General features: G+C 38.9%; 6 protein-coding genes, 2 long non-coding RNA genes and 1 other non-coding gene across 10 annotated transcripts; 6 read left to right on the top strand and 3 right to left on the bottom strand.

Moving 5' to 3' along the window:
- The first annotated feature begins 15,114 nt into the window (after positions 1 to 15,114).
- Positions 15,115 to 15,221, top strand: LOC141589433 (small nucleolar RNA R71). The gene has a single exon (XR_012520372.1). It is a non-coding gene; the product is annotated as a small nucleolar RNA R71 (small nucleolar RNA).
- A 20,971-nt stretch (positions 15,222 to 36,192) lies between these two features.
- On the bottom strand, positions 36,193 to 39,865 carry LOC141658913 (uncharacterized). The gene is made up of 3 exons (XM_074465651.1): positions 39,572 to 39,865; positions 36,576 to 37,499; positions 36,193 to 36,474 (listed from the first exon to the last, which is right to left on the bottom strand). Exons 2-3 carry the CDS (start codon positions 37,483 to 37,485, stop codon positions 36,440 to 36,442), a joined length of 945 nt encoding a protein of 314 aa, XP_074321752.1. The 5' UTR covers positions 37,486 to 37,499; positions 39,572 to 39,865; the 3' UTR covers positions 36,193 to 36,439.
- An 11,372-nt stretch (positions 39,866 to 51,237) lies between these two features.
- LOC141587121 (uncharacterized) lies at positions 51,238 to 57,783 on the top strand. The gene is made up of 5 exons (XM_074408551.1): positions 51,238 to 52,075; positions 53,813 to 53,849; positions 54,342 to 54,578; positions 55,102 to 55,149; positions 56,884 to 57,783. The coding sequence occupies exons 1-5, from the start codon at positions 51,750 to 51,752 to the stop codon at positions 57,568 to 57,570; spliced, it is 1,335 nt and encodes a 444-aa protein (XP_074264652.1). The 5' UTR covers positions 51,238 to 51,749; the 3' UTR covers positions 57,571 to 57,783.
- A 2,337-nt stretch (positions 57,784 to 60,120) lies between these two features.
- Positions 60,121 to 60,603, top strand: LOC141588506 (uncharacterized). The gene has a single exon (XM_074409946.1). It carries the CDS (start codon positions 60,121 to 60,123, stop codon positions 60,601 to 60,603), a length of 483 nt encoding a protein of 160 aa, XP_074266047.1.
- An 8,231-nt stretch (positions 60,604 to 68,834) lies between these two features.
- LOC141658912 (uncharacterized) lies at positions 68,835 to 69,357 on the top strand. The gene is made up of 3 exons (XR_012549519.1): positions 68,835 to 68,874; positions 68,981 to 69,078; positions 69,249 to 69,357. It is a non-coding gene; the product is annotated as an uncharacterized LOC141658912 (long non-coding RNA).
- An 83-nt stretch (positions 69,358 to 69,440) lies between these two features.
- On the top strand, positions 69,441 to 70,398 carry LOC141658911 (uncharacterized). The gene is made up of 3 exons (XR_012549518.1): positions 69,441 to 69,524; positions 70,036 to 70,094; positions 70,316 to 70,398. It is a non-coding gene; the product is annotated as an uncharacterized LOC141658911 (long non-coding RNA).
- Positions 70,399 to 89,715: 19,317 nt separating this feature from the next.
- LOC141587120 (cellulose synthase-like protein D3) lies at positions 89,716 to 95,922 on the top strand. 2 transcript variants are annotated; one of them, XM_074408550.1, is made up of 4 exons: positions 89,716 to 90,246; positions 90,711 to 91,560; positions 92,399 to 93,206; positions 93,810 to 95,922. In XM_074408550.1, the coding sequence occupies exons 2-4, from the start codon at positions 90,719 to 90,721 to the stop codon at positions 95,571 to 95,573; spliced, it is 3,414 nt and encodes a 1,137-aa protein (XP_074264651.1). In that variant the 5' UTR covers positions 89,716 to 90,246; positions 90,711 to 90,718; the 3' UTR covers positions 95,574 to 95,922. The 2 variants fall into 2 exon arrangements, with proteins under 2 accessions (XP_074264651.1, XP_074264650.1); XM_074408549.1 differs by lacking the exon at positions 89,716 to 90,246 and having other exon boundaries at positions 90,564 to 91,560.
- Positions 95,923 to 105,320: 9,398 nt separating this feature from the next.
- On the bottom strand, positions 105,321 to 105,731 carry LOC141588505 (uncharacterized). Its single transcript, XM_074409945.1, has one exon. The coding sequence runs from the start codon at positions 105,729 to 105,731 to the stop codon at positions 105,321 to 105,323; it is 411 nt and encodes a 136-aa protein (XP_074266046.1).
- A 7,081-nt stretch (positions 105,732 to 112,812) lies between these two features.
- LOC141658910 (putative xyloglucan endotransglucosylase/hydrolase protein 30) lies at positions 112,813 to 126,408 on the bottom strand. The gene is made up of 4 exons (XM_074465650.1): positions 126,111 to 126,408; positions 125,851 to 125,951; positions 125,454 to 125,662; positions 112,813 to 113,531 (listed from the first exon to the last, which is right to left on the bottom strand). The coding sequence occupies exons 1-4, from the start codon at positions 126,298 to 126,300 to the stop codon at positions 112,991 to 112,993; spliced, it is 1,041 nt and encodes a 346-aa protein (XP_074321751.1). The 5' UTR covers positions 126,301 to 126,408; the 3' UTR covers positions 112,813 to 112,990.
- Between the last annotated feature and the right edge of the window lie 17,771 nt (positions 126,409 to 144,179).

The raw sequence follows: 144,179 nt of genomic DNA, 5'->3' as shown, positions 1-144,179 counted from the left end.
TCTCATACATGATTGCAAATCATTTGAACAAGTATATCATGCAAGAAACTTAACAATAATCATACACATGTAATTACATAACATTCCACATAGCGTTCACCCATACTTGTAGCTACCCACGTAGTGACCAACCGAGACAATAGGCACTGGTTTTTATATAAGGGCGCCTGCTCATCCAAAATCGATCTCTTATTATACTCATGTCGGTTTCATTTTATTAGACACACCTAGGTTTATTTTGGTTTATTGGTTTAGGTTCCAAAATCGACGCTCTGATACCACTTTATAACACCCCATTCTTACCCGACCAAGGTAATGGGAGGATGTTACCATCTCGGTTTCCCGAGGCAGTGTTTCAAAACTCCAATTTAAGAACAACTTAAATAAAAAACAAGTTTAGTGATTGACAAATGATTGAATAAATGAATAATAGATGTGAACTAGACATTATACAACTAGTCTACTATCTAAGTTATCTATCTATGCTCCTCGACTCCAAGTCCGATGCTCGTCCCGTCTCCCGCGTGACATCAAACCAACCTATACTTAACCTGCTTCCCATATGATTGGAAATATCATATGGATCGACACAGGCCACCACGTAAATAGTTGACAATTTACACACAACCCAAACACGTCAGTTTCAATAAATAAACATAAGACACGACACAATATATATAAGTATGCAACATGCCAATGATGTGAATAAGGCACTATTATACCATCACCATGCCGGTACTGGAACACGCCCAGACGTACCCACAACCACCGGTGTCAGGGATACGCCCAAGACACCACACCTGACAAATAGGTACTCGGGATACGCCCGTAGTACCGGGTCCAGAAGCCAACCAGATCCCCTGCCAGACGTCGTGCCTTAACCACACGAGTCCCTCCGTACTCAAGTTATTAATGTGCACATCCCTCTTAGAGTTGGAAGCTCCAAGAGGCGACTAATGCGTAAGACGGTTTCTCAACCGTCTTATGTCTCCTCAATAACCACCACATCTACAATATATATGACAATAACCAAGATACAATATGCAACACAACATATAAAGTAAGACTAATTGTGAAATACACTTTCCAAACATGCCATGAACACTCATTCCTCAAATATCCCAACTCCTTGAGTCGTCATCAACCAATATCATGTTATAATGCATTTTCGACGACATAAGAGACTCGCCAAGGTCGTCAAATACTACCATGTGTTGTAATACAACTCATAATATACGAATGATGTAAAATACACACAAATATGTACACATATCATTGAAACCGAGTAGGATAGACCTGCCTTTTAGCAAATCTTCACAAGCTACTCGAATTCGACTCGATTCCGTCTTATGAAACCGTGTCATCCTATACAAATCACATAATACTATCACAATACATTCTGCACTATTATACACTATAATACCCCTTATTATAACCCATTAATTACCCATATTACATACACTAACTACTAATTAATTAAGCCAAAGAAAAACCCCTAAAATTTAGGGTTCATATTAATTAGAGAAGGGTAGATCTCAACTTACAAGGTGAAAGGACTGAAGAACAAGATGAGGAATCCCTTAATCCAAGCTTGAATCCTATAAGAATGTGTTTAGGAAGGTTTTTGAAAGAAGGGAGAAGATTTAGAGTAAGAAGGAAGAAAAATAAAATGATTTGGATAAGATAGGATAAGATTCCGAATTTGGTGTTTATCGGGTACTATTCAGTGGCACTCGCTCGAGTGCCACTCCTTCTGTTGAGTGTTCGCCCACTCGACCGAGAGCCAGCCACTCGATCAAGTAAACACTCTACTCGGTCCACTGCATCCCTACTAGGTCTAGTCTAGGTTACACTTGGTCTAGTATACGGTCATCCCTTGCTTCTGATTAGTTCTCCACCAATCATGAGGTCTCCTCATGCATCCCAAAGTATCCGAGAATTAAAATCGCCCTATGACACGCTGCACTAGGTCAAGTGCTGAGTCCACTCGGCCGAGGGCCCCTCACTCGGTCGACTACTGATACGTGCATTTTGCATAGTCTTTTTAGCCTATTTTTCCACGTATTTCCATGTACTTTTGTACTGTTTATATTGCTTTATGCCCCGAAATGGCTACTTTGGTTCGTCTTGTCTATTTTGCAGGAATGAACGTGAAAGTAGCAGAATCGTACCATTTTCGTCCTGTTTTGCATGCATTTTGAGGTGACGAGATTTTCAGAGCGAGATACTGCATTGGGATGCGTGAAGGAGTGGTCTACGAAGCAGTTGGCTACGAGTTGGAGCTGTTTCAGAGGAAGAACACTCGATCGAGGACATTTATTAGTCGATCGAGTGGTTTTATTGGTTAAGGCGGCGATCGAGTTGTTTATCCTACTCGATCGACAATGCTGGAAATCAGAGTTACTCGATCGAGTAACAATTTTGGTCAGCCGAGTAGTTTACCTGCAGAAGTCCTCGATCGAGCTGTTTCAAACTGCTCGATCGAGTGGTTTGATGTTTCACGGGCCTTAATTTGTCCGTGTTACTTATTTTTAGCTTATGGACTTAGTTTTCTATTTAATCTTTCGATAACTAGGTTTTAATGACGTTTGACACATCTCTGAATTACGTTTAACTTCTACACTCTCTTTTCTTAATCTCTCCCTTAACAACTTTGATAGGTAGAAAATTGTCGTGGTTTCCCTCTATCAAAACTATTTGTAAAACCCGAAAAAGCGTAGTATTAAGTCGGGGTCGAACACAAGGACGGCGGGGGTTGCTACTAGGTTCAACTTAGAGTCAAGTTCAATCAATACTAAAAGTAGGGGTTTTGGTTTTAATCACTAAAGCAATTGAACAAACAAGTTGATGAAAATGATTAAGATTAATTAAAAACTAGGGCTTTCGGGGTCATCTAAATGGTTTAAGGGCAAACATGATGAATCAAGGGGTCAATGATAAGAGAGTATCCTAAGGGTGACAACTAACTCTCATCAAGCATCACACTTCTCTTAAACATACAACAAGACCTCCACAAACTTTCATTCAATGGGGGAATTAAGCAATAATGAAAAAAGGCACAAACTTTCACTTGTGCAATTAATCAAACACCTTGTGTGCATGAACAAGAAAGATAAACAATCCACCAAAGACCCAAATAATCATACAATCATGCCCATAAAAACCATATAGACTCCCCCTAAACCCTAGAAGGAAGTCTACTCACTCATACTAAAAATAATCATGCTAATAAGAGAAGAAGAACAAATTAAATAACATAAAGAGAAAACATGATGATTATTATAGCAATTATGAAAGGCAAAACAATTGTAAACAAATGATTAATTAGTAAATGAGAGAGGAGATTATACCAACAAAAGTAAAGGAGATTGCTTGATTGAATAATATGAAGAAAAACCTTCAAAATCCCCCAATACAATCTTCAAAGAACAAGAGTAAACTGTTGATTCTAACTAACAATTACTAGTTTTACTAAATATTAAGGAAAGATTAAGGAAAGATTAGTGCTTGATTAAGGAAGGATTACAATTAATAAGGAAAGTTTTCAGATCTAGGGTTGTGTGTACAAAGGGTTTAAGGAGGGGGTATTTATAGGCTATCATTGGATTAAGGGAGGAAAGAAGGAGAAAGCCCATTAATCGTGCTGCGTGTTCTGTGTTTGCGCCGGCGCTCTTGCCGAAGCCCTCTGTGCCGGCAGCGCGTTCTTCAAAAACTGAGAGAAATAAAGGTGTGTAATCCCCTGTCGGTGGGCCGGCTGCCGGCCTGCCGGCAGAGAATTCTTCATCTTGGAATTTTCTTCAATTTCTTCATAAGAGTTGCCCTATCGGCTGCATTTTTTTGTCTTGCAGCAGCATCTTCACATCTTTTGCCCAAAAAAACTTCTTCAAAAATTGCCTAAGTATGGACTTGTGTTCCCTGCCCGGTGGGCGAGGTGCTCATCCCGGCAGAGAACATCTTCTCATTTGGTTTCCTCCTTTTTCTCCTCATAGCCACATCTTCGCGGTGGGCGATCTTGGCGCCCGCCTTAGGAGGATTGTCCTCATAATCCTTCATCTCCCTTTTCTTCATGTAAAGGCATTAGAATGCCTTTCTTGCCCCAATTCCTCCATACTCGACTCGGTTCCTACAAAAGGATACACAAAATAACAAGTACGGGGATCGGGCACAAATACAAGGAAAGGCACACGAAACCGACTCGTTATGAGCCGGAATGCGTAAAAGAAAGAGGGAAATAAGGTGTAATTAAGTCATATATCAACCTCCCCACACTTAAACCTTACTCGTCCTCGAGTAAGTCCAAAATCAATGCACAAGTCCCTACTATAATAGATATGGAGAGTGAGTGCACAATATAAGCATCACTCGACTAAACTCCTACTTAAGCCGATCGAGTATTAGCGCACTCAACGCCCCTTCAACTCACAATTTGACACTCATGAGGGGAGAGTGCCCTATTGCAAGGCAAGTTGGGTCTTGCTACAAAATTTTTGATGCGATCACTCAATTATGCACAAGTCGACATATATGATGCATCACAAAAATCAAACCGCTTTCCTCATCTAAGCGGCCGTTTTACTTTGAACGATTAAAGGTTTTGGTCGGGAGATACCGTCTCATAGTCTCAGCGGGGTGTCAATGCCCTAATGGTGGCTCAAGCAACCGAAATTTGACAACCAAATGCCTAGGAAACAAATTCAAAGGCGGGAAAGGGAGAAACAAAGCCTAACCTTCGAGAATCACATGACACACTCAAGATTTAACCTAATTGACCCATGACTAAGGGGACCAAGACTACCGACTTCCTCACGGTTTTCACTAATCTCTCATTTTGTTTTTGGAACGGGTGATATTTGTGCAAAAAGTAACCAAAATCACTCATCTACTCGACTCGTGATACATGCCCGCAATCTAACATGGAATCTTCTCCTACAAGACCATTAATGAGATGCAAAAAAAGGAAAATATGCATAAAAGAAACAAGGGTTGTAACGGGGATAGGTGATGGGTCGAAACGGGATTGGTGCAAGCACCGTTATGGATCATTTGGAGTTTAAAATCAAGTTGTTGTCAAAATTCCGCTTCTTCCACTTTTATTACAACAAAAGAGTAACGTCTACACCCTAACAAAAATCGGTTTCCCGAATTAATGCAAACATTGTGCAAACCCGACTCTCTTTGGAAAAATACAAAAATCGTCACCTTATTGCAACCAATGAGCAACGTCTACACCCTAACAAGAAATTGGCTTGCCAAAATCGAGCAAAAAATGTGTAAACCCGACTCACTTAGGAAAAACATCAAGTCCCCTTTTATTCTTGCAACGCCTTTTTCTACTCCAATGATGAAGGAGTGTTGCTTGGCTTTTTCTCATCAAACAAAGTAATTGTGAAAAAAAAAATTCTTTTTCGTTACATTTTTCTCCTTTTCTATTTTCTTTTTATTTTCTTTTTCAAAACCTCTTTATTCAAAGCAAACCAAACTAAACCATCATTCCGACTCAAGTGGATTGTGCACATCCACTAAACCAAGATTCAAATCCCCTAGCTCTATACTACCAAAACTCATAGACAACTTTCTTGATCAAGGTCGGTTGTTTTTGGGCTGTAGTTAGTATCGTAGGTATCAAATGAAAGGTCAAGGCTCAAAAGGGGTAAACAAAATCGGTCGTAGTCTAAAGGGTCGAAGAATTAGGCTTATTTGGCAATGTGAGGCTCAAAAAGAAATGAAATGCAACTTGTTGTTTCAAAATATGCATATAAATGAACATCTCATGGTCTAAAAGGAAAGGACGCCATGCTTGTGCGTCGTGATGTGACATGCCACGCGAGGAGCCTACTCACACCTAAGGGGGGACCGGGTATGGATGTACCGGTCCCAAGGAGGCTCTAAATCTCACATGTAAGTAGCTATGTCGAAATCTAGGCCTAGTCTACGGTCTTGGTCTCACATGGTGGTCAAAACTTTCCGGTCTAGCCTCATTTCCCGGGTATTTGCAAGCAAACACCCTAACAAGGAGGTCACTAGGTGCAAGCCACTAAGAGGGGAAAGACACAGCTTAGACAATATCATCATAGAGGGTATCATACTCCCTTCCTAGACCAAATTTTGTTCAAAAATTTATATACAAACTCGATGCAAAATGTAAATAAAGCAACAAACACATATTCACAAGATACGAAATGCATTTCTAAGTACTAGCAACATAAATAAACATGCAACAATTATCTAAACCTAGCAGCACGTAAGCAACACACACCAAGTTCCAAAATGGAACATCCTCATCAACATAGCCCATCCTCCTCCATATATCCAACAATATAAAGGAAAAGAATAGTAAAGGAGAAAGAGATAGGAAAGATTAAACCGAGCGGTCTTCTAGTCTCCTAATGCCTCAAATGTCCCGTATGTGCCTGCGCCACTTGTTCGACAAACATATATATACAATGCAATATTTTTGGAATTTTTGAAATTTTTCAATTTTTAGGCATTTTTTTTTGAATTTTTATCAAATTTAAAGGTGCAAACAAATATTCACAAACTGGATATTTCCCTCCCCACACTTGAAATTTACATTGTCCTCAATGGAACAAAGTATAGGGAGATAATAGGACAAATAAACAACATATTTTTGGTGGTTTTTGAATTTTTGGAAATAAAAATAACATATTTTTGGTATTTTTGATTTTTGGAAATTAAAATGCATGTTTTTGGTTTTTTTTTTTTTTTTTTTTTTTTTTTTGGGCCCTCCCCACACTTATTTATGGACATGGGAGGGCAATTTAGTGAAAGAAAATAACATGTTTTTGGTGGGTTTAATCATTTTTTCAATTTTTAGTTGGTTTTTATTTTGAAAATGCAATGCATGCTCTATTCTATATGCAAAATTTAAATGATAATGCAAGTTATGCTAAGTGAATGCAATTACTAAATGTGACAATATATTACAAATAGAAATCTAATGCAATCCTATATGAATGCAATTATATGAATTTCTAACTAAATGCATACAAAATTTAAATATGAATGAGAAGTTTGGATTGTTGGGGGACATACTTGACATTTGGATTGGGAAGGGAGCAAAGATAGGCCGACTTGAGGCCTTTTAGGACTCATTGTCCCCGTCATCATCATCATCATTGTCATCTCCGTCCACCGCTCCAAACGCGGACTCTCTAAGGAAGTCGTCGGTGTTCATGGGAACGGTGGAGTCGCCGAAATCCCCGCCGGACGCAATGAAGCCGCCGGAGGCCGCCCCGGAGGCACTCCCAACCTCGGGGTTGGAGAAAATGGAGGGTGTATCCCCGAACCATTGAGCATCATGCCCCTCCTCTTGAGAAGCGGGAGGGGAAAAACCGGGGCGGCAAAGTAATCCGGCCGGATATTGATGTCGGCGTAGACAAACCGCGCATCCTTGTGGTATCCACCATTCGGCTCAAGGTAGTAAGAGGGGTGGAGATGGGAGGGGTGCTCGTAGTTCCTCCTCATATAATCGTCATAAATCGTAAATTGACCCACGGAGGTGTCATAGTATATCCGATCCAACCTTTGTTCAATGCCCCGCCTCTCACTAGCGGCGGTTTGCAAACCCAACCGCATGTCACTCATGAAGGTGACCAAATCGGCATGCAAAGGAGGCGGGGGAGGAGGGATGTTGCTTGAGGAGCCTTCACCAAAATTACCCCCCCAAGGTTGAGGTTGGAAGGTGGAAGGTGGTCGGAAGGAGGGCATGGAGTAGTGGAGAGTGGATGGAGTTTCCCTCCGGTTGTCACGACCATAGGTGACGAGGTTGGTCGGGGGAGGTCGGGTCTCATCGGGCTCCTCCTCAATCTCAAGGAGGTAGGATTCCTCACCGGGCTTGATTTTGAATTTTGAGGCATTGGGAATTGGGACGGAATTCTTCTTTTGCACTTGCCAATACTCGATTCCATCAAAAGGATTGACCTTGATCCACTCTAGGTTTTTCGTTAACCATTGTTTGGTGATGGGTCTCCCCCCGGATCCACCTCAAGTTGTTCAAGTTCACCGGGCGGTCAAGGCACTTGTCAATTCGAGTTATTATCCCACCCACATGAAGGGGGACGTTTTGCCCTGGTGATTTAGAAAGTGATTGCAAGTGGAGGGCCAAATGATGACCCACATTGATTTCATAGGGGGCCGGGGTGGTGAGTAAGTAAGACCCCAAAATCTCCAATTCGGTAACCCGAAAAACCCATGGCTCATGGGTTGCAAAAATAGAACCTCCGACAAAACGATGCCAAATGCGAATGGGGGCATTATGGCACGCAATCTCCGGCCTTTTCACGCCGGTTTGGTCATCCAATCCCGAAATTGCTTACCACACCCTAGAAAAGTGAGCGGTCTCGGGTGCCTTAAATTTTGGGGGATTGTTAAGGCCGAAAATTCGGCAAAGTCTTCCTAGGGACAAGGAATGGTCACGGTTCATCAGCCGGAAGTGTATTTGCTCGACCATACGGTTTTGTCGGTGCTTATCAAGACGGAAACTACTAAGGAATTCCCATGTGAGGTGGGGATAAGTTTCCTCATGCAAATCATACAAGCCTTTCATACCAACACCCTTAAACAATTCAAAGGTTTCGCTGTCTAATTCCATATTTCTCATAGCCGGTCTACAAATGAACTTAGTCGGGGTTAAGGGGCGATTTTTGAACAAGATAAATTTACCTTTTTGCTCTTGTGTGACGAACTCAACATCCGGGAAGTCGGGATCCGGGTTAGTGTCACTCGCCGCCGCCTCGACCAAAAGTCGTTGTGCTTTCGCCATTTCTGATCTTGTCCGCTTGTTTGCCATTTTTGAAGAAGGAATGGAGGATTAGAAGGGAAAAAGGAGGAGAGGAATGAAGGAGGTCGAGGTAAGGAGGTGGATTGATGGTGATTTGGGTGAGTTTGATGGTAATGGAGGTGAGAAAGGAGGGAGATGAGTGAAGAAGGATAAAGAAAGTGAGTTGAGAAATGGGGTTTCACGGGCATGATTTGTGCGTTATAAAGAGTCCACTGGTGTGCCGGCGGCGGCACCTGAGGGGATTTGGCTCAATTTTTCTCAAAAACCAATTTCTTTGCCAAAATAAATTCAACGCGGCTGCCGGTGGAGGGCACTGCCATTTGGTCTGCCGACAGAGAGTTCCCTATACCCTTTTCGCTTTTTTCAAAGACTCCCCTACCGGTGGGCCGGCTGCCGGCCTGCCAGCAGGGGATCTTCTCTCCTGCAATTCCTCCCTTGTCTTCTGAATACGCGATCCTCTACCGGTGGGCCGGCTGCCGGCCTGCCGGTAGAGACCCCTATTCTCAAAGCTCCCTTCATTTCTTTTTGCTAAGCATGCGCTCCTCTGCCGGCTGCCGGCCTGCCGGTAGAGGATTCTCCTCTTTCAAATTTCGTTGATTTTCACAAGGCATGGATCTCCCTGCCGGTGGACCGGTTGCCGGCCTGCCGGTAGGGAATTCTCCTCAGCTTAATTCCTTCAAATTTTTCACAAAAATTTTCAACGCGCTACCGGTGGAGGGCACCGGCTGCCGGTCCACCGGCATAGAGTTACACCACGTCAATTTCAAGTCGTTTTTCCTCCAATACTCAACAATAAACTTCCAAGTCCTAATCTTGCCCATTTTTTGAGTTTTCAACTTTCAAACCGACGGCTCGTGTCGGGATCTTGGGCGAGGCTAGGGGTCCCACCTCCAAATTCAACTTCGTCAAGAATGTTCAATCCAAATTATCTCAAATTCTATCTACATGCATGCTATTTACAAATGGTGGTTCTTGTGGAACACCACCAAACCAATTCATTTTCAAGAGTTTCAACTTGCCCTCTCCTCGGGAGGAGGGTTCCGAGATAGAGCACTTCAATGGGACCTTTGTTATCACCGTCATAGTAGCGCTTGATTCTTTGACCATTGACCTTAAACGTTCCTCCTTCTTCACTCCAAAGCTCGAAAGCACCATAAGGAAATATTTTCATCACTTTAAAGGGTCCCGACCATCTTGATTTTAGCTTGCCCGGAAACACCTTAATCTTGGAGTTAAAAAGGAGAAAAAGGTCCCCAACACTTATCTCTTTCTTCATGATTTTCCCATCATGCCATTTTTTCGTTTGGTCCTTGTAAATTTTGGAGCTCTCATAAGCCTCCAATCTCAATTCCTCGAGCTCATTCATTTGGAGAAAACGCACTTCTCCGGCGGCATCAAAGTCAAAATTCATCTCTTTAAGAGCCCACCAAGCTTTGTGTTCCAACTCCACCGGCAAATGGCAAGATTTCCCGTACACAAGCTTATACGGGGTGGTGCCAAGGGGTGTCTTGAAGGTGGTTCTCAATGCCCACAAGACATCCGGGAGCTTTTGGGACCAATCTTTCCGGCTCTTGTTGGTGACTTTCTCCAAAATGGCTTTAATTTGGCGGTTAGAAACCTCCACTTGCCCACTAGTTTGAGGGTGGTAGGCAAGTGCGGTTTTGTGCCGCACTCCATGTGATTCAATTAAAGCTTTGAAGGTACTCTTGCAGAAATGAGATCCGCCATCACTTATGACTACTCTTGGTGTTCCGAACCTTGGGAAAATCGTGCCTTTGAAAAGCTTCATCACAACCTTGCCATCATTGGTGGGGGCGGCAACCGCTTCAATCCATTTGGATACATAGTCCACCGCAACCAAGATGTATTCATTTCCACAAGAGTTAGGAAAGGGTCCCATGAAGTCTATGCCCAACAATCAAAAAGCTCAATCTCCAATATATTAGTCAAGGGCATTTCACTTCTCTTCCCAATGTTCCCAACTCTTTGGCACGCATCACAAGATTTAACCAAGTAGTGGATGTCTTTGAACATGGAGGTCCAATAAAAACCACCTTGGAGGATCTTGGCAATTGTTCTAGAGGTGGCCAAGTGTCCCCCATAGGCGGAATTGTGAACCCGGTCAACAATCTCCAAGCCCTCCTCTCTTGAAACACATCTTCGGAACATTCCATCCCCACACTTGCGAAACAAATGTGGGTCATTCCAAAAGTATCTCCTAGCATCATTTCTCAACTTCCGCCTTTCTCTTGGTTCCATTTCATCCGGTAAGAAACCACTCACGATGTAGTTTGCAAGATCCTCAAACCAAGGGGTTTTGGCGGTAACTTCCATGAGTCCATCATCCCGCAACCACTCATTGATGGGTCCACTCTTGTCTTGTATCCCATGGTATTCAACGGTCAATCTAGATAAGTGGTCGGCTACAACATTTTCCGAACCGGCCTTATCCTTAATCTCTAAATCAAATTCTTGAAGAAGAAGGACCCATCTCAAGAGTCGGGGCTTTGCATCTTTCTTCACCATCAATTGTCTCAAGGCGGTGTGATCGGAGTAAACCACCACCTTAGACCCAACAAGGTATTGCCGAAATTTCTCTACGGCATGAACAATTGCCAACATTTCCTTTTCGGTTGTAGCATATCCACATTGTGTTTGGTCGAGAGTCTTGCTTGTGTAATAAATCACATGATGCTTCTTATCCACAACTTTCCCAAGTACCGCACCAACCGCGAAGTCCGAAGCATCACACATTATCTCAAAGGGAAGATTCCAATCCGGAGAACGGATTATCGGTGCCGTGACCAATGCTCTCTTCAACTTATTAAAAGCTTCAAGACAAGAATCATCAAACACAAAGGGGGAATCCTTAAGGAGTAATGAGGTTAGGGGCTTTGCTATTTTTGAAAAATCCTTGATAAAACGCCGATAAAACCCGGCATGGCCTAGAAAACTTCTCACTCCCTTAACATTAGAAGGGGGTGACAAGTTCTCTATGACCGCAACTTTGGCCCCATCGACCTCAATACCCCTCCTTGAAACAATGTGACCGAGGACAACCCTACCCTCAACCATGAAATGGCACTTTTCCCAATTAAGGACGAGGTTATGCTCCTCACACCGTTTCAACACACAAGCCAAGTTCTCAAGACCAAGCTCAAACGAGTCTCCATGGACACTAAAGTCGTCCATGAAGACTTCCATGCTTTTTTCAAGGAAATCGGAAAATATTGCCATCATGCACCTTTGAAAGGTGCCGGGCGCATTACAAAGCCCGAATGGCATCCTACGGTAGGCATAGACCCCTATTGGACAAGTGAAGGTCGTCTTCTCTTGGTCATCCGGGTGGATGGGAATTTGGAAAAACCCGGAATAACCGTCTAAGAAGCAATAATATGCATGGCCCGCGAGCCTTTCTAGCATTTGGTCAATGAAGGGAATTGGGAAGTGGTCTTTGAGGGTGGCGGCATTGAGCTTGCGGTAGTCAATACACATTCGCCACCCGGTCACGGGTCTAGTGGGTAGGGTGGTGCCATCCTCTTGTTCAACCATTTGTATCCCCCCCCTTTTTTGGGTACCACGTGGACCGGACTAACCCATTTGCTATCGGTAATTTGGTATATAATACCGGCCTCTAGGAGTTTCAACACTTCATTTTTCACCACCTCGGCCATCTTTGGGTTAATCCGCCTAAGACCGTCAACCTTGGGTTGACTCCCCTCTTCCAAAACTATTCTATGCATGCACAAACTTGGACTTAAGCCCTTGATGTCATTAATGCTATACCCAAGTGCTCCTCTATGAGTTTTCAAGATTTCCAAAAGCTTCTTTTCTTGGGACTCACTTAGGTTAGCATTAACGATCACCGGATAGGCCTCTCCCTCATCAAGGAAAGCGTATTTGAGTGAGGGAGGCAAGGGTTTGAGTTGTACCTTTGGAGGGAGAAAGCCCTCCACTTTCTTCAATAGTTCCTCATCAACTTCGTGATCCTCTTTCATTGCCTCATCATGCAAAGAGATTTGAAAAACCTCTTCCATCTCCGCCTCTTCACGGGCTACTTCGTGCACTACTTCATCAATTACCTCAATTGTGCTCAATCTTTCTACACTTGGACCTTTCATCAAATTTGGCAAGTTAAATTCGATTTTGTTGCCCTCAATTTGGAAGGTTAGCCGCCCATTCTTCACCTCAATGAGTACTCCTCCGGTAGCCAAAAATGGCCTACCTAGGATGATGGGAGTATGGCTATCCTCCGGAATATCAAGGACAACAAAATCGGTGGGAATCAAAAACTTTCCAACCTTGACGGGCACGTCCTCAAGCACCCCCATAGGGCGTTTGACGGACCTATCCGCCAATTGGAGAGTCATGGTAGTGGGAGCCAAGTTTTGAATGCCAATCCTTTTTGTAACTTTCAAAGGAATAACACTAACACTTGCTCCCAAGTCACAAAGAGCTCTTGATATAGGAACACCGCCAACTACACAAGGAATGGAAAAGCTTCCCGGGTCACCAAGTTTAGTGGGCAATTTGTTAAGGATATGAGCACTACATGCTTCTTCCATAGCCACTATTTCTTGATCACCCAAGACTCTTTTCCTTGTCAAAATATCTTTTAAAAATTTTGAGTAGGTTGGCATGTTCATTATCACCTCCGTAAACGGTAGGGTAACCTCAAGTTTCTCAAGCATATCACAAAATTTGGCATACTTGAGGTTTTCCCTACTCTTTATGGCTCTTGAAGGGTAAGGAATTTTAGAAACAAGTTGGGAATTGGAAGATACCTTTGGAGGAGCCGAACTTTTTGTTACCTTTTTAGAATGTTGCAAAGGTACTTCTTCAATAGCTTCCTCCTCATAAGGGAGGTCTTCCACATATCCATCAACATCCTTGTCCACTTGAATTCCTCTTCTAGTCAAATCTTCACAAGCTTTCTTTCCTTTCTTGTCTTCATTAGCTTTACCCGAAACCTCAATGGGTGAGCTTTCCTCTTCATCATCCATTTCTAACCCATTCCCCTTGGGATCTTCATCAACTTCCAACTCAAGGTCTTTGTAAGGGTCCTCAAGCTCTAAACCACTCCTTAGCACTACCGCATGAGCATGGTGGCTATTTGAGGCATCTTTGGAGCTTTGTCCTTGAGCCAACAAACCACCGGGCGGCCTTTGAGGGTTAGCCATAGCATGAGAAGCCATCCTAGATTCCATTTCCCTCATGTCCTTAAGAAATGTAGCCCTCAAGTTTGCTTGTTCTTGTTGAGTAGCTTTTGCAAAATTAGCTATCTCTTGGCTATGTTGAAGTTGCATGTTTTTTATCATCTTCAATACACTTGAGAGAGCTCACCTTGGGGCTCTTGATGAGGTTGGTTGGCTATGGGTAAAGGGAACCCATAGTCATATCTAGCATTGGGACCTTGGTTGTTGTTTTGCCCCCCTTGGAAGTTAGCTCTAGGACCATAGTTGTTGAAGTTTGATCCTTGACCTTGTTCTTGAGACCCTTGAACATACCCTTGCCCAAATCCTTGATTTGCTTGATTTACTTGATTCCCTTGGTAAAACCCTTGGTTGCCTTGATTTCCACCAAACTCTTGGTACCCTTGTTGTTGGTTGCCATAGTTTTGGGGTTGATTGTTGCTTGACCATTGGTTTTGATTTCCGAAATTATTTCTTGGGTTGGGGAGAATTCCCCTTGGTTGAGCAAAACCGGGTGGATTGTTTTGGGTTTGTGATTGGAGATGTTGGGGGTTTTGAACATTGGTGCTTTTGTAACTAAAGTTGGGGTGGTTCTTTAACCCGGGGTGGTAGAAATTGGTATTTGGATTGTAGGTGTTTGGGTTGTTGTAAGGAGGCCTTGGTGGTCTAGGATTGTTGTTGTAGCTTTGAAAAGCGTTCACCTCTTGAGCATTCTCTTCATAGGCACCATTGTAATTGTTGCCACACAAGTCATATGTATGACCACTTCCTCCACAAAGTTCACAACTTGAGACTTGAACCACTTCTTCCATGGGCGGCCCATATGAGGTTGCGGCTTGGTTCACTTGATTCTTTGAAAACTTCTCAAATTGTTTTGTGAGCAAGTCGAGCTTGGCATTTGTCTCGGAGTTGGAGGTGTTTTCCTTAGGAAATTTCCCATTCCTTCATAACATGTTCCCTCTAGAACCATAGTTTGCCTCCGAGTCTACCATTTTCTTGATCAATGTCGTGCCCTCTTCATCACTCAAGTGGTCAAAACCTCCCCCCGCGGAGGCATTTACCATCTCCTTAGTTCTTGGTAGTAAAGTTTGGAAGAATGTTTGAGTAATGTACCATTCCGGTATTCCATGGTGGGGGCAACTTGCTATCAAGTCTTGATAACGGTCCCAAGCCTCACCCAAGGACTCCCCATCCTCTTGTTGGAACGTATGGATCTCATTGCGGAGCATCGCGGTCTTGGAGGAAGGGTAGTACTTGGCCATAAATGCTTTGGCTAAGTCGTCCCAAGTAGTGAAAGTATACGGTGGGTGGATGTTCAACCATCGGTCCGCTTTGCCCGTCAATGAAAACGGGAACAACATCATTCTCAAGGTGTCTTCGGACACCCCATTCTTCTTCATTAGTGAAACTTTCCTCTTAAACTTCCGGAGATGAGCATGGGCATCCTCTTCAATATGCCCCCCGAACAAGTCCTTCTCAATTAACCCGACTTGGGAGGGATGCATTTCAAAGTTGTTTGGGGCCAAGGTGCCGAAATTGATAGGGTTACATGAATCATTATGGTTAGGCCGGTTATGATCTCTAAGAGCCATTTGTGGTGGTGGGTTTGGTTCTTGATGTGGTGGTGTTTGAGGTGGGCTATTATAATTAAGGAAGTTATGAAAGGGGTTCTCTACTAAAGTCTCAATTGTGGTATTTGGTTGAATCGTAGTTGTTGTATCAAAATTTTGTGGGATGTGTGAGTTTGGTTGATCAATGTTGCTTGTATGGAATTATTCCTTACTCTTTCAAGAGTCCTAGTCCTAAAGGTTCTAAAAAGCCTTTCGGGGTCGGAGTTGAATAGAAGAGCTTGGTGATTCCTTCTAGGCATACACTTGACAAATCGTAAGTCTCCTAGTGTTTTTACACACTAGGGAAAGGCAAAAATCACACACACTCTACAAACAACAATCAACTACTAAAGCAAACTAACAATTGAGACAAGATTAAAGAAAAGACTCTAATTAAAACTAAGCATAACCTAACGCCATCCCCGGCAACGGCGCCATTTGATAGGTAGAAAATTGTCGTGGTTTCCCTCTATCAAAACTATTTGTAAACCCCGAAAAAGCGTAGTATTAAGTCGGGGTCGAACACAAGGACGGCGGGGGTTGCTACTAGGTTCAACTTAGAGTCAAGTTCAATCAATACTAAAAGTAGGGGTTTTGGTTTTAATCACTAAAGCAATTGAACAAACAAGTTGATGAAAATGAATAAGATTAATTAAAAACTAGGGCTTTCGGGGTCATCTAAATGGTTTAAGGGCAAACATGATGAATCAAGGGGTCAATGATAAGAGAGTATCCTAAGGGTGACAACTAACTCTCATCAAGCATCACACTTCTCTTAAACATACAACAAGACCTCCACAAACTTTCATTCAATGGGGGAATTAAGCAATAATGAAAAAAGGCACAAACTTTCACTTGTGCAATTAATCAAACACCTTGTGTGCATGAACAAGAAAGATAAACAATCCACCAAAGACCCAAATAATCATACAATCATGCCCATAAAAACCATATAGACTCCCCCTAAACCCTAGAAGGAAGTCTACTCACTCATACTAAAGATAATCATGCTAATAAGAGAAGAAGAACAAATAACATAAAGAGAAAACATGATGATTATTATAGCAATTATGAAAGGCAAAACAATTGTAAACAAATGATTAATTAGTAAATGAGAGAGGAGATTATACCAACAAAAGTAAAGGAGATTGCTTGATTGAATAATATGAAGAAAAACCTTCAAAATCCCCCAATACAATCTTCAAAGAACAAGAGTAAACTGTTGATTCTAACTAACAATTACTAGTTTTACTAAATATTAAGGAAAGATTAAGGAAAGATTAGTGCTTGATTAAGGAAGGATTACAATTAATAAGGAAAGTTTTCAGATCTAGGGTTGTGTGTACAAAGGGTTTAAGGAGGGGGTATTTATAGGCTATCATTGGATTAAGGGAGGAAAGAAGGAGAAAGCCCATTAATCGTGCTGCGTGTTCCTGTGCCGGCGCGCCGGCTGCCGGCCTCCTGTGCCGGCAGCGCGTTCTTCAAAAACTGAGAGAAATAAAGGTGTGTAATCCCCTGCCGGTGGGCCGGCTGCCGGCCTGCCGGCAGAGAATTCTTCATCTTGGAATTTTCTTCAATTTCTTCATAAGAGTTGCCCGGCTGCCGGCTGCCTGTGCCGGCAGCGCTTCTTCACATCTTTTGCCCAAAAAAAACTTCTTCAAAAATTGCCTAAGTATGGACTTGTGTTCCCTGCCGGTGGGCCGGCTGCCGGCCTACCGGCAGAGAACATCTTCTCAGCCGGTTTCCTTTTTTTTCTCCTCATAGCCACATCCCCTGCCGGTGGGCCGGCTGCCGGCCTGCCGGCAGAGGATTGTCCTCATAATCCTTCATCTCCCTTTTCTTCATGTAAAGGCATTAGAATGCCTTTCTTGCCCCAATTCCTCCATACTCGACTCGGTTCCTACAAAAGGATACACAAAATAACAAGTACGGGGATCGGGCACAAATGCAAGGAAAGGCACACGAAACTGACTCGTTATGAGCCGGAATGCGTAAAAGAAAGAGGGAAATAAGGTGTAATTAAGTCATATATCAAACTTTCACTGTAACTTTATTTTGGGATTATTCTTGCTCGGATCCAGTGTTTTTTACGCCGGAATTCTCGCGATTGTAATCCTTCTCTTCTTTTAATCTTAATTTAATTATTGTTTGCTTCAATTCTCTTGTTTTGTTCTCTTTAATTTCTGCCCTAATTAGTTTATGCACATTTATTATTATTATATCATGTTTGTTATTAGTTATTTCATTATATTCGATATTGACAACAACAATAGTATGAGTAGCTAAATTATTTCATGTTGGTATTAGGGGATCTATGGTAGAAATGTGACGATGTAGTGAGTAGGTTAGATGGCTTATTTGTGAGACTCTGTCCCCATGGCAATTTAATTGTATTTACCGACTTAGTTGAGTGCACGCTTCTAAGTTACCCTTTAATCTGGTTAAATTTATTCCTGGATCGGCAGATTGGACTAAATAAACCTGCTATGAACAGTAGACTACCCTGACGAGGACGGAAGTTAAGTTAGTGGAAATCTAGGATAGAAAATGGACCGGAAGGACCTTTCAATATCCGTCTCGCAGTAATTCATCTAAACTATTTGCAGTTGAGTCATTAGGCTACCATAGTGAACCGAAATCCCGACATGTTCCTTCTTTATTGACCATCTTTATTACATTTTCTTGCTTTTACTGCTCTTTCTTTACTACTCTTTCCTATAAGCCTTTATTTAGTTTAGAAACCAAATTACAACCCCTCATTTGTGACCAAATAGACGGGCCTTTTACAGATATCTTGCCTCCCTGTGGAGATCGACCTGACTTCCCTAGCTATATAGTTAGTTTAGTTGGCTATTTTTGATAGGTATACGACTGCCCTGTCAAATTTTGGCGCCGTTTCCGGGGAGGCAATATCCCTATCTGTTTTTGTTTCGTTTATTTTTATCCGTCTCAGGGAATTTTTATTCCTTGAGACAGTTCTCATTTATCTTTTTCAGTGTTGTGTATGCCCAGGTCGAACAGATCGGAGTTAGTTTCAACTAATTCTGAGCCAGAGCGACTGTTTAGGCATAGACTCCGTCTGCAAAGAGAATCACGAAAGGAAGACTTGAGTACTTTCGAACCCGAGCTGTAGCATTTCCTATTTACAGAAGATCAATCTTTAGTAGAAGATAATCTCAGTTCTGTAAACCAACCAGTAAAGATGTCGAATATTACAAGTCATTCGGAGCCTAAAGCATCATCTATTCCTAAGGGTTTCAACCTCCAGACTGAGGATGGTAATACTTTTGACATCCGTCCGTCTTATATCAATCTGGTGGAGAGAAATCTCTTTAGAGGTGTGGCAGGTGAAGACCCGAGGAAGAATATGGAGGTCTTTACGGATTATTGCTTTACTATCCCCGCCACAAAGGGATAACTCAAGACAATATTAAGGAGGTGATGTTTCCTTTTTCTTTGACTGACTCAGCCAGGGAGTGGCTGACTGACTTGGACCGTACGGCCACGGGTATCACGAATTGGGAGACACTCGCGCTTGCTTTCTATAAAAGGTATTTCCCTCCGCAGCGCACTAATCAGTTGGGGGCAAAGATTACTAGTTTCAAGCAGGCACCTAATAAGACTTTCTATGAAGCTTGGTGTCGGTTCAAGAGGTTGGTGAGGTCTCTTCCTCCCCGTGGTTTTGATCCGTGGTTTCTGCCCAATCAGTTCTACAATGGGTTGTACGATGACCGCAGAGCTATACTTGACGCCTCATCCAATGGAAGATTTCAAAAGAATACTGACGATGATAAGGGATGGGCCATTATTGAGGAGATGGCGACCCATTGTGCTGAATATGGGAAACCACGAGATGGTATTCGAACAGTTCACGCGGTTGACAAGGCAGTTGTGGCTCAGTTGGAAGCCATGAATGCCCGGTTTGATAGATTAGAACTGCAACCTGCTGCTGATCAACAGACAATTCATCTGTTGACTAGACAGGACACCGTCACATGAGAGAGGTATGGAAGCAATGACGGTCATACTGCTATTGACTGTCTTACGGAGAAAGAAAAAGTCCTTGCTTTTCAATGATATAGGCAAGGAGGAGGTTCTTATTATAACAACTAAGGGGCTATCCATCCCAATTTGAGGTGGACAAGTCAAAATGTGCTCAATCCTACTCCTCCACCGCAGCAGCAGCAGCCATATGTCCCTCCTCATAAGGTTCAACAAGGCTTTCAAAAGCCTCCTTCCTTTCCTCCTCCCAATCAAGGTGCATCATCTTCGGGTGGGGTAAGTGAGCTATCTGAGTTGAAGACGATGTTGTAGTCTTTGACAAAGTAGTGGCAACTAAGTGACTAACAAAAAGACGCATCTATTAAGTCACTTGAAACCCAAGTTATCTAGTTAGTCGTGAACCAGTCCACGAGGAAGCAGGGTCATTTGCCGTCACAAGCCGATAAGAACCCACATGAGACGGTGAATTTAATAAATATGAGAATCGGTCGTTCATATGAGGGACCCGAGCTTTTGAATTCAGACCCAAGGAAGAGTATTACTGCTGATGAACAGGTTACTGTTGATGAAAACGAGCTGTTAACGAAGAAAATACTCGATTGACTAGTTTCTGGGGGTCGATCGAGGAAAACATATGAAGAAAGTGAAAGATCATAGATCCATATTAGACTCTCTAATAAAATAAATTTATCTCATAAATTGTTGTTTATGTGATCTATGTAACATGCATGCTAATATGAAAGCATAAAAACAAAGTATAAGGAAAAACAATTTCCTTACATTGAATATGAGGTAAAATGGGCACAAATTAGTTCTCCTTACTAATTTGTTCTTGAGCTAAAATGATGTGGATGATCCTCCTTGAAAAACCTTCAAATAGAAAGTCTCCTCCAAGTAGCACCCAAGAACTACCCAACAATATTAATAAGTATGAACTAGTAACTTATTAATATGTGCCCTTGATAATAATACTAGTAATATTACTAACTATTCTTAGTAATAATTGTATACTAGAGAAATGATGTAGAGAGATGGAAGAGGTTTTGTTCACATGCAAAATGAATGAATTGTGTAAGAAAGATGGAGTGAACAAATGAACAAATATATGGAGTGTAGAAATGGGAAAGGAAGTGGCGGGTGGAGTTGGCTCTAGTGGACAATTATTTGTTTTATAATTTTATCTTACATCACATGCAAAATGTAGTATAAGACATATATTATGGTAGTATACAAAATAAGGTAAAATGATTATGTGAGTAATCATCCATTACACTTATTTTACACGGTCCACATGACCATATACGGGTCCATGTTGGTTTTTATATTTGTCGCACAAATCCGTGTAATTTTCATTTTAAACATCGTATCATGTTTAAATGCTTCCATAATAAATTCGTCCAATTCACTCCGTAAATATACGTGTACCACTACACATATTATTTACGTACTAATATTAATCACATTAATCAATTAGTACAATTTTAGTAAATTAACGATTAATTAACTAAAACCCGTTTCCCAAAACTTATTATTTAATTATCGCATAATTAAATAATAATCGCCGCTCCTCGAGTTCGCAACTCGAAATCTCTCTAATAAAAATCGACTAACCTCTTAGTCTATAAATCAAGGGACTAAATGAATTGTATCTCATACAATTAATTAGTTATCAATTGGGGTTCGTTCCTTTAGGTGTGACCGAAAGGGGTCGATTGATCACCCGTCTCACGACAATAACGTCAAACTCTAGTCACCAACCGTTATCGATTTACGTTAATCAAGCGACGAGGATCAAATAATTAAATATCTAATGATATTCTATTAATGAGATTTATTATGTTAACGCACTATTGTGGAGGACACTAACTCCAACAATCTCCCACTTGTCCGACACAAGGTGTGCGCTACCAATTCTCTTGTCCGTTTTAATCTCCCACTCAATGCAAGGTGTCTTTCAGGTCGCACTTGCACATGAACACATCGCGAGTGGTTTTCTCGATCGGGAGTGTGACTACCTGACCGGAAAAATCTCTCACAGATTACTTCCGAGCGTGGCCACGCATTTGTAGTCATTAACTCCTCGAGTGGCCTTGAGATATAGTTACCCAACGTGGGTGGACAATTCTGTATGCCCGGCCTATCTATCCTATTGCACAATCTGACTCACCATGACCTAGTAAATGCCCTTTTGGCCTCCTTTCACGGCACGACCTAGGACAAAAACCAAAGTCACTCGAAAACCGCACCTGCTCGGATAATAGTCTCCGGTCAAAAGAATCGACTCATTAGAACATCTTAGAGATCCCCGCCATGACCAGGCGTCTATAATAGAACTTAGGGACTCTCTAAATGGTCACTGTCCGGCAACGTGTCATACACTCTGCCTATGTAATCGACTAGTCATCACATATGACCTTACGGTGTTGAACAACCATCAATCGACTTACAATCTAGTCACTCCGAGATGTCACCTCATTAAGTGACTAGGGACAAAATACAATGTTCATCTTATTCACTTGAATAGTGTTCAACATTGTCTCCACAACTTATTCGATAAACAAGGTATTATAAATTTAGTCACACTAAATAAAAATTCATAAAAGAATGAATACGAAAACAATGAATATGATTATCATATATATAATAAAAGATACACTATCCAATTATTACATATCCATAATCTAAAGAAAACCTGGTACTCGTCTCAATCCCATAGAGACGACATGACCATCATGCTTAGCCTTTGATAAAGGCTTGGTTAAAGGATCGGCAATGTTGTCATCTGTCCCAACCTTACAAATGTCAATTTCCTTCCTTTCCACATAATCTCTAATTACATGGTATTTCCTTTCAATGTGTCTAGATTTGTTACTAGACTTAGGCTCTTTGGCTTGAAAAATAGCTCCACTGTTATCACAATATAGAGTGATAGGATCTTTGGCGGAATGGACTACTCCTAGCCCCTCCATGAATTGCCTAATCCAAACAGCTTCCTTCGCAGCCTCGACGGCACGCAAGGTACTCGGCCTCTGTTGTAGAATCCGCAGTAACACTTTGCTTGAAGCTCTTCCAAAGAAACAGCTCCTCCATTTAGCATAAACACGTAGCCGGATTGGGATTTCATGTCATCCCGATCAGTTTGGAAACTTGCGTCCGTGTAACCTCTTACACACAACTCAGTTTCTCCTCCAAACACTAAGAACGAAACCTTAGTTCTTCTCAAGTACTTAAGGATGTTCTTTACGGCTATCTAGTGACTCTCACCAGGCTTGGCTTGATACCGACTTGTCATGCTCAAGGCATACGCAACGTCGGGACGAGTGCAAATCATAGCATACATGATAGACCCAACAGCGGAAGCATAAGGGACGGTCTTCATGTGTTCAATTTCCTTAGGGGTAGAGGGAGACTGTGACTTGCTCAAAGTAATCCCTTGGCCCATAGGTAGAAATCCTCTCTTGGAGTCTTTCATATTGAACCGGTCAAGAACTTTGTCAATATAAGCTTCTTGACTCAATGCCAGTATCCTCTTGGACCTATCCCTATAGATCCGGATACCTAAGATTCGTTGTGCCTCTCCCAAGTCCTTCATTTGGAAGTGTTTCCCTAGCCACTCCTTAACGGAAGTGAGCGATGGAATGTCATTCCCAATGAGCAATATGTCATCCACATATAGGACAAGGAATACAACCTTACTCCCACTAAACTTCATGTATAAACACGGTTCTTCCACACTTCTAGTGAATCCGTATTGTTTAATGACATGATCAAAGCGATGATTCCAACTTCTAGATGCTTGCTTAAGACCATAAATGGACTTCTTGAGCTTACACACCTTCTTAGGGTTAGATGTATCCACAAAACCTTCGGGTTGTATCATGTACACCTCTTCTTCTAGAATCCCATTCAAAAAGGCGGTTTTGACATCCATTTGCCAAATCTCATAATCATAAAATGCGGCAACCGCTAAGATTATCCTAATGGACCTTAGCATAGCGACTGGAGCGAAGGTTTCGTCATAGTGTAAACCATGAACTTGGGTGAAACCTTTTGCCACCAATCTAGCTTTGTAAACATCCACATGTTTATCCACGCCGAGTTTAATTTTGTATATCCATTTACACTGAAGAGGTCGCACTCCCTCAGGTAAATCCACCAAGTCCCATACTTGGTTCTCGTACATGGAATCCATTTCGGACCGCATGGCTTCTAGCCAAAGCGAGGAGTCGGGACTAGACATGGCCGATTTATAGGTAGTGGGTTCATTACTCTCAAGAAGTAACAAAACACCATCCTCTTCGATGTTACCAAGGTAGCGATCAGGTGGATTAGAAATCCTACTTGACTTTCTAGGAATAATTACCGTTTCAGAGGAAGAGGGAATGCTTTCCTCCACGTTCTCCTCTACCTCATTCTCGGTTTGTGGCTCTCGAACTTCTTCAAGTTCAAATTTTCTCCCACTCTGTCTCCTAGAAATAAATTCCTTTTCTAGGAAGACAGCATCACGAGCCACAAACACTTTGTTCTCGTGTTTATTGTAGAAGTAATAACCACGTGTTTCCCTTGGATATCCTACAAAAAGACATTTGTCAGACCTGGGTGCAAGCTTATTGTCAGACTTGATCTTAACGTACGCTTCGCAACCCCAAATACGCATGAATGACAAATGAGGGACTCTCCCTGTCCATATCTCGTATGGAGTCTTATCGGCCGCTTTAGTCGGGCTTCGATTTAGTGAAAATACTGCAGACAAGAGGGCAAAACCCCAAAATGAACTAGGAAGCTCAGTTAGACTCATCATTGACCGAACCATATCAAGTAAAGTTCGGTTTCTCCTTTCGGCCACTCCATTTAATTGCGGTGTGCCAGGAGGAGTGCATTGTGATACTATACCACAATCTTTTAGGTGTGAATCAAATTCAATATTTAGATTCTCACCACCACGGTCGGACCGTAGAGTCTTTATCCTTTTATCCAATTGGTTCTCTACTTCCTTTTGAAACTCTTTGAACTTGTTGATACGTGCCTAATATATAGTCTTTTTAGCCTATTTCAGCACGTATTTCTATGCTTTTCTATACTGTTTTTATAGTATTTTGCCCCGAATTGGCTACTTTGGTGTATTTTGTCCTTTTTGTAGGAATGATCGCGGAAGTAGCGGAACCATACTCTTTTCCACCCTTTTTGCATGCATTTAGAGGAGACGGGATTGTCCCAGAGTGAGATACTATACTTGGAAGTGTTGTTGCACGCATTACGAGGCATTTTGCTGAAGACGTGAGCTGAATTGAAGACCCAGGTGGTCTATCGAGCTGTTTGGTGGTCGATCGAGTGGTCCCTAAGCTCCCCAAGGCTCGATCGAGCTATTCCTTACTCGATCGAGTAAGCTGCATTCGACCAAGCCCTCGATCGAGTACCCAGATGGTCGATCGAGGAGTTTCTGCTGAGATCTTGGTCGATCGAGTGGTTTAAGCCACTCGATCGAGAGGCTTTCGACTCTATGGGCTTTAATCAGTCCGTGTTTTATTTTTCCGCATAAACACTTTGTGTTTGGCTATTTAACCTATGTTTACTAGGTTAATTAGCATCTTTTTCACTTATCTTTTTATCTATTATTCATTAGACTCTCTAAGTTTTTACAGTAGAACAATTTTCCTACGTTACTTTTATTTTTCGACTGCTACTCTTGCTTCCGGGATTACTTCATTGAATTTCGTGTTCTTTACGCCGGAATTTGCTTGGATTGTAATCTTCTCTTCTCTTAATAATAATTAACTTTCTTGTTGCTTTTAATTCTTGTTTATGTTGTTGTTCTTCCTTGCCCTAATTTCTGTTATTGCGCTTTATATTTATTATTTCATTATGTCTTCTGCTGGAAATTTATCTGCTGTTAGATTAGTTATGAATATGAGTAGCTAAACCCTTTCATGTTGGGATTAGGGGATCTGCGGTAGAATAATGACGACGTAGTGAATGAATTAGACGAATTGACTAAGAGACTCTGTCACTATAGCAATATAACTGTAATTCTCGACCTAGTTGAGTGCACGCTTCTATGTCACCCATTAAACTGGCTACAATTAATCCTGGATCGAAAGATTGGACTAAATAGGCCTGCTATAAACAGTAGACTACCCTAATGAGGACGAAAGTTAAGTTAGAGGTATTTTAGGGTGGGAAGTGGACCGAAAGGACCTTCTGATATCCGTCTCGCATTAGTTCGTCTGAGTCATTTACTGCTAAGTTGTTAAATTACCGTAGTGAACCGAATTCCCGACATGTCCCTCTCTTATTGATAGTTTTAACTCTCTGCTTTATTTCTCTTTCCTTTCAACTCCGTAGTTTAGAACCCAAAAATTTAATCAACCCAATTGTTACTATAGAATTAGAAATAGATAGCTGTAATTGCGTTCCTCCCTGTGGATTCGATACTCGACTGCCTCTACTACATTCTTAGTTGAGACCGTTAGGTTTTATTTTTGACAGGTACGCGACAGACGTGTCAAATTTTGGCGCCGTTGCCGGGGAGGCAATTGTTCAATTTACTAGCTGTTTTATTTTTAATTCTCCTTTTTAGTTTAAGGAACATCGTTCCTTGGACTATTCTTATATCTTGTCTGTAGTTTCTTCTTATGCGCAGGTCGCAAGGTGGTCCACTACTACCTTTTGATCCCGAGATTGAGAGATCTCTGCACGTGAAAAGGAGACTATTTCAAGAGCAACCGGCAGAGGAAGAGCCTAGTTCTCGTGGTAGCTTTTACGAGAACGAGCTTTTCGTAGCCAATCCACCGTCTTCTCCAGTTTCCAATTCATCAGTTGAATCTATCACTTTCCCAGATTTTCCCGAAATGGCCGAGGAAGCAACCATTGCCAGTCACTCCGAGCCCACGGCTGACAATCTTTATAAGGGGTTTGAACTACCGGGAGATGCTAGGAAGTTCGAGCCCAAGCCTGCATACATTAATATGGTCGAGAAAAATCAGTTCGGGGGAGCTGCAAAAGAAGACGCAGCTCAGCATATGGAGACCTTCATTGATTATTGCTGCTCCATACCTCCTCCGGTGGCGTGCGTGATACCGATCGATCAAAGAAACTATGTTCATTTTCTCACTCCGCGATCTTTGCGAGGGAGTGGTATAGGGATTTGGACCGTTTGCTCACGGCATATGATTGGAATTCGCTAGCATTGGCATTTTATAAGAAGTATTTCTCTGCTTCGAGAACCATCGCCATTAGAGCTCAGATAACAAGTTTCAAACAGGGGCCCGACGAGAACTTCCACGAGGCATGGCTTCGTTTTAAGAAACTAGTGCGTACCATACCACATCACGGTTTCGAAAAATGGAGTTTGTGCAACCATTTTTACAATGGTTTATATGATGATCAGAGGGCTATCTTAGATGCAGCAGCCAATGGTCGATTTGCTGACAACTTAGGGGCGACCAAGGGATGGAAAATCATAGACGATTTAGCCACTCATAGGGCCGAATACGGGAATTCAAGGGGAAACCAAAGGAGAGCCGCTGAAACTTCTTCAGTAGCCGCATTAGAGGCCCTTACCGCGAGGTTTGATAAGTATGAATTAGGGGGAGCTCTCAAGGGGGGAATGTACCAGGTTAATGCTATGACAGACGGTCCTTTCGTCTGTACGAGGTGTGGGGTAGATGGACATGTCGCTGATCATTGTCCTAGTCCTTATGAGCAATGTGCTGCCTTCCAACATTACAGGCAAAACAACACTCATTATGAGCCAAATATCCACCCCAATTTGAGGTGGAGTAACCAGAACGTGCTCAACCCCACTGCCCCTCCAAATCAGCAGCAGCAGCCCTATATTCCTCCACACCAGAAGCAACAAGGCTATCAGAAGCCTCCGTCTTTCAACCCTCCTAACCAAGGTGCTTCGTCATCTAGTGGGGTGAGTGAGATAGGTGAGTTAAAGTCCATGATGCAGTCCATTGCAAAGCAATTACAACAGAAGGACACGGCATTCAAGGCACTTGAGACTCAAGTTGCCCAATTGGCTGAAAATCAATCTTCAAGGAAGCCCGGTCATTTACCGACTCAAAATGACAAGAACCCAAATGAGACGGTACATTTGATAGAGTTGAGAAGCGGTCTTTCTTATGAGGGACTGAAGTCGAAATCGGACCGAGGAAGTGCCATCGAAGATGAACAGTGTTCTGTTAAGAGAAAAGGACTCACGACACAGGAGTTACTCGATCGACTGAAGTCTGATGCTCGATCGAGTGGAAATGGTGAAGAATCTGGTCGATCGAGCTGTGTTTCTGCTCGATCGAGTGAAGCAGGTGATGAGGTTGGTCGATCGAGTGGTAAGTGTGCTCGATCGACTGACTCTGTTGAAGAAACAGCTCGATCGAGTGCTCACAGTCCTCGATCGAGTGATATTGATGACGGGAAGCTTATTCGAGAGCCTGCTAGTGCTCGTTTAAGCGAGGAATTACCAGAAAGGCCTCGTTCGAGAGGTAAGAAGCGTCCGAAGGATACTGAACTTGCTCCGGAAGACACTTTTGAAGCGAGAAACAAGGGACTCGAGATTCCAATTACGGTTCCCTTCCCAAGGCGGCTGCAGAATACCAAGATTAATCAACAGTTTAGCAAATTTGTTGAGCTTTTGAAGAGTTTGGAGGTTTCCGTGTCGTTCACTGAATTGCTGACTAAGGTACCCTATTATTTACGATTTATGAAAGAAATTTTAGGTCGTAAGAGGACTATAAATGATAATGAGACTGTAGCTTTGACAGAGGTGGGGTCAGCGCCATCTCGAAATAAGCTACCTCCTAAGCAATCAGACCCGGGTAGTTTTTCGATCCCTTGTCACATCGGTATGCAATTGATTGATAATGCGCTATGCGATTTAGGCGCTAGCGTAAGTGTTCTACCTTTGTCTCTAGCTAAGAGACTTGGTGTGACAAAACTGAGTTGCACCAACATGACTGTCCAGATGGCCGACCGTAGTTTATCACGGCCACTAGGTGTAGCGGAGGACGTACCTGTTCGGATCGGGAAGTTCTTTATTCCCGTTGATTTTGTCGTCTTAGATATCCCCGAAGATGTGCACACCCCTATCATTTTAGGAAGACCATTTTTGTCCTTTGCCGTGCGTGCAAAGTGATAGACGTCGGGGAAGACTTTGACCTTCCAGGTAGGGGACGAGGAGCGACTTTTCGTCGGTCCCGATTCGGAGGGCTCCCATGCAAGCTCAGCCTTGCAATGCCCTCTCTTCTGTTGACCCTATTATTGACACTCCAGATGAAAGTTTGGAGAATATTGCTGTTATTGCTAACCCTCCGTCTCAGATTGAGAGCAAAAAGGAGGAAAATTCGTCTGTTGTCCTTACTGCAGGTACCGGTGAAGGCAAGAAAGGAGCTGTCAAGGGACAGGGTATGACCATTATCAATCAAACTGGAGCCACGAAGGCTAAGGAAGCTGACAGAGCGACGAGAACAAAGACAGTTCGAACCTACATAGATTTGAACTATGTTCCTCCTCCTCTTGCAAACAATAACTCAAGCTCTTGGAAATCAAAGAGGACGGTCAGTATCGCTGAAGTGACGTCCTCTAGTCAGAAGCCCACGAAGGGGCTACTGAAAGCTAATGGGAATTAAACGGGGAAATGCCCCGTGTAACAAAGTGTAATAGACAAATTGTTTGAATTTCCTTTGAATTGACTTTATTACGTTTTTATTAGGACAATTAGTTTAGACAATCTTTAGCGTAGACTAAGACTATAGACTGTGTTTTCTGCGTTTTTGGTATTTTGGGATATGTTTGGATATGTTTCATGCAGGTTTGGGGAAGATGCACGCATTTCGAGGAAGTAAAGATGGAAATTCAAAGAAGTCTACACGAGGAAGTCCTCGATCGAGTACTTTTTGTACTCGATCGAGTGGAAGTTGGTTCGATCGAGCTTGCTAGACACTCGATCGAGAAGGGCCACAGAGGAAATGGTCGATCGAGAGGTCCCTTACTCGATCGAGCAAGGAGAACAGCAAAAGTCCTCGATCGAGTGACTTAAAATCACTCGATCGAGTGAAATGAACAGTGGACGGGAGTTTCTCTATACTTAACTCCTTATTTCAGTTTTTCATTTCTAATTGTTTGTCCCTAATTTCCGTCTAAACCTCCCCTAATTGCGATTACCATTTCCCCCAAATCCCCATTTCCTGCCCAAAATCATCAAATCCACCACCTACATTCTATTGTTAGCCAATTAATCTTCAATAACCCCTTATTTTCCCCCTATTTTGTGCTCGTTTTTGCGGTTTTTAAAAAGGGATTAGGGTTTGCGGTTTTTCAATCGAAAATCCGCCTTGCTTGCTTGTTTTTGAAGTTTAATTGCATATTGTAGGTTAATCATCATCAGGTAAGTGTTTCTATCACACTCTTTGCAATTTCTCTTGATTTAATTCGAATTTATTTGAGGTGATTGAATTAGGGTTCGAAAATTCCATGTATAGTCGATTTGTTTCGATTAAATTGTGTTCATTTGCCCTTGATTAGCTTATTGATGATAGTTTCGCAATTCCTCGCTGTTTCTATATGATTAATTCGAATTTTGCGCGATTTCCGCGATTAGGGTTCCTGTAAGTCGAATATTTCGACTATCAGACGGTCCCTCTGTTGCCTTGCTTGCTTAACTTCAGTCCATGCTTATTTATCACTGTTTTTAACTGCCGTTACCGTCCCCTATCGCCATTACTTGATGTGAATTGTTGGGAAATCCCGTGCTGTGAGTAGCAACCTTCGACTGCTAGGAGTCATACATGCTCCCATATTTGGTTTTCATGCTGTATTTGCCTTTAGCGGTCACTATTTTATCATATTATCACTACTCACATGCTGCTCTTCGGAATTTTTGAGGAATTGTTTGATCTTGATTGCTGTACGTCGATTGTTTCGACTAATAGGGCCATTCTTTTTGCTGTCACATGTTGGTTAGCGGTTGTTTTAACCACGGTTAGCAGCATCTTCTCTTATTCGTGCCCTTTGATAATTTGCAGGATGGACGCGAGTTCTTTACCTTCTACTAGTACGTCCTCCAGCTCGACCGTGAGCGAGTCAGTGGTCCCTGCTGTTGCCACTAGCTCTGCCTTGGTCACCACTGCAGCACCAGTTCTACTTGTCTCAGCGGCAGGGACAGTTTACTCCGCGGCCAGCTCAGCCGGGAGCTCGGTTCAGGCTACACTAGCCACTACTCCTACCGGGCCTTTCTCCTTGCTGGACTGTGGACGCACGCCCCGTTTCCAGCAGCCTGGTATGCTGCCACCGAGGCCACACCAGCAGGCTAGCCAGTTAGCCATCACTTCCAGCCCGTCAGAGGCTGTTGTTACGGGGGAGGGCGCTCTAGCACCTGTACCGAAGATGCCCACGGTACGTTTCACTTCAGAGGCTCACCGGAAATGGTTAGTTGCTTTACTTCGTTGCCCTCTTCACCCCACCCGTTTCCTTGCGCGGACTGACCTAGAGACCTTAGGCATTTATGAGGAGGTCTGTAGTTTGTTGAACGGGACGGGTATGTCGGGTCTGATTACCATGCAGGAGGCCACTATTCGTACCCTTACTTACGAGTTTTTTAGCTCCTATTCTTTTGACACCGACTCCTACACTGCTGACCACTCCAGTTCTTGTATTCACTTTCGACTCCGCAATGAGTCACACCACTGGACTTTGGCCAGGTTTGGGCAGGTTTTAGGCCTAGTTAGTGACGGACCCACCGCCCCACCTCGAGACCTCCTTCAGCCACTCTGGGCTGCTCTTTCTCACACTCCCTTCCACTCACGGAAGGGAGCTCACATTCACCTACCTGCGCCCCGTTACTACTTGTGTCTGTTAGGTGAGACTATTTTTGGGCGCCCTGAGTCCAATAACATGACCAACACTGAGCTAGCCATTCTCGCGGGGTACCTCAACATTGACTACGGTACCCCATTTGTTCTGAACATTGCCTATCTGGTAGCTCAGCATTGGAATGGAATTGGGACTCGGGTCAAGACCGCTATTGTCTACGGCGGGCTAGTTACTAGGATCGCCCGCCACCTTTACCCCACTGACCCCAGGCTCACTGCACCTGATGAGACGGCTTACCTTGACTTAGGAGCCATGACCGACTTTGCCTGGTTCCCAAAGGCGAAGGGGAGTGCGAGGACGTGGAAGATTTGTGGTTCCACGTCTGTTACCTTGTCGTGCTCTACCCTTCCGCCACTTTTACCGCTCTCTACTGCTGCTGAGGGAGCGAGGCCACCTCCACCTACCTACCACCTTACCTTCACCCCTCCTCCTTCTTCTAGGAAGAGGAAGAGGGAGGCCGGAGCATCTTCTAGCTCCCAGGCTCCGACTCAGGCCCAGGCTGGACCGACCCCCACGCCTCAGCCTACACCCACACAGACTCCTACACCTCCACAGTCACTCACTCCACCTCCCATTGACCCGGCCTTCCCGGCCAATTTTGTCTGCCCACCTGTCTTAGAGGCGCCCGAGGTCATGGACCAAGGGCGTCGTGATGCCGTGCTTTCGGATATGTGCAGGTACATTACTGAGATGAGACGGGATATGGCTTTAGCTGTATTCCCGCTCTACGAGTTCCATATCCGAGCCCGGCGACCGATTCCAGAAGGGTGGCCGCATCCTTCCTTCTACCGATACCCGGCGGACGGTACCCTCCACTTCCTTCGACTCGGAGGAGGAGGAGGAGGAGACAATGTAGCACGAGAGGTGCGGTTGCGAGCCGAGCCGAGCGGCAAGACGGCGAGCTTCCAGAGAGGAGGAGAGTGATCCCCCGTTCGTACCCGGTCCGGAGGATCAGCCTGGAGAGGACGACTGAGTCTCCCCCTTGTTTGTTGCTGGTTTGGGGAGACCGTTTTGTTGAGTCAGGAGTACCCGGGAGACGGCGGTGCCGACGACGAGTAGCTACTGGTCTACTCACTTCCCCAGTTTTCTGGCTGGTTTGGGGAAGTTCGTGTTTTGTATGTTCTCTTGCTCTTTTTATTTCGTCTCCTTTATTTTTCTTTTATTGGTTGTATACTCCCATCCCCATATTTTTTGGTGTATCTTTGGAGGACAACGAGGGCGTTGTCCGTTTTGGTTTGGGGAGGGTATTGCATCCTTTTGAGTCTGCATCTGCATTTGTTTTGCATTCACGTTTAATTTTCAGTTTGCATTTGTTGTTTATTTTCATAAAAAAAAAATCAAAAAAAAACCAAAAAAATAGAAAATGTCAAAATTCAAAAAATTTCACGTTTTATTTTTGCATGTAGGTCGAGTCGGAACGGTAGATTCCCGTGATGAAACTGCTCTATAACTTGTCATCTTACTTGAGCCTTGCACTTTCATTGATAGTTATTAGCTGTGTCATACGCATAATCTACGAATTTCTGTTCAAATAATAGCTGACTGTCTAGACTTGACCTATAACTGGCAAACTACTTAAAAATTCTGAGTTTTAGAGCCATAACTGGTGACATTCATGACCAGTTCATTAGGAATTTTGAGAGTAGTACTCCTTGCATAGCATGTTTGTCTCATTTGCACATTTATGACATTCAATTTCTCGTCAAATGCACATATTCGGGTTTGTGGTTGGTGTCACATGCAGGGAGGGTCTTGCAATTTCCCCTTTCTTACATCTTTCACCCATTTAGCTCCACTTTAGCCAAAACTTGCCTTTTTGACCCATTAGCTACATTCCAAACTAAGCCTGCCTAGTCAAGCTAGTTAGTTTGTCCTCTTGTGGTATGTTCCCATTGCAGTTTGGCCTGTCATTCTTGTTGGAGTTGGTGTCTGTATTAAGGAAGGAGAAAAGAAGAAAAAAAAGAGTATTGAAAAAAAAAAAGGAAAAGAAACGTGAAAAGAAAAGAAAGAAAGAAAGAAAAATGAAAAATATGAAAAAAAAACAGAAAAAGAGCTGATAAGCAAAAGAAAGAAATAGAGTTTGCGTAAGATGTTGTCCCCTCTTGTCAGAGTTGAGAAGATGTTCGAAGATGTACAATCGACAAGAGGGTTGGTTGTTTCAGTTAGTTGCTTCAGACGATGTGTTTAAAAAAGGGAACTTTGTGACCGTCTGACTCCTCCACTCTTATTCTTTTATCATTTTTTGAGGAGATTGTGTTTGAGTCTAGTGAGTTTTGTGCCAAGTGAAGGGCACTAGCACTTAGTCTTTCAGTCAGTTTGAGATCCGGATGGTTTATTATGGTCCTGTTAGGAACTAGCTTGACGCTTTTACCTCCACATTTCCATAACTTGTTTTGCCCTTTCTCACCTGAACCTCACTATTCCCATATTATTTGCAAACCCTCGGCTGTGACGGACATTATTGGTTGGAGTCTGTGCATTAGTACTTGAATTGTCTTTCATTTTTGTTGCATGCATGCTATGTAGGTCGCAGTTAGGTGAGTGACTGTCTTTTCTTCTCTCTTTTACATATAACATTTGCCCTTTGCTTCATGAGAGGAGAGTGACCACGTGAGAGTCCGGTTTTGTTGGTCTCGCAAGGTCGATAGGTCAGCTTTATTTCTGAACAGCTTATAATTCGTTTGCGTATTGACTACTTAGCTTTAACTGTTGATTTCTGTTGCATTAAATTGGTTCAAGTAGACAAGTTAAGCTAGCTCTGAGTTATCATTTCCGTTCCATTAGTTTAGTTTTGAGTTTACTCGAGGGCGAGTAAAGGTTTGGTTTGGGGAGATTTGATACGTGCCTAATATATAGTCTTTTTAGCCTATTTCAGCACGTATTTCTATGCTTTTCTATACTGTTTTTATAGTATTTTGCCCCGAATTGGCTACTTTGGTGTATTTTGTCCTTTTTGTAGGAATGATCGCGGAAGTAGCGGAACCATACTCTTTTCCACCCTTTTTGCATGCATTTAGAGGAGACGGGATTGTCCCAGAGTGAGATACTATACTTGGAAGTGTTGTTGCACGCATTACGAGGCATTTTGCTGAAGACGTGAGCTGAATTGAAGACCCAGGTGGTCTATCGAGCTGTTTGGTGGTCGATCGAGTGGTCCCTAAGCTCCCCAAGGCTCGATCGAGCTATTCCTTACTCGATCGAGTAAGCTGCATTCGACCAAGCCCTCGATCGAGTACCCAGATGGTCGATCGAGGAGTTTCTGCTGAGATCTTGGTCGATCGAGTGGTTTAAGCCACTCGATCGAGAGGCTTTCGACTCTATGGGCTTTAATCAGTCCGTGTTTTATTTTTCCGCATAAACACTTTGTGTTTGGCTATTTAACCTATGTTTACTAGGTTAATTAGCATCTTTTTCACTTATCTTTTTATCTATTATTCATTAGACTCTCTAAGTTTTTACAAGAGAACAATTTTCCTACGTTACTTTTATTTTTCGATTGCTACTCTTGCTTCAGGGATTACTTCATTGAATTTCGTGTTCTTTACGCCGGAATTTGCTTGGATTGTAATCTTCTCTTCTCTTAATAATAATTAACTTTCTTGTTGCTTTTAATTCTTGTTTATGTTGTTGTTCTTCCTTGCCCTAATTTCTGTTATTGCGCTTTATATTTATTATTTCATTATGTCTTCTGCTGGAAATTTATCTGCTGTTAGATTAGTTATGAATATGAGTAGCTAAACCCTTTCATGTTGGGATTAGGGGATCTGCGGTAGAATAATGACGACGTAGTGAATGAATTAGACGAATTGACTAAGAGACTCTGTCACTATAGCAATATAACTGTAATTCTCGACCTAGTTGAGTGCACGCTTCTATGTCACCCATTAAACTGGCTACAATTAATCCTGGATCGAAAGATTGGACTAAATAGGCCTGCTATAAACAGTAGACTACCCTAATGAGGACGAAAGTTAAGTTAGAGGTATTTTAGGGTGGGAAGTGGACCGAAAGGACCTTCTGATATCCGTCTCGCATTAGTTCGTCTGAGTCATTTACTGCTAAGTTGTTAAATTACCGTAGTGAACCGAATTCCCGACATGTCCCTCTCTTATTGATAGTTTTAACTCTCTGCTTTATTTCTCTTTCCTTTCAACTCCGTAGTTTAGAACCCAAAAATTTAATCAACCCAATTGTTACTATAGAATTAGAAATAGATAGCTGTAATTGCGTTCCTCCCTGTGGATTCGATACTCGACTGCCTCTACTACATTCTTAGTTGAGACCGTTAGGTTTTATTTTTGACAGGTACGCGACAGACGTGTCACTTGTCAAAGGCTTCACTTTTGTTCTTCATTAAGTAGACATACCCATATCTACTTATGTCATCAGTAAAAGTAATGAAGTAGAGAAAACCTCCTCTAGCGGTGATGGTTAATGGTCCACACACATCCGTGTGTATGAGAGCCAAAACCTCACTAGCTCGTGTCCCTTTTCCCGCAAAAGGTGCACGAGTCATCTTGCCTAAAAGGCAAGACTCGCATGTACCATAAGATTCGAAACCAAATGGTTTGAGCACTTTTGATGAAGCAAGTCTCTTAATGCGTCTTTCGTTTATGTGGCCTAAACGACAATGCCAAAGGTAGGATTCGTTTGGATCACCCTTTTTGAGCTTTTTAGTTTCCATATGATAAACGTCATTAACATAATTTAAAACATAAATGCCTCCAATTGAAATGGCCTTGCCATAAACCACATCATTTAAAGAAAAAGTACAACACTTGTCCTTAATCATAAAACGAAAGCCTTACGCGTCTAACGCGGAAATGGAGATGATGTTCTTAGTTAAAGTTGGTACAAAATAACACTTATTTAAATACAACTCTAAACCACTAGCTAAAGTGAGCACATAGGTCCCTACGGCAACGGCGGCTACTCTAGCTCCATTGCCCATGCGGAGATCCACATCACCTTTTGCTAGTGCTTGCACGTCCCTTATACCCTGCAAATGGTTACAAAGGTGAGAGCCACATCCGGTATCAAGTACCCAAGTGGAAGTACAAGCATAATTAACGTCTATCACATAGAGAGAGGAAATCATACCAATAGGCGTCACACGCCCTTCCTTGAGATCCTCCAAGTATTTGGGACAACTCCTCCTATAATGCCCCTTCCCATTACAATGGAAACATTCGGCCTCAGAGAGCTTGACACTTTTTGCCTTGGGATTGCCATTCACAACGGCCTTCCCCTTTCCCTTGTCAATTTTCTTTGACGATTTCTTGAATTGGGACTTTTCTTTTCCCTTTCCTTTCTTGACTCCAAGAGACATGTTCTTTAACTTCATGGTTAAAACATCTCCCTTTTCACTCCCACTAGCCTCCATATCCCTCTCCGCTTGGGTGAGGAGTGCATGAATTTCATGGTAACTCTTATCCATGTCATTCATATTGTAGTTTACCCTAAAGTGGGCAAACTTGGTGGGGAGTGAGTGAAGGATACGATCCACCACAAGAGTCTTAGGAATCTTACACCCTAGACGCTCTAGGATGTCAACATATTCGACCATTTTAAGGACATGGGGACCAACCTTTTGGCCCCTCTCAAGCTTAGCTTCAAAGAAGCGTGCCGCCGCATCGTATTGACGGACTTTAGGTGTTTGTGAAAACATAGTGATCATACGAGTGAATATCTCGTAAGCATTTAAAGAAATGCATGATAGCTTGAGCTTTGGCGATATTGACCATATCAACACATTCTTGATATCATTCAACATCCTCACATAGTCATCATAGGCGGTCCGCACCGCCGATGAAGCTCTTGCACCGGGCTCGATAGGAGGAGCATCGGTCAAGTAAGTGAGCACATTGTCGGACAACGCGGCACTTTTGATGTTGGATTCCCATTCAAGAAAGTTACTACCGTCATCTTTTAAAATACATTTGTCCATTACGGACCTTAGCCATGAATCTTTGCCTAGTGAAGTAGTCGATGGAGTGGATGAAGTTGCCATTGCGAATTAAAATGCTACAACAAAAAGGAAAAATTAACATTCATTGTTTTAAAAAATTACTTGTAAAAATATGTTTAGCAAGTTTTAGCATTTATATAATGACCTCCCACTAAATTATATAAATGATTCCAAGACCCAAAGTTTAAACAAAAATGAGCATCGCTTGGGCGAAACATCCCATAATTGCGTAAATTCGGTAAGTCACGTTGACTAATTCTACCTCTAGAACTCTTGGTCGACAAATTTCCTCAAATTCATCTACTAGCCCCGGAACACAAGACCGTCTTATATCCCGTTGAGTCCAACCAATTTTGGCGTGTGATAACCGCTTACCACCCTACTTACCCAAGGTAAAAAGAGAACACCCCGCTTGGGCGAGCGTGGCTCTAATGAACAAGAGATTCATAGGTGTTACTAATTGGTAAGGCTAATCTCAATTTTAGTTATGTGAGAGATCTTGTCAATTTAGTCATAAATTCCTTATAAGTGAATTAATTCAGTGAATGTAAATGACGTGAATTGACAACCGCGAAAAATAAAATGCATGTGAATGGCGATTTTGGCATGCGCGAAAATAAAACAAGCAAACATGTAAGCATATGAATAAATCCTAGTATGGCCTCCTAGTTAATAAACAACTAGTCTATTACATTTCGGAAACCAACTCCTTGGTCCCTTGCCTCTTCATTCCTTAAGTGGCTCTTCCTTGTGGGATTTGGAACACCTTCCAAAAATAGACTAAAATCTCGTTGTAATCCGTCTTTTGAAACGCCGGTAAAATAACTATTACAAATTAATTACATAGCTATTCCTATTATACATTAATTAATAAAATGAATGAAACTATTAATTAATTACAAACCGACGATACGAGATCGTATTTAATTACAAACAAATCGATATTCCCATTCATTTCGGGTAATAACGATTAAAAATTAACTAGGCCATACTAGGTACAAAAGATAAATACTTTAAATAAATGACAATCATTCATTCAACTTAAATAAATATGCTTAAAATGCTGTAAATATGATGCCAAAATCGCCCTACCTATCTTCATTGGTATCCATCTCGGTTTTGTGGATTTAATCGATTTTTAACATGTAAAAATCAATAATTAACTCTTAAATCTCATTTAAGTCCAAACTAATAGTCCAAACTGTTTTGAACCTCAAACTTAGTCCTCACTAATTTTATGACAAATTATTAGTTTGGTTTGGTGATAATTTGCTAATTAAATCGGAAAAATCATAATATTTAAGTAAAAATCCAAAATAATTGAAAAATTACCCAAACAATTGAAACAAAAATTTTTAGTATTCTGGAACACTCCCAAGAACACCAAAAAGTCATAAAAATTGCCCAAAAATTTCGGATAAATTTTGTGAAGAAAAAGATCGATATTTATCGGTTTTTAACCACTAAAACCAATAAACATCAAAACAAAGTGAAAACACACATGCAAAATTACTTTTGACATTTAAATAATATACTTAAATTTAAATAAATTTATCATGGGCAGAATCCAAAAATTCCAAATTATGATTAATTAATTGGACTTTTATCGACTTTTTACTCAAAAAATCAATAAACATGCAAAAATTCGAACCAACCTTCAACCTTTTGCATACAATCAGTAGAAAATATGCATGAACTACCATAAAAAAAGCCATGCACCGAATCAACATTTAACTAATTTTAGTCAATTTTTCACTAAAATGCGACATTTTGACTCGGTTTTCTACCAAAAATCATTAAAATTAGCAAAATTACTTGACAAATCACCAAAAAATTCCACAAACCTTTTGAGATCAGTAGGTATGCATGTCCCAAAAATTTCGTGCCAAAACCTCTTTTAACACAATTTTTGAGTTTTTACTAATTATCTCATAATTCATAAAAATGCTTAAAATCAACATGCAAATTACAAGCCTAAGCTCTGATACCACTTGAAAGATCATAGATCCATATTAGACTCTCTAATAAAATAAATTTATCTCATAAATTGTTGTTTATGTGATCTATGTAACATGCATGCTAATATGAAAGCATAAAAACAAAGTATAAGGAAAAACAATTTCCTTACATTGAATATGAGGTAAAATGGGCACAAATTAGTTCTCCTTACTAATTTGTTCTTGAGCTAAAATGATGTGGATGATCCTCCTTGAAAAACTTTCAAATAGAAAGTCTCCTCCAAGTAGCACCCAAGAACTACCCAACAATATTAATAAGTATGAACTAGTAACTTATTAATATGTGCCCTTGATAATAATACTAGTAATATTACTAACTATTCTTAGTAATAATTGTATACTAGAGAAATGATGTAGAGAGATGGAAGAGGTTTTGTTCACATGCAAAATGAATGAATTGTGTAAGAAAGATGGAGTGAACAAATGAACAAATATATGGAGTGTAGAAATGGGAAAGGAAGTGGCGGGTGGAGTTGGCTCTAGTGGACAATTATTTGTTTTATAATTTTATCTTACATCACATGCAAAATGTAGTATAAGACATATATTATGGTAGTATACAAAATAAGGTAAAATGATTATGTGAGTAATCATCCATTAAACTTATTTTACACGGTCCACATGACCATATACGGGTCCATGTTGGTTTTTATATTTGTCGCACAAATCCGTGTAATTTTCATTTTAAATATCGTATCATGTTTAAATGCTTCCATAATAAATTCGTCCAATTCACTCCGTAAATATACGTGTACCACTACACATATTATTTACGTACTAATATTAATCACATTAATCAATTAGTACAATTTTAGTAAATTAACAGTTAATTAAGTAAAACCCGTTTCCCAAAACTTATTATTTAATTATCGCATAATTAAATAATAACTGCCGCTCCTCGAGTTCGCAACTCGAAATCTCTCTAATAAAAATCGACTAACCTCTTAGTCTATAAATCAAGGGACTAAATGAATTGTATCTCATACAATTAATTAGTTATCAATTGGGGTTCGTTCCTTTAGGTGTGACCGAAAGGGGTCAGTTGATCACCGCCGTCTCACGACAATAACGTCAAACTCTAGTCAGCCAACCGTTATCGATTTACGTTAATCAACTGACGAGGATCAAATAATTAAATATCTGATGATATTCTATTAATGAGATTTATTATGTTAACGCACTATTGTGGAGGACACTAACTCCAACAGAAAGGACTCGATCGAGTGAAAATCTTACTCGATCGAGTAAACCGGAAATTGAACAGCTCGATCAAGGAGTCCAAACCACTCGATCGAGTGAAATTGCTGACGAAACTGTTCGATCGAGTGGTGTTTTTGCTCGATCGGACACTGCTGATAATAAAGACCTCGATCGAGAGCATGCTAGTGCTCGATCGAGTGAAATCTCTCCTGAAAGACCTCGATCGAGAGGTAAGAAGTCTCGATCGAAGGATAAAGAGCTTGATCCATCCAACACGTTGGAAGAAAGGAACAAAGGGCTCGACATACCTACTACCGTGCCCTTTCCGGGGCGATTACAGAACACGAAGGCCAATCAACAGTTGGGTAAATTTGCCGAACTCCTGAAAAGCTTGCAAGTCACTGTTCCGTTCGCCGAATTGCTGACACAGGTACCCTCTTACCTTAAATTTATGAAATAAATTTTATCACGTAAGAGGCATATTAATGATTATGAGACGGAAGCTTTGACCGAGGTAGGGACTACCCTAGTTCAAAATAAGTTACCTCCCAAACAGTCAGACCCGGGTAGTTTCTCGATTTCGTGTCATATAGGTACCCACTTGATTAATAACGCGTTATGCGATCTTGGCACTAGCGTGAGTGTCTTACCCGTGTCTCTTGCCAAGAGACTTGGTTTGACTAAGTTTAATTGCACGAACATGACTGTACAGATGGCCGACCGTAGTATATCACGGCCGTTAGGTGTCATTGAGGATATACCCGTTAAGATCGGGAGGTTCTTTGTTCCCGTTGATTTCATTGTGCTTGACATCCCCGAGGATACTCACACCCCTATTATTTTAGGGAGACCATTTTTATTCACTGCTCGTGCAGTGATTGACGTCTGGGGCAAGACATTGACTTTCCAGGTTGGGGACGAGGAATTGACATTCCATCAGTCTAAGTCCCGAAGGGCTCCCATACAAGCCCAGCCTTGCAATGCCCTTTCCATCACTAACCCTCATATTGACACTCCAGATGAAAATTTGGAATTTTGTACTGCTATTGTGACCCCTCCGCCTCAGATTGAGAGCAAAAAGAAGGAGAATTCGTCTATTTTCCTTGCCGCAGGTACAGATGAAATAAGGCAGGAGTTGTCAACGGTCATTGTGAAATTAAAATCAGTCAAAGTGGGGATGATAATGTCAAAGCTGGTGAGAAAGGAATAAGGACGAGAAAAGTTCGTGTGTATGTGGACGTCAACTATTCTCCTCCTACTGATTCAAGTACAAGCTCCTAGAGAATGAAGAGGACGGTTAATGTTACTGAAGTGATGTCCTCCAGTCAGAAGCCTTCCGTGGGGCTACTGAATTGTTTTGAGGAGCGGAGAATGCCCCGTGTAACAAATTGTAAAAACTAATTTTAATTTCCGTTGAATTTGTTTTATTGCTTTTATTAGGATAATTAGAATTTAAACATTTTTAGCGTAGTTAGAAAAACTATAAACTGTTACTTTTTATATTTGGTATATTAGGATATGTTTGCGAGTGTTTTTATGCAGGTTTGGGGAGATTATACGCAATTTCAAGGACTTACACGAGGAAAAGCACTCGATCGAGTACTTTTTGTACTCGATCGAGAGGATTATGCTCGATCGAATGGCTACAGAGTGCTCGATCGAAAGCAGCTAAATAGGGGAGTACTCGATCGAGTATATTTTTACTCGATCGAGTGGATTTCATACCAGAGCTCTCGATCGAGTGGTTTAAGATCACTCGATCGAGTGAATTTTCAAATGCCGCACAGGAAGTGTCTTCTAAACTTCCTATTTTCCTTCCCTTTTCATTATTTCATTTCCTCTTTCATTGTTTAACCCCTTATTGCGATAAAAACCCCCAAAACCTCCATTAATCTTGCCCTTCTACCAAATCCAACACCTACAATTTGTTCATTGCTAATTAATCGTCAATTTCCCCTTATTTCCCCTTTGAATTTCGTTGTTTTTCGCGGTCAATTGAGGATTCTAGGGTTTGCGGTTTCTGGGTTCGAAAAATCGCCATTCTTGCTTAATTTGTGTCGATTAATTGCTCTTTGTAGGTTGCTATTGATCACGTAAGCAATTCCTATTCTTCATTGTCTTTTAATTGCATTAATTTTTGCTTTTTATGAAGAAAATTGGGAATTAGGGTTTCGGGTAGACGATTTTGGTCGAAAATTTCGACCATAATTGTGATTTTCTACTTAACTTGATGATAATTTCCCTTACCTCATCGATGTTCACTTGTTGTTTCGAATTTTTGAGATAATTTGTGCTTAGGGTAAGTAACAGTCGAAATTTTCGACTGAATTCTGGGATTTTGTTGCTGTCATCTGCTTAATTTGCTTCAATTGATATCTGTTTCCCTCTTCCCCGTCATTGATTATTTGCCAATTCGAATTTTTGAGGTAAAATTTGGGAATTAGGATTGCTAAGTCGACAATTTCGACTGATTATCTGCCCTATTTGACTAGGATGGACAGTAGCTCTATGCCTTCTACCAGTACGACTGTTAGTTCGTCCTTGTCTGAGACGGTGGTCCCTGCTGCCACCACCGCCTCCGCACCTACTAGTACCACAACCTCTACTTCTGTGTTCCTTGTTACTGCTGCTGGCACCGTTTTTGCTGCTGCTAGCTCTGTTTCAGCCTTTACCTCCGCCACAGCCACTGCTGCTAGCACTGCTGCTAGCCCTTCTTCCTCTGTAGCGGTCTCTGCTGCTTCTTCTATTGTAGCCTCAGCTAGTACTTCAGGTACGGTGACCACCCCTGCTGCGTGGTCACCCGCAGTCACAGCTGCTTACCAGGCGGCTCTAATTCCTCGTCCCGTCGAAGGACGGGCTTCTACTCCAGGTTCTAGAGGTCGGGGTCGTGCACGAGCTACACCTGCTACTGGCCGTGTTACCATCCGAGGGGACGACTCCCTCGATTCGCACCCCAACTACCCCCCAGGTATTTTTTGTTAACGGTATTCATCGCACTAGATTTTATGCTTTAGTAGACCGTGACCTTCTCCCGACTCGCTTTTTGTGCTGTACGTCACTTAAGAGGCTTGGTATCTACGAGCCGGTGTGTGAGATTCTGAGGGGTACGGGGATGGCTAGACTTGTGAACATGAGTGTCTACACTTTCAGGGAGCTAACCCTTGAGTTTTTCAACTCCTTTACCTTCTCCTCCGGGGCACACGCCGCTGACCCTACCTGTGCTTCTGTGTCCTTCCGGTTGTACAACCGGACCTTTTCTTTGACTTTGGAGGAGTTTGGTACTCGACTAGGCCTTTCCTTTAGAGGCGCCACTGCCGCTCCTAGGAAGGTCCTCCGTCAGCTTTGGCGGACTTTGGCACAGACCCCCTTCGAGGAGCGACGTCTCGCTCAGGTCCACCTTCCCCCTGCCATTACTTCCTGCGACTGATGGGGAGTATTATTTTTGGCCGAAAGGAGCCAAACAACATCACTAACACCAAGCTTTCTATTCTGGCCGGCTACTTGAACATTGACACCGAGGGTCCCTTTACCCTCAACATCGCTTACTTGACCTTCCGGTACTTCCAGGCTCAGGGGGAGAAGACCACGGGCACCATTGTCTGTGGTGGCATAGCCACCTTCCTTGCTCGTTCTCTCCTCCCTACCTTACCTCGTGACTTACCGTACATACCGGGAAATAGGTTCCTGGACCGGGCATCTATGTTGTCCATGACTTGGCTGACTTCTGACCACCAAACTTGGAAGATCAGTGGTTCCTTGTCCGTAGACCTTCCTTTCACTACCCTTCCTCGTCTCGTCCCCTTGCCCACTGTCGCACGGGGTATTTTACCACCACCGTTACCCATGTACCACCTACAGCTCCGTCCACCTACAACCTTGCCCTTCTAGGAAACGGCATCGACTTGAGATCGGAGAGGGATCCACACCTCCTAAGGGTGGCCAGACTTCCACGACCACACCTACCCCGATCCCTACTCCTACTCCTACTCCTGCGCCCGACCAGGCACAACCGGTTCTTCCGGCTAATTTTGTTTGTCCTCCATCCTTTGAGGCGTCTGCGGTCATGGACCAAGGGCGCCGTGATAGTTTGTTGCTTGAGATGGCAGAGAGACATGCTCGTATGGAGAGGGACATAGCTCTCACTTTGTTCCCTATGTACGAGTATCACATGAGGCGACACCGTCCGATTCCAGAGGGTTGGCCACACCCTTCCTTCTACCGGTATCCAGCTGAGGGGTACCCGGAGTCTGCTAGTGAGGAGGAGGAGGAGGAGGACGAGGACCCAGTGGCGGCCGCAACGAGAGCTCAGAAGGAGCAGAGGAGGAGAGAGCAGGAGGCGGACTCGAACTACACTGTGATGGTGGAGGACGTGACAGAGGAGGCTGACGAGTAGTTACTGGTCTACTCACTTCCCCAGTTTTCAGGCTGGTTTGGGGAAGTTCGTGTTTTGTATGTTTATTCTCGCTCTTTTATTTCTTTGGTCTCCTTTTTATTTTATTATTTTTCATTTCTTGGTTGTATATTCCCGTTCTCTTGCATATATCTGCTGGTGTATGCTGAAGGACAACGAGGGCGTTGTCCGTTTTGGTTTGGGGAGGGTAATGCAACCTTTGAGTCTGCATTTGCATTTGTTTTGCATTCACGTTTCTATTTTCCAGCTTGCATTGTATTTATTTATTTCATTAAATCATAAAATCCAAAAAAATTTGAAAATTTCAAAAAATTAATAAAATATTCACGTTTATTTTTGCATGTAGGTTGAGTCGGAACAGTTGATTTCCGTGATGATATTGCACTTTAACTTGTCATTTTACTTGAGCCTTGCACTTTCATTTACGGTTATTAGCTGAGTCTTACGCATAATCTACGAGTTTTTGTTCAAATATAGCTGACTGTTTAGACTTGACCTGATAAATTGGCAACCTACTTTACAATTTCTGAGTTTTAGAGCCTTATAACTGGTGACATTCATGACCGGTTTATATAGGAATTGAGAGTAGTACTCCTTGCATAGCATGTTCATCATTTTTGCACTTTTATGACATTCGATTTCTTGTCAAATGCATACATTCGGGTTTGTGGTCGGTGTCACATGCAGGGAGGTGCTTGCAAATTTTTCCCTTTTCTTACATTTTTCACCCATTTAGCTCCACTTAAGCCAAATTTAGCCTTTTTGACCCATTAGCTACATCCAAACCTGAGCCTGCCTAGTCAAGCTAGTTTAGTATGTCTTTTGCGGTATGATTTTCCGTCTGCGGTTTGGCCCGTGTGTATTTTGACTGGAGTTGGTGGAGTATGAATTGAAAAAAAAGAATTGAAAAAAAAAGGAAAAAAAAGGAAAACGTGAAAAGAAAAAGAAAAAAAAAAGAATATGAAAAATAGAGTCAGACGTGTGAAAACCAGAAAAAGAAGAAAAAAATTGAAAAAGTTATTAATTTGTTTTATTTTATTCATTAAGACGGTATTAAAAAAGGGAAGTTTGTGACCGTCTCACTCCTCCGTTCTTATTCGTATATTTTTGAGGTGATAGTGTAATTGGATGGTGAGTTGTGTTCCAAATGAAGGGAACTTGAGCTTTATTTTTCAGTCAGTTGAGATTCGGACGGTCTTATATGGTCCTGTTTAGGAACTAGCTTGACGCTTTTACCTCCACATTTCCATAAATTGTTTTGCCTTTTCTCACCTGAACCTCACTATTCCTATACTATTTGTAAGCCCTCGGTTGTGACGGACATTATTGGTTGGATTGTGTGCATTAGTACTTGAATCGTCTTTCATTTTTGTTGCATGCATGCTATGTAGGTCGTGATTTAGGTGAGTTTTCTCTTTCTCTCTTTTACATATAATTCACCCTTTGCTTCATGAGAGAAGAGTGACCACGTGAGAGTCCGATTTTATTGGTCTTGCAAGGTCGATAGGTCGGCTTTATTTCTGAACAACTCATAACTCGTTTGCGTATTGACTGCTGTAGCTGTAATCGTTGGTTTTTGTTGCATTAAATTGGTTCAAGTAGACAAGTTATAGCTAGCTCTGAGTTATCATTTCCGTTCCATTAGTTTGCATTTAGTTTACTCGAGGACGAGTAAAGGTTCGGTTTGGGGAGATTTGATACGTGCATTTTGCATAGTCTTTTTAGCCTTATTTTGCATGTATTTCCATGTACTTTTGTACTGTTTATATTGCTTTATGCCCCGAAATGGCTACTTTGGTTCGTCTTGTCTATTTTGCAGGAATGAACGTGAAAGTAGTAAAATCGTACCATTTTCGTCCTGTTTTGCATGCATTTTGAGGTGACGGGATTTTCAGAGCGAGATACTGCATTGGGATGTGTGAAGGAGTGGTCTACGAAGCAGTCGGCTACGAGTTGGAGCTGTTTCAGAGGAAGAACACTCGATCGAGGATATTTATTAGTCGATCAAGTGGTTTTATTGGCTGAGGCGGCGATCGAGTTGTTTATCCTACTCGATCGACAATGCTGGAAATCAGAGTTACTCGATCGAGTAACAATTTTGGTCGATCGAGTAGTTTACTCATAGAAGTCCTCGATCGATTTGTTTCAAACCGCTTTCGATCGAGTGGTTTGATGTTTCACGGGCCTTAATTAGTCCGTGTTACTTATTTTTAGCTTATGGACTTAGTTTTCTATTTAATCTTTCGATAACTAGGTTTTAATGACGTTTGACACATCTCTGAATTACGTTTAACTTCTACACTCTCTTTTCTTAATCTCTCCCTTAACAACTTTCACTGTAACTTTATTTTGGGATTATTCTTGCTCGGATCCAGTGTTTTTTACGCCGGAATTCTCGCGATTGTAATCCTTCTCTTCTTTTAATCTTAATTTAATTATTGTTTGCTTCAATTCTCTTGTTTTGTTCTCTTTAATTTCTGCCCTAATTAGTTTATGCACATTTATTATTGTTATATCATGTTTGTTATTAGTTATTTCATTATATTCGATATTGACAACAACAATAGTATGAGTAGCTAAATTATTTCATGTTGGGATTAGGGGATCTATGGTAGAAATGTGACGATGTAGTGAGTAGGTTAGATGGCTTATTTGTGAGTAGACCTGGCAAACAGATCGGGTCGTGTCGGGTTCGTGTTCGTGGCACATGTAAACGGGTCACAAACCCTTCAACCTAAACCCGACCCGTTTAAATCTCGTGTCGTGTTCGTGTCGACCCACTTACATAAATGGGTCATCAAGCCTCAACCCTAACCCGCTAATATCGTGTCGGGTTCGGGTCGTGTTTTCGTGTCATGTCAATATTTGGAAAGTTTTAAGTATATTTATGTGATGAAAGATAAAAAAAATTAGGATTAATTTATTAAACAGGTCATTCGTGTCGGGTTCGTGTTTAGAGAGCTCAACCCAAACCCGACCCAATTAAATATCGTGTCGTGTTCGTGTCGACCCACTTACATAAATGGGTCATTGAGCCTCAATCCAAACCCGTTAATTTCGTGTCGGGTTCGTGTCGGGTTTTCGTGTCGTGTCATTATTTGCCAGCTCTATTTGTGAGACTTTGTCCCCATGGCAATTTAATTGTATTTACCGACTTAGTTGAGTGCACGCTTCTAAGTTACCCTTTAATCTGGTTAAATTTATTCCTGGATCGGCAGATTGGACTAAATAAACCTGCTATGAACAGTAGACTACCCTGACGAGGACGGAAGTTAAGTTAGTGGAAATCTAGGATAGAAAATGGACCGGAAGGACCTTTCAATATCCGTCTCGCAGTAATTCATCTAAACTATTTGCAGTTGAGTCATTAGGCTACCATAGTGAACCGAAATCCCGACATGTTCCTTCTTTATTGATCATCTTTATTACATTTTCTTGCTTTTACTGCTCTTTCTTTACTACTATTTCCTTTAATCCTTTATTTAGTTTAGAAACCAAATTACAACCCCCTATTTGTGACCAAATAGACGGACCTTTTACAGATATCTTGCGTCCTTGTGGAGATCGACCTGACTTCCCTAGCTATATAGTTAGTTTAGTTGGTTATTTTTGATAGGTATACGACTGCCCTGTCAACTACAGCCGTACTAAATAATTTTTATTTATATCATTAATCCTAAGAAAATTAAATTTATTTTTCCGAATTTAAAATATACTCCCTCCCATCCACTCTTTTCTTCCCTATTTCCTAAAACGGATTATTCAGGTTTTCTTCCTCTTTCCTTTTTGGGAAAGTTTTTATTAATATTATATTCATATCTCTCCACTCATCAAACCACACCATATCATTTATTAATGTTTAATTCTAATTATTTCTACGTCTCTCCAATAACCAAACTCCACTCATCTCTTTTATTAATATTTAATCCTAATTATTCATACATCTCTCTAATTACCAAACCCCACCCATATCTTTATCAATATTATACTCCTCAGTCCTCACCCTTAATTTCCGTGCCCACTTCAAAGAGGAAAAAAAGAGTGGATGAGAGGGACTAGGAAGTATGATCCAATTATACCATGTAATGTTTATCTCGATTAAAATATTGATACCTCATTATCGCTAATAAAAATACAAATGAATATGTTATACGACACTAGTACAAAGAGAGTCTGAGACATACTATTATACTAGTACCAAAAAATAGACTTTTTAATTAAAATATCTCGACTAATATGCTGTAATTTTTAAAAAATGTATTTTTTCGATTTAAAAAATGGTAGAAAAGAAGCACTAGAAACTATTTTTTAACTCGTATTCAACCCAAACCCAACCCATGACCTGACTCATATTCTTACCCGACCCGTTTAACAGATCTAAGTGTAGACCTGTCAAATTCTGACCCGGCCCGTTTTTTCTAGGGTCATACCCGAAAAATCTTGACCCACGGCTCGTTGACCGGAACTCGAACCGATTCGTTAATTTAGGGTCAAAATCCAATCCAAATGGGTCGATACATTGGGACAAAGAAAAATAGATAGTTTTATTAAAATATGAATATTAAATACTTCATCCTAGTTATATTGTCTCATTTCCCATTTTTGGATGATTTAAGAAATTGTGATGAAATATCAATCCTACCCTTGAAATTAAGAGGAATGGAGACATATCATTGAGAAGAAGAGAATGACGGCTTAATTACCTAGGGGCAATATGGAGGGAGTATGTTTTAATTTAAGAAAAATATATTTTTTTTTTTATTTAAAATATGGTAGGAAAAAGGCGTTAAGTAACTATTTTTTGACCCATGTTCTGAACCTAATCGACTACTGCCTCCATTATTTTATATATGTCATTCTCACATTTCTTCAATATCTCTCAAAATATATAAGTTAATAATATGAAATGTATACTCTTTTGAAAGCAAATTTTATGACGAATCTTATGATATAATTTTCATAATTTTTTCTAGAATATATTTTTATATAATTGAAAGTCAAAGGATAGATCCAAGTCATACAAACCAGCTCGTATTCTAACCCGACCTGTCCAACCCATTGATAGGTCCAAGTCTAACTATTATATGAAAGTCCAAAACTCACATCTCATACTCACATTTGGAATTGTCTTTCAGGTGATAGGTTACCGTCACAAGGTTTAGATTTCTTAGCCTTTATTGGACAAGTTTGAATATTGTTGGCCACAAAAAAAATACAAGTACGAAAGAAGAGCAAAATTGAGGAGATAATTAGCTTCAAAAATTGTTTGTTTTGTTAGAGACTTTGACCGTTGGAGATATTGTGCACAAGTGTAAAGTCCAATCCATAATAATGACTTTGATTAAATCATGTCCCTTTGCCTTTGGTTTATCATTTTCTACAAAGACATGATGAAAGCTCTGCCCCAATCTTTGTCTTCTTCTTCCACACCCTTATTATTCACATGTTCCCAAGAACCTCATTTGCTGTGATCAAACAAAAACATGACCAAAGGTTCTCAAGAATTATTAATGAAAATAGAGGAGTTTTTTTTGAATAAAAATAAAACATGTATAATATCACTCTAAAATTACTAATATCATTCGTTCTGGTGAGACGGTAAATAATACAAGTAGTATGCTCTTAAACACGAGTTGAAATAATTCTCTATTTAAATTTTACAAGTTGAAATAAGTTTCTACTCGTATTTGTTAAGATTTTAGAAGTACTTTTCTTGCACACCTGCACCCCATCTCCATATACCCGTATTTTAAGTTGGTGAATTGTGAGTTAGGTATCACAAATATTTTTACTATCTACTGTGTCCGTGTTTGAGAGTGTATCCAACACCGACACATAAATGATACTCCAAAATACGTGTTAGACACTTAATAAATCGGCCTAAGCGGGTCCAGTTTAGTTTCACCAATTCTAAAAGTATGTAAACATGGTATTTTGAGTTAGTGAGTTGTGAGTCAGCTGTAGTACATAAATAAATGTAGAAACAGAGTGCAATAAACAAATCTTGACTCATTGCATTTGCTCTCCTCTTCTTCACCTCTCACACAGTCACACTGTACCATCTGACATTACTATGAAATCATACAAGTTTATACAACTCACTTCCTGACATTATTTACCACTTTTACCCTTGTATTTATTCGTTGCTGTGCCCTTATAACTTCTGTTTCTACTCACACTTTACTCTCTTCCATTTCTCTCTCTCAAATACATTCACATATTTAGCTAAACATTGTAGTACCAAACTCTCTTTTAAATTCCCCTTTTCTTTCTTCTTCATTGTAATTTCTATTTATTTGTATTTTGAATTATAATAATTTACTTCAACATTTACCAACACTAGTAATATTTCTAAATCTTTCTGCTCTTAACTTTTTACCTCTTTAGATTTATACTTTCTATTTTGTGAATAAAACCCATCTTACTCATACATCATTAACATCAATTTTTCTACATATTTACATTTTATTTCCAAAAAAATCAGTAAAAAAACCCACTTGAGTCTTCAAACTACACCATTTTTCAACCTGAAACACAAAAGAGCATAGTAAAACTCACATGTAAGCCAAATTGAAGCAAAACCCACAAATTATATGACATGAAATCCATGAAAGTTTCAATCTTTATGAGATTTAACATGCATTAATGAGTTGGGTAGTTTCGGATCTAGTTAAAAAATGGGGTGTTCAATGTCAAATTTGGCAGCAAAGTTTGCGTTTTTTCCGCCTTCTCCGGCAACATACGAGGTGAAAAAGAGGGATACGGATGGTAAAGTAGTGGCGGTTTCGACGGCGGCATCGGTACCAATTCCACAAGGAGATGATCCTTTGTTGAATGTTCATGTGATTGAGACTAAAAGAGGAAACAAGATTGTTGGTTTTTATTTGAAGAATCCTTATGCTAGACTTACTCTTCTTTACTCTCATGGCAATGCTGCTGACCTTGGTCAACTTTATGATCTCTTTGTTCAACTCAAAATCAATCTTAGGGTCAACTTAATGGGGTCAGCTTGTTTCCCTTTTTTTTTTCTTCTTCTCTCTTTTGTTTTATTAAGTTTGATTACGATTTGCAGGATTCGAACTTGGGACCTATCGTACTAGATACCTCACACTTGAGTGAGCTATCTTTTGCTATGATTCTACTAGCTTTTAAAATCAAGTGTTTTTTGCATTTTAGTTACCTAGTTTAGCTTAGTGAAAAATTAGAATATGACTTGATTTTAAAGATCAAGTGTTTGTGCATGTTAGGTGAGTTAGTACCAAGTTGTTAGGTGGTGGATGAACCTTATTACTCACTCAATTCCATTCCTTTGTTTACCTTTTTTTATTATTTGTGAGAAGTATCTTAATCAGAAGTAAACAAGTGATTGGGATGGAGAGAGTACAGAGTATTATTTTTTAGAAAAGAAGAAATAAAATTGTTCCCTTATTTGGGTTCAATGAAGTAGTTAGGTGTTAGATTAAACATAGCTTCTAGGATGATGTACATTAGCCATTAGGTTATGTTGGATTGTTGGTAGTAGCCCATATTGTTGTTATATTCACATGATGATGTGATGTTGTTACTTAGATTCATAGTATTTGTTAGGTTAATTGAAACACTTGATGCCACTTTTTGTGTGGTGGGGATTCATTTTACTTTTCAATATGTAAAGTTCTGTTCAATGTTCATGATAGGCCTTAAGTTTTGGGTGAAAAAGCTTTCGATTTACTCACTCACTGAAAGTATGAAAATTTGTACTAAGAAAAGGACTTATGGCACTTGTAACTTGTAAGCTTTATCCAAAAAAATTACTTTTTGAAAATTCTGCGCCTGATAATATATAATCAATCAATAGTTTTCACTTTATGAGTTGAAAATTATATATTTGGTTGTGCTTTCTTGCACGCCCACCAGACACTTCTTTTCATGCATTTCATTTTCAATAACTTGTGTAAGACAGAAGAATCTTTATTAAGCTTTTGTGGCTCTAGGATAAAGCTGCATTATATTTCTTGCAGCCATGATGAATCTTTTTTAATCAATATTCAAGAAACGTGGTCTTTTTTTGAGAAAAAAATGTTAATGTAATGTGAGTATAGGTTCGTCATTAGAGTTAAACTTATTCGAGTTTCTTTTAACATGTATCACTAATTATGTGTTGACTGTTGACTCTAGTGCTTAAGCCTTATATTCGAATACTCGAAAGTTGAAATCTTTCATAGTAGTAGATGCCTTTAAGCACACTGATTTAGGCAGAAAAATTTGCAAAGGTGAAATGGGTGATGGAAGGTGTTGGGACACAAATTGAATCTGGTTAGCTGGGGACGTCACTAAGTTGACATTAATTTTAATCCCGTAAGGGTATTATATGACGGTGACCTTAATCTTGTTAGGTATTACTGCATTCAGAATGTACGCCTTTATTTCCCTTTTCTCCTTGAATTATCCAACATGATTTTTTTTCTCGGATTTAGTGATGTGACTTTTCATGTCAAGAATGTTTATGTTGGAAACATGTTAGAAATATAGGAGTATTTGATTTGACTTGAATGAAATCCAATTCTATGTAGAGTCTCGTTGTCTTGGTAGGCTTTAAATTGGTACGTTTTAGGGAAATATTAATGATTTGCGATTTAAGTTTTGACCGCATAGTTGCATCTTTTATTCTCATGAACCCCTAATTGATTGTCGTCTGTCATTATTTTTGTCATGTCCACTGTTCATGAAATTTTGATACATTGTCTTTAAAAATGTACAGGTATGATTATTCTGGATATGGTGCATCTACTGGTAAGGTAAGCTGATGATATCCTTACACTCAAGTTTACTTCGTCGTTTAAAAAAAAAAAACAAATTATGATCTGTTTATATCATTTACGATGTGGAAAGCTTATTCTCGAAACAACTCGTAAAATTCTGTTTAATCTTAGTGTAGTGCGTTAATATTTTATATAAATAATGGGACCATAGATAATAGATCAAAGATAGTTCTCAAGCTTATGGCATGAATCATTATGTGCCTAAATGGTCACTCCGACCGCGCTTATTGGGTATATTACTCACTTTGTGTCTTGTTGGATCGAGTTGGATCAGTCTGCGTTTGTTCGGATCAGGTTGAATTGAGTTGGTCCCTTTTTGTGTATGATAAGCATGCAGGGCTGTTCGCTAAAGCTGCCATATCATGTGTAGCTATTGTCAATCTTTCAAAGTTTCAATTACCTTATTGCTGCAAGTTAATGAGAGTTTTTATGTTTTTTTGCTTTCTTATGTGTCTTCCTTTGCTGCAGCCAAGTGAGGCCAACACATATGCGGATATAGAGGCTGTCTATCAGTGTCTTCAGACTGAATATGGAACCAGTCAAGAAGATCTTATTTTATATGGACAGTCAGTTGGAAGTGGGCCCACCCTACACTTGGCAAAGAAGCTCCCAAGGCTGAGGGGAGTGGTTTTGCACAGTGCCATCCTCTCTGGGCTTCGTGTTCTATGCCATGTCAAATTCTCATTCTGTTTTGATATGTATAGGGTGTGTTCTCTCTTTCTTACTCCACTGTTTCTTGGAAGACTTCTATTTTTTACAAATCAATATATGTGCATGATTAATTTCAATATAGCTTCAGTTAGGTTGATTATACTGTGGCTAGATGGCACCGAAGATTTAACCTATTCAAGGATCCATTTATGGAAGTTGTGGGTTTTTGACCAATAATCTTAGGCTGTGTATTTTCAAAGTGTAGCCGAAGACTCACTATTTTTGGTTTTGGGTTATGATTGTAAAAGTAAAACAACACACTAAACCAACGGGCCTTTTTATGGGGGAATTATTAGTCGTCCACTGCACAGTTCTGATGGTAAAAGTAAAATATTAGTCAACACAGTTTTTATTAGGGGTCGTCCTGAAATAGCCTCTTCGCTGTGTACATTTAAAACCTTCTTACCCTGCCATTTGTGGGAGCCTTTGATTTGTCGGAGTATATTGTTGTCGAATTATAGTCTCTGTAAGTAAACGTGTTAGAAAAATCCTAACCTTGACAATGTTTATGATGCAGAATATTAGAAAAATCCGGAAAGTGAAAAGCCCTGTCCTGGTGATACATGTAAGTTTGTCTTGATGTGTTTAATCTAAATAACCTGCGACATATGTCTTGATTTATTTGACCTAAATAACCGGTGATCCCCTAGCTTTTTCCTTGACGTCTTTTTTGTGTGATTTATAAAGATGCCTCTTGTTTTCATACACAAAATCATGAGATCCCAAATCTTCCTAATGATATAAGCAAATGGATTGTAAAGTGATACTAATGAGTTTTCTGGGTAAACTTAGCCAGCAAACTTCTTAATGTTTGTGTGTTTATAATGTCCTTCTTAAAATGACTTGTGAAGGAGAGGTTGAGTTCAATTACCTGAGAATGACTATGGAAGTGAGAAAAGCCTCCCTTATGATGGTCTTAAGCGGTTTGAAATTTTGAATCTAGACTGATACTAAAAAGAAAAGTTATTTTCTGAGGCTACAGTAAGGTCAAAGTTTAGAAGAGCTGCAAATTTTATTTAGGTCTCTTAAATAATGTATAACAATTAACAAAGCCTTTTTATTTGAGCATACAATACGATATTATATAATCTACCAACCATTAGGACACTTCTTGGCTACTTCTATCAATCCCCTTGAAAGTTACTCAGAGTTAATTAAGTTGGCCAGTTGGGTTACCATGGTCTCTCTTGCTGCAATTTCAGTCCTAAAATTTCTTATTTCCACCATGTCTCCATGGTTTATGAACTAACCACTTTCGAGAGACACATTTAAAGCAAGGAATTCTGGTTGAATCTTGTCTGATTTATTTGATCACGACATAAATTTGTTCTCTGTGTCCCAGAATAACTTTTCAACTTAAAGATTATACGTGAACATGCGATTTCTAAAACTTGTGGGTCTTCCTATAGGGGATTTGTGAACGACTGATGTAGTTTCAAGTTCATGTACTTTATTAAATACCCAGTGACCTGAAATGTAAGGACTTTGGCTTTAAAATTACTATACAATTTGATACTTTGATTGTACTAAAATAGTGAATGTCAAATCTTCCATTTCAATTCCTGTGTTTTGTTCTGTTAAAGTGAGACTCCATCAACGTTAAGAAGTCAAAAGGTTTCATTTATTTTAGGATGGTGGGAATAATGTTTGTTGGTCAAACTGTGTTCTTAAAAATATACAAGGGCATTCGATGGCCATATATTATAATTATGGTACAAATTGGTTTTGGTTCACATTACTTGTTTGGCTGACAACACAAATTGGAAAACGGAGGAACTTGTAATTTTTACCTTTGGCCATTCGCAAACCACCTCTTTGTGCTGTTAATACAGCTGCGAACATCTGCGCCCCCGCCTCGCAATTTGCGGGAGCCCCTTGGGTAATGTTTTCGGAAGTGGCTTACCTTCTCCCCCATACTTTATGGGAGTTTCTCGATCCACTGAGTGATGTGAATTTATAAATATTAAACGTTACTACTAGGTTTGGTCACAAGTCACGTTTGACATCGTTGCTACAGTTGTTACTGACAGTTGCATATAAAGGCTCGTCCTTATTGGTTTTTGAAATAAATCGATTATAATGGAAGAGAGAGACATATAATTATATGGGAGTTCTGTGAGGTCTGAAGAACTTTAAGCTCTTTACATTCTCACTTATTGTGAATATTGTATGGGATGGTCTAACATGTGAGACTAATCCAACTACGTGAGTATTACTCGTTTAATTACATGGTTCATGAGCAGGTCTTATAGAATAAGTATGTGTCTCATATGTGTCAACCCCCATTCATACGATGCAGGGAACGGAAGATGACGTGGTTAACTGGCTACATGGAAATGGGCTGTGGAAGCGTGCAAGGGAACCCTACGAGCCATTGTGGATAAAAGGCGGTGGACATTGCAACTTGGAACTATACCCAGATTATATCCGCCATCTTTGTCGGTATGTCCATGAAATGGAAAACATAAACACTCAAATACGCCTCAAGAAAATCAGACAGGATCTCAAACTTCCCAAGAAAGCCACCCATCCTTCTACTGTCACCACTTGCAACCGGTCTTGTAGCTGTTTAGACTGTTGTAGCTGCACCTGTAAAATGAAATGTTGGCGGCCCAATTGCTCGAGTTGCTGTCGGCCCAATTGCTCGAGTTGCTGTCGGCCCAATTGCTCGAGTTGCTGTCGGCCCAATTGCTCGAGTTGTTGTGGGCCCAAATGCTCGAGCTGCACCTGCTGCCCAACTTGCCCAGATTGTTGTTGTTCTGTGAACTGTTGCAGTTGTTTCCGTTGGCCTAAATGCTCAGGTTGCTGTGGGCCTAGCTGCTTCAAATGTCCTAAACCGACATGCTTGGGTTGCTCATGCAAAGGATGCTTTTCGTGCAAAGGATGTTTCTCGTGCAAAGGGTGTTTTTCGTGCAAAGGTTGCTTTTCGTGGATTTGTTGTGGTGGCTGCTGTTGTTCGTCGACAAAGCAAAGGCAAGAAAGTTAATGAATGTGCATGTGGGTTGTATATACAGAGTTGCTGGAAAACAAACTGTAATATGTGCAGGAATTAGTGTACCAAAAAAGGATTAGGAAGATGTAGCTAGCTTAAGGGACATAATTTGTTCTTTCTCTGCCGCCCTCGTCTTTGAATTCACACATTTTGTACTTGAAATTTGTGTGTCTGCTCTCTTCATGATTTCTTAAGCTTCTGTGCTGATAATGGGTGCACCTTGATGTGTCGGATCAGCGCTTGACAGCTCTTAAGTTTGTGTTTATTGCTACTGTCCACGCAATGATTTATACACTTCCCGGAAAGATGATCTCTAGGACTCCAGGAGTATTAATTTGGATCTCTGGGCATGCATATTGCTACTGTGATTCTAGGTTCCAGGAGACTTGGCTCATTTGATTTATACCTTTATACACCTTTTACTTACTTTGGTGATCCCTACCTCGTGGGCTTTCTGTCTCTTCTCCCTCCATGGCTCACTGCCCCAGTCACCATCGTCTCCATCTCCGACCCAACACTAGACATCAACCAACACTTCCTCCCCTACTTTCATTACTATCCCTCAGTTTCATCTCCTTTCTCTGTCAACCCTGTCCCACCAGGACCATCATCTATGCTGCTAATTCACAGCCAATAACTCTGGAGTTGTGCTTGGGCTACTTGGTTTGGCTCACCTGCAGATCCGAAACCAGGTAAATTGTAGGGGAGCTGATAGTAATGTATTGTGTCGGTCTAAGAGGGTGATTTTATCACCCTCGTGTCTTTTAATATGGGTCTTTTAGTACACTTTTCCTAGCATTTGGCAATTGGTTATATGGTGGTAACTTGTGCATTTTACCTCGGTTGGACACTCAATCTTAATGCACGGAACCCGAGAGGCAAATGAAGCACTTTTCAAAGGCCAAGACAAGGCACGAGAGGATCACTTGTAACCCGAAAACCAGTTGGGAGAAGTAGGAATGAAGATTAGAAGAAATGAAGGCATTTGAAGAGGTCTAGCTCTTGGAATATAGAAGTCCCAAAAAACGAGTCTGTGCGCAGCCTGCGCAAACAGGGTGCGCAGGTGCGCACTATTGCGCAGGCAAGAACAGTGGTTGCGCAGCCTGCGCAGTCTGCGCAGCTCTGCTATACGGGTTTTCCAATCTCCTTTTTGGGCTTCTTAAGTGGAAATCTTTCTAGGTTTTCGTGAAGCCCCATATATACCCGAGAGTTTGAAGACCTAAAACATTCAACTACCATCCTATCATCTCATCTGATCTCATTTTGAGGGTTTTAATCTTGTAATAATTTAGAGGACTATTTTCCATTCAAGTTGTAATCTTTCTTTGTTTTTGGGTTTTATAAAGACTATGGAAGGCTAAATCCTTCCCTACTTGGTGTAATCCATTGCAAGCTTTCATCTTTATCATTGTATTGACTCTTTAATCTCTACTCTTTCATTTATTTCAATTTCTAAGTTTGAATGTCATGATGAATGTTTTGTTGTGAGAAATAATTACCCTTGCCTCTTTAATGTTCATCTATTGCTTGTTTATTGCAAAGTTCCTTGCTTTTGTGATAACTTGTTGAAGCATCTCATGATTATTGATATCTTGGTTTAAAGTATCAACCTTTGTGAGTAGAAATTGATTGTATCATTGGGTTTGTTGGTTTAAACATATCTTTGTGATATCCCATTTACTTTCCTCTTGGTTTTGTTCTTCATGCTCTTGGCTACAATTACTACATGGTTTAATGTTAGAATTTGTAGTTTAAGTAGGATTATCATTGTTGGCTTAGATAGTGGTAATCAATTGCTTGAGGATTGTTGTTGGGTAAATGAAATTGGAAAGAAAGAGTCTTGCTTTGAGAAAAGTTGGAACTTGTACGATTATACCAAGTATTCACCTCTTATAATTGTTACTTGCATACCAAGTGTTTGTTACCTTGTCTCATAGGAAAACTCACATCTCCTTGATTTTGTTACTTATTTTCTCCATGCCAATTCTCCATATATGTCTCTCTATTGTTGTTCATTGTTGATAACCATTGTTTGTTTATAGTCTTGTGTTTTGCCCATCTTAATTGATCTAAATTCAAGTCTTTAGTCTTAAATCCCTTCTCTTGGGTTCAACCCTTACTTCCCTTTGCTACTATTCTTAATTGCATAGTGTAGAGTTGAGTTTGGTTTATAAATTGTTAATTTGATAGGTTAATTCTAGTATATTACGACACCTAGTCTTTTGCCCTATCAAATTTTGGCGCCGTTGCTGGGGAAGGGCAACATAGCTAAAGGCTTGATTGTTAAATTGCATGTTAGTTATTTCTCTTCTCTTTGTTTTGATAAGTAAGTGGAAGTTCTAACTTGTGTGTGTAGTGCGAAGGTTTACGTTTAGTTCTCCACAACACGGTGAATCAACCCCCGTGAAAGAGGACGCTTTTGGAGCATATTCGTGGTTATTTACTAATCCTTGGTACCAAAGAGCACAAAGAGAACATAGAGTAGAAGAGGCACCTTTAGAAGAACCTATTGAAGTAAATCCGATTGAAGTAGAGTATCCCCCTATGGCAAATGACACGAGAACCATCCGGGAGATACGAGCAAGGAATTATGATGAGCAACCCTTGTGTATCACCTATCCCCCTTTAGGAGCCAATGCAAATTTCGAACTCAAAGGCTTCTTTATCCATAACTTGCCTAAGTTCCATGGCCATGCGGGGAATGACCCAAACCGTCACCTTTCGGAATTTCACATGATGTGTGAAGGTGCTATTCCGAATGGGGTGACGGAGGATCAATTCAAATTACGGGCCTTCCCATTTTATTTGTTGGATTCGGCCAAAGATTGGCTCTTTTATCTTGCTCCGGGATCTATAAGAACTTGGAAGGAAATGAAGGCGGCTTTTCTTGAGAAGTACTACCCCGATGCACGTCACAACCGTGCTAAGAAGGCCATTACTACCATAGAACAAGACCTCAATGGTGAAACTATGTATGAGTATTGGGAGAGGTTCAAAAAGTTGGTAGCTCAATGCCCATACCTGTAGGGTAATATCCGTATAAAACCCTTAAATTATAGGATTATAACGCAAATTTAATACGTGATTTATAGTCATAAACGAAAAGCAATGAAAAATGATAAAGCACAAGAATTAACCTTCGGTCCTAGTGCAATTCGGCAATGAGAGATCAAAGTAGATCTCCTCCTAATTGTTGCACCCAAGATCGTCTGAGAAATGCCCTTGTGCTAGAATGTATCCTCTAATTGCCTTGCAATATTGAGAGGATTGTTATGTGAGTTTTCTTTTAGATGTGAGATCTAAAGTTTTGAGAGAAATGTTTCTCAAAACCCTAATTATTTTCACAAATGAGTGATTAGGGCAAAAGGAGAGAAAGCTCTCCTTTTGTGCTTGGTTCGGCCGTGAGCTTCAAAATGGGGAGAGTGGGCTTTCCACTTTCTCTTATTTTTAACTCGTGGTACGACCCGAAATTCGCTAAATGTATATGACACGGTTTCATTATAAATCGTCATCGGTTATCGGTTATTAAAGCATCAACTAATGACACGGATTAGTTGAATTATTAATACATGTCCGACAAAGACAATATTGTATAATTAATTCAATATACATTAATTAAATATAATCGTTTATATTTAATTTACGAATTAACTGTTTAATTCGCCTTAGCCCATTTTATTTAATCCGTATTAAATAAAATATCTCAACATCGCATTTTAACTAATTATTAGTCAAATAACTCGGACTAACTGGTTAGTCAAATTTGGCATCAACATGACTGTATTTTCATACCGTCACATCTCTCAAACGTATCCTATAGGTGTGACTTTTAGGGACCAGTTGATCACCGCCATCTGTATGACAATAACGTCAAACTTATCTAGCAAGCCAACCGTTATTGATAACGTGGACCAACTGATTATAATACAAAAGTATACCCTTTGATCCTTTTAGAGATTTACAAGTCCTTGCACTAACTGTAAAGGACACCAGCCCCAACAAGCTCCCACTTGTCCGTACAAGTGTATGTGCAATGACGTTATCCACACTAACTGGAGGACACAGCTCCAACAAACTCCCACTTGTCCGTACAAGTGTATGTGCGATAACCGATTCTCATATTCATTTAAAATTTCTCCCACTCAATGTAAAACAATTTGCAGATCCGGATCCGCAAAGGTCGTATTTTACAATCGATCTGTATCTAGAGTGGTTTCCCCGACTAGAGAGTAACTTAACTGATAAAACGAATTCGTATTCGAGCATGGCCATGCATTTCGATTCTGACTCCTCGAGTGGCCCTGAGAAATATCGAGTACCTGATAAAGGCTGAATATTTCCTACAACTCGAACTCCTTCCGATCTAAGCACAACATGAAATGACCCAGAAACAATCTACTTGGCCTCCTGTTACGGATGACCGTGAGAAAGAAACCAAAGTCACCCAAAATCTGTCTTAGTCTCAAGAGACAGTCGATAGTCAAAAGAATCGACTCTTAGGATCACCATGAAGGTCCTATCCACGACCGGGCACCGAATGTTATAAAACATTTAGGACTCCACGTTGATGTCACAATTGTGTCCTACGAGATATCCGTATAACACGCTTCTGTGATTGGTCAGTCAACCGGTTGACTTATGGCTCGTTGAACCCACCATCAACCAACGTCACAAAATAATTACCTTGAGTTATCAGCTCACGTGGGCAATTAAGGACCAAAACTATAATGTTTGTTCAGTTCACTTTGTGGTGTTCAAAATTTGTCGTACAAATCCACATGAAAAATAAAATATATAAAATATCAAAACGATGATGTCGTATAGAGTACAAAAGAGAATGAATCTAATCCATAAAAGAGTACTACAACTTAGGAACACGTTTAATTCCCATGGAATTAACATGCCCTTCATGCTTATCTTGTCGTAATGGTTTAGTGAGAGGATCTGCTATGTTATCATCTGTAGCAATCTTTTCTATCACTACTTCCTTTTGCTCCACGTAATCTCGGATTAGATGAGCTTTCCGTTGTACATGTCTAGACTTGTTGCTAGACTTAGGCTCCTTAGCTTGGAAGATGGCACCTCTATTGTCGCAATAGATGGTGATCGGGTCATTCGAACTAGGCACTATGGATAGTCCTTGTAAGAATTGACGCATCCATATCGCTTTCTTTTTGCTTCGGACGCGGCATAGTACTCGGACTCGTCGTAGAATCTCTGTAACACTTTGTTTGGAACTCTTCCAGCTGACTGCAGCGCCATTAAGAGTAAAAACGAATCCAGACTGAGATTTCGAGTCATCTCGATCCGTTTGGAAGCTAGCATCTGCGTAACCGGTTGCGCATAGCTTTTGATCGCCTCCATAAGTCAATGCCCAATCTTTAGTCCTCCGTAGGTACTTAAGAATGTTCTTGACAGCCATCCAATGTGATTCACCTGGATCTTTGTTGGAATCGACTTGTCATACTCAATGCATATGCCACGTCCGGACGTGTGCATATCATGGCATACATGATTGATCCTATAGCCGAGGCATAAGGAATCCGTGTCATGCGCTCTTTCTCTTCCGATGTCTCGGTGCCCGAGACTTGCTCAAATGCACCCCTGGAGCCATAGGAAGAAACCCCTTCTTGGAGTTAGTCATCTTTGAATCTCTCTAGGACTTTGTCTATGTAAGACTCTGATCGAGAGATAACATCCGTCGTGATCTATCTCGATAGATACGGATGCCCAGAATTCTTTGTGCCTCACCCAGATCTTTCATCTGGAAATGATTTTTCAACCATACTTTCACCGAAGTTAAGAGAGGTATGTCATTCCCAATCAGGAGTATGTCATCGACATACAATATTAGGAAGACAATCTTGCTCCCACTCGACTTGATATAAAGGCATGGTTCCTCGACCGATCGAGTAAATCCATTTTCTTTAATCACATGGTCGAAGCGATGATTCCAACTCCGAGATGCTTGCTTAAGTCCATAAATGGAACGCTTAAGCTTGCATACTTTCTTAGGATTTTGTGGATCGATGAAACCTTCGGGTTGTACCATGTACAACTCTTCCTCCAAAAAGTCGTTTAAGAAGGCGGTTTTCACATTCATCTGCCAAATTTCATAGTCATGAAAAGCAGCAATCGCTAAGATAATCCGAATGGAACGCAGCATGACTACGGGTGCAAAAATTTCATCGTAGTGCAAACCTGGCACTTGGGTGAAACCTTTAGCAACTAGTCGTGCTTTATAGATATCTTGTTGACCTTCCACAGAATGCTTTATCCTGTAAAGCCATTTGCATTGAAGGGGACGAACCTTAGCAGGTAAGTCAACAAGATCACATACGTTGTTCTCATACATAGAGTCCATCTCGGATTGCATGGCCTCAAGCCATAACTTTGAGTCGGAACTAGTCATGACACCTTTATAGGTTGCGGGTTCACTACTCGTTAAGAGTAGAACGTCATCTATGTCATGTTCCTCGACCATACCAATGTATCTGTCTGGAGGAATAGAGACTCTTCCCGACCTCCTAGGTTCCTCAGGAATATTAACCGCAGCCGGGATTGAGGGAACTGGTTCCTCCAATGGTTGCTCGGTATTTGGTTCTGGAATCTCCGACAGGTCGAAGGTTCTATCACTCTTTGCATTCTCGAGAAATTCCTTCTCTAAGAATGTCGCACTAGCCGCAACAAAAACACGTTGTTCGGTTGGCGAATAGAAGTAATGACCAAGTGTTCCTTTAGGATAACCTATAAAGTATGTCTTGACCGATCGCGGGCCGAGCTTATCCTCGTGTCTCCACTTGACATAAGCCTCACAGCCCCAAACCCGTATAAAGGACAAGTTAGGGACCGTTCCCTTCCATAGTTCATATGGAGTCTTGTCAACAGCTTTAGACGGACTTCGGTTAAGTATTAGAGCGGTGAAAGAAGAGCATAACCCCATAATGAGTCGGGCAACACGGTGTGACTCATCATGGATCGAACCATATCAAGTAGTGTTCGATTTCTCCGTTCGGACACACCATTCAACCGAGGTGTTCCGGTGGAGTTAAGCGTAAGGCAATCCCACAGTCTTTAAGGTGTTGATCAAACTCGTGAGAAAGATACTCGCCACCACGATCTGAATGTAGTGTTTTAATCTTTCTACCCAATAGGTTATGTACCCTATTCTGGTATTCTTTGAATTTTTCAAAGGATTCACTTTTATGCTTCATTAAGTAGACATAGCCATATCTACTTAAATCGTCCGTGAAAGTGATGAAATACCTATAGCCTTCTCGTGCGGTGATTGACATAGGTCCACATACATCCGTGTGTATGAGTCCTAATAGGTCAGCAGCGCGCATTCCAACACCTTTGAAGGAAATTCGAGTCATCTTACCGATGAGACATGATTCACACGTGCCAAATGATTGAAAATCAAAGGCCGAGATAGCTCCATTTTTGATGAGCTGTTTTACGCGTTTCTCATTGATGTGTCCCATACGGCAGTGCCATAGATAAGTTTGATCTTTGTCACCAACCTTTAACTTTTTATTCATTACGTGTAATATTTCGGTGGTCTGATCTAAAACATAAATTCCGTTCATGGAGACTGCCTTGCCATAAATCATATCGTGTAATGAGAAAATGCAAGTATTATTCTCTATTACAAATGAAAATCCAAGTTTGTCAAGTGCGGAAACTGAAATAATGTTTTTGGAAAGACTGGTACATAATAGCGATTATATAAAAATAACTCAAATCCGCTAGGAAGTCTGGATCACATATGTTCCCCTTGAGACGCGCAGCCACTCGTGCTCCATTCCCAACACGCAGTCCACCTCACCCTTTACGAGGGGTTCGATGTTTCGGAGCCCCTGCACATGATTACACAGATGAGAACCACAACCAGTATCAAGTACCCAAGTTCCGTAACTTGCATGGTTAATCTCAATCATATGAATAAAAGTAGAAGAGGATGAAGACATACCAACAGGTTTAACGCGACCTGCCTTTAAGTCCTCATGATAAACAGGACATGTACGCCTCCAATGCCCAGTCTTGTGGCAATGATGGCATTCCATGTTTTCATTCTTGCTCTTTGTCGCGCTTGATGAGTTGCTCGACTCACCAGGCCCACTCTTACCTGAACCCGACTTCTTGAACTTCGGTTTACCCTATCGCTAGGTTTGCTCGAGCTTTGCCCTTACCCTTCCCCTTGTTTGTCACAACGAGAACATCCTGTTTCAAGCTCCCACTGAACTTCATGTCTTTCTCGGTCTGTACGAGAAGGGAGTGCAGTTCATGGGGACTTTTCTTCAAATCATTCATATAGTAATTCGCTCTAAAGAGCGCAAAACCATCGTGTAGTGAATGAAACATGCGGTCAATCACGATGTTCTCGCTGATTTTACAATCAAGCGTCTCCAGTCTCTCGACATTCTCAATCATGCTGAGAATGTGTGGACTAACCGGTTGGCCCTTCTGGAGTCTCGCATCAAAGAAGCGAGTGGTATGCTTATAGGTCACGATTCTCGGTGCTTTCGAGAATTCCTTGGTGAGCGTGGTGAAAATCTTGTTTGCACCTTGGGCTATGAAGCGTTTCTGCAAATTGGATTCCATTGCAAAAATGAGTACGTTTTTAATCGCACCCGCTTCCATGACGAAATCGTTATAAGTGGCGATCTCGTTAGCTCCAGCCGTGGGGCCTGGGTTTGACGGGATGGGCTCTAGCAGAAATTTGAGCTTCCGTCGCCAGCCAGCGGCGGCAAAGATTCCGTAATGCCGCCTCCCGATCCGCGAAGTTTGATCCATCATTCTTGATCGAGTTGATCGATTCATCCGATTCATGAAGATCGAAGCCGGACTCACGGTCCAATGTGGCACTTGGCATTGGGTCGTCAAGCACGGCCACCATTTTGTTATTTTGCAGTTTAAGTAATCGTGATCTACACTGAAAAAGAAAGAAAAACAAGAACGAAATAAGCAACTCATCGAGGTGATTTAAGTCTATTTAAAATTCATTTTAATCGTGTAGACTCATTGCACTTGCATAATTGATCTCCCTCAAGAATAATACAAGTGATCCCAAGACTCAATTTCCGTAAATTGATAAGCCAACTGTTTAGCTAATTCTTTCCACTAGTAGAAAAAATCCCTATTGCGTCTATTGAGTTACGTCAGTTCTTAAAAAACCGACGAAAAAGGTATCAACTAGAGGCGGGAAAGCAATTTTCGCCCTATAGCATCACTTTCTGCGTCAGTTCTGCTTTAAAACTGATGTATTTATTGCGTCGGTTATAAAAAAAACTAACGTATTTAATCTAATGAGTCAGTTATACTTCCTCCATTCAACTCCACTCTACCTATTTCACTTTTGTACACTATTCATAATTGTGTATTCAATTTCGATTTTCTCTCGATACGTAAGTGAAAATATATTCATATGGGATCTTGTTTGATTCGTCTTTACGAGTACATTAAAAATACCTAACTTTTATAATTTTTGCAAATACGTAGCTAACGATATTTAGCGCGTAAAATACGCGTTGGCAAACGTGAAAAAGGATAGTGGTAGAGTGGAGTTGAATGGAGGAAGTATGACATAACCGATATAAATGTGCTAAACTTTTGCATCGGTTTTACTTCGTACTTATAACAACCGACGCATCAATTCCCCTATATTACTAATTACCATTTACCTCTCTCAAAACTTGCCAATTATATGAAACCCTTCAATCTTCATCATTATACTTGGTTTTCTAGTCGAAGCCTTGGGTCTTTCCACTGATCACCGCACGCCCTCCTTCCCTCGACGTCGTTGCACCACTGCCGCACACGATCAAGTCGTTCCACAACCGCTGCGTCTTCAGATCTAACAAAATGGCTTTGTGTTTATCAATTCGGCGTACCATCACCACTCCGCCTATCACGCACGCGAGCCATCGTGAGATGCCACCAATCACTATTCTAGGTATTCTTTTTGCTTAATTTGATTTCAATCTTTAATTATTTTTGTATAATTTGATTTTGGGGCAGGTTTAATTGTAATTTAGGGTTAGGATAATTCGAACAATTGCAATCTTTCTCCACTTAATTTGTAAACCAGGTTTCGGTTAATGAGGGATTTTAATTGAAGTTGCTATTGAGACACTATTTTAATGTAATTTGCGGGAACCATTGAGACACTATTTTAATGTAGTTGTATTGAGGCACTGGGTCAATTCAGGGTTTGATGTTTGAAATTAAACCCAATTGAGTTGATTTCAATTTCATTTTTGTTTCTTCAGTCAATTAGCTTAATTCAATTGATGGGTTTTCTGGGTTTGATTTGATTACGTGTAAACATTGAATCTTGAGCTCTTTACAGCTTAAGTGAAGATGAAGGGTGTGGTATTTGACAATGGTGGTGGTACATAATGGGGTGTGCGCGATATGTTTGGATAGTATTGAGCTTCAGGAATCTGCCCTTGTTAAAGGTTGCGACTTGCGAGCATGCTTACTGGTTTGTCCTCCTTTTTTTCTGAGACTTCTAATTTTTCGATTGTTTTCCTCTGTTGAATTTTTTCAATTGATTGCATTATTTGATTTTGAGTAAAAAATGGATTATTGAACTGATTTTGGGTTAGAGTTATCCATCAGAGGGATGACTGTGAGCTTATCATTGTCAACGACCCTTTCATCATCTTTGAATACATGGCACTTCTTGTGTTTGTTTTTGGTAGATTAATGTTGATAACATTTCCTATAATTGGGGTTTATTGATTTTGGGTAAGACTTGTTGTGAACTGATATTGTGTTATATGGGTTATCTCATAATTTTGAGAAATCTCATTCATTCAACTCGTAATTTTATCTTATTTCACAAAAAAGTTGGTCCATCTAACCTTTACCAAAGTCCTTCCTTTCATATGACTAGTAGCAGTAGTAGAAGTACATGAAAGCATTAACTCGACAAATTAAAGAGTGGCGTTCTGTACTCTTCAACTTATTAGTTTATCTTAACTTCTTTTTAACTGAATTTCCTGAACAAGTTACAAGTTAAATCCATTATGTTCCTTGGAGCGACATCGTTATCAGTTCTTTCTTTCATATGGTCGGTTGTACTTTTCTATTGTGGGTGTGATTACTGGTTTGATTCTTTATTTTCTGGGGTACGAGACTTCCCAATACACCAAGGTTAGTACAGTAAGAAGAAAGTACATATTGAGTATTGTTCGCACTGTCCAGTGTTTTGTGGCCACTGTTCGCCTGCCATCGACCATTTGATGATAACCCCCACCCCATCCATGTATGGCTGCTCCTTCAAATTTGCTGGTAATTTGTTTATATTCAGATTTCAATTGTTTCAATTAAATACCAGATTCATTTATTTGATGATAATAAAATAGTTAAGGTTAATGGAATCTTGTCGATGCAGCAGTGTAAAGCGGCGTTGGATGTGGTTGAGTTTTCAGATGTTACTTCGGATGATGAATTAGCTTCTTTTTTGCTGATATTATTACCCAAATGGCTCTTGATGTGAGTTTCTTAATTTGTTTTATTTTGCCCAAAATTGTGCTTTCGCCGTAATTGTTGTTTTTAGTATGGGCTAGTTATATAATATTTTCAAAACATTTTGACGGCTTTCTGAAATGGTTTTCTCTGATAGTTTATTATGGAGGTTTTGAAATGTAAATTTTGAATGCCAGGATGAGCTAGAAAACATGGCATGGAAGATGCCTGGTTGCCACCATGGAGGTTCTGCTTTGTTCAAACTGATGGTGGATGCTACTTAATCACAAGGTACGGACCTGTATCTTAAATGGTCCTTTTGCTTTGTTAATTTTGTTGGAGACAGTCATGAGTGTAGGAGTGAGCTCATGAATTTTTTTTGTGCAGTATAGAGGACATCTTTTAAAGGAAGGCGGTGCAAGTCAAATACAAAAATGTCATCTTCATTTGCACCTTGGTTTGACGGGTTACAGGTTACTCTCCTTCTCTCTAGCTAGCTTTATGCCAATTGCTTTGCATATTGAGTACAATTTTAAGTTTCAAACGTTCATGAGAATTGTGTTGTGTATGGACATTCCAGGATACGCTTAGTTGATTGTTGAATGACATCAGTTAAATGAATATGTGATGGTATATCCTTATCATTAGATGTGTGTGTGGTGTTTACATCCGACGAGTAGAGCCGTTGAGTGTCTATCGACTACTGTGTCAATTTACATTTCGCCTTCTTCAGTTTGTTGTATTTATACCCTCTCTAGATGATGAAGGACTAAGAGTATACGATATCACTTGTTCTCTTTCTTGTTGATACCACATTCAGTACTAGAATTGTTTCAGCTGACAAACTGGCTGAGGTTTCAGCCTTTACGTCTGTACTATAGGTAGTTAAATTGCCTCCCATGTTTCTACAGTGTTCTCTTAGTGAGTGGTATTGTTTTGAGGGTTGTTCTTCTACTAACAAATGCTCTTATTTAATTCATATAGGACATTCATGGGGACCAATCTAAATGTGTTATGGGAAAAATTTCTAGTTCAATCAGAAGGTAGCTTATCAATGGTTCTTTTATTTGATGCTCTATTTGTTAGGACTAATGTGAAAATTTTGCACATGTTTGTAGTTCTATACTTCTGATTGTTATATCTTATAGTCTTGTTTAATTATTCTAATTTGGTTTCAAGATTAGTTTAATTTGAAACTGGGACTTCCCATTTTTTTCATACACTGACATGCCCTTGCTTGTTTGCTGAATCCATGTCCCCATAGGTTATTACTCGGTTAAAGAAAAAGGTGATGACCTCAAAGACCTTGCACATTTCTCACGTCGAAGCTCTTCAAAATTAATGGTGTACGTTTGCACAAAGCAAGCACAGATATTACATGGGAAGAGATGTCGACTTTAACATCTAACAATCCCCGGTGCATTGAAGAGGTGTATGTGAACAAGGGTTTTATATTCTTGATCTTCATAATACATCACGTCCCCGCATTCATTTTTCAACCATGTATATGAATTTGGCTAGAGAAGTTTCGGCTAGTAGATGTTTAGAGATCATTTAGTATAGATTAGCTTAGTAACTAAGACGTTTGTGAGATTTTGTATACATTGGATTGTATTTGGAACGTTGTTGGGTTGAATGAAATTTAATGTTACTTTACATGTTATGTATTGGTGGCTGGTTGGATTCTTGTTGTAGGTTTTCAAGCTTTTGTATTCGAATTGTTAGTTTTACGAGATTTTCGGCAACAAATTTTTGTATATAAAAAAAACATTAATTGCATCCGTTTCTGATGACAAATGAGCAAATGGTTCTTAAAACAATTTATCAATTGCATCAGTTTTTTCTGGTAGAACTGACGCAAAAAATAAAAGGAAATGCATCGGTTATGTGAAGAACTGACGCAAATGACACCTTTTTGCGTCGGTTTTTAAGACACAACTGACGCAAATGTTAACTTTTTGCGTCGGTTCCAAAACAGACGCATATCAAATACGACCCCTCGATATACGTCAGTAAAAAACCGACGCAAAAGGCCTTTTACAACTGACGCAATAGGGGTTTTTTCCATTAGTGTTCGTAAGAACTCTTGGTCGATAGATTTCCGTAAATCCTATCTATAGTCCACCATGATCACAGGATCGTACGAGTGACCATAGCGTTGAGATAAAATAGGTCAATCGGTTCCAACTTACCCGACGTAGAAGGGGTCATATTATGCCTACCGACGAAGAAGGGACTCATTGGAGTTTGACCTATAAAGACCATTCTCAATTTTGGTTTATACGAGGAAGATCCCATCAACTAAGTTTAAATTCATTTTAAGTGAACGAATAACTAGCAACTGCGTGAATGAATTAATTTAGATGATGGCTTAAATCGTGTGACACATGAATGTCATAGAAAACTAACGCGTGACCACTATATGAGTCAGTTTTCATGCAATTATTAGGTGGTTTGGTTTTAGGCGGAATATGATGCAATCTATCACGATAAAATAAATAAATGAATGCAATACGTAAATAAAAATTCCTAGTGTGGCCTATCCTAGTAAAGAGAACATAATACAACTTTGGAATCCACCATTGGACCCGAGAAGCTTGTCTTGATGTTCCATCTTTGTCCATGCAGCGGGAGTGAGCATCCGATCTCCATCTTTAGTCTTCTCAAAATTACAATTAAAATTTACAAAATATAAACCTATTTACATTCTAAATAAAAACTGTAATTAAAAGAAATAAAAGGGAGATACGAGATCTCAAAATACAACCAAGACCGTGTTCCATCATTACGGTAACACGTTCTACTAAGGCCACACTAAGTTACAACCGATTGTAAAATTAAATAAATACGTAATTAAAAGCATTCAAAATATTCAAAAACGATAAATAAAATGCATCAACTAAATTAAATTTATTCGTGACATAATTCCGTAATTATGTTAAATTTATCCAAACCACCATGAATGATTAAAATTATGTGACAAAACCGCTTTAGTCAAGTTAATTTTAATCCGTGATAATCCGTTATTTTAAATCGTTTTAAAATAACTAAATGGTACGTGAGTGAACCGTTTCACTATCAAGCGAATGCATAAATCCGTATTATGCAAAAATTGGCCGAAAAAAAACAAAACAATTTTTTTTTCTTTTCTATTCACGGCTGAACCGTGACAGCCATGATTTTTTTTTTTTTATTATAGCTGCTCAAAACGTGAGCAAAAACAAAAAAAATAAATTAAGCTGCTCAAACCGTGAGCAACAACATACAATCACCAAATCGATTTGACAAAACCAATTGCAAATGGATATAATCCGTATTAAAACAAAGTTACAATTGACATGATCTTAACACATTGTTATAATTATCGATTAAAATAACAATATGCAAAGAACAAATCGAAAACAAAACAGAAAATCGTCACAAGGCACGATCTTCGAAGCACAAAATCAGCCGTGTAAAATTTCAAACCAGCCGTGACAAAAAAATTTTGTGCCGAATGAAATTTTATGCAAACAAACGATAGATCTTTAACATATTGCAATGAATATCGATTACAAAAACAATATGCAAAGATCAAAAAGAAAACAAGACAAAATAACAACCATAACCGTGTAAATGGACACGGTTCCCAAGACAGAAAAACGAAAAAAAAATTCTGTCGAGACCAAATGGCTGCTGCCTTCACGGTTTTCCAAGCCAAAAAAAAATTATCGATTCAATTCCGTTTAATGAAAAACACATAGAAAATTTACGTGGCCTCGCTCTGACACCACTTGAAGGGTAATATCCGTATAAAACCCTTAAATTATAGGATTATAACGCAAATTTAATACGTGATTTATAGTCATAAACGAAAAGCAATGAAAAATGATAAAGCACAAGAATTAACCTTCGGTCCTAGTGCAATTCGGCAATGAGAGATCAAAGTAGATCTCCTCCTAATTGTTGCACCCAAGATCGTCTGAGAAATGCCCTTGTGCTAGAATGTATCCTCTAATTGCCTTGCAATATTGAGAGGATTGTTATGTTAGTTTTCTTTTAGATGTGAGATCTAAAGTTTTGAGAGAAATGTTTCTCAAAACCCTAATTATTTTTCACAAATGAGTGATTAGGGCAAAAGAAGAGAAAGCTCTCCTTTTGTGCTTGGTTCGACCGTGAGCTTCAAAATGGGGAGAGTGGGCTTTCCACTTTCTCTTATTTTTAACTCGTGGTACGACCCGAAATTCGCTAAATGTATATGACACGGTTTCATTATAAATCGTCATCGGTTATCGGTTATTAAAGCATCAACTAATGACACGGATTAGTTGAATTATTAATACATGTCCGACAAAGACAATATTATATAATTAATTCAATATACATTAATTAAATATAATCGTTTATATTTAATTTACGAATTAACTGTTTAATTCGCCTTAGCCCATTTTATTTAATCCGTATTAAATAAAATATTTCAACATCGCATTTTAACTAATTATTAGTCAAATAACTCGGACTAACTGGTTAGTCAAATTTGGCATCAACATGACTGTATTTTCATACCGTCACATCTCTCAAACGTATCCTATAGGTGTGACTTTTAGGGACCAGTTGATCACCGCCATCTGTATGACAATAACGTCAAACTTATCTAGCAAGCCAACCGTTATTGATAAACGTGGACCAACTGATTATAATACAAAAGTATACCCTTTGATCCTTTTAGAGATTTACAAGTCCTTGCACTAACTGTAAAGGACACCAGCCCCAACAATACCATGGGTTGAGCGATGATGATCTTCTTGTGAACTTCTATGAAGGGTTATGCCAAGATGATCAAAGAATGGTCAATTCCGCTACCGGAGGGGGGTTGGAGAATTTTTCAATAGTGGATGCCAAGGAAATCATTGAGAGACTTGCCTCTACTACGAGGAATTATGGAAGAACTCAAAAGGGAACAAGAAATACTTCTTCAATGGGAACCTCTTCCTCATCTACTCAAAACCTTGAACAAAGTGTGAATGATTTGACTCACTTAGTGAAGAATATGATAGTGAACAATCCAAACAAGGATGGGGGAAAAGGGAATCAAGTGGATTGCAATTATTATCAAGGTCCTCACTTGGAGGAAAATTGCCCCATCATGATTGAAGAAGGAATTGGAGTGGAGAATGTAAGTGCAATGGGGTATGGGAATTACAATGCTAGGAATCCTCAAGGGGGAGGATACTACAATTATGACCCTAGTGGCAACAATTACAATGTTGGGAGTAGAGACAATCCTAAACTTGGTTGGGGTGGTGACACCTCAAAGAGCTTTGTGAATGGTCAATTCAACCACTTGAGGGACGAAAATTCCCGACAAGGTCAAGGTTCAAATTCTCAAGGAAATAGGAATGGGAATTTCAATCAAGAAGGAAATAAGAATGGGAATTTCAACAACCAAGGTAGAAACCAAAACCAAGGTCAATCATCCCAATTTGGCAATCAAGGTAACAACAACAATTCTCAAAAGGAACCAAGTGTTCAAGACTTGCTTAAGAACATTTTGCAAGAGCAAGTCAAAACGAACAAGCGGTTTGACAAGATTGATGCCGACAAGAGTGTTAGTGATGCCAAGGTTGCCAACCTTGAAGTCCAACTTAGCCAAATTGCCCAAGAACTTGCCAAGAAAAATCAAAGGAACTCAACTTCTATCCCCTCCACTACATTTCCTCCTAGAGAGAATGCTAGTGCTATGACATTGAGGAAGGGGAGAACTTTAGAATCCCCTCCGAAGAATAAGAGAAGGGGCAAGTCACAAGAAAGGGTTATTGAGGTTAAAGAGCAAATTGAAGAAGAGCTTGTGGTTGAACAAGAGAAAGGATCATCTTCAAAAGCTAATGAGGAAAAAGAAAGGAGTCCTTTGAGCATTGACAAAGGAAAGGAAGGAAACACCAACACAAAGGATCAACTCAAAAAGATTTAAAAAGAGTATGAACCGGAGGTACCATTTTCAAGTGCCCTCACAAGTCCTAAGAAGTTTGATAAAGACTCCGATCTTTATGAGACTTTTAGGAAATGTGAGGTCAACATCTCTCTTTTTACTATCATTAACACCGTTCCTAGGTATGCAAAGTTCCTCAAAGAGCTTTGCACCCCTAAACGGAAGCCAAGGAAAGGAGTTGAAAGAGTCATGGTTAGTAGGCATGTCTCGGCAATTTTCAAACAAAGCCTTCCCAAAAAGTGCGATGATTCGGGCATGCTAACTATACCGTGCTCAATTGGAGGCAAAGCTTTTGCTAGAGCTATGCTAGATTCGGGGTCCTCTATTAATGTCATGCCGTATACCATTTATGAGACCTTAGAATTGCCTCCCTTGTCTAGGACCAATGTTGTGATACAATTGGCGGACCGTTCCACAATTCACCCCAAGGGCCTTGTAGAGGATGTGTTGGTAGAAGTTGATAAATTCATGTTTCCGGCCGATTTTTATGTTTTGGATATGGAACCGGACTCTAAGGCTACACCCCTCTTTCTAGGGAGGCCTTTCATGAGAACCTCCAAAACCAAACTTGACATGTATGATGGAACTTTGACCATGGAATTTGAAGGGAAAGTTTTGAAATACAATGTGTATGAGACGATGAAAAAGACCGATGATTTGAGTTGTTGCTACTTTCTTGATAAAATTGAACATTTGGCAAATCGAGTTTACCAAATTAGTCATAGGGACCCACTTAAGGTGGCCCTCACTAACAATGTCGAGAAGGAAGGGTTGCGGTTTTTGTTCTCATGATGTGCAGGAAAATATAGAAGCATTGGAAAAGGAAGAACCACTAAAAGAATCAAAGGAAGAAAAAGAAGTGAAAGAAATTGAGGAAGAAATATCGAGCACAGGCGCAGCCTGCGCAAGCCCAATGCGCAGCCTGCGCAATTTCCAGCTCACCCAAGTCATGTTTTTCTTCCTATTCTTTTGACCAACCATCCAAATTCCTTCCCCTAGAGGCCTCCCTTGAAAGACCACTTCCATCCATCATTAAACCACCCACCCCCAATCTAAAACCACTCCCCGACCACTTGAAGTACGTCTTTCTTGGGGCAAAGAACACTTTACCCCTCATAATTTCAAACCAACTTAAGGGTGATCAAGAAAGGAGATTGGTGGATGTTTTGCACAAGTACAAGGAAGCTTTTGGGTGGAGCATTGCGGATCTAAAAGGGATAAGCCCAAGCGTTTGCATGCACAAGATCCGTTTGGAAGGGGAAGCAAAGCCGGTTCGGCAACCACAAAGAAGATTAAACCCACCAATGATGGAGGTGGTAAAGGAAGAGATCATCAAACTACTCCAAATGGGAATCATCTACCCCATTAGCGACTCTCAATGGGTAAGTCCCACTCAATGTGTACCTAAAAAGGGTGGTGTGACGGTAATTGAAGGCAAAGAAGGATCTTTAATTCCCACTCGGATTCAAACCGGGTGGAGAGTTTGCATCGATTATCGCCGCCTCAATGCCGTGACTTTCAAAGATCATTTTCCTCTACCCTTTCTAGACCAAATGCTAGAGAGGTTAGGGGGGAAGGAATTCTATTGTTTCTTGGACGGATATTCCGGATACTTTCAAATTCCCATACGTCCGGAGGATCAATCCAAGACAACATTCACATGCCCTTTCGGAACATATGCATACCGAAGGATGCCTTTCGGTTTATGTAATACTCCGGGTACATTTCAACGTTGCATGGTGAGTCTTTTCTCGGATCTTGTAGAAAGAGTCTTAGAGGTCTTCATGGACGACTTCACCGTCCATGGAGATAGTTTTGAAGCTTGTTTGGACCACCTAACTATGGTCCTATCACGATGCATGGAATCACACCTTGTGTTGAATTCCGAAAAATGTCACTTTATGGTTAAAAGCGGCATCGTGTTAGGTCACATAGTCTCAAAGAGAGGGATTTAGGTGGATATGGCTAAGGTTGAAGTGATAAAAACCTTGCCATATCCTACTAATACTCGGGAGATAAGGTCGTTCCTAGGACACGCGGGCTTCTACCGTCGATTTATTAAAGACTTTTCCAAGATTGCTTACCCCTTGTGCAAGCTTTTGCACAAGGATGTGGAGTTTTTTTTTTATGATGCTTGTAGGTTGGCATTCGATAATTTGAAGGAAAAGCTTGTAACGGCCCCGATAATTCAAGCGCCAAAATGGGACCTCCCGTTTGAAATCATGACCGATGCTAGTGATTATGACCTTGGCGCGGTTTTAGGCCAAAGGGACGGGAAGATTGCTCATGTGATACAATATGCTTCTTCACTCTTGAATGATGCTCAATGGAACTACACCGTCACGGAAAAGGAATTTTTGGCGGTGGTGTATGCCATTGAAAAGTTCCGGGCTTATCTCTTGGGTGCCAAGGTCATCATCTATACCGATCACAAGTCTATAAGGCAACTTGTAGACAAGAAGGACACCAAATCAAGGCTAATGAGATGGGTGATTTTGTTGAGCGAGTTTGACATCGAGATCAAGGACAAGCAAGGGAGTGCTAATGTGGTAGCTGACCATTTGAGTAGGCTTCACATCAATGAGGATCTCGTGAAGACCATGGGCGTAGTTGACGGTAGCTTACCACATGAATCTCTATATTCCATGAAGGCCGTTGAGCCTTGGTATGCCAACCTTGTCAATTACATGGTAACCAAGAAGTTTCCCACCTCACTCTCATCGAGTCAAAGAAATAAGATCAAGTCCGATTCTAGATTCTATATATGGGATGACCCATATCTATGGAAAATGTGTCAAGATCAAGTCATCCGACGTTGTGTACCGGATGTAGAAATCCCATCCATCCTCAAACATTGCCATGAGTACGCTTGTGGGGGTCACTTTGGGCCTCATAGAACGGCACGTAAGATCCTTGAGTGCGGGTTCTATTGGCCCAAATTGTTCAAAGATGCTCATGTTTTTGTCAATACTTGTGACAAATGCCAACGGGTTGGCAACATCTCACGACAAAACGAAATGCCCCAACAACCAATGCTTTACTTGGAGGTTTTTGATGTGTGGGGGATAGATTTCATGGGTCCATTTCCCAAGTCGGATGGGTATCTCTATATCCTATTGGCGGTGGATTATGTTTCAAAATGGGTCGAGGCTATACCAACTAGGAATGATGACGCAAGGACGGTCTCAAGTTTTGTTCACAACAATATCTTCTCAAGGTTTGGCTATCCTAGGGCGTTGATAAGTGACCGGGGGACTCATTTTTGCAATAGAATTTTGGAGGGATTGTTAAAGAGGTACGGGGTCGTACACAAAGTCTCCACCGCCTACCACCCACAAACCAATGGGCAAGCGGAAGTGTCCAATCGGGAGATCAAGAGCATCTTACAAAAAACAGTGAACCCCGATAGGAAAGATTGGAGTCAAAGGTTAAATGATGCTCTTTGGGCGTACCGCACCGCTTACAAGACACCAATTGGTATGTCCCCGTACCGACTCATTTATGGGAAGGCATGTCATCTTCCTTTAGAAGTGGAGCATAGAGCCTATTGGGCCATCAAATCCTTCAACCAAAGCATAGATGATGCGGGCCTCAATCGGAAGCTTCAACTTCAAGAAATTGAAGAAATCCGTCTTGACTCATATGATAATGCCGCCATATACAAAGAGAAAGCTAGAATATGGCATGATCGAATGATAAGTAGGCGGGTTTTCAAGGAGGGCGCCAAGGTTCTTGTTTTTAAAAACCGGTTAAAGTTGTTCTCCGGGAAGCTAAGATCAAGATGGGTTGGACCATTCATTGTGAGCAAAGTCCATCCTCATGGAGCGGTCGAAGTCGAGAACCCGAGCACTGGAAAGACAATTAAGGTGAATGGGCAACGACTTAAAGAGTATCATGAAGGCATGGAAGCACAAATCGTTGAACAAGTCACTTTGGAAGACCCCATTTACCAAGCATGATCATGAGAAGCACTTTGTCGAGCCATCGACGTTAAATAACGACAATTTTGTAAATATTCTATCCCAATTTAATTGCTTTCTTAGCGTAGTTTATTTCCGCAATTTAATTCCGCAATTTATTTCCGCAATTTAATTACTCGCATGTTAATTTCGTTAAATTAATTTCATTTGCATTGACATGTGAAAAGGCACTTGAGGTTTGTTTAATGATATAATGATTTGCAAGAACCCTCTTGGAAGGCGTGCCCAAGAGGAGATGAGAGCCGGGTTTAATGGACAAAGTCATTGGAAGAGACCAAGGGAAAGGGAACAAGAAGAAATGGGTCAAAATTTGGCTAAGTAAGAAAATTGGAATTAAACGAAGAAGAGTCAAACTGCGAAGGTATGCGCAGCCTGCGCATAGGGCTTGCGCAGGTGCGCACGATTGCGCAGGCAAGAATAAAATTTGCGCAGCCTGCGCAGGGCTGTAATCTCGGCTCTTTATTCTTCTCAAGCCCGAATTATTCCTCATTCCTCATACATCCTTCATCGACAACTCCCCCAAAACCCTCCTCTCAATCACTCCAAATCCAACCAAATCCCCACTTATCATCAATAAACCCCAACTTCTTCACCAAATTCTTCAACAAATTCATCTTTGCAATCAAAAACACCTTCAAACATTCCATTTTCTGACAAAAATCCCCCAATTTCCCAAACCCTAGAATTTTTCCGGGTTGATTTGAAGCTTGTTCAAGTGAATTTCTGGGTTATAAAGGGATTTTTATGCAACATTCTTCTTTATTCAAGCAAGATTGAGGATTTCCGGGAAGGTATAACAACTTTCTTCACTATCTTTGTCTTAAATTTATTCAATTCAATTTCCATTGAGTAGTTGAGTTGTTTCTTGCTTGTAATTGATTACTTGGGGATTGTTGGCAATCATTTTCTGTTAGGGAAGGCAAACATTCAACAAAATTACCTTAACTACACAAGATTGTGCTAGTGCACACAAGGTGTTTGTTGAATTGCCCCTTAGAAAATTTTTCAGATTTTTGGTTGTTTTAAGTGGTTGTTTTTGAAATTTTTAAAAGAGAACAAGATGGTTTTTGGTCTTGGCAAGGGAAAGTTTAAGAAGATGGGTGAATCCTCAACCCAACCTCCACCCAATGCACCACCCAAACCTTTTAAAGGGGATGAAGGGTTACCAAACAACACCAAGACTTACTTTAAGTTCCTTGAGAGTAAGCTTTTACCAATTTCAAAATTCCTTCACCCGGGGACCTTGAGGGACATGGGGATCTGTGACCAAACCCTTGCCTTCCTCACCAAGGTGGGCTTAGAGAGGTACATGAACCTCCAACCTCATACGTACTCCGCCTATACCTTGGAGTTCCTTTCTACCATAGTAATCACGGGGGAAAGAGGGAATGAAAGGGTGAGTTTTAGGTTGAACAAAACTTGGCACACTCTAACCTTTGAGAGGGTGAGGGAGATTTTGAGGATCACCAAACCACCTTCCCCCATAAACCTACCGGGTATGGCCTTGAACGATACTTGGTGTGCACTCACGGGGAAAACACACATGACCAATAATGACAAGATCTCCTCAATCACAAACCCCCCATCCGGATTCTTACACGTATGATTTCATGCTTCTTCTTTACGATGGGGGAACCTACCAAACTCAATGAGGGGGTCCGTGAGTGCATTTGGGCAATGTTGCCCGAGGGGGGATGCCGGATTGGGCAAGGCTTTTTGTGGTTGGTGCATCAAAGCACCGAGAAAAGAAAGGGAGCATTAATTGTGGAGGATTGGTCACTCTTTTTGTGGCTAGTTTGGTTGGGGCTATTCCGGATGAGCAACCTCGAGTGTGGGGGAATCACCTTTACAATGAAGCGGGGTTGGCGGAAACCCATATGATTCTTCCTTTGGACACGGTTCCATGGAGTTGTCATTGGTTGGGGGAAGGGGGTGTCCAATATATGAAGCTACCTTTGAATGGCCCCCTTCCAAGTGGACCAAGAGCTCAGGATTTCTTTTGCCCCGCCGAGGGCAACCTCCCCAACCCACCCCCACAAAGAATGAGGAAGAGAAGAGCGGTTGAGTCTTCCCAAGGCCCACAACAAGAGGAAGAGAGAGAGAGGTTGAAATCATTGAGGGGGGGGGGTTCCATGAGATCCCACACATTCCTTCGTCCTACCAACCGCCTCAAGACACTCCTATGTTTGAGGCCGGGGGTTCCTCAAGTCCACCTTTAGCACCATGGCAACACCAAATGTTCAAGTACTTTGAGGAGACCCGGGGGACGTTGGAAGCAATTAGTGGGAGGGTTGAGAGCTCCCATTCTTGGCAACAACAACAACAAGCGCCAAGATTGGAGAGTTTTGATCAATTTCGGAGATCTTTTGAAGAGCATAAAAGGTTGGGAGATGAGGCCGAATTGGCCCATAGAAGAATGATTGAGGGGATTGCAAAGAGGCAAGAGGAGTCTCTTGCGTGGCAACAACAAAGCGCCAAGGCTTGGGCGGAGAATCAAGCAATGTGGCAAGAGCAAAACAAGTGGCGTGAACAAGTGAGCCACCAATTTGGGGTGCAAAACGAAAGGCACCACCAATACCTTGAGGATTCTTACTATGACGCTCAAGCCCATGAAGACTCCTTTGGCCTCATTCAAGGCCTTTTCGGAATGACTCTCCACCACAATGAACCAACCTATCAACCCACCATCAATGAAAATCAAGTTAATAAGGCCTACATGAGGGCCAAGCAAGAGAAAGAAAGAAGAGAAAGAAGAAGAAACAACCAAGGGGCATATGAGCGAGGCGAAGGCTCGGGCCCCTCCAATTAAAAGTTTTGAAGAAGTTGGCACTCCTCCACATTGAGGACAATGTGGGATTTAAGTGTGGGGGAGTGAGAAATTGTAACATATGTAAATTGTCTTTCAAATCAATGTAAATGTGAAAAAAAAAAAAAATTGAAAATTCCGGCTAGGTGAAAACCCACAAGGGTGGGCACCTAGGCAAGATTGGAAAAGGTGGCCGAGGACGGAATGAAAACCGAAAGGGCATTCCGGGCAAAATTAAGAATCGAGTTGCGAGCCACCGATGAGAGGAAAGGAAAAAGCTAAGGTGAAAACCCGAAAGGGCACCTTAGGCAAAATGAGGGATTTTCAAACAAAAAAATCGAAAAATTGAAAAATGCAACACCAAAAAGATGGAGGGATAAGAAGGGAACAATAAGGAGGGTCTTGGAAGGAGGTTAGATTTAGGATTTAATTTCTTTTTGAGTCAAAGAAAATTGTTTCAAATTGGTGGTTTTTCATGTTGGCTACTAGGTTGTTGATCTTTATTGGTGTTTGGCCAACTTAGTAGCATAACTTGCATTGCTTGGAGTGATAAGGGGGTGATATAAGGGGAAGATGAATGAGTTGGAGGATTTGTTAGGTCACTTTGCTATTGCCTTGGGATAAGGCAAGAGTGACCACTTCTACTTTGGTGATATAAGAAGGGTGGAGTTGCGTGACGAGTCGGCGTTGGTGGTGTGTCGTATCCTTGTTTTGAGGGAGACATAAGGCGGGGGAGTGAGTGAAGAGTGGTGTCAAATTTGAGTCAAGTTCTTTTTCTTTTTAATTGGTGGTTGTGTTTTGAGGGAGATATAAGAAGGAAGAGGAAAGGGAAGAGTGATCATTCTCTCCTACACTCCCTTGTAGACTTCATGGTTGCTTGTTTCGGGTTTTGCTCGGGACTAGCAAAAGTCTAAGTGTGGGGGACTTTGATAGTAATGTATTGTGTCGGTCTAAGAGGGTGATTTTATCACCCTCGTGTCTTTTAATATAGGTCTTTTAGTACACTTTTCCTAGCATTTGGCAATTGGTTATATGGTGGTAACTTGTGCACTTTACCTCGGTTGGACACTCAATCTTAATGCACGGAACCTGAGAGGCAAATGAAGCACTTTTCAAAGGCCAAGACAAGGCACGAGAGGATCACTTGTAACCCGAAAACCAGTTGGGAGAAGTAGGAATGAAGATTAGAAGAAATGAAGGCATTTGAAGAGGTCTAGCTCTTGGAATATAGAAGTCCCAAAAGGCGAGTCTGTGCGCAGCCTGCGCAAACAGGGTGCGCAGGTGCGCACTATTGCGCAGGCAAGAACAGTGGTTGCGCAGCCTGCGCAGCTCTGCTATACGGGTTTTCTAATCTCCTTTTTGGACTTCTTAAGTGGAAATCTTTCTAGGTTTTCGTAAAGCCCTATATATACCCGAGAGTTTGAAGACCTAAAACCTTCACCTACCATCCTATCATCTCATCTAATCTCATTTTGAGGGTTTTAATCTTGTAATAATTTAGAGAACTATTTTCCATTCAAGTTGTAATCTTTCTTTGTTTTTGGGTTTTATAAAGACTATGGAAGGCTAAATCCTTCCCTACTTGGTGTAATCCATTGCAAGCTTTCATCTTTATCATTGTATTGACTCTTTTCTACTCTTTCATTTATTTCAATTTCTAAGTTTGAATGTCATGATGAATGTTTTGTTGTGAGAAGTAATTACCCTTGCCTCTTTAATGTTCATCTATTGCTTGTTTATTGCAAAGTTCCTTGCTTTTGTGATAACTTGTTGAAGCATCTCATGATTATTGATATCTTGGATTAAAGTATCAACCTTTGTGAGTAGAAATTGATTGTATCATTGGGTTTGTTGGTTTAAATATATCTTTGTGATTATCCCATTTACTTTCCTCTTGGTTTTGTTCTTCATGCTCTTGGCTACAATTCCTACATGGTTTAATGTTAGAATTTGTAGTTTAAGTAGGATTATCATTGTTGGCTTAGATAGTGGTAATCAATTGCTTGAGGATTGTTGTTGGGTAAATGAAATTGGAAAGAAAGAGTCTTGCTTTGAGAAAAGTTGGAACTTGTAGGATTATACCAAGTATTCACCTCTTATAATTGTTACTTGCATACCAAGTGTTTGTTACCCTGTCTCATAGGAAAACTCACATCTCCTTGATTTTGTTACTTGTTTTCTCCATGCCAATTCTCCATATATGTCTCTCTATTGTTGTTCATTGTTGATAACCATTGTTTGTTTATAGTCTTGTGTTTTGCCCATCTTAATTGATCTAAATTTAAGTCTTTAGTCTTAAATCCCTTCTCTTGGGTTCGACCCTTACTTCCCTTTGCTACTATTCTTAATTTCATAGTGTAAAGTTGAGTTTGGTTTATAAATTGTTAATTTGATAGGTTAATTCTAGTATATTACGACACCTAGTCTTTTGCCCTATCAGGAGCATATTGATTCCTTAATAAGTGAAATTAGAGGGACATGGTGGTGTAGTATGCATGAAGGTGGTCAATAAGGCTGGCCACCGACGAGGGTGGTTGGTGTGTGACCGTAGCCAGTCTGATCTTGGTTATGGGAAATGTAGGAGAGGTTATTGTTAGATGTAGCAAGACCTCTCCGTTCCTGGCCGATACATGAATATATCATTGCCATCTATAATATTGAAGGTTTTGAGAGAATTACTCCTCCCTTCAAAACAGCAAATCCCCAATAGGTCTTGTGAGTGAAAATACTCCTAGCGAGAAAAGAGAGCTACTAAGAACTCGTAAGAAAATATCCATCCCTCCTGGGTGAAAACATTATAATTTTACTATCAAATTATAATGGAATGATTGAACTTCTACTCCCGTGGTTTTTACTTTATCTAGGTTTTACATAACCAGACTTTCTCATGTTCTTAATTTATTTCCATTGCATTATTTTTCTATCTCCGCTGTAAATACACAAAGAGGTAGACACTAATATTTTTCAACAGTTGTATCATAGCACGCAATGGTTAGTGGGCTCGTTATATTCTCGTGTATTACCATATAGGCTACCGGTGTACATATTAGGTATAAATTTCTCTCGGACACGTTTACTTTTTCATTTGCGTTCTCCTATCATCAAGTAAGGGCGGTGATGATGATCCTCAAAAACTGTCGAGTTGTTTGCCCGGTAATCTAAGATCAAATCCATGGTTTGCCAAATTGGTCTTCCCTTCCAAAATTACAAATTAAATTGTTGAAGATGCAGCTATTATTCTTAGCATCATTCAAGGATGTTGGTAGGGAAAAATATATTGTACGACTATTGAGTGTGCACAATTACTGGAATTCATAATTATTCTTCATTCACGCATTTTAGTCGGCATTTTGATTGTTAATATCAAGAGTATGATCATGTGGTTTTTAAGACGCTATAAATATTGCGGTACATCTACATGTATAAAGTAATAAGGAGTGAAATTTATACCTAATATATACACCGATATGAGAAATTGGTGAGAAATTGAAAAATCCGGTGAGATTTTGGCCGGAAAAATAAAAGGGGCTTGATTTCACTTTATAGCAAAGTTAAGGGGGTTGTTTACTCCAAATCAAACTTAAGGGGCTTAATCTCACGTTGAAGTAAACTTAAGGGGATTGTTTACCACTTTCGCGCATGAATATGCCATGTTCAAGATCACCGTATAAAATATCTAATGTTGGAAGCCTATAATGGAAGATCATCTTTTTTGAAGATCGTAACAAACGGCTAACAGGTTTTCTTGTCATATATCTTTCTTGCTTATGCTATACCATTTTAAAGATTTGTATAAGCCCATCATCAGTATTGATAAGAAGAAATTTTGAAAGTTGTTGAATCACAAAGTTGTTGCCATGATCCAAAAGTACATGGACCGAAATATATTTGAGATGAATGCCCATAAATTATGGACGATAAAAAATTTGAACATTATTCAAAAAAGCTAAGACTTTCGAAATAAAGGGCTTCTAACAAGACGTTAGTGAAGTTAGAATACGAGATTACGAGGATGATCAAGATATGATCGAGCACTTGAACAATTTTAAGAATCTTGTTAATCGATTAAACAAGATGGACATGGAGATTGATGATTAACCATGACACTAATCAAATCCACTAGTGATAAATCAATACCGGTTTTAGCTATTGGCTAATTTTTTGTCTATGCATTATGTAATTACTCTCATAATGAGTAACGAAATTATTTTCATAGTAAAATGATCTTATACAAGAATAAAAAAAAAGTTTGAATCAGAAACTACAAAATATTCTTGAATTCAGAAAACTACATTCAATGATTTCGTAAAAATATGCAAGTTCCTTTATCTTGAAATTAATACTAAAACTAGGTTGAAAGCCCGTGCGATGCACGGGTTAATTAACTTAATTATAATGAAAAAAATATTATAAGGCTTTAATTTTTACATATAATTATTTGTTTACATATGATTACAATATTTCTTTCAATGAAAATAGAAGATAAATACATACACACCTACAGTTTATTATTTATGCGAGAAAAAAAAATAATAAATAAATTTCGCTATTGTAGAGATAATAACAGAAACTCTAATAAGAGACCTCCAAGACATTACTTGAGAGACTCAAAAATTTTTAGGTTACTGACACGTAAGTTCAAAGATGACTCATATTTATAATCATAGGCATATATGATCACCCCAATTCGACTATTTATACTTTATATATTAACTATATCTATATTATTTTTAAATGTAGGACAAATAACATACCAAAAAATACATCATCTTTTTCCTACTTAGTACTATACTATGTTCGTACGTTTTTTTTTCTATTTTTTTATTATAATTAAAATATGTGCAAATAATAAGAATCATATACTCTAATGGTAGCATTTTTTTATCGCGAATCTAATTACATAATTTTCATAATTTTTGTTTTTACAATATTTTTTTGTCAAATGAAATGTATAAGTGTTTATATAAAAATTATAAGCATCACTTAAATATAATATAGGAAATGTGTATTATAATAATTAAAACATTCTCCACATTATTTTTTATACCATATTGTAAGAGCTCTCTAAGACAATACTTGAGAGACTCAAAATATTTTGGGTTGATACCTAGGTTTCAAGGATGCATTATATTTATAATCATAGGATCACCCACTTTATGGTAATCTTTCTATGTGAACAATTCTATTATTTATACGTTCAATTCAGGATATATAACATACTAAGAAGTATATCATCTGTAATATGTGCAAATAATACGAACCTATACTTTAATGATAATATTTTTTACCCTGAATTTAATCATATTTTTTTCATATTTTTTTATAACTATATTATAGGATCACCTACCTAGCTTATGCAATTATTGATCTTTGGGAATATAGAATAAGTATTTTCACTAATCTAATTGTTTAAATTACATTTTTTCCTAACACGAATTTTAATATGAAATTGAGGAATCAATAAAATGTATAAATAAATGTAAAATGCTTTTTTTTCTGCTGCGATTTCGATAAATGGTTAAAAATAACGTTATGTTTTAGTCTTATTCAAATATTATGAGGCATAATAATTACCTATATTTGAAAGTTACAAAGATTTAGTTCTACTATTTATCAAAGTAAAAAACTAATTATTGATTTGTTTGTGTATTCACGATCTTTTTATATAACACCTGATTTTATTATATTTTATAAATTTTCTATTTTAGTGAAGAGATTATCATTATTTATGAAAAATTAATAACCAATTTACGTATATTTAGCAACATTTATTTTAAGTTGTGATTTTGACATAAACGAAGTCATTTATACTATCGATTGTCTTAAAATAATCATGTTATATATCACTAATATGTAATCGCCTTTATAATTATTTACGTGATTAATTTTTGTATGTGATTGTTGTAACTGAGGCATGCCGTTAGTACAAATTCTTATAAGAGTTATCTAAGACAATACTTGAGAGACTTAAAATATATAAAAACTCTCAAACACAATAGTTGAAAGACTCAAAATATTTTGGGTTAATAAGTAAGTTTCAAGGATGAATCTTATTTATAATCACGACATCACCCACCTTATGATAATTTTCTGATGTGGGTCAATTCAACTATTTGTACGTAGTATATTCATAACACCTCCATTATTTTTCAATGTGGAACAAATAATATATACTTAGAAATAAACCATATTTTTCGAACCTACTTTAACATCCAACACGATTTAATAATAAGCAAATATTATACTATCTATTAATATTCGTACGTTTTTTTCTATTTACGATGCTTTTTTGTGAAATGGTATAAGTTTTTATATAAAATTATAAACTTCACTTAAATATAATATAGAAAATATATATCATATTTTGTAGATAATGATACAAACTTTTAAGAGCTCTCTAAGACAGTACTTAAGAGACTCAAAAGATTTTGAGTTGATACCTAGGCTCCAAGGATGCATCCTATTTATAATTATGGGATCACCCCACTTTATACTAATCTTTCGATGTGGGACAATTTTATTATTTATACGTAGGGCTTGCTTGGGATGTGCGTAATTATTAAGGGAGTAATAGAGCTAAAATGAACTAAAAAATGGAGGGAAGGGATGGGAGTTGAAGTTAGAAATAGATAGAAATGGGGAAATATAGTGCAATAGTCGCTCTATTAGGGGAGTAATGGTTACACACCTCCCCCTCCAAATAATTATTACATCCATATAGAGGTAATAATTTCTCCCTCACCTCCCCTTTCCACCCTCCACAACCACCACAAAGCACTAATCTCCTCCCATTTCTTCATATTTTAGCTCTCATTACTCCCTTAATAATTACTCCCATCCCAAGCAAGCCCGTAGTATATTTACCTCACCAACATTATTTTTCAATGTGGGACATATAACATACTATGAAATACACAATTTTTAACATGTGCAAATTATATGAAATTTATACTCTAATAATAGCATTTTTTTTTACCACGAATCTAATTATATTATTTTCATAATTTTTTAAATAATGTTTTTTTGTCAAATGAAATCGAAAAGTTTTCATGTAAAAAATAGAAACATGACTTGAATATAAATTAGGAAATATATACTATATACTATATTATAATAATTAAAAGATTTTCCACTTTATTCTTTACATCAAAAATTATTATTTATGAAACTTTCCTAAATTGATTTTTGATAATGTGGACAGCTTAGAATCGCTCGAAAAAAGCCTCTTTTATAAATATAACTAGATAACTAGATATGCAGACATAAATGTAATATGCAACTATGCAAGAATATATACTTTTAATTTCATATGATTATACGTTATTAAGCCAGATGTTTCCACCTTGATAAAAATGGTGGTTCATAATATGCGTGATTTGTACATAATTACACACGGAAATGAAATTGTGTCGGAACCCTTGGAGGTTACTAAGTTTCGATACCACCGCCCTTTCACATGGCATTATATTGGTCTACTAAAATACTACTAAAACCCGTAAAAAATTGTATCGAAACTCAAAGGCCAAAGCTTTACATATGTGTATGTCCCTAAAGTTATATGGGTCTACTAAAATACTAATAAAACCCGTAAAAAAGTGTATCGAAACTCAAAGGCCAAAGCTTTACATATGTGTATGTCCCTAAAGTTTAACTTAAACAAAAAACATGGAGTAGGAAGGAACTACAGTTTGAAGGGTAGTTGAAGACCCAAGTTGTAAATTCTAATCCGCGTTAGACTGTTAAACCGAGGGAGTTGTTCGATATTTGACCCAAAAAACCATTAAAAACAAATTTCATGTTTCCGACATTTCATTCTTACCTTTTTTTTTTTTTTTTTTTTTTTTTTTTTTTTTTAGTTGTCAACCCTTTTTCCCACCTAAGCTTTTAACTCGTTTTCATTTGTCATTCCTGCTTTCTCCTTCATTTCTTTGTGCTTTCCATCTCCATAAATACCCATTTCTCTTCCATTAATTTGCATCAATAAATAAAAAACAAACAAACTAAGACATCAATCAACATCATTCCTCTTAGATTCATAGTATAAAGCTGGCATCTTTCAAACTTTATAATAATCACAATTTTTTTGAGATATTTAGGATCTGCTACGCAAGTGGGATTCTACTCTTTCTCACGATTTAATTATTATAATTATAATTATATAATTATTATTACATCATTACATGGCTGTGATTTAGACTAACTAGACTTGGTCTTGTCCTTAATTCTTTCTTTCTTTCATTTAATTTATTTATTTATTGGGTAATTATTTGAAGTGTTCAAAGTAGTGAATAATACTTGATCGTCTTACGGTGTAAAACCGTCATATTCTAGAATTTCTGATACTTGATTAGCAGCTATAATTATATTGTTAAGACATTTATGTAAAGGGTATTATTTTGGTCAAAGAAGTAGAAGAGTAGTGGAGATCAACTAAGGAAGAGGTAATGCAAATTCTACTCTTTTGTTAATTTTGAGCTTTGCACGTTTGTGCCATAACTTATGGCATCTTTTGTGATTATTAGTTATGGGTAACATGTCTTATATGTGTTTATCTATTATTTGGGGTTGATGATTAATCAAAAGGGTGTCCATAAATCTTACTTTTTTCATATTTTGTATAACATATTCTTGCCTTTTTGCTTTCATAATCATCCCCTTTTAATTTCAAAGTTTGGATTTTTTTGTTAAGATAGTATAGAGGTAGATTAGAATTGTATGTTATAGAAGAAAATGATGGATTTTTGGAGGGATTAGTGTATTTTGTTGAGGTTATATGTATGAGAATGGAGTCAACCTTGTTGTAGTGCTGAGTTTTTGATCTTTAGGAAAGGATTTTTAGTATAGTTTTGCATAATGTTTAATTCAAGTAGATCCAGTTTGTCTGATGCATCTGATATTCCTCCAGGGAGACCAATGCGTCCACCGCAGGTTACGTTTGCAAGGCGGACTCCGTCTGGCCGCTATGTAAACTATTCTAGAGATAATCTGTCGAGAGACGATCTCGATAGTGAGATTGGCAGTGTGGAATTTATGAACTATACAGTTCATATTCCTCCTACCCCCGATAACCAGCCCATGGACCCTACGATTTCTCAGAGGGTTGAGGAGCAATATGTGTCGAATTCCCTCTTTACTGGGGGTTTCAATAGTGCTACCCGGGCTCATTTGATGGATAAAGTCACGGAGTCTGAGGTGAACCATCCTCAAATGGCGGGGGCAAAAGGGTCATCTTGCCAAGTTCCTGGGTGTGATGGTAAGGTGATGAGTGATGGAAGGGGTGATGATATTCTCCCTTGTGAATGTGACTTTAAGATTTGTCGGGATTGTTACATTGATGCCGTCAAAGGGGGAGATGCAATGTGCCCCGGGTGTAAAGAGTCTTATAAGGAGACGGACTTGGATGAGAAGGCCGTTGACAATAATAATAATAATAATAATGCTGGAAGGCATTTACCGTTGCCATCATCAAAGCAAGAAAGGAGAATGTCTTTGATGAAGTCTACCAAATCGGGGTATTTGAGGAACCAGGGTGCCGGGGGAGAGTTTGACCATAATAGGTGGTTGTTTGAGACTAAGGGAACTTATGGTTATGGAAATGCTATTTGGCCAAAGGATGGAGGATTTGGAAACGGTGATGATGGTGGTGGTGGTGGTGGTGGTGATGAGGGTCGTGGACCATCTGAGTTGCTCAGCAAGCCTTGGAGGCCACTTACTCGCAAATTGAGGATTCCGGCTGCTGTTATCAGCCCTTACAGGTAAGCTTAGTTTCTTTTCTTAAATTGCGATTTTGGTTGATTTTTATTCTGAAGTTATGCTTTGACTGTAAAATTTTGAATTTAACTTTGTTTCTATTGTAATATCGTAATTAAGAAACCGTATGCTCAAGTAACCAGCTCATTCTAACGAAAAACTTATCTAGTGTTGTGGAGTACTCTTTGTTACCATGTGATTTTGGTGTCAACAGGTGAAGTCATTGGGAGATGTTACTCAGGCCGTAAATCGAATCCCAATCGCTATCATAAAATTTCCTTGTCGCTCCCTTTACTTTTTAATTGCATTTATTTCCTAATCATTTAGACACGTGGTGTGTGTACAGAGTTTTCCGCTAGCACCTCATGAAATAGAATTAGATAGATGTTTATAACTGTTAGCCTTGACAATATATGTTTATGGCATTTGGACGAAACTTGAGTTCCAGTCTATGTACTGGGATAAGTAATTGAACATGTAGAAGCCATACTAACAACCTTATTTTTGGAGTTGAACTTCACTCTAGCTTTGGTTGTATTTTCATTGATAATCAACCTATAATTGGTACTCATGAGTCATGACTTAATCTGATTTCTAAATGAAATATTTCAACCAACCAAATACAGTGCTTTCTGATCCCCCTTCCATGGGAGCATTTAAGACACTTGGGATAGCGGTGCTTTCCCGAGGAAGACGATAAATTGAATGAATATTGTGACCAACAAAACCGGGATCTTAAACCCTTGAGATTTCTTTTCCCAAATTATTAAAAACTATTATTATTATTGTGAAGTCCATCAATCTATGACATTAACATTTCTGTAATTTTGGAAACCATCGCAGGCTTCTTGTGGTTATCAGACTGGTTGTCCTGGCATTTTTTCTTGCATGGAGGATAAAGCATAATAACCCTGATGCTCCATGGTTGTGGGGTATGTCTGTGGTCTGTGAGCTTTGGTTCTCATTCTCTTGGATCCTGGATCAGCTCCCTAAACTTAACCCTGTTAATCGCGTCACTGACCTTACTGTTCTCAAAGAAAAGTTTGAGTTGCCTGGTCCCAACAATCCCACAGGAAAATCTGACCTTCCTGGAGTTGACTTTTTTGTCTCTACGGCCGATCCCGAAAAAGAACCCCCTCTTGTGACTGCAAATACTATCCTATCTATTCTAGCAGCTGATTACCCTGTCGAGAAGCTCGCTTGTTATGTCTCTGACGACGGAGGAGCCCTGCTAACCTTTGAAGCCATGGCTGAAGCTGCTAGTTTTGCAAATATGTGGGTCCCATTTTGTCGGAAACATAACATTGAGCCAAGGAATCCTGAGTCCTACTTCAGTTTGAAAAGGGATCCTTACAAGGGCAAAGTCAAACAAGACTTTGTCAAAGATCGTCGTAGGATTAAGCGGGAGTATGATGAGTTCAAGGTTCGGACTAATGGTCTTCCTGATGCGATCCGACGACGCTCTGATGCTTATAACGCTCGGGAAGAGATTAAGGCTTTGAAGATGCAGAGAGAGCAGGCTGGAGATGAGTTATTGGAGCCTATTAAGGTTCAAAAAGCTACTTGGATGGCTGATGGGACCCACTGGCCAGGTACTTGGTTGAACCCAGGACCTGATCATACCAAGGGTGATCATGCTGGAATTATTCAGGTAATAACTTTGTGCTCTTCCTTTCTATATTTCATAAAATAAATGGTTTACAAGTTCTGCATTTGGTTTAGAAAGTAGTTGTCCTATGCTTCTCATTCGTCTTTAGTGTGTACTACTGTACTGTGTCCTCATTTCTCTGTATAAAGAAGAATACATTACATTAACATGAGACCATTCTATGTTTTTTGCTCAAGTATTGGCTAAATCTTCCTAACGTAGGATGAGCTGATGATTTAAGATGTAAGGGCGAGCTTTCCAAGTTAAAACCGACAGAAAAACCCGTAAAACTCACCCCCTACCCTCATATGACGATTCTACTCCTCTAATTACTCCGTATATCTTACTGGCTCGTACAAGTAATAGGGCTACTGATGGTACTGACTTTCAAGACCTTACATCTATCATTAATTTTTTCTTAAGTTGCTCTTATTTTATTAATATAAGATATAAATATGTGAATATGTTGTTGATGGTACAAATTCATTACCAGTGGGGTGATATAAACTAATTTTATACAACTTTTTTCGCTTTAGAGTGTTAGACTCATCAAATAACTTTTGCCTGGAATGGATAACTAATGTAGACATGCTTTGCTATCTTCAGGTTATGTTGAAACCTCCAAGCGATGAACCTCTTCAAGGAACACCAGCTGACGATAGCCCTCTTGACTTCAGTGAAGTCGATATTCGCCTACCTTTGCTGGTTTATGTTTCTCGTGAGAAGCGCCCTGGTTACGACCACAACAAGAAAGCCGGTGCTATGAATGCACTGGTTCGAGCATCAGCAATCATGTCCAATGGGCCTTTCATCCTCAATGTCGATTGTGACCATTACATCTACAACTCGAAAGCCATCAGAGAAGGGATGTGCTTTATGATGGACCGAGGTGGGGACCGCATTTGTTATGTCCAGTTCCCTCAAAGATTCGAAGGCATTGACCCCTCCGATCGGTATGCTAATCACAACACTGTCTTCTTTGACATCAATATGCGTGCTCTTGACGGTATACAGGGGCCCGTCTATGTGGGGACTGGTTGTCTTTTCCGTAGGGTTGCCCTTTATGGGTTTGACCCACCACGGTCCAGAGATCATCCCGGTTTCTGTGACTGCTGTTTTGGTAAACGCAAGAAGAAGCGCGCTACTTCTGCTTCATCAGAAGAGAACCATGCACTTAGAATGGGAGACTCTGATGATGAAGGCATAGACCTCTCTACTCTCCCCAAAAAGTTTGGTAACTCCAACTTCCTTGTCGATTCGATTCCTGTGGCCGAGTTCCAAGGCCGGCCACTCGCCGATCACCCGTCCATCAGGAATGGCAGACCTCCAGGCGCTCTAACCATCCCTAGGGACCTACTAGACGCATCAACTGTGGCTGAGGCTATAAGTGTCATTTCATGCTGGTATGAGGATAAAACTGAGTGGGGTGGTCGAATTGGTTGGATTTACGGTTCGGTTACTGAAGATGTGGTTACGGGGTACCGCATGCACAACAGAGGCTGGCGATCAATCTACTGTGTGACCAAGAGAGACGCCTTTAGGGGGACGGCACCAATAAATCTCACTGATAGGCTCCACCAAGTCCTTCGGTGGGCCACGGGATCTGTTGAGATCTTCTTCTCCAAAAACAATGCCTTTCTTGCTAGCCACAAGCTTAAGCTTCTTCAGAGAATCGCCTATCTGAATGTCGGCATCTATCCGTTCACCTCGATTTTCCTCATTGCTTATTGCTTCCTCCCTGCACTCTCCCTCTTTTCAGGGCAGTTCATTGTGGCAACCCTAAACATAACCTTCTTGCTTTACCTCCTAATCATATCTGTGGCTCTAGTCTTACTTGCACTTCTTGAGATCAAATGGTCAGGCATTGCCCTAGAAGAATGGTGGAGGAATGAACAATTTTGGCTCATTGGAGGCACAAGTGCCCATCTTGCTGCCGTACTTCAGGGTTTACTAAAGGTCGTCGCCGGTATCGAAATCTCCTTCACTTTGACCTCAAAATCAGCCGGTGATGAAAACGAGGACGAGTTTGCTGACCTTTACGTAATCAAGTGGACTTCTTTGATGATTCCGCCTCTTGTGATCATCATGGTTAACTTGATTGCTATCGCAGTTGGGTTTAGCAGGACTATATACAGCACTATCCCACAATGGAGCAAACTTCTTGGAGGGGTGTTCTTTAGCTTTTGGGTGTTGGCTCATTTATATCCCTTTGCTAAAGGGCTTATGGGTAGAAGAGGAAGGACGCCCACAATTGTCTTCGTATGGGCCGGTCTTATTGCCATCACCATCTCCCTCCTTTGGGTTGCCATCAAGCCCCCGTCCGGTGGTCAGAATTCTTCTGACCTTGGTGGGTCTTTCTCTTTTCCCTGATACTTTACACAATAACATTCACTTTGTTTATGCTATACTCAAGTTTGTGAACCTCATCAACTCTTTTCCCTTGTTAATTTTATATTTCCAAACATTGGAACAATTTTTTGGAACATTTTCCCCCTTCAGTTCTCGGCCGGATTTAGATTTTCATAGATCATGTAAGATGGAGGATGGGGGTTGTCTAGTTGTAACTCATGTGCATTCTTTGTACCATGTCTTTTTTGTAATTTATTCTTAGTATAAAACGCTGAAATCATTTGAGGTGTGACCCAAGAAAGTATACATGTAATCAGCAGATTCAGCACATTGCTAAAAATTTATTGCAGCAATCAATTTTGTAAATTAATTTGTTTTCAGCTCTTTCTTGCAAGTCCAATGTTTACAATCACTGTTGTAGATAAATCATGAGGCATAGAGTTATGGCCTGATGGACCTCGGTCTTAGGCTTTGTTCTTTTTGGCTGAAACGAGCTGAACTGAATTGAATGGAGTTGAGATGAGTTGAACTGAACTAAAAGGAGTTAGGATGAACTTAATGCGAAGTAAGGTCCTCTTCTTTCTGGCTTTAATTTTAGCTCATTTCAGTTCAGCTTAGCTCTATTTAGTTCAGTTCAGCTCCTATCAACCAAAAAGAACATGGCCTAAGAGTTAATTTTGTGAAGAAATGAGTTGAACAGAACCTTGAATTGGAATTGAATTCCGTAATTGAGACATTTCAAGTGTTTGGGAACTCCTAGAATTTGGAATTGGAATTGCTCAATTCCTTATCAATTCCAAGCTAGTTAAAATTTGGGGTTCTCAAATAGCTACCATATACTAGTCATTTCAATTCCATGACTTCTTACATTTTATTTTGTGACGCAAATTTCGTCACAATATTTTTATTTATGATATTTTTTCCAATCGCAAATATTTTTCGAGACAATATTTAATTTTTTCAAATATAAAACATCCAATGGTCTCGACCCATATCTGTCTCGCCCAAATTCAATTCCAATTCCAATTCCACGGGTTTCCCAAACACAATTTTGGAATTGGATTTGAAATTGAATTCAAAGATTTCAATTTCTACAATTAAAATCATGAAAATGAAATTAATTCCGTATTTCCAAACATTACCTGAATTAAATCCGTATTTCTACAATTAAAATCAGAAAGAATTGGGCAGCCAAAGAAGTCTCTATTTCTTCAATTTCTAAAAAGTTCCACTTCCTATGAATCTAGAGGGCAACCTAACATGTTTTATGTTTACTCTAGGCCCATTTATATTCCAAGTTAAATGGCAACACAACCTTATTTGGTTATTATTTTCGATTTTTTTAATGTATACCCTAAGAGCACACATTAATAAAAAATCTATCCATATATATATATATATATATATATATATATATATATATATCTTTTCTTAAAAAAAATCTTTTAATTATTATAATATATATATTTCCTAAATTATATTCAAGTGATATTTCCAATTTTTATATCAAACTTTTACATTTCACTTGGCAAAAAAGTATCGTTAAAAAAATTATTAAAATAATATAATTAGCTTTGTGGTAAAAAATGCTATCATTAGAGTATAGATTTCATATTATTTGCACATATTAAAACTTCTTAGTATGTAAAATTGTGTAATTTTTAGTATGTTTTGTCCCACATTGGAAAATAACGTAGGTGTGGTGAATATACTACATATAAATAGTAGAATTGTCCCACATCGAAAGATTAGTATAAGGTGATGTGATCCTATGATTATAAATAGGAGGCATATTTGGAACTTATGTATCCACCCAAAATTTTTTGAGTCTCATAAATATTGTTTTAAAGAGCTCTTAAGATTTTCATTATCTATGATATGATATAAAAAATAAAATGGAAATCGTTAGAACTACCCGGGAAAGAGTTAAGAACATTAACAAGAAAATCAAAAAATACAAAACTAAAGGTTTTACTAATGGTAGTCTCCTGACACAGTACAAATGGTTGTCTTCTGAATGCAGTAATAGAGCGTTAATAAGTCGTTATATGTACGATGTAGAGATCCCTATCTAATGATCAAGACTAAGTGGTTTTACCTTCAAAGAAAAATAATATGTATACAATAGTGCTTTTTTTTTTTTAAGAAAAGACATGTACTTCTTGGTATGTTATATCTTTCACATTGAAAAATAATGTAGGCATGATGAACATATTACGTCTAAATAATTAAATTATGTATCTCACATCGAAAGAGTAGTATATGGTAGGGTGATTCTATAAATATAAATAGGAAGCATCCTTGAAACTTAGGTATTAACCCAAAATTTTTTTATATAAAAAATATGTACTTTTTAGTATGTTATATGTCCCACATTGAAAAATAATGTAGGTCTGGTAAATATATTATGCATAAATTATAGAACTGACCCATATATATATATATATATATATATATATATATACATTTTCTATATTATATTAAAGTGATGTTTATAATTTTGATATAAAAACTTTATATTTCATTTGACAAAAAAGTATCGTATGAAAATTATATAATTAGATTGTGACAAAAAAAATGCTATCATTAGAGTGTAGATTGTATTGTATTTTCTTATTATTAATCGGTTTGATGTCAAAGTAACTGCGAAAACAATGGTGTACTTAGTATGTTATTTGTTCTATATTGAAAACTAATGTAAGTGTGGTAAATATACTATGTATAAATATTAGAATTGTCCCACATCGCAAGATTACCATAAGGCAAGATGATATTATGATTATAAATAGAAATCATAACCCAAAATCTTTCGATTCTCTTAAGTATTGTCAGAAAGAGTTCTTAAAAGAGTTTGTATTACTGTCTTTACAACAATGATTTCTAACCTAAGTTAATCTTTAGAAAATCTTTTAGTTATTATAATATATACTCTGTATTTCTTATTTTATATTCAAGTGATATTTCTAATTTTTATATAAAAACTTTTACATTTCATTTGGCAAAATATTATCGGTAAAAAAATTATGAAAATAATATTATTAGATTCATGGTAAGAAATGTTATCATTAGAGTATATATAGATTTCATATAATTTGCACATAATAAAGATGGTGTATTTCATAGTATGTTATATGTCCCATATTGAAAAATAATATAGGTGTGACAAATATACTACCTACATATAAAAAATAGAATTTTCCCACATCGAAATATAGCATAAGGTGGGTGATTCTATGATTATAAATAGGAGGCATCCTTGGAACTTAGGCATCAACCCAAATTTTTTTGAGTCTCCTTAGTATTGTCTTCGAGAGCTCTATCATTATATTTTATACCTATAGATTTTATATGTCCCAGATTGAAAAATAATGTAGGTGTGGTAAATATACTACGTTTAAATAATATAATTAGAATTGTGTTAAAAAAAATTCTATCATTAGAGTATAGGTTCATATCATTTGCACATATTTTAATTATGATAAAAAAAAATAGAAAACAAACGTATGAATATTAATAGATAATATAGTATTTGCTTATTATTAAATCGGGTTGGATGTCGAATTAGGTTCAAAAAATATGGTGTACTTTTAAATATGTTATTCGTCTCACATTGAAAAATAATGTAGGTGGGATAAATATATACTATGTATAAACAGTTGAATTGTCCCACCTCAGAAGATTATCATAAGGTGTGATGATCCCATGATTATAAATATGATTTATCCTTGGAACTTAGGTATCACCCCAAATATATTGAATCTCTTAAAGTATACTTATTATATAAGAGACTTTAAACATAATCTTGAATTAAATGTTAAATTTTTAAAGTTGTAACATTTTTTTATGAGGGAGAAAGAGCGATAAAATGGTCAATATTATAACGGAAATTTTTCATGGTACCCTCGAATTTTGGTACATTACACATAATACCCCTAATTTTAAATTTCTACATATAATACCCTTGTGTTTACTTTTTTCATAACGTCGTTACCCCTATGAGTAATTAGATGAGTAATTGAGCATGCCATGCTATTTGTGTTTTGTTATTTAGGTATTAAATGTTAGTTTATTAAATAAAATATGTGTTTAAGAATTAGATGATGAAGTGTTTGTGTAATAGATTACTAAAGAAAAAGGCGTCACAAGTCATAGGAGTAATGGCGTTATGACGGAAGTTGTCAAATGTATTCTGGGAAAGAAAAAGCTGAACATAGGGGTACCATTTGTAGCAACTTAAAATTAGGGGCACCATGTATAATCTATCAGAGTTTAAGGTTACCATGAGAAATTTCCAATATTATAATGATATAGTTAATTAAATTTTCATTTAAAAGAGAGAGATATCCATACCAATAAAACAATAAAGGGGGTATTACTTTTTAATTGTTATTTTATTGCCACGCCATCAAACTTAACGTCCATTTAACAACCTTTACATTAGGGGGTACCATGGGCAAAAAAATGGAACCTCAATGGTACCATAGGGAGATTCTTAAAAGTAGGGGTAACATGGAAAATCTGACAAAATTAAGGAGTACCACGGAAAATCAATTAATAGATTATACCACCAGTTGTATGATGTAGAAATTGAGCTTTGCACTAAAGTTTTCGAATTTTGTTTTAAAGAATTCGAGCTGCACTGTAAAGTTTTTGAACTCACACACTTAAACATAAAACAAATAAACTTTAAAAAAGCTCAGGAAAGTTACACATATGCTCGAACAATGTATAGTGGTTGTACAATGCTTATTATACAACTGGAGGTATAGTAGTATTTGTGACGGAAAATTTCTGTATCTTAATTATGATAAAATTTTTTTGAAGAAAAACACTGTGCAAATATTAATGGAGAGTACTTGATCATATTATTAAATTTAAATATAACTATTAGATATAATGAGTAGCAATTGTCCGTATTCGGTATTCGGGATCTGGTTGTATGTCGAACTAAGTGCAAAAAAGATAGTGTAATTCTGAGTATGTTATTTGTCCCACATTGAAAAACAATGCAGGTTTGATGAATATATACTACGTATAAATAGTAGAATTGTCCCACATCAGAAAAATAATCCAAGTTTGGTGAATATATTACTTATAAATAGTAGAATTATCCCACATCGAAATATTAGTATAAAAGGTGTGATGATTATATGATTATAAATAAGAGTTATCCCACGTCTATATTAATCTTTTATTTTTTTTGAAAGGGATATTTTAATAATATGTAAAAAAATCATTAGACATAGAATGTAAACATTAAACCCTTATAACGTTTTTTTTTTGCATTATAAATAAGTTAAACACCCCGTTGCAACGCACGGGCATTCAAACTAGTATTCTCAATATAGAAAAGAAAATAAATGAATCAACAGCTAAAAAAAGGAATAGGTAAAAGAATGACCGAGACAGAAGAAATAGAAGGTTTACCCTATTGGTTTGGTTAACTTGCTCTTTATAAAACGGCATAAATTAGGAGAAACAAAGAAACCTAATGACCTAATACACATTTCTACCCCCATAAATTATAGGGTAAATTGATAACTTATACCCGATATAATTCTATTTTTCAAATTTTATACCTAAGATAAAAATTTTTCAAAACTTATACCGAACATCCTAATTTCTTCCAAACATAATACCAAGTTGCACTTCCGGTATAGGTGGCAAATAATGACACGACACGAAAACACGACACGAACCCGACACGAAATTAACGGGTTTGGGTTGAGACTTAATTACCCATTTATGTAAGTGGGTCGACACGAACACGACACGATATTTAATTGGGTTGGGTTAGGGTTGACCTCTCTAAACACGAATGACCTGTTTACTAAATTAATCCTAATTTTTCTTGATCCTCCATCACGTAAATATACTTAAAATTTCAAAATATGGACGTGACACGAAAACACGACACGAACCCGACACGAAATTAACGGGTTAGGGTTGAGGCCTTATCACCTATTTATGTAAGTGAGTCGACACGAACACGACACGAGATTTAATTGGGTCGGGTTTGGGTTGGAGGGATTGTGACCCGGTTACATGTGACACGAACACGAACCCGACACGACCCGATCTGTTTGCCAGGTCTAACTTCCGGCAAAAAAAATTACCGGATTCCGACTAAATTCATTTTTTAATCATAAAATATATTATTGTTTGCCAAAATTACCCTAGACAATATTACCCAACATTGTTTCAACCTTGAACGCCCCAACACCAACATATCATTACCGCCCATTACCACCATCATCTAACACCACCACTGTCATCTACCATCACCATCGAATATCTTAGGTATAAAATTTTAAAAGTGGAATTATATCAGGTATAAGTTATCAATTATCCTAAATTATACAATAAGACCGCTTATGATACGACATTATGACCACATAAAAAATGAACGTTTACTCTTATAAAGTGATTATTTTTAAAAGTGGTTATTTGTTAATCTAAAATAGTCGATTTTTTTTTTGAAGGGAAAATAGTCGATTATTTTTAAAAGTGGTTATTTGTTAATCTAAAATAGTCAATATTTATTATAAAATGATTATTTTTGTGATCGTAACGTACAAGGAACTCCGCTATAATTACTGTTCTACCGTTTCGTAGATACATTGGGGGGGTTGGGGGGGGGGGGGGGGGGTGTACATTTGTTTTCATATTCAAAGTCATTCCTTTGGAAGTAAAGAATGTCTTCTTTTTCCAAATTCCAAAGGCGCTTGTGTGGACTCTGGCTCATCAAAGTCTCAGGGCAAATGCATAAACTTAACGGTCAAGTAGGTTACTTCCTACTAATAGGCTACATCATCATCAACAACAACAACAACAGACCTTTAATCCCAAAATGATTTGGAGTCGGCTGACATGAATCATCCTTTAGAACTGTCCATAGGTGAATGCAACCCTCAATATGCGAATATAAGAGGGAAACATAAAAAACAAAAGGGAGAGCGAAAATGTAATACAAAGTCAAGGTAAACTTACAAGTTTTGAAAATAGAATTCCAGATTTCTTTTATAAAAACATAAAATTTAAATAGAGAGAAAAGATTCAAACGATTTTGAAAAACCGAAATAGAATTAAGGATCTGAAATGCCTTAAAAGTAAACCAAGTAAAATATATAAGAAAGTGGTTTGTAAAAAAAGTGTAATAAAGGAGAGAAGAACAAATAATTTTTTTAAAATTAAATAAAAACACTAAATATGTAAAAAACGTCAAATACTAAAAATCTACATATATCCTTTCCCTCCATTGTGCCCTCTCTGTCACCATACTCTCCTCAAGCCCCACAAATCTCATATCGTGCTCTATCACTCTCAACCATGTCTGTCTCGGTCACCCTCTACCTCTAGGAACCTTTTCTGTTCTTCAAGTCTCCAGCCTCCTAACTGGTGCGTCCATAGGTCTCCTTCTCACATGGCCAAACCATCTTAGTCGATTTTCCATCATCTTGTCCTCTATTGGCGCCACTTTGACCTTTTCCCGAATCACTTCATTCCTTAACTGATATTTTCTTGTATTTTCGCACATCCACCTCAACATCCGCATCTCCGCCACACTCATCTATTGAATGTGACAATGTTTCACGGCCCAACACTCGGAACCATAAAGTAAGGCAGGCCTAATTGTTGTGCGATAAAATTTTCTCTTTAATCTTTGGGGCATATCTTTATAGCATAAAAATCCTGAAGCACTCTTCCATTTCAACCATCCCGCTTTAATTCCCTGAGCCACATCTCCGTCTAACTCCCCATCTTTTTGAATAATAGATCCTAGATATCTGAAGAAATCTGACCCCTCAACAACATTCCCATTGAAAATAATACTCCCCGCCTCTGTCGATCTCGACCCCGCCACTTGAGTGAACTGACACCTCAAATACTCAGTCTTACTCCTGCTCAGCCTAAACCCACGAGGCTCTAAAGTATGCCACCACAATTCCAACTTTCTCTCGACCCCCTTTTTCGTTTCATCAATCAACACAATATCATCAGCAAACATCATACACCAAGGGATGTCGTCCTGAATATCCCTTGTCAACTCATCCATAACTATAGCAAAGAGAAAAGGACTAAGTGCGGAACCTTGATGCACCCCGATGGTAATGGGAAATTCTTCCGTTCTCCCAACATTAGTGCGAACATTTGCACTAGCCCCCTCATACATGTCCTTTATAAGGTCAATATATTTTCGAGACACACCCTTTCTTGCTAAAGCCCACCAAAGTACTTCTCTTGGTACCCTATCATATTCCTTTTCCAAGTCAATAAAGACCATATGCAAGTCTTTCTGCGTACCCTAATGGTGTTCCATCAACTGTCTCATGATAAAAATGGCATCCATAGTCGATCTCCCGGGTATAAATCCAAATTGGTTATTCGAGATGTCTACACATCCCCTAAGCCTTTGCTCGATTATCCGCTCCCATAACTTCATCGTATGACTCATAAGTTTAATTCCCCGATAATTGGAACACTCTTGAACATCACCTTTGTTCTTGTACAAAGAGACAAGAGTGCTTCTCCTCCAAGCTGATGGCATCTTGTTGCTCCTCCAAATCTTGTTGAAGAGCATGGTTACCCATTCGATTCCTTTCTCCCTGAAGCACCTCCAAACTTCTATGGGTATACCATCCGGTCTCTCTGCTTTCTTTGACCCCATCTTCCTTAACGCCTTTCTAACTTCACTTTTTTGTATTCTGCGCACAAATTCCCGATTAACCATGCTTGGTGTTACTTCTACATCCCCAAAACCTTGCTACTGATATCCATTGAATAAAGTATCAAAGTAAGAACTCCATCTAGCTTTTATGTCGTTATCCTGAACCAGAACCTTGTCGTCCATATCTTTCACAAACCTAACTCTCCCAATATCCTTCGTCTTTCGGTCTCTTATGCGAGCCAGTTTATAGATATCTTTCTCTCCTTCTCTCGTGTCTAACCTGACATACACTTCTTGGTTAACTTTTGCCCTTGCATCCCGTACTGCCTTTTTAGCGGCTCGCCTAGTCTCCTTGTACTTTTCAATGTTCTCAACACTCATGTATTTCCCCAAAACCTTATAGCATTCACGTTTTGTCTTTATCGCTTGTTTCACCTCATTGTTCCACCAAGACGTGTCCTTACTTTATGGTCTATTCCCTTTAGATTCCCCTAACACCTCCCTCACCAAATCCTTTACCACATACTCCAATTTATCCCATGTTGCATCAATATCTTTCTCCTTGCATTGCAATCCGACCAAATATCGCTACTTCCAACCTTATCCAAAAACGCTTGTTGGTTTTCCCCTTGTAGCTTCCACCACTTGATTCGTGCCTCACCGATTATCTTTCTCTTCCTCAAGTATCTCTTACCCCGAAAATCAAGCACCACTAGTCTATGTTGTGTTGCGGCACTTTCCTCGGGTATGACCTTGCAATCGGTGTAATCTTTCCTCCACACATTCCTTACCAAATAGAAGTCAATTTGACTAGCATTTCCTCCACTCCTATAAGTCACCAAATGAGAATGCCTTTTCTTGAACCAAGTGTTCATTATATCCAAGTCATATGCCAAGGCAAAATCTGATATGTCACTTCCTGCTTCATTTATCTCACCGAACCCAAAACCTCCATGAATGCTCTCGAAGCCAACTCGACTAGTACCCACATGCCCATTGAGGTCACCACCAATGATCAATTTCTCTCCAATAGGGACTCGTTCTACAACCTCTTCCAGATCTTCCCAGAAGGCTCGTCGAAAAGAAGCATCCAATCCTACTTAAGGTGTGTAAGCACTTATAACAGTCAGCACCTCCTCCCCGACTACAAGCTTAATGCTCATAATCCTATCACTCTTTCTCGATACTTCTACCACATCATCGATGTAATATTTATCAATGACAATACCCACTCCATTACGACTTTTGTCTTTACCCATGTACCAAAGCTTATAATCCCAAGACGCTATCACCCTTGCTTTATCTCCGACCCACTTTGTCTCTTGTAGACACATTATATGCACTCTCCTCCTTTTCGTAACCTCCCTTACCTCAGCTAATCTCCCTGTCAAAGAGCCAACATTCCAAGTACCAAAACGTAACCTACTACCCTTCTTAAAGTCATGCCCTGATTTCTTTACCTGCTCTTGACCATGCTTCCTAGATCCAAACATATTTGACACCACACCCATAATTTGAGGTGGCGCGCCGCTTTCGGGCGACGACCTAACAATTAACAACCCTTACATATTTTTCACTACACCCGGGTCTAGAAGATGTAGCGCACCCTTGCCTATTTGACACCACCCCCAGGTGTAAAGATGGCGCGTCGCTTCCGGGCGGCGACCTTGCAACCCTCACATACTTTTCACTACACCCGGGTCTAAGTATTGCAGCGCGTCGCTTCTGAGGAGACGCCCAATGAAGTTCAAATTCCGATTCATATCCATAAAATGTGACTAAGTTTTTATGCTGGCTGCCACAGACCTACCGCAAACCTCCTCCTTTATCCGGGCTTGGGACCGACACTGAATGCCTGAAAACACTCACAGGAGGAGTTTTCCTACTAATAGGCTAATACAAAAAATCGCATCATTTTCCGCTTATAACAAATGACAGCTGGGTTGAGGAAAAAAAATGGATATCTTAAGGGTGGACAATTAGCTAAAGCAGCGGGTGCTGTAGTGAAGCTGATTGCAAAAGAGGAGAAATCAGCGACATCAAAATTACCTTTTGGGGAGGTTCGTTTGATATCCAAAAACTGCTCAGCAACAGTTGGAAAAGTGGGGAATGTTGGAATGAACCAGAAAAGTTTGGGTAGAGCCGGATCTAAGCGTTGGCTAGGTAAACGTCCCGTAGTAAGAGGAGTCCTTATGAACCCTATAGACCATCCCCATGGGGGTGGTGAAGGGAGGGCTCCAATTGGTAGAAAAAACCCTACCACCCCATAGAGTTATCCTGCACTTGGAAAAAGAAGTAGAAAAAGGAGCAAGTACAATGGAAGAATTTCAAATAACAATAGGTCTTGGTATAGACGGGTGGGGCAAACAGACGGGTAATGACCTCTAATAAAATGGGTAGGGGGACAAGGTGGGGCACCCCCATGTGCTTTCCACTTTATGGCAAATGGGTATTTTGTGAGGGCAAATGGTATCCGTCTATACGTATAGACGGATAGTGTCCGTCTATAATGAGAATTTGTGTTCAAATAAAGTTCTTTCATTTTTACTAATTACCAAGTTTAAGAACTTTACACCACAATGGAAGAACTTTTTCTTAGTTCTTAATTAGGACCCACTATTAATTAACTTATCTCCATCAACTTTTTTAATTTTTTGGAAATTAACAAAGAACTTGGTTCTTAAATCAGAATCAAGTTTTTATTTTGACAAACCCAATGTCATCCACAATGGGAAAAACTTTATTTTGAAGTTCTTATTGACAAACTCAAGAATAAGAACTCCCATTGCATTTGCTTTTAGCGGTTCGTAGGTTTTCCATATTATCGCTCCGTCCCCCTTAATTGTTACCCCCTCTATTCCATTCCCCGTTAATAGTTTACATTTTTTTTGTTTTGGGTATTTTAATCAATAGTTTACACTTTATTTTTTAGTAAATAAACTAACCTATGTGGGTGTGCCGACCTGATGGCAAATATTGGAGTAACGCCACCTCTTCAATTATGTCGTGTTGATCATACGAATATGCCGACTAGGTTATTTCAGCTAATTCAACAGGATATGGGAGGGGTAGCCTGGCCTCGCTTCGTACCCATGTTTCCGTTTTAGTTTTTTTTTTTTTTGTCTTTAGGTTGCGTTGTTTTAGTGTAGTTTGTTGCTTTCGTTTTCAAACTTTTAGTTGGATGTATTCCGTTTCTCTCAACCAAAAAAAATAAAATAAAAAATTGTAAACTCATTTCTCTCTTCTTATCTTAATAATCGTTTGTGTTAAAAAAAATCGTGTATAATACAATTGTAAATTATTGATGAGACGGAAGGAGTACTATCTATTTTAGTTTTGGATGTATCACTCAATTGTTATCTACTTTTATTTTTAGTAAGGTTTTAAACAAGTGGGCAAGTGGAAATATAATGTGTGCAATTGGACACGTGAGAAAACCTTTTAGTTTATCATTATTTTTTTTCCCCCATTTCATTGGTCTTTGTGCCAAAATGAATAGGTAACAAATGATTGAGGCGGGAAATTATTATTATTATTATTATTATTATTATTATTATTATTATTATTATTATTATTATTATTATTATTATTATTATTATTATTATTATTATTATTATTATTATTATTATTATTATTATTAGAGGAAATTGTTGATTACAACTTTATGAAAACACCTTTTTAAAACTTACATCCTTATATATATATATATATATATATATATATATATATATATATATATATATATATTAAATTACACTCAATTAATCAATTATCATTGAAAATTGCTTTAGAATGAGGATTCCGGTGAAATTTTTTAAAAACTGACGGATAGACCTCTCTCTTATACCACTTCAACCTTACATATTATTTTTTCCTTCTCTTATTACATCCCCTCTTAAAACGATCACCACATCCATGACCCCACTCAGCTCCACCATTTTCGCATCTCTAACCACCTGACGCCATCGCCACCATCACAACTCTCAACTAATTCTGAAAGCATCGAAAGCAAGACTACTCACAACCATTGTAAGCCACCACTTAATGCCTTTTAAAACCACCAGCATCAGCTCAATGTCAAAATTGCCTCCACCACTTGCTCTACATTTCCGACGGCGACCAACTAATTAGTCTCAATCAATGCTCCCCTAACAAATACCCAAACTTCAAACTTATGAAGTACCACCCTAAACCCTGAAACGCCATCCTCCTCACATGAATTTCATAGATCTAGGGTTTGTTTTGTTGTTTGGTGGTAGTATCTCGTCAAGTAAAGATTTTTTGGATGAGTTGTTAGGGTGTTAAGAGTAAGAAGAGGGTTCCGAGTGAACAAGGTGTAAACGATGGTGGTGATGGAATATTGGAACGGCGGTGGTTGTGATCGGGGCAAGAGGTAATGATGATGGAGGTGAATGAGGTAGATGGGTGGCAGTTGTTGTGGTGAATTTGGGCGAGTAGTGATGGTGATGGAAGTGGTGGCTAAGTGGCGGGTTGTGGTGGTGGTGGTTATTGCGATAGGTACGAGATATGGTGGTGGACAAGTTGTAAGAGTGGTGTTAGAGGTGGTAAGTGGATGAGGTTATAGTGTGATGACAATTAAGAAAGTAAAGGTAAAAAGATTGGGGCAAATTCGTCATAAGAAGTTTGTTTAAGTGAACAAATTTTGAAATGGCGTCAATATTTTCCTGGAGTTTATTTTTTGTAGTAAAATTCTTTCGGAAGTGACTTATTAAGCGAAATTTTCAAAAAATATTCTGTATTTTTCAAAAAGGTATTTTTAAAAGGCTGTAATCAACAATTTTCTCTTATTATTATTATAGAAACGCAATTTTTTTAAGCTCAAAAATATTTACAAAAAATTAGTGGGCAACCGAGATACTATATGAGCTGCGCGAGCCCCGAGACACACAGAATTTCCGAATTCACTTGAGCAAGGCAATGACATCCGTCTTCAGATCCCCAAACGAAGAGAAGGAGAAAGGTAAGAACCCATAACCAATCGCCGTACACAAATCCCGATACTTGGCACACTTGCGCTGAGCAACCTCCACCACCACGCGTCTGGCATGAAATCAGGCATCCCGGACTGAATCAAAGGAAACGACCCAGTCAGATTGACACACACATCACGACCTCTCTCCCAGGAGTAAAGCAACAAATCCTCCGGATGTAGGGGCTTGTCATGCCATCAATAAAAAAATTACTACTACTACTACTACTACTACTACTACTACTACTACTACTACTACTACTACTACTACTACTACTACTACTACTACTACTACTATACTATGAAATACTATGAAATCATCACGAAGTCCAAGAAATAGGTTAAAGACATATTTTGTAAAAGAGAATCTTAGAACTATGCACAATCTAAAACTATGCTTAAGGGAACGGTATCCTCGGTTGAGGGGATGGTTACCTCAAGTAGTATTGAACTCTGCCAGAAGCTGAGGGAAGGGTATCCTTAGTTTAGGAGACCGTATCTTCACATCTGCAGTAGTTCGAGTTTTACTTATTCTATAAAACTCTTTTTGTTTTGTTTTGATTATCTATTTCAAAACTATAATATCTTGTTTTACTTTATGGAATTTTAAGTTGGATTGAAATTTAAGATTGTATATCTTTTGAAGAAAGATTTTATTATATCTTGTTTACAAGATATTGTACAATCTTTCAACAATAAGATAAACTAAGATTTGATTTCTATCTAAACGTAAAATTCTTATCTTTTATAGATATTTTGGCCCTGTTCTTTTGGACTTAAAGTCACTTAACTTAAGTTCACTTCAGATCCTATAAGTTCAGTTCAATTCAGATCAGATCCTATAAGTTCAGTTCAGATCCTATAAGTTCAGTTCAGATCCTATAAGTTCAGTTCAGATCCTATAAGTTCCGTTGATTCGGTTCGAGATCCTATAAGTTGATTCGAGATCCTATAAGTTGATTCGATTCAGATTCTTTAAGTTCGATTCGATTCGAGATCCTATAAGTTCAAATTTCGATCCTATAAGTTCACATCCTATAAATTCAGTTTAGAAAACTTATATACAGAGTATCATTTTTAAAAAACTGACGCAAAAATATTTAACATTATTAATTATTCGATACATATATACATTATTATTTTTAAAACAAAATTATCACTCTTCTCATTATTTTTTATCGTAATGAAACAGTAGTATAATGTATGAACAAACCAATGTATATAAAGCGGAAAAATGTTATTATCTTACCTAGCTCGTGCTTTAGACTATATTTTTTTATCAGTGTTCTCTCTTGATTGCCCACTAATTTCTTGTAAAATTTTTGTTTAATAATAATAGTAATAATAATAATAATAATAATAATAATAATAATAATAATAATAATAATAATAATAATAATAATAATAATAATAATAATAATAAAAGTTGCGGTTTATAAAAAAAATTAAAAGAAATTAATAAAAATAAAAATAACAACAAGAACAAGAACAATGATATAAGTTCAGTTCAGATCCTATAAGTTCAGTTCAGTTTAGATCCTATAAGTTCAGTTCAGTTCAGATCCTATAAGTTCAGTTCAGATCCAATAAGTTCAGTTCAGTTCAGATCCTATAAGTTCAGTTCAGTTCAGATCCTATAAGTTCAGTTCAGATCCTATAAGTTCAGTTCAGTTCAGATCAAATTCGTTTCAGTCCAAAAGAACATGGCCTTTATATCTTTCAAATCTTGGAAATCATTTTACTTTCCACATGGTTCTTAACCGAAATATTTAAGATGATTACAAAATCCTTTTCGGTTATTCTTTCATAAAATATCAAATTTATTTCTATTTTTTCTAAACTTATTTTTGGCCAATATATTTTGGAAATGATTATCTTCTTTTATTTTATGAAAGATCTAGATTTGAAGTGTGTGTGGCAAGGTATGGGCACGAGAAACCCTAGTTCGAAAGATCTATGGTGTTTACTCGGTTTGTGCCTCCATATAAATACACAATTCTAAATCTAGAAAATATACACAACAAAAGCGACTTTTATCTTGATTAAAGCGATCTTTGCAAAAAAAAAAAAAAACATTTCCGCTGCATTCTTGCGTTGTTCTTAAGGTTTATTTTTTTAAACTTATTTTCTAAAGTCGAGTCTTTAAACTAAGTACTTTTCGTGTCAAAAGTTTATCTTTAAAAAAATTCATTGTTTTACAATCCTCTTCTAGACAATTGAATTGTATTGTTTAAGAATCGATTGTATTGTTGAAATTGAAATTTTTGTAAGCTTAACATCTTATGTAACGTAGGCTTAACATCCTACACCACGACGGCTTAACATCCTTCACCATTGAGAGCTTCACATCTTTCAAACACCGAAGGCTTAACATCCTTCATTAGCACGATTAGGGTTAGTCGTGGGGATTGGTTGTTTATTGTATGCTAGGCCGGATTAGGCGCTCGTGATAAACAATTAATAAAAGGGGTGGACGTAGGCTTTTCAATTGGTCCGAACCATGTTAAAATTCGTGTGTCATTTATCTTTTCGTACTCTTATTGTTTTTACGTTTGTTTTACAAATTTCATCAGCATACTAGACATATTCGAACTTAATCCATATGTCACAAAAATCGAAGTATACAACGTTTTCCATATCAAATAAAAAAAGAGTACATACTCTATTCAAACACCCCCCCCCCCTAGAGTATTTGTTTGGCTACTGAACTCTACATATCTTATTCTTTTTGTTAACTATATACCTTGTCCGACGTTCTGTCCTTTGGTCTCCAAATGCTAAGCTGCATCTCAACTAGCGCCTTAAGGTATATCTATATGTCGTTCCGCCCATAATCTCTCAACTATGCATTGTTGCGTGGCCGTTCCATCACCATCCTCGTCCAAAATTTATTCCACTTTTTCCTCGTATAATTAACATCCCTTCGAATCATTCCACTCCTCCAACATATACTTGGTCTAGATCTATTAGTGATATATTATTTTAAACATTTATAAAGCTTAAGAATAAAATCAGCATAGATATGTGATTAAAATCAAGATAAGAGATAGAAAAAAAAGACTTAATCCATGCAGAACAAGCGTGAAACCTAGATGAAAAATTTTGATTTTTGATTTTCTATACTCCCTTCGTTCTATTATATTCGACGTTTTAGGTCTTACTGATTTTTGTTTTATACTTGGCGTTTTAACCTTTATTAAGGTTCTATATTTTCCAATAAATGGTTAATTATTGCTGCCTTTTCATTTCAACCAGTGTAAAGCTAAAGAAAGAGCACGTGGTAGACAATACACCGTTTTCTATCACAAATGCATCTGAAATAGAATTCATATATTGATACATGTACGCTTAAGTAAATGAAACGAGATAAAAAAAAGTGGAGTAGATGCAAATTTTAATTCCTGTACATATAGATAGAACGTCATATAATCAATAACGGAGTTACGGAGGGTGTAATAAATATATCTAACAACACTTTGTCACCATACCCACAACTCAAGTGACAAGAGTCACATGTTAACAATGAAAGATGATGATCCAAAAATTAGTGGATAGGCAGCCAAGAACAACCTGTTTCCTCTGAAAATAACTTGAAAGAAAAATTTGATATAAATCTCCAGCTATAGGATAATAAACCAATATTGTTCATCTTATATATTCACCACAAGAAAAAATATTCTACGAGTACTCTGTAATATTTTCCTTTATAATTTACATTGACAAATTCAAAACAGTCCTTTACAAAAAAAAAAAAAAAAAAAAAAAATTGAAAACCATTGATCACATGTTGCCTTCCAAATCTTGAGCAACATGATTAACTCTTTTCCTTCCACGGTCTCTTCTCCGTCTTTGGCGCCTTGGAATGCTCCCAAGCTTAAGCCTTCCAGTCTCCTTAAACCTCTCTTGTTCCGACGCCACGACTACACACTCTGGTGGTGGGACCGGATATCTTACAGTGTCGTAGCAGTACGAGTAGTACATGTATCTTTCTCTAAACCATTTCATGGACTTACGCCCCTCGGGGGTAATTTGAGAATAATCGTTGTTCTCAATCTCATCTTTCTTTACAGAGCAGTCGACTGTACTCATGGACCCCGTGAATTGCTCAACGGGGTCCACTGGACAACCGTCAAGTACAAGGTCAGCGAACTCGGATATGAAGGGCTCAATCTCGTACTTAACGCTGTATTTTCCACCCGATGTGGCCCAACTTGATGCGTCCCATATTGTTGCGTACAAAGACATTGGCTTTGATGGGTAATCCCCACCCATTTCCTCGTTTCGGGTTATTTCTCTTATGGGCACGTTGTCTACGTAAAATCTGCAATTGCATGGAAATAATTTATCATGTTCTTTGTACTACAGTGTATTATATAGTGTAAGCGATGTTTCTATATTCATAATCAGAAAATACTAAGTACATCAACGAGCAGTGTATTAATATTAAATTAGAATATCTTATGTACGTGATGAGTAGTATTTTAGTCGTATTTTACCCCGCATTTATACTTTATTCCGACTCGATTTTGCGTGCTTAATTGTTTAATTAGCTCATTTAATTACTAATTCATAATAATTAGTCGTGTTAATTAGATTTAATAATTAGTCGGTTTATTATATAATATTAGTATTATTATTATTTTTTATTAATCATAATTTGTAGGTGAGACGGAATAATAAAGAGGAGAAAGCAAGGCGGAATAATGAGATGGAAATTAAAGAGCAAAGCAAGTTGAGACGGGTTTTATTATAATAAAAAGTGAACAAGTCAAGCAACAAAGACCTCAAGTCAATATTTGACTTTAAAAAAGTCAAGCATCCCCCTACTACTTCATCTTCTCCCACCATTCAAACCAGACCCGACATCATTCATTCACCAAACTTGATAACAAACATCCACAAGCAGCCACCAGCCCACCCATCGTCTTCATCTTTCGTCATCACCACGACCTGCATTCATTATCCTCCATCATCATGCAAATAACCCACGACAAACTGTTGGAAGTAATGCAAAAGGCTAGTAATGTTGTCTAGATACATTGCTTTGTAGAGAAGCCTTACATTACCTCGTAAGAGAATCTCTACACTCTCTCCACTAAATGCATGTTTATAACCCCACTAACTCCATGTTTATGGTACTGGTTATGCCTCTTTATAGTGCTTATTAATCACTATAAATATGAGAAGTATGTAGTCATTTGACACACATCTTCCATATATCTCTACTACTTCTCTATGATAATTTTGAGCATACCATATGAGTTCCTACTTATAATGGTTGAGTACACAACTTTTAGGAGGGTTGTGTGACCTTGGAGGACGACGCCTATATCGATTTGTACCGTAGTCGGGGCGATTTCGTTTCTCATTCAGTGGCCTTCATACCACGACACAACAACAAATGTTCTCTAATTATATCTTCTCCCCTATAGTGATACCATATTTCCAACATTTGAGAAACGAAATATTATCACTATACTTGTTGTTGTTGTTGTTTGCCATATACTCTCTTTGGGATTATTTCTATAAGGAAATACTAGTATTATTTATCGTGGAAAGGTTTTATCCAACAGAAGATTATCAATGTTGCGGTATATTGCTGAAATATTCTAACGACAACATGGATGTTATTTTCATTATGATGCATAATTTTTTTTCATAAGGTATGGTCCTCCCCTTATCTCATGAGTACTTGCATAGTTGTATTGGGTATTACACAAGCAAATACCCAACGTCTTTTATCTATGAAAATACACATGTTTATTTGTCGGCCATGATGATTTATAAAAAGTCAACACTATATTTTATGCGTTACATTTTGTTGGTCAGGGAGTAATTGATCCCATTTGCCATATTAGTGGTTTGGTTTTTACTATTAATGAGGGCTTGAAGTTGGGTAAGCATGAAAGTCTCCTAGAAAAGCGGCTAGATTGTTTGAATATAATGATAGGATGTGAGTGAATATTATATCATGCTTATCATTGTGGATTTGTATTAGCCGCGAGGGCTTATTCACAAAGCAAGTGGCAAAAGATGTTAGCCACTATGATATGACTTATAAGTTGCATCTTTAACCGTTAAAGATCATGGTTGTGAACTTGTAATGATCTAACTACAAGGTTCCACTAATATTTGTGTTTAATTGATCAACATAGAATGTCTATAAGCATAAGTAGAGTTTTTTTTTAAGGAAGTTAATTGGTTAACAAGAGGTTAGAATGATTAAGTGTCCAAGATATTGTTATGTGTATAATATGTTTATCAAGCAAAATATTTCAGACATTTGGATCGATTGGTTATTTAGTTTTGATTATGAGATAAACTAAAACTGATATGTGGGTTATGAACCAAATGTGAGGGTCAAATGTTTATTTTCAATTGATAATTATATACTATCTTGGATATGTTTGTGTGACAAACAATTTTTTTTATCAATGATTATATGATATCTAAACGTTGAGATGATTAATGAATGAATAATGTGTATATTTTGTTTGAACGATTATGTTTATCACTAATTTGTGGCGTGACAACATGTGGAGGAAGACGTTCAACTTATTTCATAAAATTATTCATCAAGTTTAGAGTTGATATCATATAATTTGTGAAGAGTATGTTCATATTTGATTGTGGGGGTGTAGAGAAAATGATAATCGCATGTTTTATACGTGACTAATTGAATCAAAATTACAAGTATTAATTTGTTGGATAATGGCTATGTCAATAAATAATGGATGCGTAAGGTTTAATTATTTATGTTACATTTTGCTTATACCACACTGTATGAGATTATGATGATTGATTTTATATTTTTAAGAAGTCAAATTCTTTTTGTAAAATATGGATTTGCAAAGAGAAAGTAACACTAAGACAATCATTGGGTTTATTCATTGTTCTCTAATATAAGAATGATGATGTATATAGAGCTTTTAGTAAATAATATGATTTTGGCCTTTTGGGTGCAAAATCACAAACACTACGTGTATGCTTTATTCTATGTCAATTTATTAGAAGGAGAAAATAATAAAAAAGATTATTTGTTCTTTTAAACGACATGAGAGTGGAGATCTATATTTAATTAGAACAATGATGTTAATGAATTATAAAAGAACATGTTTTGACTATTATGAGAAGTCTAATAATATGTATAATTATAGTTGTTTCAATGTAGCTTATGCAGCTAAGTACATACATTTTGTTGTGTATTCATTACCAAAGTTATCATTCACATTTGGTGAAGTGCCTAAGGTGCAATATTAAGAAGTGCACTATGTTGGATATCTAGAAAGATATTGGAGCGACCAAAAGGTAATGACGATCGACAAGGTGAGATCTATGATGAGTATTATACATTTCCACCTTTAATTATGATCTTGTTTTAAGTCTATTGAGAAGACTATTATAACCTTGTTTATTGTGTAAGCATATTATATTGCTCTTAATCTTGCAGGGTAAGATGCAAAGTGATTGTGAAGCTATTATTAGCTACTACTTAATTGTGGAGGCATGTAGTTTTGCCTAATGTTTATCTTTAGCATAATGCTAGCATCAACTTTATAATGCAAAAATAATGTGTATAATGACTTGCAGATTTACACATTTTATGCAGATTTGAGATTTGAGAAAGTTGATTTAGAATAATACGCTCACAAATTATTATCTTTGTGAAATTTGAGTGAAGCATATTTAAGCTAATGGACTAAGAAAGAAAAATGTCCTAGAATTGTCGAGGGGAATGGGCAAAAGCCTATTAGTTGAGGAATTTGTGGTGGATACCGGAACTTGCTATGCAAGGGTGGTCTAACGAAGCCATAGATAACTCATACTTGTGTACACATCCCATTCCTATGACATGTACACTATTTTGAAAGGTTGAGCATATAGCTCTTAATGGTCTTATAGTCCAAAATTGGGTGGTCCTTGTGAGACGGACTTGATGAGATCACCGTAATGATGGAGGTTGAGATATTTCTCTTAATGAATCTATATCCCTTTATTTGGGTGGTCCTATTGAGAAGGACTTGATGGATTCACCGCTATGTTGAAAGGTTGAGTCTTAGAGCTTTTAATGAATCTATATCCCTTTACTTGGGTGGTCTTATTGAGAAAGACTTGATGGATTCACCGCTATGTTGAGAGGTTGAACCTTAGAGCTCTTAATGATTCTGTAGCTCATGCGTGAGTGGTTTATATAGAGATAGACTTGTTGGAATCACCTACGTGAGTGTGAAGCATTGGCCTCCTTCTATGAGAGACTAGGCTATCTCTCTAGAGCACTCGTGAGAATCCCAAGGTTCATTTGGCCATAAATTTGTTGAATTTTATCCCGGAACTCGTCTGGAACTTAAGGTGAGATATGTGTTTGGAATTTACCCCGGAGTCTAGGAGTTCGTTCACTCTCTAGGTGATGAAAGAATTGTTCCATTTCACTATGTGTTAGTTCAAATCGAAAGATACTAATGCTTAAGTATCAATCCTTATTAATATGCTCAGAATTTTGTCAATCATTTGCATTAGTGGGGATTGTTGGAAGTAATGCAAAAGGCTAGTAATGTTGTCTAGATACATTGCTTTGTAGAGAAGCCTTACATTACGTCGTAAGAGAATCTCTACACTCACTCCACTAAATGCATGTTTATAACCCCACTAACTCCATGTTTATGGTAGTGGTTAAGCCTCTTTATATTGCTTATTAATCACTATAAATATGAGAAGTATGTAGTCATTTGACACACATCTTCCATATATTTCTACTACTTCTCTATGATAATTTTGAGCATACCATATAAGTTCCTACTTCTAATGGTTGAGTACACAACTTTTAGGAGTGTTGTGTGACCTTGGAGGAGGACGCCTATATCGATTTGTACCGTAGTCGGGGCGATTTCGTTTCTCATTCAGTGGCCTTCATACCACGACACAACAACAAATATTCTCTAATTATATCTTCGCCCCTATAGTGATACCATATTTCCAACACAAACCTGTTCATCACCAGCAGGTGCAATCAACAACACCACCATCTTCATCCTCACCATTAACTCACCTCCATTATCACTCACCATCATTAATCAACAACAGCAGCAGTAGCCAGAACGACATCACCATCATCAAACAACCATCCCCTGCTTTTTAAACAACCAACCACCATCGACTAAATTCGACATACAACCACCAGCATCAGCCACGACATCCACCATACATCACCACCATTACACCTCCGCTGCTTCTCCTCTGAACTCAGTCCAACCCACGATCACCATCAATCCATCACTCCTCTGCATCAACCCCTTACACCATTTACTCATCTCCTCCACAACAACCAATTCGACAACCACGACTGCCTTCACCATCAACCACCAACTACAACTCCATGGCCATGGCTCCATCCCCAATTCACTCTACGCCCGCTCCTCAATTCACCCAAGCTGCAGCCATGTTACCCAACTCGAAACTGCGTTGATTAACGGCAAGTGCATTCCCAGACGGCCCACCGTCTGCCGCCTACCCGACTCCCAACATCAACTCGCATCAACTGCACTCCCAGACGGGCCACCGGCTGCCGACACCCCTACCGGCTCCCACAACAAATTAATTCATCCCTTCGTTTCCAGAGAACTCCCGGACGATCGCCTTACCGGTGGACGGTGGGCCGGCAGATCAGACATGTGCTGCGTTTTAATCAGTTGCTTTTCCTTTTTCTTTTTTTTTGTTGTTGTTTTGCTTTATGTATATCTTTTCCCCCGTTCCCCTTTAGTTTTTGGTTTTCGGTCGTGTATTATTATTATTATTATTATTATTATTATTATTATTATTATTATTATTATTATTATTATTATTATTATTATTATTATTATTATTATTATTATTATTATTATTATTATTATTATTATTATTATTATTATTACTATTATTACTATTATTACTATTATTACTATTACTATTATTATTACTATTATTATTATTATTAGACTAGTATGAAAGACTCACTCCCATTATTATTAGACACACCATAGCTTATCTTAGATTATTCTACACTTTAGATTAGAATAATTAGCTCTCTCATTATTGTAACAAGAACCCTAATATTTCTCCCTTTAATTTCCTTTAATCAAAAGTTGTAATCTTTTTTCATCATTAATTTAATTCCTCTTTAATTTATTCAAGTTCTACAATTCTCATTAGTTAACACTTGTTATTGGGTAGTGATTGGAAGACAAGAAGAGATTCATCTTCCTTATTTCAACCAAAGTTTCCATATTTAATTAATGTTGGTATAATTCTCATCCTAATTACTCTTCCTATCAATTGTTTACATCTTTATTGTAGTTTAACTACTTGTCTTTATATTATGCGTGTTCTTCCTATTTCCATGATAAAGTTTCCATCTTTTACTTCTATTTTCATTAGAAAGTGTGACTAGTGTATTACTAAGGTAGATGGGGGAACTTGTGTAGAAAATATGGTTTGATTATGGTTGTTGATACATATATTGAGTCTTTTGAGTTGTAGCAATGTTTTGTGCACACCACATGTTTGATGAAAGGCTTGAATGAGTAATTTAGGTTCTTTCCATTTTCATTGCCATGTTTGAGTGAGAGCTTGAACATGGGTGAGGTTTGTGTGTGACCATTGCATTCTTGGGGGTGGTTAGGGAGAGATCTCGACCAAACTTAGACCAAGGACCGTCTCGCACCGAGAGGTGGAGGCCTACCTTAATCTCACCGTTAGACTTACCTTAGTTGCGACCATAATCGACCTTGACCTACACTTGTGAACCCGGTTACCTTAGTCTTTAATTGCTATCTTATTCGCTTTAGTAATCGCATATTTCGTTCACTTGTCATTAGTTGTAGTTGTGTTAATTAGTTTATCAATCATTTAATTCAACTTTGCTAGAACTAAACTAGGAATAAATCAATCAGTCTAAGAGCCAAACACCGTCTGTGTGGATCAACCTCCTTACCCTACTACATTCACTAGTTTGGTATTGAGTTTACAAATATCGTTTGCATACCAAGGAGCACGGCAAACTCGGTATCAGTACGTTATTTGAACGTTTGAAGAGATTACTGTGCCAATAATTTGTATTAATAATGTGTTTGTTGCTAGTTTTCAGAAGTGTAATAACAATATATTCATAAAGTCTAACGTGATCGTATTCCTTAAATTAAATTTGAGGATTAGCTACTAAATATCACAAAGGGCTCGCTTTGGATGAGGGTAACTAAAGCTAAGACACAATGACTCGATACAAAAAATCAACACAAACACGACACAAAAGGGTTTGGGTTGAGGCTTAATAACCCATTTATGTAAGTGGGTCGATACGAACACGAGACGAGATTTAAACGAGTCGTGTTTGATTGGGTTGACCTCTCTAAACAAGAACCCGAAACAAATGACTTCTTTACTAAATTAATATTATTTTTCATGATCCTTTATTACATAAATATATATAATCATTTCAATTAACATGACACGAAAACACGACACTAACCCAACACGAAATTAACGGGTTTGGGTTGAGCCTTGATAACCCATTAATGTAAGTGGATCAAGTGTGGGTTGAAGGTTTTGTGACCCGTTTATATGAAACACGAACCCGATACGGCCCGATCTTTTTGCCAGGTCAAAGGTTAATTTGTGACATTGACGTTATGACATTATTTGTTTCCAAGGAATTATAATAATTAATAAAACTACTATAACCATTTACAAAAAAAAAACAATTAACCTTTTTCAAGTTTACCTTGTGACATTATTTTTTCGTCCCAACTAAAAATTCTCGCGCTCCTAACTATTGTTACTCCGCTACTATACGGAGTACAAGTTTCTAAAAGATTAAGAATACATAAAGATCAAAATGACCGTTATAAATTTTATCCTATACTCCATCTCATATACCCAGGGGGTCTTAAAGTAAATGGAGGCGCGGTACACCACAAAAAAATGAAGCCCCAAATATAAATGTATAAGTGTACTACACGTCGAGGTTTGTATTGATTTTTATTAGTAAAGCCTATAAACTCGGTGACCAAAAGTGGAGGCTTGGTTCCGCCGTCCGTGGTCGCCCGAGGTATTAGACGTCCCTGCATATACCAAATTCATTACATTTGCTTTTGGTGCGGATTTTTACAACTGCTCATCCATGTGACGTTCAAGGATATAAATTGGATTGTTTTAACTATTTATATAGAACAAAAAAAAAGAGAAATTTTTTGTTATGCATAGCGAAAAAGAAAAATGTAAAGAATATGATGAATGCGATGGATTAACTATGATTACGTTTTTTTGGTGCGTAGTCTATATATGAATACAAATTCTTATTTAAGATAGGTATATCCGTCTACCTTATATGCACACGTGGGATGATACTTGACTCGTTTTAATTTTAAGATGGATGCATCCTTCTTAAGGGAGATTAACTGATATTTGAAACCAAATTAGCACATATTACACCGATGGTGGACTAAGTAATACTCGGAGTCTCATAGAGGGTGGTACCATATTGACGTGTAGTCGTGTACTATAAAAAGTTGAAGAAGAAATTGTAGCTGTACAATATAAACCGTACTTCTTAGAATTTAATCAATAGTATATGTTTCAAGTAATTATAATTGGAATTGCTAAATCACGTCCCTCTTTTATGCCCCTAAAAATTACTATTTTACCCCTTTCTTATTTTTTTCTTTAATACTCCTCCCTCCTTTAATTAACGATTTAATAAAAAAAATTAGATATGAATTATCGTATTAATTAACGATGAATTAAAAAAAATAACTTTGAACTAGCGAATTAATGAACGTTTTCCCTATGTTAGACAATGATTGATACCATGAACGACAAATAAGAACGATTTAAATTGGGCAAAAAAGTAACCAATAACAAAAAAACTTTAAATGGCCACAATTTTGCGCCCGAGTGTCTATTTTCGACGATATGTTTTTCTAAACGCTATTCTAGACGAGACGAACGCAATGGAGAAAAAAGTTATTTGGTTCATTCATGTTAAACACACGAACTGGCCAAGGCCGATTCATGTGATTTACACGATTGCGCGTACGCCCAGTCGTGTAATTCACATGAAATTGCCTTGGCCCATTCGTTGGTTTACATAACCTCACCTAGGCCTATTCGTGTAATCCACATGAATTAGCCTTGGCCAATTCGTGTATTTTACACGAATGGACCATGTACGGAAATTTTATTTTTTCTATTAACGTTCGTCTAGTCAGGATAAACGATTTGAAAAAAAAACGTTAGTCGAAAACGGACACCCAGGTTCAAAGTTATGTCCGTTTGAAGTTTTCCGGTTCGTAATCGTTATTTATTTTTTTGTAAATATTTAAGTCGTCGTTATTAATTACCGTTGTTGATATTAATTATCGTTTAATATATACAATAATTAACGGTATCCAAGCGAACAAATAAAAGGAGGGGCAAAAGGGAAATTTATGAAAAAGAAATGGCGTAACAAGTAAAACAAGTGGTATAATATAGCAATAACCGTTATAACTGAAGTGTACATGTAGAACTTAGTCGGTATGCATTTCAAATAGAAATTACAAAATTAATGAACAAGCTAATTTCAATAGATTTAATAAAGTCAACAGCTCTGAAGCTACTTAAATATGTCACTCCGTATGTGTTGTTACTATGATTATTATGAATTCGTGGAATATCTATGAGCAAGCGTGACCATGCACGTTGTATCCTATAAACCATTATGGTAAATGAAAATTTCTGTTACGGAGTATATATTATCCTTGTTTTTAATCCATAAACTCAAATTCTTGTAAACACAACTTAAATATTTACGGAGAAATAATATTATAGCTAATCTTTGACATTTAAGTATCATGTTCCTTATAAGCGGAATTGAAGCAATTGTTCCTTTAACTAGTGGTTAAGAGTTATCCTCTTAATTTTTCTCAATAAAAAATAAATAAAGAGGTATCCTATTAATACTAATGACCAAGGTTCAAACATTGGTACTTAGACTTGCTAAATCCTGATCCAACCCGTTTTTTCAGGGTTAAAACCCAAAAATCTCGACACGTGACCCGTTCAACCCGAACCCAAAAAACCCGTTATTTTTTTACCGAAACCCGACCTCAAGGAATCGACTTGTTGAGTCAATGATAAATCAAGAATTTTATTAAAATATTAATATTTTATATATTATATTTTAAACAATAGTTAAAAATATTGTGTTTTTAGTATTTAAAATTACAAACACAATTAAATAATTTTAGTACATAATTTAATAACTTGTAATAATAAAATAATTATTCAAAAAATTTATTTTTATAATTATATCAATATAAGTAATGTATACATTATATATGATTAAACTAATAATTTTAAATACACTTTAATTTTCATAAAAAAACAATTATTTAAAAAATGGAAAAATAAAGGCGTTAGAAATTATCTGTTTACCCGTATTCTGGCTCTAACCCGACATGTGACCCGTATTCAAAGCGAACCGTATAACTCGACTCGGGGTCCGACCTGCTCGACCCGTTTGATAGACCAATTGGTACTTCATCGATCAACCCTTATAAGCGGAATTAAGTTAACACCATATTAGCGTAAATAAAATAGCACTCCAATATAATAGACTAATGGGTAGATAAGAATAGCTTATCTAAGTCATCCGCCAAATTTTACTGCCTAACACATAAACTTTAAATTGGGTCTAACATAATAAAACCTATGATTAACATAATAATTTTAAATTTGAGTGTATAAGTTTATTTTGGGATAAAGACTCTGATGTTGTTGTTGAGTGTATAAGTTGGGATATATATATGTATATATATATATATATATGTATATATATATATATATATATGTATATATATATATATATATGTATATATATATATATATGTATATATATATATATATATATATATGTATATATATATATAAACTAAAATTACTGAGTAAAATTTAGGCCTAAGCTATGCTTTAATTATGCTACAAGGTCTCATGAGATTAAATGAAAGTTCGTAATATAAAAATCAAATTATGTTGTGAGTTAAACAACTATAAAAGTTAATCGACAAAATTATTTTTGACATTTAAGATTAAATCGACAAAATTGACAAATTTTTCAAAATTTAATATAAATTAAATTGGCAAAATTTAATGATATAATGACTTGAGCATACTACATATAAAACAAAAATTCACATTTTTATTATTCATTTTTAACCAAAAAAGTTCGATAATTTTTTTTTTTGGACAAAATTAGGTTTGCGCAAAGAAAAGTTCATTAATGTACAACTTCATGATATTACTCAATTCGCATTGGTAGTAATTTCAATTATTATACTCAAATCAAAATACAAGGACTGGTTACGTAAAAAATTAATCCGTTGTCAATTTAAAATTAATAAGTAATATAAAAATGGTGAAATTGTACATATACCGTGTATGCATTGCACCGCGTCTATACAAATGTTAAAACAATATTATAATTACCAAAAGAACTTGATATATTTATATATTTTTTATATAACATATCCTGTTGAGGATTGCCCTATTGAGATTATTTACCATATAAGTTTATTAAAAATACTAGTGTCCACTTTTGAAAAAGAAGATTATTTTTTTGATTTCATGAAGATTTAGGTAGAGGTAATGTTCCATATCAAGATAGAAAAAACTAGCAACCAAAGACCGAAATGGTCAAAATCCAAATAGTAAGAACCTTTTAACTGATAAAAAAATATAAGCTTTATGTCAATCACCTACCATAAATTTCTCCTCTACTTTTTCAAACTCCAAGTGAGAATAAATTGGCAAAGTTTGTTTTCTCACAAGCCAGATTGAGTTTCACACTTGCATATAAATCATCAGTTTTTCAAACAACATCCATCTTAAAAATATGATAAATAAATTTATCACCATATATATTATTCGATTAAATAAGTTATAAATTATACCTAACTTTTCAATTTTACGGTTTGTACAATCAATATTATAACTCGTTACTTAAGTTCAGTGACACCAAGAGCGATACTTCAAAATATGAATATTTAGTGTTAGATGAACCTAATATTATCATAAGCAGAATATATCGTAACAATTTTGCACATACGCGGTAAATAATATACTCCCTTTGTCTCAATATCTTATTTACCTTTTATATTTTCAGTGAGGAGTATTTTAGTTAAAGATAAACATTGAGATGGAATATAACAAAAAAAAGGAGAAAAATAGGACGCACATGATATTGTTACGAGTCCAAAGAATGCTGTATTGATGAAAATCCTTAGTAGGATCAAACCATAATCGATATCTCTCCTCCCTTCCACGACTAGTGCTTCCGTTCCCATACATGTTAGTTTGAAATCTCCATGGTTTTCCTTTCAAATTTCCCAAAAATTCTATGTCCAATTCATCATGTTTCTTCTCCCATACGTCTGCGTTCGATGTCTATACAAATTAATTAAAGCCTCAATTCAGAAATAATTTAACATCATTCGGAGTTCATAACAAACAATTAGTTTCATGAAAACATAATATACAGTGTGAATAACCCATGTACTCGTTAATCATCAAACTGAAAAGATCGTCTTATATAAGAATTAATGATTAGCTCGTAAAATAACAAATATACTTACATAAAATGCAACAACTACTCCTGCTGTGTATTCTCCCGGCAGCTTGATCTTAGCGCTGAAAAATCCATAATCGTAATATTTTGATGAAATGAATCCAGACCCTAGAATTCATATAAAAAACATGGATATTAGTAACTACTTTCTGCCTTCAACATTTGTTTACATTTTATGTTCTTTGTGGAGTATTTATTTCTACAAGTTAATAAGATTGTTATAAATAATACGAGTACGTTATTATTTTGGATTAAGGAGATAAATACCAGCGTAACGGTTAAGATGAAGGTTAACACCGCGACCATCATCAGATTTCTTTATGTTAAAATCGGCAAAGAGGGGGGAGTAACCTTCATCGTATGATATGGTAGAGACCCTAAACGCTGGTTTTACGACAACGAGACTGAAGCAAAGGAAAGAGAGAATTAATAGGAGATTTGTTGACCCTCCTACCATTTTTTAAATTATTTATTTTAAGGAATAAATGTTAATATGGGATTTCTCTCTCCTTGCTTCTCTGACGTCCTTAGAATTTAGAGAGAGAATGTGAAAAAAGATGTGATTAATAGAAAATGTAAAAGAACGGCCGTTTTTTATATGTTGAATTTTAAGGGTGTAAAATACCATTGAATATTTAGGTAATTACAATATCGCCACCATAATTAATTTTGTTTCGTATTCTATAAATTAATGCAGATTAATTAATTATGATAGTCATCTATTTATTTATTTTCATGGAAAGAATGTTTTAGTAAATGATTGTGTCTATAGAAGTGTAATGGATTTTTTTTTAGTAAGGGTTGACATCAATTAGAAAGGAAAAGAAATGGATTATTGGAAACAATGACAATGTTTAAGGACCAACCATTAGGCTTTGGAATAAAGATGAGAAAGTGGAGGCTAAATAATTATAAGTTGGAAGGATGAACATAATCTTAATTAAGGAAATAGTCTTTTGGTTTTCTTATAAGTACATAAATTGTGAGGGACAAAAATGGTAATTGATTTAAAAGGTTATTTAGAAACATTATGATTTATGAATAATATAAGGTAATAACCATGAGATAATACTTAGTCCAAGTAGATATTTGGTTGATATAGGCACCGTAAATATAAAAGTTCAATGCATGTAAAATAACCATCATTTAAATACATGTGATTTTACAATGACGAAGAGGGAGTATAGTCCAAAATTGCATGTAATTAAAATTTTGAGAATATATAGGTTTCTTTTGAAATATTTTGGTAGCACGTTGCATGATATTATTAATTTGAGTCGGTTTATTCTCATTAATACCACTTTTTTTTCAAAGAAAGAAATACACTGTAATACTAAAATTGAGTGCATCAGAGCAATTATTAATTTTATAAACTATGTACTTAATATGTAGTACGTAACATATGAGTATGTTCACCTAACATACTAGAGTTCTACAAACTATGTACTTAGCTTGTAGTACGTAACATATGATTAATTCTTACTAGTAATTACAATGTCGAGAACAAATATGTTTCTTTGAAATATTTTTGGTAGCACGTTGCACTTATGTCATAGTCTAAAACCTACCAAGATGTAATATATAAACACTATGTAATGGCTCTAAATCACTAGGTTGTGATGATAGGTTGGGATGTTTTCTATAGTGGATATGTCTTGTAAGAATCACTCATGTATACCTTTGTTGTATATGAGAAATATCTTTCTTGCAAAAAAAAAAAAAAGTAAAAATGAAAGATGAATGAAGGCTTTCCAATACAATATCATATGAAATACTTGTTTTTCTGTAAGTTTGATATAATGCTCTACATGGTAGTATTGACATTCAATATTACCCTTTCATGTACAACATACAGGACCCATTGTGCGTGACGTATTTGCCAAGTCTACTTGTAGGTATGGTAAGAACTCAAATATCAACCTTATACAGAGTATTTATTTCAACTCAAAGTTTTTTCATTTTGTGAACTTGATAGTCTATATTTCTATTACAATAACGGTTTCATTCAAATATGTGGTCATTATTATATGCAAAAAGACATGATGTCATCGGGTGGTGCTTAAGTTCGGCATCACCAAGTTACAATAGTAAAGTGCCTCGATATTTTCGTTTACGTCCTCAAAAGTTTGAATTCCAAAACAAGTAATTGAAAAGCTAATTAATCTAACTTTGATATGACATATATTTAACTTTTTTTTTGTTTTTTTTTTGGTGAAAGGTTAGAAATTCTCATTAAGCTTAAACAAACTATTACAAACTATGAAATACTTTGATACATTACAATTTTAGGATCAAACACAACCTTAAACAAATAAAGATTTGACCCAACACACATCATTCCTTTTTTTTGAGCAACCCTGCCAGTATACAGATCTCATTTTGAGAGTCAATATAATGGTATTTAGAATTGCATCAGGACGATCAATGGAGCATTCAAGCCTTGCTTTGTTTCGATGCTGCCAAATAGCATACTTGCAAGCTTGAATAAGAGCATTCACTACTCTTTTCTTCACTCTAGACCACTTCTGATCCTGAACCCATTACAGCATATCAGACTCAGGTAGCCTGATATTCAGGTGCCTCTTCAGATTAAAGAAAACCAGCTTTGTATACACATACTGTTCGAAGAGATGTAAATGTGACTCAGAAGCAAGTCCACACAATAAACATGCATCATCAGTAGATATGCCCAAGGAAAATAATCGATCTTCCCACATTAGAGCTTCTCTTGCAATAAGCCAGTTTGTGAAATTAGGTTTTGAAATACACCAGTTAATCCAAAGACAGTTAACCCAGGATACTTGAGGTTGTGGCTTTCTTATCCAGTTATGTCCATTGGTAACAGAGTAACCATTAGTGTGATCAATCCACTGCCCAACATTATAAGCTGTATAAAATTTATCCTTCACTTTGCATATAGCTTTCCAAGATTAGCTTGTATCATTCTTTGGTGTATAAGTAGACCAGTTTGCACCTTTTAAATATAGATGGTTTATCCATTTGACTCATAAGCTTTCAGGTTTGGCTTAAACCCACCAAACCAATTCAATTTACCTATGGCTGCCACATTCCAAGAAAAAACTATCTCTTATACCCAGTCCACATTCACATTTTGGAGAGCATACTTTCTCCTAACTGACCATAGGGGTTCTGATATACTCAATAGAGCCATCCCACAAATAATTTCTGAAAATAGCATCTACCTTCGTAAGAACACACTTAGGTATAATGAAGATGAAGGCCTAATAATTTTACAGAGATGATAAGACAGAGAAGCCTGAGACTTGCAAGATGTCTTCCTTAACAAAATGTGCAACACCATTAAAATATATGTTGGACTCTATATTATTCATATGTAATCCAGTAGCAGTACAAAAAGTTGCAAATGCTCTAAGGAGGACCATAATTGAAGTTGTGTCACCTTTAGAAAAGAGTAAGAGATCATCAGCAAACATAGGGTGAGATAACTTTAGCTTGCCACACAGAGGATGATACTTGAACTTCATTGTGGTAGTAACATGATAAATGATTCTACTTAAGTATTCCATGGTAATGGTGAATTATAAAGGGGGGGGGATGGGGTCTCCTTGTCTAAGCCCTTTGGCCCCTTTAAAGTAACCAAAATTCATACCATTCTACACAAGAGAGTAGGATGCTGATCTAACACAAACCATTACCAATTTAGTGAATTTTTAAGGGAAATTCAAAGCATTGAGCATTTGTTCAATGAAATTCCAGTTCATTGAATCATAGGCCTTCCCTAGGTCAACTTTTAATAGGCACCTTGACGAGGCAATTTTCCTATTATAAAGCCTCATGATATCTTGACAAATTAAGATATTTTCAACAATGTTCCTACCTTGAACAAAACCAGCTTGATTATCACTTATTATGGTAGGTGTTTTGGGTGGATTCTGCAGAAAGCTGAATCATGTCAGGGAAGAGTTTATTACGGAGTTAACTAGCTCGTCTACCTTGTCTAAGACTGCAGGGTAGGACACAATGTAATTAAAATAAGGTAAATAAAATAAACGAGCAAGACAATAGATTTTGTACGTGGAAAACGCTTTAATTGGGAAAAAACACGGGCACCAAGCCAGGAGAGGTTTCACTATGTATAAGGAGAATAGTAACATAAATAGGTACAATATAGAGAATTTCGTCTAAGTGTTGTAATTGTGTTGCTTGTAAGGTGATAACATGTGTCTTTAAATGATCCTTGATGCTTCTTATAATAGTAGTCTCATCCGAGCTGCATAATATCTCCTCTTTGTAACGCAATATTCTTTCTTAATGGCGTCATTGATTGATCCTTAATTGCTCTTAATCATCCGGATAAATGCTTGGCCTTTTATGATAAACTCTTCTCCTTGATTACTCCATAATTGGTGTAATAATGCGTAATTATTCTCCATATTTATTCTTGACTTAGTCAAATATCATCCTCTTATTTGACCGTTGCCCTGTCCTGCTTGGTGCCAGCCTTGAGCTACCATGATGCTTCTATCCTGATCATCAGGCCAGGATAGGCATGTATTCTGAATGCAGGACGGAAATATCAGGCCCAATAATTACCCCTTATCTTCTCATTTCTAGCCTGCTGGGTTACGCCAAAAATGAGAAGATAACTATAAACTTAATTAAGTAACTTCTTTAGGACGGTTGGGTTAGAATTATTGCATAAAAAATGGCTAGTTGATTTAAATGCGCCAAGTGTCCTATTTACTGCAACCGCTTCAATTACTGCGTGCAAGTTGCAGTAAACCCTAGAGATTCACCGTATTATAAATAGCTCTTTAACCCTTGCTTTATCCTTCATCAAAACTCGATCATTTTATCCAAAATTCTTCAATCTCCAACTTCAATCTTAATCTTCAACCTTCGTCTTTTTTCCCAGCAATGACCAGAAAATCAAACTATGGTCGTAAAAAGAAAGTCTGCCAGGGGGGCTGTTGCTCCTGGCACACCTTTCGTCTCAAACCCTGAACACACTTCTGAAAATAAGCCTGAGCCTTAAGAAAATCCTTCCTCTGTTTCTGCTATGGAGATGGTGTCCATCTTTCATAAAGATTTCGAATTCAAGCCATCAAAAGCGCTTGACGAACAATCTTCTTTTCCCAATTGTCTCAAGCCTGAGTTTGAGAAAATTCTGAGGGAGAAGAGGATTATTCCTGCTGATGCTGAGGTCTGGATTCCTAAAGACTCTCCAATCAGGGCCGACTGGGCCTGCCCTGGTTTGTTCTTTATCCATGATTGGACTTTCAGGGCTGGTTGTAAGTTGCCTTTCTCTCCTTTAATGGTTCAAGTGGTTAAGGAAATTGGTATTTCTCCTTACCAGATCATGCCTACGGTCTGGAAGGTGGTTCATTCTATTTATTTCTTATGTGACAAGTATAAACTGGTTTTTACTCTTGGTGATTTGAAGAGCTGCTATTCCCTGAGGACACACAATCCTGACATGGTTAGTTTCAAGATTGGGCCTTCGACTAATCCCCTTCTCAGCAATCTGGATAGTGGTGCTGACAAGAATTGGGCTGCTGGTTACATGTTCATCAGGACTAACTCGGTTGGGCCTGATCTGGCGTATCTCATTTTGATGCCTATACTGGTGGTAAGTACCCTGCAACTTTTACTTGTCCTGCACATATTTTGTTAGTTTAAAGTAAAGTAGGAAATATTTAACAGGGTATACTTCTTTTGTAGTGGATGATTGGATGAGCACTGATGAATATCCTTCTAAAAGTGTAACTGCTTTTCTGGCTATTTCTCCTGAAGAGAGGTCATGGCCATTCTGCTCTGGGGTGGAACGTTTTCCTTGATGCCTGAAGGGAGAGGGTCTTTCCATGGTTTCTAGGCGTGTTAAGGCTCTTGGTGCCTCAACTTCTGACAGTAAGACTTTTTTCTCTGTGTTTTTATTTTATAATTGGTTCATTTTGTTATGGCTCATCTTTATTGCTAATGCAGTTCCTCATTTTATAGCTACCAGATCGTCTACTAGGCGTACCGGGTTTGGTATGGCAGATTTGAATGCGAGGCTTGCTACGGTCAAGGAAGAAGACTCCCAGGGTAGTGGTGGTCCTGGGACTAAGGCTGATAAACTGATTGACCTGACTGATGTTCCAGCTGCTCCAGTTATTCCTGATGTTCCTGCTGAGGCTAGTCCTTTTGATCATAAGAGGAAGCATGAAGAGGCTGGTATTCCTCCTCCTGTCAGGGAGTTGAAGGCTAGGGCATGTAGTGTGGAAGCTGCTAAGGAGAAGATCCAGGAATTTGCTGACTCCAACACTCCTCTAATGGTATCAATGGACCCCTATTGAATCTTCTACCAAGGTGGTTGCCATGGTGGATCATGTTGTCAATCTTGTCATTGATGCTCTTGGTTCCTTGGGAGTGGTATTCTGAGTTTTCTTTTGGTTTATTTTCTTGGATATTTTTCTAATTATTTTTCTGACATTTCTTTTATTTCCCTGATCAGGCGGCAATAACCTATCTTGTCAATTCTTATCAGACTACTTCATTGGTGGCTAGGACCAATATGCTCACCTATGATATTGACAAGCTAAAGTCTGAGTTTTCTTTTGCTCAGGCTGACCTAGTTGCTGCCAAGGCTGATTTGAAGAGAGCACAGGTTAAACGTGATGCTGCCAAGGTCGAGGTTGGGTCTAGTATGCAATTGCTGCGGGAGGCTTTGGAAAGGAATAAAGAGCTCAACCTTGAGAAAGACGATCTGGAAGGTAAGCTTGATGATGTTGTCTTTTATTTCTTCGTCAAAGGGAACGTTGCTACCATGTCTGAACCAGTGGAGGCTAGGGCAAAATGGAACCCTGAAGCTGAAATGGCCCTTGCTACTAAGAGGTATCCTAACCTGCACAACCTTGGTGAAGAGGAAGAAGTGGAATCTCCTGGGGAGCAGGATGCTGAAGAGGCCATGGAGGATGTTGTTGATGCTGCATCTCAAGAGAAGCAGTAATTTTTAAATAATATTTATGTTGGTTTTTGGCCCATCCAGGGAGGATGTCCCTGGAAAAAAAAAATTGATATTTTGGTTCCCTTTGTTAGGGAGGTTATCCCTGACAAGTGAAACATTTGGCTGCCTTTGCCCCAAGGGGGTGTAGATACCCAGTATCTGCTGAGACTCCAACAAACACCCGATGATTATCGGACTACAACATGTTTTGGGATCGCAGCGTTTGATCGACAGTTTGTGTACAACTTTACGTTGAAAAACTTAAAACGATTTCGAAAACAAAACATTTCAAAACATTTCAAAAATACCTGGAGTGTTCAATGCACGACGACGGGATCGCGATGACACTAACTAGAGTCAAAACCGACACCGGACCAAAAACCGACTCGAAAATTCAAATCCCGACTCCAACAACGAGTCAAACCGAGTCAAACACAAAAACCAAAATATCTCAAACCTTCCATGCTAAGTTTTCCCGGATTCATGTTGGTCAAGTACCAAACATGTGACTACAAAACCTAGGATAGAACAAATCATGATTGCGTTTGTTGTGAAAGCGACAACACAGCTCGAAGACCCGCGACGTGGCTCGCGCCTCTTTGAGCAGCCCAAGTGGCCACGTCGCTCAAAACTCACACAACCACTCATTCTCCTATAAATACCCCTCAAATGCCACCCATTTGAGACTTACGCGAGTGTCCGCGCCCTCTTTTCTCCCTTAAAATTCTCGACTCGACTTCTTAAGTCACAACCCGACGCGTATTTATGACCTACCGATCGTAAACACGAGCCTTACACATTGTTTGGTACCGTCATCGTACATTAAACCACTTGACCGACCACTTTGACCACTACACCATCACTAAACTTTTAAAACACTCTTTTACTTACCAAAACGGTTTTAAACCGAGTTTTTTCCGATCAAACGAGTTGTTACACTTACGTCGGTCACTCGCCATAACCAAACATGTAACTATGAGGGTGTAAAAATCCTCTTTTATTATGTTTTCATTTGTTTCATGACTCTAACATGCTAAAACATGCATAACATGAACCAAAACATGGAATAAACGAGCCAAAACCGATTTTTGGTCTGAGGCAGAAGCCCCTTGGGTCGCCAAATGGCTCGCGCCTAAATGGGGTACTTAGACCAGAGATCAACCGTGTTTGTTCTCGTCATTTACCTTAATCCATTTTTCATATTTGTAATCGGTTTTTACCATTTCAAGTATTTTTGAAACCTTTTTGTTTCATTTCACATGTTTTAACCATAAAACATTTTTCACCCTTGGTTCTTCATACCATGACGGTTAAATCCGTATTTCGGTGATAATATTTGGTTAATGACATTTAAAAGGTATTTTAAAGCCTTTTATTTCATTTCTTCATATTTTCAAACTAACATATTAGTCACCAACATGAAATCATCCTTGGTTCTATATACCATGCCGGATTTTAACCCGGATACGATGATGAGTATCGACTAATTACATTCAAAATGGACTTAAAACAATTAGTCCATAATCATTTTCAAAACTATTCATGTCAAGTTTGTCAAATCGAACCCGACACCGAATATTATCAAATAATGATGATTATTCGAGTCTAGTTCTTCAAATCAACAAAGGCGGTCTAAACTACCTTTTCAAAATCAAACCGGGTTCAAAAACCCATTTTTAACACGTTTTATAACGTTTTCTAAATAGTCAGAACACGGCATACAACCGTTGGCTAACCCGCGCCTCAAGCAGGCCTTTTCTTTCTCATTTTCAAAACCAGAGGGAGGCCCCTTACACCGCCGGCTGGCTCGCGCCTCTTATAGCCGTCTGGTACAGGGCCTGTTCCCTTCCAGCATTAGTCTAGGACGATCCCGACTCCGGAAAACCCGGATACAGGACAGATTAGATGACTATTCGATTATTCAAAACCATATTTGCAAAATGCCTTACTAAGACAAATGGATCACGTTATGCACCCTAAACCTAATACGGTAAATGGATGTTTAATTTCCATCTTGCATGCAAATCAATCATTAATCCAACTCGACATCTTATACTTGATATTTGGATTAAATCAAACCGACTTAGAAAGCTCTCACATGTTAGGTTTAAATTATTGGATGCGCATTCATGCATTTAAACCGTTCTATCAACTTTTGCATTCAACCAACCAAGATCGATCAGTAGAGGCCGCTAAACGCGGGCGGGATTGGGTGTCTGATTAAAGGGCTTCCCAATACGTACCTTCACCTCTTATTCAGAAAATTTGGATAGTGGACGACCTTATCCAGGGCGTACGAGAGTCATTCTAGAGATAGGATGCTAAAGAGGGACGATTTCCTTATCTTTAGTACCTATGTCAAACGCTGCTTTGTGCTTCGATTTGACCGAGGTATAAAGTGGAAGTCGAACGGGTTCCAGGCATCCCACAAATGCTTGGTGGCGACTCCGAACATCTCTAATCGTTTCGAGACCCTTACCGAGACGAAACCGACCGATCTAAAAACGATCCGGTCGAAAGCATTTTTACGCCGCCGAGCGTGCCTTTCAAAAGACCGCTGCATGTCCAACAGATCGGCTTGGCGTGCAAGTGGCCCGTGACTACGGACCGGTAGGTGGCCCCCAAATCCAAAGACCGAGACGTGGCCCATGCCCACAGATTGGCGACTCTGCTGGGGATAACTAGGACACTTACGTCTTTGTGATCCCTAGATGGTAAGACTCGAACGAGGTCTTGGTTGGAATACATTAATTGATATTACGGTCACGGTCTGGTTCCTTGTCCGGGCCCACAACCTTACCCTTTTCGACCAATTGGCTCGTTTCGTCGGCGTGAGTTTTCTCATCCCCGCGTTTCGAATCCCGGTTGAGTCAAGCATACCATTGACGTTACACATTTATGTTTCGTCAAAGAGCTTTCATCACCTTCGAGCACGAGGCTAGGGCACCCTCCTTACACATTTTGTTTGGATTGGTATCCCTCTCGCAAATCGGGGTTTGATTGCTTGGTGTGTAACCCACCCTTTTAAGCCAAAACCCGTGTCAGCATGATGCATAATATAATGAACTGTGAGTGCTTATGTGCTTATGTGCTATTTGCGCCGTTATAATGGCCATTTCAAACCTCGGTCTTTTGCCGACCGATGCACACCTTTTTAGGCCGTCATAATGACGATTTTCAAACCCGGTTTTGTATAACCATTTCAACACGCCTTTCTAGGCCGTCATAATGACGATTTTCAAACTCGGTTTTGTATAACCGTTTCAAATCACCTTTTTACGCCGTTATAATCGCCGCGTCTAGACACGGATTTTAACCCGTTTCGCGCCGACAATGGCTCTTTCAAAACCCGAGAAAAGCACACACCCTTTTCTCGAGAGACTTTCAGGATCCCGAGGACCATGCACCGTCCCCGAGACCTTTTCAAACATTCCAAACTCGATTTTCAAAACATACAATTTTGAATTTCAAAACCGTCTTGGGAAGAAACACACTGTTTTCGGAGCCGACTCAAACTCAAACCGTCTTTTGCAAACAAACTTAAGACAACCCTTTTCAACTGATCGACTTGCGGAGATTTATATCTTCGGAAGCCGCCCAATAACGTGACAAATGAATCTTTTTGAAAATTCCTATTTTCGAAAACTTCAGTCCAACATTCCAATTCCGCCTCGTGTCTATCGAGTCAAAGCAAACGTACTTATGGGTCTTTACTTATGAGTCATCTCACCATGAGACCCGTCCAATGGCGTCACGCCATCATGATTGGACATGTGTCAAAGGTTCGGTCAACACCGTCACGTCATAAATTGAGTCAGCACCGAGGGACCACACACGGTCGCCCCGTCTTGTTGATTCGATCTTTGTCTCGTCCTCTGTGTTGTCTGCGTTCAGTCTTGGAACCGTGTCGGATTGAGTTGTAATGTGAGCCGTTTTACGCCTCGAGCCATGGCCCTTCGTCTTCAACTTCGTCTCGTCAACCACAACAATAATGATAACAACAGAGATGTCAACTGGCGATCACCTTGCCACCGCTTACCGCTCTTAAGGTCACCTGAATCGCGTCGAGACCCGTATCGACGCCCTCGAGAACAAGGAAATTGGGGAACATAATACCCCACCTCGATCGAGACCGAAAAGAGGTGAAACTCGGGAAGAAATGACTCTTAGCCCGGGGCAACAATATCCACCTTGAAAATAACCGAAGGTTCGAACCTGTTGGGGACCAGTTACCTGACAACTTCACCATGACTGATGTGCCTAAGTTCAAGGGAGAGGAGGACCCACTCAACCACATCCGTGCTTTCAAAGACTACATGGCCATTAAGGGGGTCTAACAGGAGCTCTTTACCCGGATCTTCCCATCCTCTCTGGAGCCGATTCCTCGCCAATGGTACTACTCCTTGGACCCGAAAAACCTTACCACTTGGGATGAGATCGCAGTTGAGTTTGCCAAACAGTATGCCGACAACGTCGAAATCCAGGCCAACACCCGTACTCTCGAGGTGTTAACCCAAAACGACAAGGAAGGATTCACTGAGTTCCTAACCCGTTGGAGGAGGGTGAGTACTCAGTTGGTCGATAAGCGAGTGAATCAACTCGGTGGAAAAGTTTGTCAACAATCTCGCCCGATTTATGCCAACCTACCGAGGTATCGAGAATATCAAAACTTTTCAAGATCTGCAGAGACGGGGACACGTATTGAGGACGACCTCGAAAGGGTGTCTTAGCAAAGACCACTTTGGCGGGGGTTATCGGGATCCACCTCAACCGGATCTCGCCCTTACGGTCAGACAAACAAGATTGATGAGGTTAACCTCTTCGAACCATCTGCCAAGAAAACTGAACGCCCCCAGAGAGTGTTCACCAACACAGGGTCGACTTATGCAAGTGCCTTAAAAAGGCTCATGGACCAAGGGAAGCTACAACCGATCGGACCCACCCCGGATCCTGCCGACGCCAAGAAGTCCCGATTTTAATACCCAGGATATTTAAGAACGTTGTTGACCGATCTTGTTGACCAAACAGACCTTAGGGATGAATGGGTGAGGAATCAGGCTTGTAACATGAGTTTATAGGATTGTTTACTCGAACTAGCTGAGACTACTCGGCCGAGTATCAAATATACTCGACAGAGTAGAGCTTATTCGACCGAGTAGCCACTCATACTCGGCCGATTACTGCTGATACAGAGACCCTAACGTGTAATAGCTATGTGAATGGCATGAGTTTTTTGAATTATTGTATGACGGAGTTTCTCGGTGCCTTATGTTGTTATTTTGTACAATAAGTTGTTTAAAAGATGGATTATGAGTATGTCATAGGTATGCGATTGTTAGGATAACCTATAAATTCGTGAATGTTTCGTTGTATAGCATTGGTCGGTATCCAGGAACTTAAGTGTTCAGGGAGATACCCGAGTTTTAAATAATATAGAAAGGTAACACAATACTCATACAGGGTTGTAGCTGTCACCAGTCTTAGTCGTGTATATGTTTGATTACGGTGATAATCGCCTCAACTGGTTATGAATAAAACTGCTATCTCTTGTTACCCCGTATTTTTAATTTATATATACTACTTAATTGCTGAAATATTTTTCCCTCTATGATTCACAAGCGTGTAATGTCATAACATAAGTTGTGCTACAAGAGTCTATGAGTAATGTCACAGTCATGATGTGTGCGTTGGCCTTGGGAACGGGAAGTAGCTTGTGGTGAACTTCGGGGACGAAGTTCCTTTAAGAGGGGAAGAGTAATGTCGCGGAAATAAATATTTAGTTATGCCTATAATATTTAGAATCACATGTATATTATGTATGTTAGTATTCGGAATTACAATTATGTTTCCTTGAAATTATATCCATGTTGTACTCAAGTAATATAAATGTTATACTTTGCATATGTGATACTTTGTACAAGTGTACGGAATGTGGTGGTTGAGTACTGTTTGCAGTGTGTATTGTTGCTAGTCGGTGTGTCGCTTTTAACAAAAGAGTGCATATGAATTAATTAATTTCTGTAAGTATATGTGATAGTTGATGATTGGTATTGTTTGGAAGAGTAGCTGTGATAGATGATGGTGGTTGAGTAATGTTGTATGGCAGTAATGTCAGGATGGTTGGAGTTTGTGCGCTTTTATGTAAGTGGTTAGTGTCTCAGTGCGTAACCCTGAGGGGAGTGGCGTGCGGGCTGAACTTCGGGGATGAAGTTCTTTTTAAGGAGGGAAGACTGTAATACCCAGGATATTTAAGAACGTTGTTGACCGATCTTGTTGACCAAACAGATCATAGGGATGAATGGGTGAGGAATCAGGCTTGTAACATGATTTTATAGGATTTTTTACTCGACCTAGCTGAGACTACTCGGCCGAGTATCACTTATACTCGACCGAGTAGAGCCTACTCGGCCGAGTACTCCTGTACTCGACCGAGTATGGCTGCTGTCGACACGTTAATATAAAATGCAAGTTCGCGAGATTCATTTCATTTTTCCCCATTTCCTCGACAGTTTCTCTTTCTCTAACCCTAGCCTATCTCCCTCTCCTATCACCCCATCTCTTTACACTCTAATGTTTATAGCCTAAACCTTCACCATGGGAAGGACGGGATTCGCTGGGGAAGGATGACGTGTGTGGTGGCCGTCTATGTCACCGTCGTTGCGTAATGTTAGGTAGGTTTCTGCCTTGTGTTCTTTTGGGTAATTCTTTGAGTATAGTTGTGTAATAGGAGATGGTTATCATTGTTAGGATGCTTATTGGAGTCGTACGTGGCTGTGTATGGAGGTCTTACATGCTTTACGATGAGGTAGGGTTTTCTCTACTCAGTTTACTGTTAATTGATTAAGACATGGTTGTATTGTAATTGTTGTTATCTGCTGATCATCGGAGTACGGGCGTTGTTGTGACGGTGCTGGTGTGGAGATGTTGTGACAGCGGTGATGTTGTGTGTGTTGTGATTGTGGTGAAGTCACTTGCGAGAGTGGCTTCACACCCTAGTTCGCCCTCCGTGGAACCCGCCACGGGAGGGGATGTGCACATTAAGGGATAGGGATTGTTGTCGCTCGTTGAAGAGCTGGACTAGGTGGGAAGGGCTGCGGTCACCCACTGGCGGCGAGGATTATCTGTTGCGATGGGTAATCTGGCAGGATTACACCTACGGGGTGTAGTTGGTTACTGTGCGAGAACGAGAGACTGAGTTAGAGGATGATCAGCTGCTTACATTGTTGATCTGTCTTACATTTGATTAGTCAGTACTGACCCCGTGTTGTTTTGTGGTGTCTGCGGTGATCTATTCGGGGATGGTAAGCAGTTGGCTTAGCAGGTACCGTTGATTGTGTCTGCTAGGATTGGAGGGATCGAGTCATCACGCTACCAGTCTAGAGATACAGTGTCATGAGTGTTGTAGATGTATCTTTATTGTAAAGAGTTTGTATTTAGTCATATTGTTTAAGGTGTATCATTACTCTATAATTGTTCTTCTATTGTCTATTTTGGTCTACTTCCTTGGGAAACCGAGATGGTGACACCGTCATACACTGGAATGGTCCTTGGTAAGGCGTTCTGGTGTGCGGGGGTGTTACACCGATTTTGGAACCCCAACGCCTACTGCCAGTATGATCGAGGGAAAGGGCATGATACCGAAAATTACTTCAAACTCAAGCACCTCATTCAAGACATGATTGAGAAGGGAGATTTGCCTATACCCCCACCAACTAAACCGAACAACAAAACGAATCCCCTGGGAATTCACGCCATCTCTGGCGATGAGCCGACCCTAGACTGCTCTCATCTCATCTTGCCAATTGACGACGAGGTGAATGTTCTGGAAAAGGATCCTTCAGACGGAGTGTTCATGTTCAGTGTTGCCACCATGCTCACTATGTTTCAGCAAGTTGAAGAGGCCATAGCCAGCCTATCTGAGAGAATCACCCGACTCGACGACGCCTACCGTCGACTCATCTTCAATCCCCCAACACCGCGTTCAAGGAGAATTCCCCAAGCATTCAAAACTACCCACCCCAGGATGGATTGCTCCCGCGACCATTCTGGTATAGACCTCACGAAAATCACCCTCAAAATAACTACCCACAAAATAACTACCCTTAAAATAACTACCCCCATAAAAATCGCCCTCACAAAAATATTTCCCACAAGAACTACCCACCGAGGAATACCCCTCCAAGGTATCCTCGAGACCCTGAAATTAACGGCATATGGTGGGATGATGTTGAGTATGTCTATGTCATCCCGGGGAAGGAAAAGCGGACGAAGAAAATCGGACACCTCACCCGGTCCGGACGTCCCTATCAGAATCCGAGCAACCCAGCGGTCGTTCCAACAACGAATGACCAAATTGTCCCAGAGGTGGACACTCAACCAAAGGCGCCCGAGAACTCAATCCTGAAACAGCTCCAGAAAGCAAAAGCCGAAATCTCAATTTGGCAATTGATCGCAACGTCTTTTGAGCACCGACAGGCCTTACTGTAGGCCTTGGGAAAACTAACCGTGCCCTCCACCTCTTCCCCAGAAGAAATAGTGGCACACATGACGAGAGACGGCCCTGATATGAGTAACGCGGTCATCTTCTCCAACGAGGATACCCCCCTGTTCGGAGCCAATCATAACCTGGCCCTGTACATCACCGTACAATGCCTCCAAAAGAATATACCAATGGTCCTCGTGGATGACGGTTCCGCCGTGAATGTCATTCCTCTCAAAACTGGCCACAGGCTGGGTATTAAGGAATCTGATTTAATCCCAACGAATCAAGGGGTACGCGCCTACGACGGCACTCGTCGTAAGGTCTCTAGGCTAGTCACTTTGACCGTCGCCACCGGACCCTTAGAAAGACAAACCAGTTTTCAAGTGGTCGATATCGACGCGTCCTTCAACATACTCTTGGGACGTCCCTGGATTCACGCCGTCAAGGCGGTCACCTCAACGCTCCACCAAAAGATCAGGGTCCTCTTCAACGGGAAAACGATCACGATCCCCGCTTCCCCAATCAAAGCAGTTATAAGAAGAGGGGTAGCCTCCCAAGCCATTGAGGAGGAAGACAATGAAATGTGGGGTTTCCAAGCCGTGAACGCCATAACTGACGAATCGGCGACCTCTGAGTGTGACCCGTTCACCAACCTCGCGATCAACCGTATCATGATGCGTCAGGGTTATTTCCCGGGTTTGCCGCACAATCCACTAAAGGACCCATTGCCTCCCTTGAAACAGGCTAAGGTCCCCAACATTTCCTTTAGGCTGGGATACGAACCTACTGACAAAGATATCCAGTAAATGAACCTCCTAATCCGAAAACGCAAGAAGCACGGGGTTATCCTCTGTCCCTACCACCTGACTCTCAACGGATACTTTGTCCCCGAGGGAGAGTCCGAGCTCTACCACGGCTTTCCGGAGCCAATCTATGACTCTGTGGCCAGGGCTAGATACCCGGGAGTGGAAGTCTTCCAGGACTGCTACTTTATCCCCGACAACATCGAAGCTGCATCAACTGAGTCCAAACCGTCACCATGCCTTGACGGACAAGCTGTCACACTCCTCTTTGGGGAAGATAACGTCAAACACCTCGACTATGAGGACATTATCAACATCGCCCTGAAAGACAATCAGTTTGATCCAACCGCCTTGATCTCCGATCACGACCGGAGAAAGCTACCCAAGGCTGGAGGAAAACCATCAAGTGGACCGATCGCCAAGGCCGCATTCTCAAGATAACAACTGGAGAAGGCCCTATGTTCAAGGAGGGAAGTGAAGAAGGATCCGAGTCTGAGTTTGAGTCGGAGTCAGAGTCTGTTATAGCTCCTAACACTCCGGATGTCCCAGTCAAGGTCCCCTTCCCACTGTGTTATCACAAAGTCGTGGCTGATTCAGAGGCTGAGTCTACTAAGGTCACCCCCACTCCCATGAAACTGGAGCCTGTTCCAGGGGCCGCTTCCTCTGTCGTGTCGCCTCTGACTGACCACGAGATGTCTGCCGTTTCCGAGCTTTTCGCTCGTGTCAACTTAATGAACGCTAAGTTTGCTTATGACTCGTCTCAATTTAACTGCAATGCAATTCTGAATGACTATGAGGAATTTGACTTGAGTGACTACCCACGTCACCTAGCCAAAGAACTTGACATGCGGGAAACCAGAACCCCCATCATTGAGGAAACCGAGCCTATTAACGTAGGAACCGACAATACACCTCAAGAACTTAGGATAGGGACAACCCTGGACCCCTCGGAAAGACAACAGTTCATTGACCTCCTCCACGAATACAAGGACGTGTTCGCCTGGTCTTACAATGATATGCCAGGATTGACGAGAGAAATTTCAGAGCACCGGATACCCATTAAACCCGGGGCTAAACCTGTGAAACAGAAGCTACGCCGGATGCGTCCTGAATGGGCCCTAAAAGTCAAGGAAGAAGTGGACAAACAGTTCAAGGTTGGGTTCATCAAAGTGTCTGAATACTCAGATTGGGTGGCCAACATTGTGCCTGTATCAAAGAAAGACAGGAGAATTCGGGTTTGCGTCGACTTCAGGGATCTGAACAAGGCGAGTCCAAAAGACGACTTCCCTTTGCCACATGTTGACATTCTGGTAGACAACACCGCCGAGCATGCTCTCCTATCATTCATGGACGGGTATGCTGGGTACAACCAGATTAAGATGGCCGGGGAAGACATGCACAAGACTGCGTTCACTACACAGTGGGGTACATATTGCTACACGGTCATGCCTTTCGGCCTCATCAACGTCGGGGCAACCTATCAAAGAACCACTACCACTCTCCTACATGATATGATGCACAAAGAGGTAGAGGTATATGTCGATGACATGATCGTCAAATCAAAAGAACGGGACGGCCACATCAATGCCCTCCGGAAATTCTTCGCTCGTCTGCGGAAATATAACATGAGACTAAATCCTCAGAAATGAGCATTCGGGGTCACCTCCGGAAAACTCTTGGGACATGTCGTCAGCAAAAGAGGCAGTGAGATTGATCCAACCAAAATTAAAGCCCTTCAACAAATGCCTCGGCCTAGGAACGAGAAGGAGATCCGGGGATTTCTCGGTCAGTCGAGACATCACCGGTTCATTGCCAAGCTCACTATGATCTGTGAACCGATATTCAAGAAGCTTCGCGCCTCCGATCACACCGATTGGGACGATGACTGTCAGAAAGCGTTCGACAGGATAATGGAAATCCTATCCAAACCTCATGTCCTCATGCCACCTCAACCGGGGATTCCTCTATCCATATACCTGACTGTAACCAACACAGCCATGGGAGCAATGCTAGCACAAACAGTTGGCAACGAAGAGCAAGCCATCTAGTACATCAGCAAAAAGTTCATTGAGTACGAGACGAGG

The sequence above is a fragment of the Silene latifolia genome, chromosome 6 (genome assembly GCF_048544455.1).
Source record: "Silene latifolia isolate original U9 population chromosome 6, ASM4854445v1, whole genome shotgun sequence".
Classification (NCBI taxonomy): Eukaryota; Viridiplantae; Streptophyta; class Magnoliopsida; order Caryophyllales; family Caryophyllaceae; genus Silene; species Silene latifolia.
The sequence above is the reverse complement of the archived record's forward strand: the minus strand, read 5'-3'. Positions and strand labels throughout refer to the sequence as shown.

What these genes read in the sequence shown, in the direction of transcription:
- LOC141658913 (XM_074465651.1), bottom strand. Translation starts at nt 37,485, where the DNA reads ATGGCAACTTCATCCACTCCATCGACTACTTCACTAGGCAAAGATTCA. An exon ending in AGGGCGTGTGACGCCTATTG is followed by an intron (nt 36,475 to 36,575) that starts GTATGATTTCCT and finishes AACCATTTGCAG; the next exon opens with GGTATAAGGGACGTGCAAGC.
- LOC141587121 (XM_074408551.1), top strand. Translation starts at nt 51,750, where the DNA reads ATGGGGTGTTCAATGTCAAATTTGGCAGCAAAGTTTGCGTTTTTTCCG. An exon ending in ATGGTGCATCTACTGGTAAG is followed by an intron (nt 53,850 to 54,341) that starts GTAAGCTGATGA and finishes CCTTTGCTGCAG; the next exon opens with CCAAGTGAGGCCAACACATA. An exon ending in TCTGTTTTGATATGTATAGG is followed by an intron (nt 54,579 to 55,101) that starts GTGTGTTCTCTC and finishes TTTATGATGCAG; the next exon opens with AATATTAGAAAAATCCGGAA.
- LOC141588506 (XM_074409946.1), top strand. Translation starts at nt 60,121, where the DNA reads ATGGCAAATGACACGAGAACCATCCGGGAGATACGAGCAAGGAATTAT.
- LOC141587120 (XM_074408549.1), top strand. Translation starts at nt 90,659, where the DNA reads ATGTTTAATTCAAGTAGATCCAGTTTGTCTGATGCATCTGATATTCCT. An exon ending in GCTGTTATCAGCCCTTACAG is followed by an intron (nt 91,561 to 92,398) that starts GTAAGCTTAGTT and finishes AAACCATCGCAG; the next exon opens with GCTTCTTGTGGTTATCAGAC. An exon ending in ATCATGCTGGAATTATTCAG is followed by an intron (nt 93,207 to 93,809) that starts GTAATAACTTTG and finishes TGCTATCTTCAG; the next exon opens with GTTATGTTGAAACCTCCAAG.
- LOC141588505 (XM_074409945.1), bottom strand. Translation starts at nt 105,731, where the DNA reads ATGGGTGTGGTGTCAAATATGTTTGGATCTAGGAAGCATGGTCAAGAG.
- LOC141658910 (XM_074465650.1), bottom strand. Translation starts at nt 126,300, where the DNA reads ATGGTAGGAGGGTCAACAAATCTCCTATTAATTCTCTCTTTCCTTTGC. An exon ending in GAGTAGTTGTTGCATTTTAT is followed by an intron (nt 125,663 to 125,850) that starts GTAAGTATATTT and finishes TAATTTGTATAG; the next exon opens with ACATCGAACGCAGACGTATG. An exon ending in TGGACTCGTAACAATATCAT is followed by an intron (nt 113,532 to 125,453) that starts GTGCGTCCTATT and finishes ATGCAATTGCAG; the next exon opens with ATTTTACGTAGACAACGTGC.